This window comes from Pteropus medius, unplaced genomic scaffold (assembly GCF_902729225.1).
Source record: "Pteropus medius unplaced genomic scaffold, Ma_sr-lr_union100, whole genome shotgun sequence".
NCBI lineage: Eukaryota > Metazoa > Chordata > Mammalia > Chiroptera > Pteropodidae > Pteropus > Pteropus medius.
The window spans coordinates 32725697-32827106 of record NW_024340696.1 but is presented as its reverse complement, the minus strand read 5'-3'; the positions used below and the strand labels follow the sequence as shown (position 1 = coordinate 32827106).

The 101410-nt window shown below is 34.7% G+C and overlaps 5 protein-coding genes and 1 pseudogene across 8 annotated transcripts; 1 reads left to right on the top strand and 5 right to left on the bottom strand.

The window, feature by feature from the left end:
• The first annotated feature begins 1909 nt into the window (after positions 1-1909).
• On the top strand, positions 1910-23694 carry ZUP1 (zinc finger containing ubiquitin peptidase 1). Of its 3 annotated transcripts, none has more exons than XM_039870923.1 (10): positions 1910-2139; positions 3479-3606; positions 8090-8200; positions 9908-10029; positions 11635-11803; positions 14311-14499; positions 14790-14955; positions 18848-18999; positions 20021-20241; positions 23474-23694. In XM_039870923.1, exons 2-10 carry the CDS (start codon positions 3492-3494, stop codon positions 23519-23521), a joined length of 1293 nt encoding a protein of 430 aa, XP_039726857.1. In that variant the 5' UTR covers positions 1910-2139; positions 3479-3491; the 3' UTR covers positions 23522-23694. The 3 variants fall into 3 exon arrangements, with proteins under 3 accessions (XP_039726857.1, XP_039726847.1, XP_039726850.1); XM_039870913.1 differs by having other exon boundaries at positions 3479-4053; XM_039870916.1 differs by having other exon boundaries at positions 1912-2056; positions 3479-4053.
• Positions 23695-25435: 1741 nt separating this feature from the next.
• Positions 25436-37757, bottom strand: RSPH4A (radial spoke head component 4A). Its single transcript, XM_039870909.1, is given in 7 exon segments — positions 25436-25925; positions 27011-27128; positions 27747-27897; positions 28993-29733; positions 34321-34555; positions 36873-37215; positions 37218-37757. Coding segments are annotated over 7 exon segments (2139 nt in total). The 5' UTR covers positions 37531-37757; the 3' UTR covers positions 25436-25687.
• A 2491-nt stretch (positions 37758-40248) lies between these two features.
• Positions 40249-40674, bottom strand: LOC120609404 (transmembrane protein 230-like; the record flags this gene model as incomplete). Its single annotated transcript, XM_039871901.1, has 2 exons — positions 40249-40509; positions 40597-40674. Coding segments are annotated over 2 exons (339 nt in total), but the record flags the coding sequence as incomplete, so codon positions are not given.
• A 4790-nt stretch (positions 40675-45464) lies between these two features.
• On the bottom strand, positions 45465-61119 carry LOC120608932 (amine sulfotransferase-like). Its single transcript, XM_039870902.1, is given in 8 exon segments — positions 45465-46000; positions 47439-47625; positions 51119-51213; positions 52058-52184; positions 55271-55479; positions 57359-57510; positions 58985-59043; positions 61058-61119. Coding segments are annotated over 6 exon segments (882 nt in total). The 5' UTR covers positions 57501-57510; positions 58985-59043; positions 61058-61119; the 3' UTR covers positions 45465-45878.
• Positions 61120-78809: 17690 nt separating this feature from the next.
• On the bottom strand, positions 78810-78928 carry LOC120609576 (uncharacterized; annotated as a pseudogene).
• An 843-nt stretch (positions 78929-79771) lies between these two features.
• On the bottom strand, positions 79772-95729 carry RWDD1 (RWD domain containing 1). Of its 2 annotated transcripts, none has more exons than XM_039870895.1 (7): positions 95228-95729; positions 89300-89365; positions 86981-87111; positions 83209-83352; positions 81395-81527; positions 80845-80907; positions 79772-80065 (listed from the first exon to the last, which is right to left on the bottom strand). In XM_039870895.1, exons 1-7 carry the CDS (start codon positions 95298-95300, stop codon positions 79944-79946), a joined length of 732 nt encoding a protein of 243 aa, XP_039726829.1. In that variant the 5' UTR covers positions 95301-95729; the 3' UTR covers positions 79772-79943. The 2 variants fall into 2 exon arrangements, with proteins under 2 accessions (XP_039726829.1, XP_039726830.1); XM_039870896.1 differs by lacking the exon at positions 95228-95729 and adding an exon at positions 92695-92809.
• Between the last annotated feature and the right edge of the window lie 5681 nt (positions 95730-101410).

Genomic DNA, 101410 nt, shown 5'->3' with positions numbered 1-101410 from the left:
TTATTAGAACACACGTATAGTCTTGTAAGCCACCCTGGAGTTCAACAAACGGTATTGAAAAAAGGCTTTTCCAGATGCAATGCTAGGCACAGAATATACAAGAGATAACACGATTCCTACCCCGAAAAAGCTCCTGTTTTCCACCTCTTGTTTTCTGAGAAATTTATTGGGTTATCTTCTAGTTCTCTACTGAGATCTCTCTCGCTCTAGTCTTTGTTTCTTCAGTTTTTTTCCCCCCTTTTCATCATTTTGGTTTCATCTTTCCTGCCACAGGCTGTACTCCAATGCCTAAGGACTAGAGTATCCATTCAAATTTAAGGGTGAGACACTAAAGAAACCTATTGTAAGCCTGTGTATTGTTTATTCACTGATTGTTGGCCTCCCTTCAGAGTGATAAAATAGCATCTTGGCTGTTTCTCAGGAGTATTTCATTAAAGTCATTATCTGCAGGTCTTTTCTCTGGAACCAATGGTTTTCCCTGGAGAAGAATTCTTCAGTCTCCTGACTTGGAGGCACAAATCAGACATCAGAATATGATGGGGGAAAATGGCTAAGGGCCTCGGAATTCAGTATTTAGTTTTCATTATTCCCCATTTTCAGTGCAACACCTTGGCCCTCACTCTTAGCTGTGCATTTCTAATTTCATAGGCTCTCCAGTTCATTTTCTTCATAAACTAAACCTGTGGTGTTCTGTCTAGGAGGAAAGATGAGTCACTTGGCAACCTGATGATGCAGGAAATCTGGAGGTAGGTTTCTAACTTCTTATGCAGAATTTTAACAAAATGTTCCTGTTTTCAGGCCTAAATTTAGTATCTTTTTCAGAAGTGTCTGGTCTTTAATTTCTGAACATCTCCAGAGTTCTGGCCTATGAATTGACTTGTTTTTTTGTTGACTTCTCGTCTCCACTGAGTTCGTTACTACTTACCTTTTTTCTAGCTTTCAAATTTTGTTAAAATCTCGTTAGCATTTATTTTTATTATTTTTTATTCTACTGTTACTTTAGTAGATTTTGAGAAGCAAGGAATATAAATGTACGTATTCAGTTTGTCTTGTTTAACCACTCAACCCCCAGAATTATTTTTAAAATATATACTGTACAGCATCAGATCATGCCACTCTCCTATTTAAATACTCCAATAGTTTTCTACAAGGCCCTACATGATTTGGCCCCTGCCTACAACTCTGATCTCATGTTGTAACCACTTCTAGAACATTATGCTCAGATCACAAAATGTTCTTTTTGTTCCAGTCTTAGAGCCTTTGTTCTTATTAATTTCTCTGCCTAGAATGCTCTTCCTCTTGTTGATGCAAGATTTGTTCATCTTCTCAGAGAGACCTTGTCTAACTACATTTATCTTTTCTATAAATAACCCAGTTTTATTTCCTTCATAATATATATCGTGATCAGTTTGTTTATTTGTGTATTTTCTGTCTCATCAGAATGTAAGCTTTAAATGGCCTGGATTTTGTGTATTTTGATTACTACTGCAGCTCCAGTTCTGTGCAGAATGCCTTTCCAATAGACACCGTTAAATATTTGTTGAGTGAAATAAAGACTGAGCTGTAAAAAGAAAAATAAAAAAGGTACGGTGATTTTGTAATCTTGAGGCAAGAACCTGTAGTAAGTCATCCTCCATCTGCGGAACATAATTTGGAGTGTGACACCTAGTAGCATCATAAATCTTTCATTGACAATAGACTAGAGTGCTGTCCAGACCCTAGACAGTGGATACTGTGGACTCATGTAATGTCCTAGGACCCTCCCTAGGAATTTATTCAGAAAGACCGCAGAGCCTAGTGTCTCTCCTAGTAAATTAGGAGTCAGAACCCTAATGGGAAGATGGAAAAACGACTACGACTTCCAGAATGCACTACAACCGAGACCAGCGTGGAGTGGTGCATGCTGGGAGCTCTTCCCTTCCGGGGAACAGAGGAAACGCTTTTTTGAATGTGACGCTGGGGGCTGAGATCTTTTGAAGTCCCTGGTTCTTTTCTTGGTTAATTGTGAACCTCTGGGTGAAGAGAGGTCCTGCCTTTGTCTTTCAGGCCCGAAAAGGTAATCGATGCCGAGCACGCACTCCTCTGCCTGCGAGCCAGACCGTGTCAGCTGCGGGACCCCAAAAGGGAACCAAGCATAAGGTAGTGTGGCTGCGGCCGAATCTCTGGGCGGGTAGGAACTGCCCAGTCCTCATTTCCCAGGCCCAGAGCTTTGACTTAGTTAATGTCAGAGCTGGTTTCGTGTTAGGGACGTTGGCCCTTACCGCCCGTCTCACCACGCACCCACCCCAGCACCTGTCACCCTCCTCCTTACAGCTCTCACCCAGTATCCTGCGTCTAGCCGTGTCTCAGCCACGGGAAAGGAATAATCTCTCAGCGTGTGGCTATTTTTCCTCTGGGGTTTGGAGGAAGTCCCCTCTAAAGCCAGACTATTTTCGCTTTTCTGAAAAATAATGAGAAAAATAAGGACGGTATAGGGAGTTCTTATAAAACTTAATTTATTTAAATGATGAGAATAGTTTCCTTATCTTTCTTTTCTCCGGGCCAATGCCGAGGCCTCCCGAACTAAGCCCAAAAATTTCAGCTCAAAGTCTACCTAAGGATTGTACTTTAAAACATAAAAGCTTTTCAGATTAAAAAAAAAAAAAAAAAAAAAAGCCCTTAACTGAACTGTGGTCTGTAGTAGGAAGATTGTGGCCGTGATTGCTTTTTCAAGTTATTTCATCGCCAAATAATCTTTTGTCGGTAGCCAGTACTTTTATCAGTCCATAAAACTCAAAAGCGACTGCGCATTTAGTACAGACCGATCCTCAAAGAGGTGAGGTGTTTACCTAAAATTATAAAACCTGAATGAGATTATAATCCAGTTCTCTTAACTCGAATCAGCGTTCTTTTCTACTATGCTCACTCTGCTTCTATTCTTTGGGTTGAGAGTGCATCTTCTGGAGCCTGACTGCGTTAGCCTTTTGGCTAACCACTTTCTGTCTGTGGTGATATATCTAAGACAGAATGGTTTGACATGTGTAAAGCTCCTTAACTGTTAACTGCTATTATTAAGATGTGTTTATTTACCATCTCCATAATTAACAACTCTAAGTTTCTGTATTTAGATACATCAGTTGATAAAGCTTATTCACTTTGTTTCCTCTTATCTGATTTTTCTTACCTGGGCAATTTTTTTAAACGTTATATTTTTTCTCTCTTAGACACATTTTTTGAAATATTTGAAAACTTATTTATTTTAATTTGCAATATTATTGCTTTGTTTTATTGAAACCATAAACTTGAAATACAGTAGCGAAATTTTGGTTGAGATTTATAAGTTTGTTGTATATTTGAGGAACAGTAAGTACATTGAAAAGTGTTTCCTCTAAATCCAGCTTTAAATAAATTTAATTTTTCCAGATAATTTTATCAAATGCATTTTCTTTTTCTTCAACTCTTACTTTCTAATTTAAAATAATTTTGTGTTCTTTTTTAGCTACCTGTTTACCATGCTTTCTTGTGATATTTGTGGTGAAACAGTAACCTCAGAACCAGACATGAAGGCTCACCTCCTGATTGTTCACATGGAAAGTGAAGTTATATGTCCATTTTGCAAGTTGTCAGGTGTGAATTATGATGAAATGTGTTTTCATATTGAAACTGCTCATTTTGAGCAAAATGAACTAGAAAGAAACTTTGAGAGGATCAGTACAATACAGTATGGAACTTCAGAAAATGGGAAGGACAACACTGCACAGTGTAGAATGGAAGTTAATTCAAGTATTCATTCAGCTTGTGCATCTAATCATCCAAAAATTTCAGCTCAAAGTCTACCTAAGGATTGTACTTTAAAACATAAAGCCTTTTATTCAGAGAACTTAACAGAATCTAGGAAATTCACAAAAAGTAAGGAAAAACAGTGTGACCTATCCAAAATAAAAGGATCAGTTCATGAAACAATGTATAGTCCTCCCGATTGTCCATTCTGTGGAAAAATAGAAGATTGTAGTCAAGATATGGAAACTCATGTGAAAACAAAGCACGCCAATCTTCTAGACACTCCATTAGAAGGTAAAGTGTAATTTTATATAATAAGTAACAGTCTCAGTTTAAGAGAATTTCGATGCAAATAATAAATGTTTCTGCTACACTGAGAGTTGTTTTATAACCTTTCTGAGGAAAAATGCACTCATTCCAGCTTCCATAGGGTACCTTTTATGTCATCGGGACTGTCCCGGACTCTGATTTTCTGTTATTGAGTTCTGATTTGATTCTATTATGATCAGAGAACACACTCTATTATTTCAATTCTTTATATTTGTTTTATGGCCCAAGATATGGTGTATGATCTTAGTACATGTTCCGTGGACACTTGGGAAAAAAAAAAAAATTCTGCTGTTGTTGTGTCCAGTCTTCTATATTTATGTTAGATCATTTTTTTTTTTTTAATTGTGTTCGGATCTTCTATATCCTTCCTAATCTACCAGTTTTTGAGAAGGGATTGTTGAAGTTGCCAGTTATAATTGCATATTTGTCTTTTTCCTTTCAGCTCTATCAGGTTTTGTTTCATGTATTTTTGAGGCTCAGTTGTTTGTACACATTTAGAATTGTGTCTTTTTCTTACTGTTGAGTTTTATGAGTAATTTGTTTACTTTGGATACACGTTCTTGATCAGATATGTGTTTTGCAAATATTTTTTTTTTTCCGTCTGAGGCTTATCTTCTCATTCTCTTAACTGTCTTTTACAGAGCAAATTTTTACTATTCATAAAGCGCAGCTTATTTGGTTACTTTTTTCATGGTTTGTACTTTTGGTGTTGTATCTAAAAACTCATTGCCAAATCCAAAGTCACCTTTCCTACTTCTAGAAGTTTTAGGGTTTTGAATTTTACATTTAAGCCTATGATTCATTTAAGTTAATTTTTATAAAAGGTGTAAGAGTGTCTATTTTCATTTCTTAGATTAATAATTGTTATTTTTTATAACAATTTCAGATTCATGGCCAAATTAAGCAGAAAGTAGACAAACCACATATGCCTTTTCTTCACAGACTCATAACCTCCTCCACTATCAACATCCTGTACCAAGTGATAACACTTGTTAATAATCAATGAGTACATTGACACATTGATATCACTCTAGGTCTGTAGTTTAAATTAGGGTTCACTCCTGGTGTTGTGTATTATACAGGTTTGGGCAAATGTATGACATGTACTTACCACTGTAGTATCCTACAGAATAGTTGCATTCCACCTCTTCAGTTCTCACTCCCCTCAACAGTCTCCACAGTTTTGTCTTTCCCAGAATATCATATAATTGAAATCATATAGTAAATAACTCTTTCAGATTGGTTTTTTTCACTTAGTAATATGCATTTTAGTTTTCCCCATGTCTTTTAACAACTTGATAGCTTATTTTCTTTTTATCATTAGATAATATTCCATTGTGTGGATATACCACAGTTTATCCACCTACTGAAGGACATCTTAGTTGCTTCCAAGTTTGGGCAATTATGAATTAAGCTGCTGTAAAACATCTATGTGCAGGTTTTTGTGTGAACAGAAGTTTTCAGTTCACTTGAATAAATACCAAAGATTGTGATTACTGCTTTGTATGATAATAGTGTGTACAGTTTTATAAGAAATTGCCAAACTCTTCCAAAGTGGCTGTACCATTTTGCATTCCCAACAGCAATGAATGAGAGTTTCTGTTGCTCCACATCCTCGCCAATATTTATGTTGTTAGTATTCTAGATGTTGGCCATTCTAATATGTGTATAGTGATATCTTGTTTTGATTTGCAATTCCCTAATAACACATGGTGGATATATTTTCATATGCTTACTTGCCAATCTGTGTATCTTCTTTGATGAGGTGTCTGTGAAGGTCTTCGGCCCATATTTTAATCTGTTTTTTGGTTTTCTTGTTGATTTTTAGTTTTTTGTGTATTTTGGATAACAGATATTTATTACATGTGTCTTCTGCCAGTATTTTCTCCCATACTGTGGCCCTTTTTCTCATTCTCTTGACATTGTCTTTTGTAGAATAGATTTTATTTTAATGAAATTCCATCTTATCAATTTTTTCATACACTGAGCATGCCTTTGGTGTTGTGTCTTAAAATCATCATCGTGCCCCAGGTCAACACAAGTTTTCTTCTGTGTTCTAGGAATTTTGTAGTTTCGCTTTTTACATTTAGGTCTACGATCCACTTTTGAGTTAATTTTTGTAAGAGTGTAAGGTCTGTCTAGGTTCATTTTCTTTGCATGTTGATGTCCAGATGTTTCAGTACCATTTGTTGAAAAGATTATCTTTGTTCATTGTAATACTTCTTCTTCTTTGCCAGAGATCAGTTGACAGTATTGATGTTGGCCTATTTCTGAACTCTATTCTGTTCCATTGATCTATTTGTCTCTTCTTTTTCCAATACCACTCAGGAAGTGTCACTCCTCTGACTTTGTTCTTCCCTATTGTGATCTTTTGCCTCTTCATATAAACTTTAGAATCAGTTTGACAATATCCACAAAATACCTTGTCGGGATTTTAATTGGGATTGCATTGAATCTATAGATCAAGTTGGGAGGAACTAACATCTTGATAATACTAATCTTCTTTTTGTGAAGAGGAAGAAATACCTCTCCTTTTATTTATTCTTTGATTTCCTTTCCTTTATCAGAATTTTGTACTTTTTCTCCTTTCTCACCATTAACTATGAGCTTAGCTGTAGGCTTTTTGTAGATATTCTTTATCAAGTTTGCTAATAGTTCTTAACATGAATAGATGTCAGATTTCGTCAAATGCTTTTTTTGCATCTATGGATGTGATTATGTGATTTTCTTTCTTTAGCTTGTTAATGTGGTAAATTACATTAATTGATTTTTGAATGTTGATTCAGCCTTGTACACTTGGGATAAATCCCACTTGATCATAGTGTATAATTATTTCTATATATTGTTAGATTTGACTTGCTAATATTTTGTTGAGGATTTTTGCATCTCTGTTCATGAGAGATATTTGTCTGTAGTTTTCTTGGTTATCTTTGTCTGGTTTTGTTATGAGAGTAATGCCAACTTTATAAAATAAGTTAGGAAGTAGTCCCCTTACTTCTATTTTCTGGAAGAGATTGTAGAAAATTGGTATCATTTCCTCCTTAAATGTTTGGTAGAATTCAGCAGTTAACCCATCTGGTCCTGGTTCCCAAGAATGTTATTAATTATTGATTCAATTTATTTAGTATATATAGGCCTATTAAGCTACAAAACAGTACTTGTCTGTGTCCTGGCTGATTTCATCAAAGTATATTGAATTCATTTCTTCTTTTGAATGAATATCACCTTAGAGAGGACATTAATATATAACTCAATACCTTGTTTTCCATCTTCACCACCGTAAGATATATTAACTACTTTTAAGGTTTTCGATTGCAACCTCCAATCAAACATATCAGATTGACTTAGTTTAGTTTTAAAGTCAGCTGATACAGCTAAAACAAGACCAGTCACATTCGCTTTGTCTTCAGAAACATACAGCTGTACAGCAGTCTCAGCTACTTTCTGAATATAGTCATTCCACTTCCAAAACAAGCCTTACATATATGGATAGATCAGTGCTTTCACTCTACATTATCTGGGTTCCTCTTTGGTGCCTAGTATTGCTCAGGTCTTGGACTTGGAGAGGTACCACTGCTGTCCTATCTACCTGCAGTGCTAGTTTATGAATCCAGCTCTTTGATTTCCTGCACCCAACTAGGTAGTGTGATCCCCAGCTCTTAGCTTTATACTGAATGATTAAATTCTGCATCTCACCACTTTGTTTGGAAAGTGCTGAGAATTTAGCCTCTAAAGTCCTTTTTTGGACTGGCCTCTACTTACTGTTTTAATCTTCCATCTATATTTCTTATTTTGACTGCAAAGCTAAATGTATTATTTTCTTTTATTGTATGGTAAGAAAAGTTTGTGCTCGTGTTTTGTCTTCCATCTTAACCCTAGAAATAGAAAAATAGATTTAAGTCCAACTGCAAAGAACTTTAATTAATAAGATAGTCTTCGACTTGGAGTGAAAAATTTAAGTTTTAAAAATAAAATCAATTGAATTATATCTCTAATACAGACTGTGATCAATCTCTATATAACTGCCCTATGTGTGGACTCATCTGTACAAATTACCATATTCTCCAGGAACATGTTGACTTGCATTTGGAAGAAAGCAGCTTTGGACAAGGTATGTTTACATGTTTAAAAATAAGTATGTCATGATTTAATTTCTACTTCCTAGGGCACATCTAGTTTTTAAATTAGTGATATATAAATATAGGGAGAAAAAACATACTGGTTAAAAATAAATCTGTACCTTTAAAGAATTTTGACCTAGCTCCAACTTTTTTTAGAAGTTATTTCACAGAAAAATCGTGAAGAATGAACTATGAAGACCAACCACTGAACTAGAGGTGTGCATCCAAGGTTCTGCCCCAGACCACCAATATTTAGAAGACAGTGAAATATTGTACAGTTTTTAAAATCTCTTTGATTTATAAGTTGAGCCCATTTTTCTCAGCTACTGGAAGTAACTGAATTTAGCATCTGGTCATCAAAAATTGTTGATGGACTAGGAAGCTGCCATATGGCACATATAAAAAAGAATGAGAACTATGTGACTAAAAAGTTTTCAAGTACATTTCCAGCTGCTTGCCTAACTTCTTATATTATCGCTTACTGGTTTTATGTGAATCTATAAAAGTTTTCTTCTGTCCCCTATTTTCTTAATGTGGCATTGTATAAGTAATCATTATGGTGCCTTAGAAGTAGAAAGATCCCATATGAGTTTCACAATCACATTGAAACAAATATAAAGTAGACCCTAAGCAAAACCAATTGTGTTCCACTGGATTTCAGTTTCTTAAGGTACATAGGTATCACCTGTTAATGCATGGGTCTTTAGTGTCCAGTGGCAATGATCCTGGTAGCAGTTGGTAATCTCCATGGACAGCATTATCTGTTCACTCAGCCAAATCCCAAGATAAGAATTACTGTAGCAAAACTGGAACAGTCTTCTACTCTGTTGATTCTCTACTAACTACTGTGGAAGAATAACCCCCTGAAGCTGAATGTCTGATAATTCTTACTTTGTTTCTGATAGCCTTTGTATGGGTACATAAATTATTCTGTAAGCCTGTGCTAGGTAATAAGAGAAAGATATGGTTTGAGTATAGCACTGTAGATAGCCTCAAAAGTACACTAAAAACCGGTTGTGAATTGCATATCTCCAACAATGGACGTGAGGACCAAATAGAGAGATGTAGCAAGGGCTGAGAGATTTGAAAGGAAAGAAAGAGTATTCAAGTACACAATTAAACCATCAAATTGGAAGGTCAAGGAGACAAGATACTAGCCAAAAGCCACTGGCTAATGGATCTGTGGGACACTGGGTAGAGATGAAACAGGGCAAGATGTCGCAAAGTTGTACTATTTCTTTGGGGCCAGACTGTAATTAAGTTATGATCTAATACCTGTACTTTGCAAACGTTTTTATGCTCTTTATCATCTTCCGTCCCCCTTCTCCGTATTTCTTTTAAAAAGCCAATCTGCCTGATTTGTGTTAATGAAGAACAACAACAAAGGGTGTTACTTAACTTCTCTTAAGTTCTGGTTTCTTCAGTAGTTAATAATATCTAGCTTCTAAGGTTGTTATAAGGATCCAAATGAGATAATGAAAAATGCATGTCACAGCCTAAATACTCAATGAATATTAGTGATTTAAATGGAGATTATACCCTTACAGAAGCAGTTTAAGTTCTGCTAGATTTGTATTCATTGTTTCCATGACATAAACAGCAAAATAATATTTCCTTCATTTAAAAAATATGTATAAACATATAATAAGCAAGCTTTGATTGTAATAATTACTCTAAATAGTAAAAATATCTAATAGGCATGGATAGAGTTCAGTGTTCTAGAGATCTAGAATTGGCTCATCAGCTTCAAGAAGAAGAAGACAGAAGAGGGAAATCTGAAGAATCAAGACAAGAAATAGAAGAATTTCAGAAGCTGCAGGTACATAGATTCATAAGAATTATAATATTTTGGCTTGATAGAGTTGTTAATTTTGAAACACACTGTCAACATTTCAGGCTATTATTTTTGTTCTTGTTATTATACAAAATATTTTTAAACAGATATTTTATAGTTCATATCAGCCACCATCTATAAGTACTCATTCTGGTCATGTGCTGGGGTAAGCATTTTATGTATAGTATCTCAAAATCTTCACAACTCCAGGAAGAAGTTATTTTAGACTTTTAATTTTTTTTCTACAAATGACAAAATGGAGACAAAGGGTGCTTAAGTAGCTTTACTTGCTCAGGATCAGGCAGTATTAAATGGTAAAGCCTGAATTCAAACCTGAGTTGATGGGGCAAATTAGGAAACTGACACTCAGAATTTAAGTATTTGTTTAGATACTTAAAAGAGGAACTTAGAATTAATGTATCCTGAATATTAAATTCTTTTAGCAATCACAATTCAGACTTTTAGAAAGAACCATTTTTAATGGAGAGTGCTTTTTGATGATATTTGAAACTTCGTTTATCTTAGGTGAGTGGTGGTCTCTGTGGAACTAAACTGGCAGCATAGATTATATTTTGAATGCATTTAAATTTTTAATAGATTTTTCTACTTTTTTCAGTTTTAATTTACTGTGGTCTGTGGTGTCATCTGTGCTAATAATACTCATAGTTTTTAAATGTTCTTTTTCTTTATGCTAATAGGGTAATGTATAAATAAAAAGAGATTATGATTGAATAGGTTTGAAAGTGTTCAGTTAAACAGGTTGTGTACTTTAAGACTTCTCAAATCCTTTTCTATACTAATGTGCATTGTGCATATCATAATTTTCCCAAACTTATTTGACCTCTGACTTTTTTCTCAGACATTTCACACATGATAATATGTGAGAATATCTAATTTTCACTTCAGAACATCTAATTTAGGCTGTCTTTTTCACTGGTGATTCATTTATTTTCAAAGTATTTTCCCACCAGAATTCAGAGAACATAAAGTTAGGTTTTCCTAAGTCTTCTTGCCCTATGTAATTTTGAATGTTATCAATATAAAAAGTTTCCAATGTCAAAGGGAAATTGCTGTGTAACTTTGCAAGTTAGTTGCTTAGATCTCAAAACTTTTCCGTAGAGCTGTTTTATACATGTTATTTGACATTCTCTGTTTAAACAGTGTGCAAAAACATAGTTTGTTTACTATGTAGGATGAATGCCTGAATGAATTATGGATTAAAAAGGACTTTTAACTCTGCCTGGGAACTAAATAACAAGTACTAACAGGTTTCCTTGAAAAAATCAGCAGTATGTTCAGAACTCATCTGCCTTTCGCAGTATTTTTAGTAAAAAGACAGGATTCTCTACTTTGCCTACTGCAGAACAAATAGGTCTCTCGCCACAGTAGTTATTTAGAGAGAAGGATTATTACTAACTCAGGGAATTTTGTGTGCTTGATTTATTTTATATAAAAATCTTAAAGTTCACATATACAAAAGTCCATAAACCGGTGTTTCAAAATGCATTTCCAGAAAAATTAAATTGTGGTAAGTTTTTTGTTGAGGTAAAGGGATGTAAAAACTGAGTTGTTTATTTTTATGTTCATTAGCGACAGTATGGTTTAGATAATTCTGGAGGGTACAAACAACAGCAACTACGAAATATGGAAAGAGAAGTAAATAGAGGAAGAATGCATCCATCTGAATTTCATAGAAGAAAAGCTGATATGATGGAATCACTAGCTATTGGTATTGATGATGGAAAAACAAAAACTTCTGGTGAGTATTAAAACATCAAAATCATGATTTTACTATTCCATACATCACTGAAGTAATAATCAGAATTACTTGAATTTTTCTTAATTTTCATAATTCATACTATATAGTTTTAGAGGAGACTATATTCAAATAATTTTTCTAAATGTGTTGTTTTGAAACTTCTAAATTTCTATTTTTATAGTAAATAATTCACTTTAAAAAAAACTTCTCTTTTATATTGTTAACTTGCTTGACATTTGAAAATGAACCTTTGAGAGGTTTTTATTGCGTGCTTACTATGTTCTAGACAAATGCTATGTAATAGAAATATAAGTGAGCCACCAAATAATTTTAAAGTTCCCATAGTCACACTAGAAAAAGTAAAAAGGACCAGGTGAAGTTATAATATTTAAACCCAGTGTGTCCATAATATTATTATTTCAACATGTAATCAATATTAAAAACTACTAAAGAGATATTTTGCAGTCTTTGTACATTCTTCAAAATTCAATGTGGACAAGTCACATTTCAAGTGCTCAATACCCACATGTAGATAGTGACTGCCATATTGTTCAGTATAATTTTAGACACTAAAACTTTTATATATACTTCAATAGGGTATCATTTAACTCTCAAAAACAACATTCTCTTGTTTACTGTTATATTTTTCTGAATGAGGTAATTGTGACTTATAGAGGTTAAATTACTTACCCCAGGTAAGGTTACATAGCTAGTTATTAGCCCAGCTAGTATTTCAGTCTGATTTGCCTTGCTCAGAAGAATGCCTTTTTTCCTGATGTTTTTAATTTTTTTTAAGTCTATTAGTGTTGTTTAAAAAAAAAAATTATATGGAAACAGCTTTGTTCTTACTACCCAGCTTTTTTGCATCTTTATGTTTTAAAGCTGTAAAACCTTCACATGTATATTAAACCCCTTGTGTACCACTCTCCAATTCTAATTCCACCTCCTCTACAGAGGGAACCATTATATTGAATTTGACATTTATCAGTCTCCTATGTTTTAATACTCTACCATATTCTAGGTTTCCATAAATAATATGTAATAGTTTATGTGTTTAAACTACATACAAACTACATACAAACTGGTATACAATATATATGCTCTAATTTGATTTGCCCAAATATATTGATTCTTACAGCTGTATTTCATTCATTTTGACTATTGTATAGTATTTTCTTGTATGAATTATAGCTTATTTATCTCTCTCCATGTTGACAGACATTTAAGTTGGTTCCAGTTTTTCACTCTTACAAATTTTGAACAGATCACGTTCAAGAGTTTCTCTCATTTTGTATCCGGAACTGGAAATACAGTACTAAATTTAAGGGCATGTGCATCTTTAATTTTGTTAAGGTTATTGTGGAATCATTTTCCAAAATGGTTGTAATCTACATTTGCATCAGTATATCTTCATTCACACTTTGTATGGTGACACTTCTTAATTTTTGCTATTCAATAGGACATGAGATGATACATGTCTTAATTTGCATTTCCCTGGTTTCTCCTAAGGTAGTTCCTTCAGTAAATAACCTGTCCCTTTCCTTTGTCCTTCCCTGTTGGATTGTTTTTCTTGTTAATTTGTGGGAGTCCTTTAACTATTCAAGATTCTAATTCTTTGTTGATTATATGAAGTACAGATACCTTCTTCAAGTCTATAATTTTGCCTTTAAATTTTGTGCATGGTGTCTTTAATTAGACAGTTTTAAATTTGAATATAATCAAATTTCTTAATCTCTCCCTTTATTTGTATCCTAAATGTCTTCGTTTAATAAATTCCCCCATAAACATTTCTTTGCGATCATAAACATTTCTTTCTACTTTCTTTAAATATTTATACTTTGCTTTTCATATTTTGACTTTAATCCACTTGGAATTTATTTGTACATATGTATATGCGAGGGAGGGAGAGAAAGAGCAGAACTAGATCAAATATTTTCCCCTTATTTATAACAATACTTAAAAGTTCTTATTGCATATTTATCTCAGTACCATTTAGTGAAACTGTATTTTCCCCCACTTACTTGTAATATCATAAGTCATATATTTTCATATACTCATGTGTCTGTTTCTGAAGGCTGACTTTATACTTCTCTAAGGGTCTCCATTTGAAGAGGTTTCTATATGGAATAGGAGATCCCAGCAGGTGTGTAATATGATTCATTAGAGTATACAGGAAAAAAATAGAACTTCTATTTGGTTTTAATTCATGGCATTCTTTAATTTCTATTTGTGCATATATTTAAGAATTACTATGGAATACACTAGTGTATATGTAATTAAAAATAAATATATCTGTAAAAGATTATTGCCCTATAGTATATATATCCTTTTGATAAGCAATGAAACAGGACATGAACTAAGGTTATATCAGTGAAAAGATAAAGATGGAATTGACAGGATTTAGATGTGGTGCTTGAGGGACAGATTGATATTAGAAATATATTAGCCATAGAAAGATGATAATCTTCTAATACTTCTAAATCTTCTAAATCTCTTTTCTACTTCAGGAATTATTGAAGCACTTTATAGGTATTATCAGAATGCTGCCCCAGATGTGAGGCGTGTGTGGCTTTCTACAGTGGTGGACCACTTTCAGTCATCTTTTGGTGACAGAGGTTGGGGTTGTGGTTACAGAAATTTCCAAATGCTACTTTCATCATTATTACAAAATGATGCTTATGATGATTGCGTGAAAGGTATGTGAAATACAGTACTTTGAACTTGTCATCTAATAAAGTACATGTGATATGGAATGAATTAATACATAATAGGCACAACTAATAGCTTTAATGAAGAAGTATTTTGGTGGATATCTACATTAGTAAACTGTATTCTGGTTGGAGAAAGAGAAACTGAGACAATAGAAGGTGTCAGGAATAACTTTAAAAACTGTGTTGTAGGTTTCTCTAGAGTATATGGTTTACTACTAAATAACATTCAGCACCTTAGTAACTGTTATATAACATGTTTGCTTGTATGATTTTAGGTATGTCAGTTCCTTGTATTCCAAAAATTCAGTCTATGATTGAAGATGCATGGAAGGAAGGTTTTGATCCTCAGGGTGCCTCTCAACTTAATAACAGGTTACAGGGAACAAAGGCCTGGATCGGAGCATGTGAAGTATATACACTTCTGACCTCCCTAAGGGTAAAGTATGTACCTAAAAAGCCAAATTAATATTATCGTCATACCTGAGAGGTTTTATTGTTGTTGCTTTTTTTTCTATCAAAGTGATAGTTAGAAAATAAAATTTAAGTAGCACTGAAAATCTTATAATGAAAACCAGCAACTCTCTATCTCATGCTCATTTCTGTTCTCAAGTACTGTTTCTCAGAGGCAGCTGTCACTTTCATTGTTTTTAAATGATATTCTTTTATGGCTTTTTCTTGGTTTATCAGTTTTCGTGATTGTCTGTTTATTGCATTCCTCTTATATCTCCCACCTGTTCACCGTCAATCCTTCTAACATGGTTGAATCTCAGTTTTTATTAAATTAAATTCAGAGTTTACATCATGACTATATTATTCATTGCTGATTTTTTTTCTTTCTTGAAAGTTTAAATTTTTTTTCCCTCAAGTTAAAAATTGCTTTTCCTTTTACTATTTGACCACATCATGGTCTCAAGTTATTCCAGACACTCTACTGTCGTGTAATCTGAGACACTCCTTTCTCCCAGGCACCTGTTTCTTAAAGCCATCTATCTATCCTCTTTGCTCCAGTCTGGATTATTTGCCTTCTAGATCTCCTGTGCAGCTATAGTCATGTAGCATTTCTTCACTGTTTTCTTGACTTCGAGACGATTTTTCCTGGATTTCAAGTCTTTCTTTTCCTTGGATTACTCTCTTTTGCTTAAACATTTCCTTCATTAGTTTCCTGAGAAAGGGTGCCTAGTCCTCATTACTTAAGTGATACTTTGGACGGCTATATTATTTTAAATTCAAAATTGTTTTCAGATTAAATTAGATTTTTACTCTCTAGACTTCTCACAATCAGTATTACTATTGAGAAGATGAGATGCCACCTGATTTTCATTCCTATATATATAACATATTTATTTTCTCTGAAAATTTTTTGATTCTTTTTGCCCTGATATTAATGAAATTTCACCATGGGATGTGGGGCTTTAATTCATTGTGTTGGGCATTTGTTTTTTCCTTTTGAATCTGAAGCTGTGAGTAGTAAGATCTGAGTATAGTGGTTAAGAGCTTGGACTTTGGAGTCAGACTGCCTGCAGTTGCATCTAGCTTTCCTACCCACTAGCTCTCTGACTTGTCTGTACCCTAGTTCTACCACTGAAAAAAGAACATGTAAATGGTAACTGCTTCACAGAGTTATAGTGATAATTAAATGAGATGATAACGTGCTTAGAACTGTGACTGGTGTATATGAAGAGCTCAGAAGTTAACGTTGTTGTTTTATAATTATAATCCCTTCATTTCCTTTATTTTTCTTTCTGAAACTCCTGTTAGTTGACCACTGAACTTTGACTTTATAAGTTTATTGGGTATGTCTCATTTTTTATTTTTGCTTTCTGTTTTCTATATGATTCACTCAACTTTTTCTCCCAACTACTCTATCGAAATGTTTATTTTAGCAATCATGTGTTTTAATTTTAAGGGGTAATGTCATAGCATCATAGCCTTATATGGTAGCAAAATTTTTCCCAACATTTTGTATCTTTTTCTTCCTTGCATTTTTCTGTTCGCTCCATGTTAATTTGTTTTCATATCTATGTTTTCATATCTATGGAAGTTTGCTATTTGATTGGATAACTCTCAAATATCTTTCTTCAGAGGCCATTGAGAAAAGAGTTCTCCATTCTTCTGTTACAGCTCTTGCCTTGGGGTTGGGGCAGGGGGCGCAGTGAGTGGTGAGAATTGAGGAGTGATTTACCTTCTTTATTGAAACTTTCAATTAATCTCATATTTTTAGCACCACTGCTGTTCTCCCCAATATCTGGTGCCTCTAAGCTTCCAACCTCTCTGGAGTTTTAAGACAATTGTCTTTATTTTTTTGCATTCACTTTTATGCTGTTTACCATTTTTCAAAAATGTGTGGCAGTTTCTTATCTGTTCCCATTCTCCTTGTCTTTGTCATGCAGGACTGGGCAAATTTCCCTGAGTTGGGGGCCAGGGAGGGGAGACCAAGGCCTGAACCAAAAGAAAAAGAGGGTCCTTTGGAGAGAAGAAGAGGGTCCTTTGGTGGAGAGTATAGAAAGAATTCAACACACACGCCAAAGTTAGAGTCCAAAGAAAGTTTATTAGAAAAGGAGTAACACTCCACAGACAGATTGTAGTCTCCTCTCGGAGGCAGAGAATGAGAGGGACAATGAGAGAGACAGTGAGAGACAGAATAAAGGCACTGAGAGGGACCCTGAGATAGTAAAGACAAGGAAAGGCAGTAAGAGAGACAGAGGGGCCACGAGAGGGACAGAGTAAAGGCACTGAGAGGGACTCTTTGAGTGTTCAGGGAATTCAGTTTACATGTCATTCTTTAGTTCCCATTTCCTTTGATATGGACATATAGTGAGGAAGAGGAAGGGTATGTAACACGAAAAGGTAGGAATGTACAGTGAAAAGCATGCTGGCAGTTCTTTGCCTTTAATCTATTGGTTGGTTCCCCAATGGCTTTAGCCATAGGAAATGACTCTTAGTTCCTGTTTCCCCTTCACAGGTGTGGGGAATGGGTTGTTAGTAATCCCAGCAGAAATCTTCCTTTGTTCTGAAGGTGGCCTGCTGGCCTGGCTGCAGGGCTGATCAGCTTATTGCAATCTCTGAATGTGGCTTGATTAACATTTTTAATTCTCTTGCCTCCTCCGTACACTACTTGAGTGTTTAAATCTTTTTCTCCTTCAGTAGTATGTTGAGCTTTCAAGAGGAAACCAGAGGTGCCTGTGATCATCTTTAATGGAAAGTTTGCCTTAAGCTTCATGACTCTACTTCCTTCTATGTCTGTTTCTAAGTAATAAGTTTTAAGGAAAGGAAAATTTCCATCTAAAATACCTGATGTATCCAGATTTTTTCTTGGTACCTGAAATAGTTTAGTCTTTCAATAAAGCCTTTTTATTAATAAACCATAAATTTGTTTACTAGTTATCGAAATATCTTCCTGTTGCTCTCTATGAATTATACTCTGTACGGTACTATTCAAATTCCCAATCTAAACATGCAGTCAACTGCTAACCACAAAGCACTGTTTCTACTTTTTAACAATTTATCCAAATGTTCATTTCAACATTTAAAACTCAACAGTGTCAGTTTGAAGGTTATTGACTTTAAACTTACTGAGGCTAAAGATAGCAACCGTTACAATTTGGATGTACTTGGAGGTTTTATTGCCCAGAAAAACAAAGACAATTATCTGTGTTATAAAGTGAAAATAAAGCTTTTAATTGCTTTCGTTTATACCTGACCTTTTAAAAATAGTTGTTGAAGAGTATAAACAATGCTTCTGATTAAAATAATTTTGTTTATTCAAGGTTGACTTCCTCTTGAGGAAATAATACTACTGAGTCCAGCGTCAAATAGGACATAGATGTAAAATGGGGGTACATAACAGGTTTTTCTATGATTTTTACAGGTATTCTTTTATTGTCTATTATTGGAATTTGAGAGAACCGACAAAAAAATATTCAGTAGATTTTTGATAGATATGAGTGGCTATTGAGGAATTAAAATTAGAAGTTGGCTTCTGATTGATTACCAGGTTTAGAAGCTTTAGGATAAAAGCTGTGTCTCAGGTTATATGTAGATGACTTTTAAAAATCAAGTATGATCCTCATTTACTGTTCGTGCAGATTTTATATGTCAGAAAATGTAACTTTTAGATCAGTCATCAACCTTATTTTGAAATTATTTAAGTAATTATTTTCTCATAAAATCACAGTTTTTCAGATAAATAATAAAATATGTATTTCTTCTTAGGAAAAACATGATGAGATAAAATTAGTTCTAAATTAAAAAGTATTTGTATTTGATAACACCACTGATTAAAATATTTTTTTAAAATATTCTCTAAATTATTCATTTTGTCAACTTTTTATAGGTGTCATATTGTTGATTTTCACAAGTCAACTGGTCCTTTAGGTACGCACCCTCGCTTATTTGAATGGATATTGAATTATTATTCTTCAGAGGGGGAAAGGAGTCAGAAAGTAGTATGTACATCTAAACCTCCTATCTATCTTCAGCATCAAGGTTAGTATAATATATAGATAATAAGTTTAACTTATAAGACAGTATCTTTATAAGACAACTTATTGGCTTTTGCTTTAGGACAGGTTAAGATTCTGAAAATGGAGAGGAGGAGAGTATTGTGACAGTAGTCTTATTTTCATAGCTACATTTTAATTATAATACATTCCTGGATGATGAAAGGCAATATCTCTGGCATCTTCAGAGCTGTCGGCTTTACTCCTTTACTGTTCATCCCTTACTTTTATCAGGTCTTTACTCATGTGTCACTTCAGCGAGGCTTTCCCTGACTACCTTGTTTAAAGTTTCATCTCATTATCCTAATCCCCTACTACTGGCATTTCGTATCTCTCTTCTCTGCTTTATTTGTTTTTATCTAACACAATATATACTTTATCTCGTTTATAGAGTGTTTCTTCCAATTAGAATATAAGCTCTGTGAAGGCAGAAATGTTTGTTTTGTTTGTTTCTGTATCACTGTCTGAAATAGTGCCTGACATATAGATACTTGATAAATTTTGTTGAATGGATGATTTGGATTGGCAGGAATAAGGAGAAGTAAATGTTAGGGATTTCATCATTTAGGAATACAAGCTATAAAGGTTAAGCTCTCCCTATTGAAATTCTAGTATATATAAATTTATTTTTGTTTACCTTTTGGAACTATGAGAGTTTTGTTCTATGGTAGATAAATTTTAAATCTTTTCATTTCAGGTAATTTGAATAAAAAGGGGCAAGGGATTAGGGAATAAAAACTGAAATATGTGGCACAGTAGAAGTAGAATTTTTTGTAATGAAGCCTTTAGAAAACTAAAATTTAACAAAAGAAACTGAAGGTTAGGAAATAGAACTAAACTCTCATGTTTTAAGAGTGAAAGAGCCCAGATACCTCCATGTCAGAGGGACTGACTATATATTCTAAACACAGATATACTCTGTGTGTGTGTGTGTGTGCGTGCATAGTTATATATGTATGTATAGCTATAGATATATACATATATATCTGTTATTTTATTTTTGATAGGTCACAGTCGAACAGTTGTTGGAATTGAAGAAAGAAAAAATCGAACATTATGTTTACTAATATTTGATCCCGGATGTCCTTCTCGAGAAATGCAGAAACTATTAAAGCAAGACATGGAGGCTAGCAATCTCAAGCAACTTCGGAAATTCGTAGGAAATTTAAAACATAAACAGTACCAGATAGTGTCAATAGAGGGTGTTCTCACTTCAGAGGAGAAAGTTGTAAGTATCTGAATATTTATTAGGTGAAGCTTAAACAAGTTGAACTTCAGAGTTTAAAATTTTTTAGTTAAAATCAATATTATCCCTTTGTATTGCTTAACATTTTATTCTACATCGTTAAGTTGGGAAAGATATTTTGTTTTTATGTCATTTAGTTTCTGGAATGGATGTCTTTAAATTTCAAATGGTACCTAATTATTTTCTTATACTTTACTCACAGCTTCATAAAAATACTTAATTTTATAAAAAATAATTTTTAATGTCAGGTGAATGATGAAAAATAGCAACATGTATAACATGTGGTAAGAAAACCTAACTTAATTTTAATCCAAGGAAACCTAACTCATATTGGTCTTATAATTATTGTTTATGAAATGTGATTCCTGTGATTTCTGAGGCTCTATGTTGTACACTTGGGCTTTTCGGATATACACAATTCTTAATTTAACTTCAATACAGTTGCCTTTTTATCCCTTGCAGTTAAGTGATGAATGGTACATTATAGAAAAATTTTGAGGAATTTATACGTAGCATAAAGAAGCTGTGTGGTAGCATATCAAGTCTAGAAGTTATACAGTATTCGGAATTTTAAAGAAAAAATAATGTCTCTATTAGAGTACTTCGCACTGATTTGTTTCCCTCTAAAGAGAGAAGAGATAGAAGACTAAAGAGGAGCATTTATGGAAAATAACAGGATCATGGGAGAAAGGACTAAAATTGTTTGAAATGAGAGAGGGAGCTAGGGTAATCTTTTTAGCCTCACAACTTGAGATATAAAAGGCAAGGATTGTTTAAGAGATTCCTCAGTTTAATAGCAATTCATTAAAGGTTTCTTTGCAGTGATTTAAATACCAAAATTGCATTCATTATTTTCACTCTGTTATTAATTTGGCTAGATAAAGTTATAGGGTAATTTTAATTATTATAAAATACCAAGATGCTTGTTCACCAGTATGCAGATAAATTGAGAGCATAGGTGGGGTTAAATATTATCATGGAGTCTAGCTGAACATTTTAGTTAGCTATTTCTGGTTTTGGAAACTGAGACCTTGGTGGTATTAGAATACTAAAAATGTACACTTGTTTGTTTGTTTCTTTCTTTTCTTTCTTTCTTTCTTCTCTTTCTTTTCTTCCTTCCTTCCTTCCTTCCTTCCCTCCCTCCCTCACACTCCCTCCCTCTCCCTCTCTCCTCTCTCTCCCTCTTTCCCTCTCTCTCCCTTCCCTCCCACCACCTCCTCCTTCTCTTTTCCTCCCCACACTCCTCCTTCACATCCCTTCCTTCCCTCCTTCCCTCTTTCCCTCCTTCCTTCCTGAGTTACAGAGAGTAGCTGTATCTTTAACCATAAGAATCAGAACTCGGCTGACAGTGTCCAATACTGCCAAATTGAGAAGGAATAATATTTATAATATGATTAAAATTGTATTACAGCAGGTCCTCAAAGAACATCATTTTATTCAATGTTGTTTTGTTATAACATTTATGAGATGCCTAGAAACTTAATTCATGTTTATATCAATTAGCCTATGATACAGTTGGTTTTGTTTTACATCATTTTGCTTAAACTTGCAGAACTCATTGACAAAGTTAAGTGAGGACTTACTGTATTAATAAAAGTAACACTTAATAAAAAAGTAACGCTTGTGTAGTACTTACTTTCTACTAGGTGCTATCCCTAGCATTTCGCATATATTAACTAACGTAATCTACACAACTGCCCTGTAAAATAGGCACTGTTTTTCTCACTTAAAGATGAGGATAGGTGTCCTCAGAGAAATTGTCATATTGCTAAAGTCACACAGCTACTAAGTAACAGAATCAGGATTCCAATCCAGGCAATTTACATCCAGAGCCCTATATTACTTATGTGAGGATACAGTCTCATAGTTTCATGTTTGCTAATAAACTTTTGTGTGAACAATTTCACATTTATCATTAAAAAAGGATTTTGAAAAGTGAAAAAACTTACTGATTTACAACAGTTTTTGCATATTGCTTTCAAACTTTTTTGTTTTTTTAATCATCTGTCTTACATTTATTCTGCCCTTTATAACAATGCTTTATACATTGCAGAAATTCAGCAAATTTTTTTTATTGTTTGTTTATTTTTTTATGCCTACAGCACCTGGTCTTCCTAGGTGATCTCCCATCCAAGGCTTAGCTTCCGAGATCAGACGGGATCAGGCGTGTTCAGGGTGGCATGGCCATAGACTAGAAATTCAGCAAATATTGATGTAGTGATTTCTCTGCCTATCATCAGATAGAAATCTGCAGCTTTAAATAAGAGAGGAAAAAGATTTTATTTTTATGTTTGGTTTTATAGCTCAAACATCTTATTCTTCCTAAGTAATAATTACAGTTTTAATTGTAGGACTTTCAGAACAAATTTGGTATATTAAAGTATCCCAGAATGCAGCGTTTCACATTTTGTTCTTCATATTTGGACTTAATTATAATTTTTCAATAATCATACAGCTGTTATTCAAGGAGAGCAGTCAATCAGTTTTTTTAACAAAAACCTTTTTATCCTGGCAACTGTCTTATAATTACCGTAAGACATTTCTGCCATAAATATCTTTTGAGTATCTATTAATTCCAAACTCTGTTCTGGATGTTGGAGCAGTTATTTTAGAAAATATCTCCTCGTGAAATTCATTCAAATAATAAATACGAATCTACTTAATAGCCATGTTCTTCCATTCTTTTCACATTTTGATATGTTGTAGTTAAGTTACATCACTGAATTCTTTGCTTGCCATTGTGTAATCCTTGTATTTTTAACTTTGTTTTAATTTGGCTTAGTATAACATAACCTTGATTTGTAAGTCAAGTTGTAAAAATAACACAAACATTTAAGTTTTTTAAAGTGACATTTTTAAGGCCATAAAAAAGATAATTTTCTTAAGGGTTCTCTGTTCATAGCCATCTCTCCCTGTTTTTCTTTCTCAGTGTTTTTACCTGTCTCTCTCTGACTTTGAGCCAGCTTTTTTACTTTTGACTCATTATTCCATAAAAAAGTGACATTTTCTTCTTTCTGTTTTGTCTTTATCTGGAATGTTTTTATGGCTTAGCTTTAAAAATGTTTATTCCTAATTTCCTAAATTCAAAGTTGTAATTTGACTTGAGATTTTCATTATCTTGAAAAAATTTCCAGATTTTTTTTTTAATATTAGAATGATAAGTAATAGGTATTCCAATTAATTGATTAACAATTTTTTTAAATTCCTTTTCAAGGCCAGGAGACAAGCTTCTCAAGTTTTTACAGCCGAGAAGATTCCTTGAAGGATTAAGCATTTCAATTATTGTGGAATTTTCCAAATTTGATATTAAACTCTTTAATACAATTTATGAATCTATGAAGTCACTAAATACTCAATTTTGTTTCTGAAATGTCTAAATTATACCATTAATGCTTTATTGTTTAGTAATTATTTCAATAAAATATCTTATTTTCATTGTGGGTTTTGTAATTTCTTATCTGTGTTTCAGAAATTGATTTTGTATTATATGTAATATTTATTGAATACTTACTTGTGTTAGGTAGGTACCCTTAGTATTTTCCATGTATTAATTAGTTTAATTTTCAGAATAGTTCTCTGAGACAAATACTATTATAAGCTGTGTGAAGGAGCTACAGCTCTGTGAGCTGAGTAATTTGCCTGGGAAAATTATCATAATTCAGGATGTGAACCCAGGCTTTCTCACTTCCAAGCTCTTACCAATATAACGTTCTGCTTTCTTCTGTTGTGAAACATATACAGTGAAATTCCCTCTTCACCGCTTAGAAATAACCTTAATACTTAACAGGTATAGCTCTAAAAAGAGGGGTTTGCTTTTGTTAAATATTCACACTCTAACCTATACAACTGTCACTTAGAGATTTGTGTTTAATGTGTCTTTTAGGAAAGAAACATTCAGATAGGTACTGGATGTGCCATCTAAGGTTGCAAGAAAGAACCCTACACTGGCTAATTTAAGCAAAAGGGAATTCATTGAAATATTATCAGAGAAGCTCACAGAATCCACAGGTAGCTAGGGAACTGCACTGGAATCCAGGCAACTCTAGAGGCTAAGATGTGGTCTAATTTGCAGCAGGAACCAGGTTAGGAGCCGAGGTAGAATGTCTCTGCTCAAAATTCAGATTCCAGAGAGGAACATCTGATTGGTATGGTGTATGCCATGAGCAGGGGCAGTTTCTCAAAAGGAAATCAGGGTACCTGAGGAAATAGATATTAAACTGCAAAAGCAAAACTCTGCCATGAAAAATGAACAAGAATGTATTTGAAGTTTTATAAATATTAGCTACTCTATCAGATCCCGAAAGTTACATTCCAAGAATGAATAATAATTGCCAATTGGAAATTCTGGAAACCATCCTTTCTAAGAATATTTTGTCTTTCAGACTGGTAAGCAGTTTTATACTTTATATCTCCATACAGTTATCCTTCTCATGCCATCATTATCTCTTACCTAGATAATGTGATAACCTAACTGGTCTCCTTGTCTTGATCCTCTGTCGGTTCATGTTCTACACTGAAGCCAAAATGTTCAATACAAATGTGATTTTGTCACTTCCTAGTTGAGTCCTCTTCCTTGTTCATAGATAAAATCCAGACACCCCATACAATCTGGTCCCTGCTCCAGGCCCATCTCTCACCACTCTGAATTCAAATTTCACTCCTTTCAGCTTAAAGTCCTTTGCTAAAATACTGCTGGTGCTACCTAGGACCCTTCTCCCTTTAGTTGTCTGCCTCTTAAATGGAATTCCTCTTAGAAGTGCTCCTCAACTGCCCAAGTCTGAATAAATGCACCTTCTACGTGTCTGATAAGCATTGTCAAAGTGTAGATCAGTGATCTGCAAACTGTCTCAGGGTGCCTGGGATGGATGGTACTTTGGATACTATTTTAGTAAATGAAAATATAGAGAAGCAGTGATAGAAATATTAGTCTAAAGTCTCTGGCTATCCCAGCTAGCTCTCTGTACAAATCGTTTTTTCCCAGTCAGAGCAAAAGAATTTCTATTGAGAAGGTTTTTTTTAAGAAGCAACAAGTATAAGGGTTAAAAATTTGAGTGTTACCAGCCTTTGAGCAGGTGATAGAATTAGAAACCCTCTCCTTATCCTTGGCCTCAATACCCCTTGATGCTCAAAAAATATTAAAGACCCAAGAAGAAGTTAGACCTGAGACTTGAAAAAATATATACAGAAGCACATATTCTATTAGTTGTAGCCATCAAAACAGTGGTTTAAAAACATATCATTTCGCCTCTGGAAAATCCATCGAGCATCTTTTTTAAGCACATATTAACAGTTCATATGAAATTGCAAATTTGATCTTTTCAAGTAATGACATTTTACACATGAATAGTTGCCATTGTATATGTGTATAGGTAAATAGTCCCACATGAGAAGCATGCATCAGTCTCACAAGGCTAGGCCAATTTTTTTATTAGTCATAATTATCTTCCTCATCTTCATCTTCCTCAGTTTCTTCATCTTCCTCAGTTGGAAGTATGGTTGCTTCCTGTGCAACCTTGAAAGCCTGCTCCTCTTCCACAGTAGGGTCATCCATTTCTGTAATTTCTGGTCCACTGGGGTATTCTTGACAAACTGATGGTGGAACTGGGGGTGTATAGCTGTCTGGACTATATTTATGACCCCAGCCTATGTAGAGATTTTCAAACTTCCTATAAGTTAAAAAAAAATAATCAGTATGAAAAGTTGACCCTCTTCTTCTGTAATGATAAAGTACTTAGAGTATCATAGTCTCATAATTTTAAAACAATACATTTAAAATACATTAGAGATGAAGTATCCCTAAATGATTTTCTACCATGGAATTTCTGTGATCCAAACTGCTTAAGCTGACCAGGGGACCGGACTCTGTCAAAATGTACCCGACACCCAGACCACAGTCTTTGATCATTTAATTATTTTCAGAAAAACAAAAAACTAAGTTAAAAAGTTACTACCGTCCTTAGAGTTAGAATTTAAAAGTTTCCAAGCTAGTAAACACTTGACTGGATGAGGCATGGGCTTGTGGTGAAAAACCTCTGTGATTTTTCAGGCCCGACCAGAGGCAATTACAAAGGCTTTTCCTGGTAGGTCTGATGGGAAATTGCCCTCTCCTCCCCTGACTTGGTGCACAGTCAACGCACTGCAGTCTCTAAGGAGAGTTATGTCAAGGACACTGACTCCTCTGGCCTGCCTTGCTCTTCACACATTTGCATTCCCAGCCCAGGTGCCTTCACTCCTAGGTCTCTGAGGCCTTTGGCAGAGGTTTTCTTCAAGTGCTTATGCCAAGGCACTTACTGGGGTTTGGAGAGAGAAAGGGAAACCGTAAACCCCACTCTCAGTACCTAATACTTCTCCCTAGCTCTCCCCCAATTCCCACATTTAACTTCATGAATTGGATAATTCAGGTGAAAAGGCAGAAGTCTAAATCAGTCTAATGTTCTATTTTTTTTTAGGCGAGGCAACCCTTGGTTAACCTCACAGATTGCAAGGACCCTGCCATCTTACAATCCCTTATTTTTTATGCCTACAGCACTTGGTCTTCCTAGGTGGTCTCTCATCCAAGTACTATAGTCTAATGTTCTAAATTTGAGGCTTTACTGTATAGTACAGATGTTCTTTGGATAAATCTTATGCCACATTAAACGACACGCTAAAGATGAGTTAAAATGATAGTAACGTAAATTCCAGTGATAACTTGTACTTTACAGAAATAAAATAATTACAATAATAATTTTGTAAGCTGTCAGATACTTACTTGCCATTGCAAAAAGCATATGCTCCAGGCCAAAGGTTGGACCTCAAAACAGCAATAGCATATTGAGGAATGATATTTGAGGACAGCCGTGTTGTCCAAGGTGGTATATTCTGGATCTCTGTAAACCAGAGAAATTCAAAAGCTTAACTCCTAAATAGATAATGATATACTGCGTAACAGAAAAGCTATTTTTATAAATCGTAAAACAAGCACATTTGACATAGAAGGAAAAGTTAAAACATCAGCAGCTTAACCTAAAACCAGGAGGGAATTTTATGAACAGTGTGGAACAATAGAATTTGGATATTTATACACTATATAACAATGTCATATGTTTATGGTCATGTGTTTATGATCTGCAGAATGCAAAACAAGAGTGGTACACATAACTGTCAGCATTTCAGTAAGAGCTACTGCCAACTTAAGCTTCCTCCTTGTGCAGCTCTTCTTTAACCTGTCAGAAGAAGTAGGTGGAGTGTCCAGCTACATTCTTTATTCCCCACCCTATAGTATAGTCTATATGTGTGTGTGTGTATAGATAGATATAGTATATATGGTATGTATATAAAGCATATATACATAGGCTATATACATATATACATGTATATAATATACTATGTATAATACATAGTACATTATATATATATATATATATATATACACACACACACACACACACACACACACACACACACACACACACACATAATATATTATGTAGTTTGTGTAAAATTACCTAAATCTTCAGAGATTGGTGTCAAGAGAGGAGGTCCTACTTCCTGTTCTATGTAGTCAGGCTCTTCTTTTTCTTCTTTTTCTTCATCATCTTCATCTTCTTCCTCTTCCTCCTCACTTTTTTGTTTGGGGTTGAACCAATTACAGCGACCCTAAATATGAATATTGCAAGATGAGGACCATAGTATACCAGATTATTCATTTGGATTGAAGCAATTACCTGCACAAGGTCCCATTGTGTGGAAATTTAATCATTCATCCATTCAATGTACATTTACCAAGAGCTAGGTTTTTTCAAGCAAAAGAGTATATTATTTATTTCGAGAATTTGCCAACTTCTTGAAGGTACAGAACATTTATATTTTAAAATTAGCAGTACTTTATTTAAAAAGGTAATAATGCATTTTACTAATTTGTAATAAATAATTTATAAGAAAGAGGCAAAGTACTACTATCATTAATAAAATTAAAATGTGATAAGATTAGGTATAGAGATTTGGCATTATCATTTCTCATCTAATTAACTCTTATCCAGATACATAAAAGTATCTGATATATAGGAAGAAGTATAGTGGAGATTTTCTATCTGCAAATGAGGCAGTATAGCAGAGTGATTAAAAGGATGAACTCTGGATTGTTCTGCATATTCACATCTAATCCTGTTGCTTCATAGCCATATTCCCTTTTTCACATTTCCTAAACTCTCCACTTCAATTTCTTCATCTGTAATATAAGGAAAATGTTAGTTTTTCATACAGTTATTAGGATTAAATGAGTTAATACATATAAAGTGCTATTAAGAGCACCTGGCAGAATATGTGCTATATAATTGTTATTTAGCACAGTTTGCTTATTTTTGTTTTATTATAATCCTTTATTGTTCTTAGCATAAAAGTTTCATATATTATAAAAATAGAATAAAAAATTATTCCCAAAATTAATGCATTTATATTAAACTTATAAAAATAATTTCACAACACACATAAATCTAAATCCTTATGTAACTCATCAAATACTCCATAGAAATAATTATTTTACTTCTGATGGGAAATAAAAATCTGTTTGAGGATCCTAGGTCTATACTACTTGGCAATTATATAGAACTCTGTATTTTTACTTGATTTTTTAATAGTCTCTGCCTGGAGTCTGAAGGCCTTTGTTTTGCATGTGTGCATGTGTACATTGTAGACTGAATTTAATACATGTTTGCTGATTGGCTGATAGATTGAGAATTGCAGAGTCCCTACCTGAGGGAGAATATGTTGCACATGATGAACCCAATTGGACAGAGATTCCACTAGATCAGTCACTTGAATGCCTTCAAAATCAGAGTTTTCTTCAAAGGTATCTCGCCCACCTTCCACCTCTTCCTCCTCCTCTCCTTCCTCTTCACCAAACTGATAGAATCCTAGAGGGCTGACATGGGTCCCTGCTGAAATTCTGGCAATTTGTGCTCGTAAGTAATTACTCTCACTTCCTGGGAAAGGTGGGTAGCTTATGATCGGGGTATCCAATCGCCCAGTGAAAAATTTCTTGATCTTTCTTGCAATAACAATTTGTGCAGGTGTTACTGATGGCAACTTCACCCACGGTCTTCCTGGTTCATTGCAAACAAAATAGACATATTTGTTTGCCCCTGTTCTACTTTCTTCTTTTGGTATGGCCTGTGGGGCCTTATAAAAGGACCTTGGTAATTCATCTTCATCATCTTCTTCACCTTCACTATCTTCATTGTCCCTCTCTTCAGTTACATCTTCCTCTTCTACTTCTTCTTCATCTTCTCCTTCACGAAATTCCACTTCAGCTACAATATAATTCATTTCCAGACCCAAGATCTTGCCCCAGAAACGGCATCTTTGGATTGGGTGGGTGTCAGTAAGCTGTTTGAGGGCAAGAAATATGCGATAAGTCTCATCTGTGCCCAAACCAACTCCAGCTTGTTCAAAATAAAAAGCTGACTCCATTATATTTGGAAGAGAGTTTTCTGCCTGAGAATATAAATGCTGAAGTTAACATTTTATCTATAAAGAGAACTGCTTGCTTTTTTTTTCCTTTTTGTACAGCTTGGTATTAGCTCTACTTTCCCACCACTTCTTTGACATTTCTTTCAAGATTTAGATCAAACTTTATTAGTTTCTGAATTTCAATCCTTTCATTACTTATAAATGTAGCTTATACCATTGTCTTATATGCATCAGTATAATAGTTATCTTGTCATAACCATTATGAATAAAATTCAACATCCTATTTACAAAAAATATTTAAGTGGCCCCTTTACTATACTGAAATAATAAAATATAGTATAACCTACATAAACACATATATTTAGAAAAAAATGTTTATGTATATATATATGGCTATTCAGCCATACCTCATTTTATTGTGTTTTGCTTTTAATACACTTCACAGATACTGCATTTTTACAAATTGAAGGTTTGAGGCAACCCTGTATGGAGCAAGCCTATCAGCATCATTTTTCCAACAGTATTTGCTCACTTCATGTCTCTGTGTTAATGGATGAGGAGTAGCTTCTTCATATGAAAGTGGTTTCTTGAGATGAAATCTACTCCTGGTGCAGATTGTTGAAATGACAACAAAGGATTTAGAATATTACATAAACTTAGTTGATAAAGTAGCGGCAAGGCTTAGGAGGATTGACTCCAATTTTGAAAGTTCTACTATGGGTAAAATGCTATCAAACAGCATCCCATGAGAAATCATTTACGAAAGAGTGAATTGATACAGCAAACTTCATTGTTGTCTTATTTTAAGAAATTGCCACAGCCACCCCAATGTTCAGCAACAGCCACCCTGATCAGTCAGCAGCCATCAACATTGAAGCAAACCTTCTACCAGCAAAAAGATTATGATTCCCTGAAGGCTCAGATGATGGTTAACATTTTTTAGCAATGAAGTATTTTATAATTAAGGTATGTACATTGTTTTAGTAGACATAATGCTATTGCATCCTTAATGGACTACAGTACAGTGTAAATATAACTTTTATATGCACTAGGAAATCCCCCCAAATTTGTCACCCACTTTATTGCAATATTCACTTAATTGCAGTGGTCTGAGACTAAACCTACCATATCTCCATGGTATGACTGTATATGTTTTTACGTATTATCATATATTTTATAAATAATAAATATTATATATATATGGTAATATATAGGGCACATAAAACTCAGTACAGTACCCTATACATAGAATAATATATAGGACAAACAAAAGGAACATATAATAAGATACATGCCCAAGCATAACTACATTTGAAGAAGTAATTTAGTCAGATGTTTGCTTGTACTTATAATAAATATTTTGGATTTAAAATAAGGAAGAAAATCAGAAATAATTCATAAAAGAAATACAAGAAAATGAAAACACAAGTATACTCTAGAAAAACATTTCTGAGAAAATGGAAAATAACTTTAACTGAAGTAGGAGTAATTTGCAAGACAAACCTTAGATCTTCAAAATAGAGAAATTGAGATTACTTTTCTATTCTAACAAATGATCTACTCTTAATTATATTATAATTTTAGTGTCAAAATAACAATGACATTTTCAATCTTCATCCCTTTGATGTAGGTATGTAAATCTCTTTCCTGGGCATCTATTGTACCACGCTCACTCTTGATCCTACTTTGCCTTCTACAACTATTTCTCCTTAGTCTCTTTAACTGGTTCTTTTTTCTTAATTGAGCCCTAAATATTAGTGTTCTCAAAATTTCAATCATATCATCAGTCAATATTTTATGCGTGGATGATTTCTTCCACACCACCCCAAGTAATATGTGGTTGTTTAACATGTACCTCTCTAGTTCTGACTTTTCTCCTAGGTTCCACACCCGTATTTCTAGCCACCTATGAGAAATTTTAATCTGAATGTTCTACATATATCTCAAGTCGAGAATGAATTTGTATTTCTTTCAAATCTTCTCTTTTTTGTGTATACTCTATCTTCTCCAAAAGTAGCACCAATAACTCAGTTTCCCAATCCAGAAAGTTCAGTCAACCTTGCTTCCTCCAACTTTCATATTTAGAATCCTGTTGATTCTATCACATAAAAGGCTGTTGGCATTATCCTCTTCTCTTTAATTCAATTCTACTATACTAACTTCCACCCTGACTACCTGTATTGCCACAGAAAGCTTCTAATACTCTCTTGCCCCTATTTTTTCATTGTCCACATTATTATCAGAGTAATATTTCTAAACCATATCAGACCATGCTATTAAAAGCCTATATTGACTTCTCATTTTATACAAGAAAGAAATTTCTTTTCAATGCACAAAGAGCAGTCTGGCTCTAAGCACCTTATCTGCTTCATATCTATCACTCCTTCAAATCTATGTATCAATTTACTAAACATTCCTAAACATTAAAAAATCTTTCCCAACATCTTATTGTTCTTTCTGCCCAGAATTTTATTTCTTATAGTCTTCACTTGGTGAACTTCTTATCCTTTATGATCCAAATGAAATATCGCGTCCACTACAAAGCCTTGCCTAATTCCCTATAATAGAGTCAGTTGCTCCATTCCATCTCAGAGCTTGTCAAAACAATATAATAATAGTTGGTACTATTCATTACGTTCCTAGGATATGCCAGACCCTTTTTATATAGTACCTCTACCCCTTAAGTTGGTGCCATGTGACTATCCCTGAGGCTTGGAAAGGCTTAGTCACTGATCCAAAGTCACACAACAAGTTAAATTTTTGAGCTAGGATTCTACTTCAGATCTAACTTCAAAACCCTTATTTTTTTCCCCCCACCATACTAGGCCATCTCTATTAGTGAACTAATCAAATAGCTTTACAATCTTTTTTGCCTCTTTCACTACTCTTTCACAACTTAAAGACAGAAAAGTCTTTTTCATGTGTTTATCTCAGTATCTGGCATGCAGTAAGGAGTCACAATGTTTGCAGATGAATAAATGGGTGAATGAATAAATGAATACTGAAGACTAAGGACAGGAATTCTGGTTTGGTCAAAGAGAGGAATAAGAAACATGAACACTCAACATAGAGGTCTGGAACAGAGTCAGTCACAAAGATTGTATTTCAATGTTTCCAAGACCTACCTGTCTTCCTATTCCTGCATGTTTCTATTCCCTGAGGTAGAGTTTTTAATTTTCATCTGATGACTCAGGTCTTCCTGGCTCTAAAACCAATTCTACTCTATTTTAGGAGGAATTTATGGAATCTAGTTAAGAGGCTCAGTTTCCAGCATCAAAATAACTGATTTATATTCTCACTCCATATCCTGGTTTTAGAACTTAGATCCCTACATTACAATTCTATGCCTACAGATAGTCCAATGCCTCATTCTTACACTGGAGTCTAAACTTTCTTCGATAAATTCCTCCATGTGAGTGTCTGCCTCCTGCTTGATCCCTAAGTGATGTTGGCTCCAAGACTTGTCATTGCTATATGTGGCTACTTAAATGTCTTGGAGTAAAATATTTTCAGAAAAGGACAGCTGATGTCATCTCCTTAATATGTATCACCTGTTCCTCTGAGTACTCTGGGTCCCACTATGTCAGGTTGGGTCCCCCCACAAAAATTGCCAAACCCTAGAGGGTATACCAATTGTCCAGATCTTTATTCCTCCTATCTTTTACCTGACTGAACTCTCTGTTCTTTTCTGAAAATAGCTCACTTTTAACATTAAATTTGCAAGTATTTAGACAGATTTTGAATAGTGGTAACAAAACATGAAAGCTCAGTAGATGTATAAATTACTCAGTAGTCTAAATAACAAGCATATAGGCATTTAGGAAACAATGCTGGATACTATTTTAAAATATTCATTGCTAAAATTTCTGTGATACAACTGATTTAATACTCTAATGATAGCTTTTTATCTCTGTCACTAACTTTATAAATATTTTCAACAGTTTGTCTCGGGATTAAAAGAAATATTTTATCTCATTGACATAATATGCATAATATCAAGACATAATATTAGGAAGTTGCCTCAGAAGAGAATACAAGTGACTTTAGAAGTACTTCTAATTTTTCTAGTTAAATTTAAGGGAAAAATATGCAACTTGATTCAATGCCTAATTTTTAATTACCTAACATTAATTCATTCTTTAATAAGAAGCAGATATTGGTTCATATCTGTACCAGGTACTTTGGAATATAAGAGACGAAGAAAACATTTTCTTTAATATCAATAATTTTTCTAGTAAAATTAAAGGGAAAAATATGCAACTTGATTCAAAGCCTAATTTTTAATTACCTAACATTAATTCATTCTTTAATAAGAAGCAGATATTGGTTCATATCTGTACCAGGCACTTTGGAATATAAGAGACGAAGAAAACATTTTCTTTAATATCAATACTTCAGCCCTACAAACGCCTAACAAACAGCTAAGCCTGTGAAATACTAAAACACAATGTGAAAAAATAAATTCTAAACAAGGAAATGAGTAGTCTAAAATGAAGCTGAAAATACTATTTAGCAAGCTATCAAAGACAGTTGATATGAATTTAAAGTCACACCACTAACCTCAAATAAAACCCTAAGATTGAACTATTCATATTTATACCAGTGACTTACTATTTCATCTTCCAGTTCTTGATCAGCTCCTTCTAAATTTCCATGGAGAAAAAGAGCCTTTTGCTTCTCTGCTATTTCATATGTTGGAAGCATCTCATTCTCATTTTGGAGTGTATCTAATTTTTTACTAAAATGTGCCATCTTCACATCTTGGCTAATAGTTTCAATGATATCCACAGCATTTTCAGGACGCTCATCTAAGATCTTGGTCAGCATATTAGAAAGATGCTCATATCTACTCCAAAAGAGAAAATTCCAGATAATTTCCATGTCAAAAGCATTTGAAGAACTATTTCATGCAGACTCAGTAATCTAATTTTCAGAAAACTTCAACAACTCGAAGACTTCAGAAATTCTAAGTCGATAAACAGTTACAGTAACTTCTATCACTGCCAGAAAAACCTATTTCAGAATTTTCCTTTTGAAATATCTCCAATATGATATGAATTTTTAATATATTAAAGAAAAAATATTATAGAAAGATATGTATTTCACATCAGGAACATTTTTACATTTTATTTGAGCTTGGAATCTTAGTTATATTTAAAAGTGATGAACATTTTTCATTTTTTTATCTTAACTTCTTTCCCATCCCTCTTCCCCTACCATCACCAAATCCAATTTGATTTCCAAATCCTGTTGACTCTCTTACGGTATGTTCTCTTCTGTTTCATTTCCTAGGCCAGTTATCTACTTCTGTGTTTTGATACCTATAAAAAATGCATTTCATTTTGCAGCTCCTGCCCACACACAACTGAAAGTGTCATAAAATATTATTCATCTTTATTAAAATGTGATGCTCTCTAATATTTTTGTTCTATTAAAAACACTGCTGGAGCTTTTTATTTCATATCTTAGTGAAACTGCCTCTAACCTCTCATTAATTTATTACATTTTATACATAACTGCTAGTGTGTGCTTTTTCAAATACCAGATTTACATCGTGAATTTACTATTTAAGAGCTAAACATGTCTATCAAAATGCTCTTAGATTAAAAAAGAAATTCCTTTGTCCAATATGAAACTTGCATAAATTTCCTCTCTGACAGATAAGCATTGAATCTCTCCAATTTCATTTCTAATAATTATTTCAATTATAACTTCTGCCCCAGTGAAGTAAATCTACTAAAAATCACTTTCATATAGTTGCTAAGTCCTGCCTGAGAGCTTTTGCTTGCTGTATTCCATTTATATCATTTCTCTCAAGAAATAATTTAAAACCACTTTGTTGTCAAGTCACTCTTGAAAGTTTAGAGTGGGTCTTTTTGAGATCACAGTTTAGAGTGGGTCTTTCTGAGATCATTGATATGCTGCTATGTATTATATATTTATTATATATGTGTTATGTATTATATATATATATATTATATATGTGTACATTATATATTTCTCATTCAGGAACTGCATTAGGTTCTTATATGGCCAAAATTAGGTTTTTGTTTGTTTGCTATTATTTTAATATATCTCATCTCTTATTATAGTGAAATAAAATAGATGCTCAATAATTGCCTACTTTCTGTTAATTGACCTTAGGTATTATTTTTTGTTTTTTCTTCTTTAATATCTGTATTTAGCTAATGGATCTTATGCATGTCAAAGAAAAATATGCAGATTATATGGAACAAATTTGAAAGGCAGTTTTAAAATATTATATATGAAGAATATATCATTCTTTCCCAGAATATTGCTATTATTGTAAATTAACAGTAATGTTATGACTTGGATTTGTTTAAAACTTCCTCGAGCTTTGTGTTTTTGTATTCAATTTTAAATAGTGAGCTCTTGACTATTTATAATGAGCTCTTTTGGACTTTCAACAAAGTTTTTAAATTCATGCTTCTTATTTAACTAAGGACAAGAAGTTTATATCAGAAATTCAAATAGAATCCACTACTGAGTAGATTACATCCCTGAAGCTTAAGTAAATTATAGTTTAGAACAGTAACTTATAAATAATATTTTGAATTGTCAATGTTGGGTTTCGTGAAAGATTTCACACATTAAATGTTAATTATTTGTTATTCTTCAAAGATTAAAATTATAGTATCTAATTCTCCTGGTTTTCCCAGGACCGAAGGGTTTCTCGGGATGCAGAACTTATAGTGCTCAACTCAGGACAATTCCAGGATAACTGAGATAGTTTTGGTCACTCTAGCACTGGCCTAGGTGGGAACTCAAATCTAAGCTATAGAAGCACTAGCATGCTTGGGTTAAAGCCATGCACTTGCTATCACTGGTAGACAGTTACTTTTACAAGCATCTTAGAGAAAGGCTTGGACTTCATTATCTTTATGGTCTCTTTCAACCTCAAGATTCCATAATTCCTAAGTTTTATTCCTGTATGCCTAAGGTCTTTAGAAAAACTAGAAGAATCCCCATCAATGACCTATATTGAGTCCTGTAATACAAAGAGTTACTAAATTACTAACTCTCATAATACAGACTTTTCAAACATATTTCCATTCACCCACAGAAGACATTCACACAGCGGTATTCACACCCCCTTTTCTTTGCCATACTTTCCTCTTTCTTTTTTTTCCTCCAGGACTTACAGATTTAAGCCCGACTTGTCACTGGTCTTCAGCAGGTAAGCTTTAGCATTCCGAATGGCAATCTCAAGCATGCTGGGGGCTATTTCAGAGGCCCCAGGCTCGGCCTCATTCAAATAGTAGTTACTGTTTGAGTCGCTTTCCTGAAAAAAGTCAAATCTCAGCTCTTTCCGTATAGAGTTGTTACAGCTCATATCCTTTGGTCCATACAGGTGACCATCAGTTTTTTGGGGCTGTTGAAAAGCATTTCCCTCTGATTGGCAGGTTTGATAAGGAGTTGATTCTCCTTTATCATGTGATTGTTCCAAATGGTCGGAGTGAGGTGTCCCAGCTTCAGTAATCACAGAGTGGTCTTATCTGACTGCCATGGCGCCGCAAGGTCCCGGGAAGAAAGAGTGGAAGATGGCTCCTGAGGAGGGGAAGGTGGAGATGATGCACCTCTGAGGTCATCCAGAGGTGTGCTGCCTCTAGACTGGGGGCTGGAAGGAGGACTAATTCTGGGCTGGATTCCAGTTTCCGGGCCCTGCTCCGACTCCGGGGTCTTTGATAAACCAGACTTGGGATCTTGGGAAGAAGCAGCGGTCATTCCTTCCCATGGCCTCTCTTCTTCCGCCGGTTCTAGGTTTTCTTTTTCTTGCTTCAGGAAGGCCGATTCTTCCATAGAAGCAGTCGGGGTGGAGCGGCGGGGGGTAAGTTTTAGATGAAAGAGGAAGTGCAGGTATGGAAGGAGGTAACGCAAGATAGTCGCTTCGCTGAGGTTTGCTAAGCGATTTCTGGGTCTTAATTGCTCCGCAAATTGCAGCGTCCTGTCTCCATAGCAACCTCAACAGGTTTCCTCTAAGAGAAACAACTGAACACACCTGTTGCCAAGATTCTAGGGAGGAGACCAAGAAAGATGAAAATCTTAGATTTGTGATTTGGTGGAGCCTCTGCTCCTCTTGCTAGATCAGCCAATCCGAACTGCAGTTTACCCGCCGTGGTTGGAAACCCGAGAAAGGGTCGGGCACAGGACCACAAAAGAGAAGGAGCCAAGACGCCGCGCGGGAGCATTTTCAAGAGATAGTTTGATTCTAGTTAACGTGGTGAGGCTTGAGTCGGTGCCTTAGGCAAAGGACGATGTATCTACAGAGTGTACGTGCCGGGGGCGGGGACGGTTCTTGGGAATTTTGAGGCGCAGGTTCCAGGGAGAAGGCCAGGACAGCCCAAGACTCACACTTAGAGGGCAAAGGCGTCTCGTCTGCGCCAATCAAACGCGGGAAACTTTGGGATTGAAAACAATGCTTGGATTTTTAGTATCTATATATGATATTGCTCTGACACTCCTTTTGTCTTTGTTCTCTTGGTGATAAGGTTTATCTCTGGACTAAAGTTTACACTGTTGACCTTATTGGTATCTTTGATTCCTAAACTGGCTTTCCTTAACTAACTTTGCACAGGTTAACTATTCTATGTATTCGATAGGCACTTTCTTTACATGACTGTCACTTATACTACTAATTATTCATTTTGAAGTTGCAGTAGACTTTTTCCAATGGACTTGTCCATATATATGCTGTGGTTTCTAATAAGACGGAGGATATAATGAGGCTACCAGAGCCCAAACAAATTACAGTTCATATTATCCCTGTTCATTTAGTACAATGTGATAGATCTCAAACTAATATTTAGACATTTGTCATTTCTTCCCATTCATTATAAGTCTGAATATATAATATAGTACCCATGGAAGACCACCAAACTCTTTTTTTATGCTGGATACATTTTGTTTATCCTAAAGATAACACAGGTGAGAGTCTCTTCTCCTTTGTGAATTGCCAGTATTTTTTCCAGAAAATATGCTCTGTTCTTTATCTTGTACAAATCTAAGTCTACATTGTTTATCTACAATACTTCAGAAAGTATTTCTTTTTATAGGATGATATCATTTAGTCAAGAAAACACTACTGCTTTATCGTTTCCTTTAATCTGGAGCCACAGCCTTAACTGCAGACATATACCACATTCAGTCTTTTTCTTTAGAGCCTTTCTTCATCTCTATCATAGATTTACCATGAAACTTATGAGAGTTAAACTTCAGGACCCCACTCTTGTACAGTCCCCTTGCCATGCCCTGCACTTAATTTCGAATTTATAATTGTGTAGTCTTTTTCTTATGAGACTCTCTTCTAAATTATATAAGCTTTTGCATCCTGGATCAGCCCTAGTCCTATATAGCAGCAGTCCTTAACCTTTTTTTGCGCCAAGGACCGGGGCGTCTATGAGACTCTAATGCCTGAGGTGGAGCTGAGGCAGCAATGCTAGCGCTGGGGAGAGGCTGCAGATACAGATGAAGCTTGATCGCTTGCCTCCACTCACCTTCTGCTTTGAGGCCTGGCTCCTAACAGGCCAGGGATGGGTATAGGTCTCCAGCAGCATGGGGTTTAGGGACCTCTGCTATATAGGACTCAAGAGGAGAAAGCTCATACGAATAAAAAGCAATCCCGTGTCCTGATGTGAACTGAGATTATAACTTTACAGATTACAAATTCTCTTGGGTGAGCAACTCTCCTATGTTAGCTTTAAGTGAACAGATGCAATTGACTTGTGGCTTTAGTTGATTTTAAGTGTAGTCTTCTACAAAACCCTATTTTACAGTGAGAAATTAACACTCTGGGGAACATCTATGTTCCATGTTGTTGGTATAAAATACTTTATTTGACCCCAACTGAAACCCCAAACAGTAGGAATTATCGTTCCAAACTCTGTCTCAGAGTACTAAGGTAATTGGTCCAAGATTATACTGCTAAAAAGTTCTGACTTTAAGTTCATGGGCACTCCACACAACACAACTGTAGTGTTTTTTTATTTTTCCTAAATTGATATATGATTTTACCAAGATCATCCATAAAATACAAAGTTAGAGATAAGTGTAGGGGATAAGATACTCAGAAATTTTCCAAATAAATTAACTTAGTAATATGAAATTAGACATACTGCATTTTTCCATTTGCCACTAAATAAAATTATCAATGAGGACTATTTAAAAGAAAGGTTCCGCTAAATAGGCTGATGGAGGCAACATTTCGTTCTACAGAATACTTTTTTTACTTCTCCATACAATTAACATTGCTGGTCTTCTACTGTTCATATTCACATGGAAAATTTTGTCAGGAGTTTTGGCCAGGGCCAGGAAAATAAAAATAGAGTATTCCCTAACTTCCTGTTTGTTATAAACTCGATTAACATTTTGGGTAAGGATTTATGAAATCCGGCCATAGTTGTGCTAAGTATCTGCAAAGCTTTAGAATTCCTTAATCCTTAGGCGTAGATTTCCATAGCTTCTGCCAAAAGCCTACTTCGCTCAGCGCCATCTGGGACTCTTCTCCTGGGTGTGGGGAGGTTAGTCGCCACAGTCCGGAAGGTCTTGGTAGGAGTAGCCCTGGCAGCCTCGATGTGCTCTGTAGACGATGAGCAGGTGGTAAAACCCCGGCAAGAACACCAGGATGCCAACAATCAGAACCGCAACGCCCCTCTTGGCGCCTACTTTGCCGATGTAGCCCGCCAGCAGGAGGCAGCCGGTGGTAATGAGAAAGGCACCAGTCAAAAACTGCACGGTGGCGCAGGCAATGGCCTTATAAGGAATCTTGGAGCTTTTCTTAAACTTTAATAAGTGAGATCTCACCGCACCTGGACATCTTTTCGATTTAAAGCTAGATTCAGCAGGTAAAGTTTCCTTCTGACGGGTTACCTGTCCACCGTCAGTGCTGGAGAGCATTGAGTATTTCTCTTTGATACTGGGATTCTCAGCAGCCACCTTGGTGCGAGTGGGGGATCAAAACCCACAGAATGAGTGAGGAGCTCGCCACCTGCCCCACGGTGGGCAGAGGTGTCAAGGCCCGCGCGCCCACCCAACGGCTCTCGGACCCGCGTGGCTGGTTGCCTCAGCATCTCTCACTCTCGGGCTTCTCCCTAATTAACTTTCTGGAACACTGCCTTGTTTTTGATACAATCCCTCTTTTATCATGCAAAGTTGCAATTACTTAGTTTTATGGTATATTGGCTGCATTCGTTATTTTCTTAGGCCAGTTCTAGTAAATTCCCAGCCTTCTTTATCATCCCAAATTTTAAATTGAATAGATTAGATTTCAGTCAGTCAATTTCATAGAATTTCCATTTTTTCCCTAAATTTTCATAATCATATCTCATTCTCGCCTCTCTCCTCTTCCATTATTCTGATACGCAGCACACATAGCCAGTCAAGAAGAGAGGAGAAGATGTGAGTTTTGGAATCAAACCTGGGTGAAATCTTGGCTCTGCTCCTTGTTAACTGTGTAAACTGGGTCATATTGCATACCCAGGAGCCCAGTTCCTTCTATAAAATAGGCATTGTAACATGAACGCCATAAGATTACTGTGAGTACTTACAGAATTAATTATGCAAACTGCCTTGCTTATAGCAGGTGCCCTGCATGGTACTCAGATCCTGCTATGATCAAGGGCGAGGCATGTCCAAAAACTTCAAGGCATTTCACTCTCATTTTTGGCTCATTTTATAGATAACAGCTTTCCTGCAAAGTTGTATTACCTGAACATTGAATTGGCTACCTTGCAGGAGTGGTGTGCCCTTTGGAATACTACGATTTAATCAGAAATAGTGTGGTCTCGGTCAGGCTATTGCGGAAAGAGTTTCTAATTCATGAGAGGTTGAATTGGAGACCTCTAAATTCTATCTCACCTCTTACCAGAGTAAAAGTATAGTATGGATATACTATAGGGTTTTTTAAAATTCTATTCACTGATTGAAGGACTTTTGAGATATATCTAGTTTGGGGTTGTTACAAACAAGTGCTATGAAAATTTATTTTCATGTTTGAATGTAAGTTTTCATTCTCTAGGATAAACACCCATCAGTGGGATTGTTGAATCATGTTAAGTATGTTTAACTTTATAAGAACTTGCCAAACTGCCTTTTAGAGTGGCTATACCATTTTGTATATTTACCGGCAATGCAGGAGAGATCCATTTGCTCCACATCTTTACTAGCACATGGTATTGTCAATATTTTTCAGTTTATTTTTAACTATGTACTTATAACTCATAGTAGTTTTAATTTCCATTTTTCTGATGGTTTATGGTGGTACACATCTTTTGAACTATTTATTTGCCATTCCTCTATCCTCTTTGGTAATGTCTTTCAAGTCTTTTGCCCTTTCTCTAATTGGACTGTTTGTTTTCTTACTGTTCAATTTAGAGAATTAATTATACTCTGGATACAAATCCTTTATTAGTTATGTGATTTACCAATATTTTCTCCCAGTCGATGGCTTTCATCTCCTAACAAGGTCTTTTGCAGTACAAAAGTTTTTTTTATTTTGATCAAGTTTAATTTTTCATATCTTTCTTTTATGGATCATGCCTTTGTTGCCAAATCTAAGAACCCTTTGCATATACCTAGATCATGAATATTTTCTTTTATATTTTCTTCTAAACATATTAATAGATTTATTTTTTATATTTAGATCCACAATGCATTTTGAGGTAATTTTTATAAGGTATGAATTTAGGTCAGTTGTCATTGTTTTAGTCTATGAGTATCCAATTATTACAACAGCATTTATTGAAAAATCTATCCTTCCATGGAATTGCTTTTGCACCTTTGTCAAAATTCAGCTGATATACTTGCAAAGCTCTGTATATGGAATCTCTATTTTCTTCCATTGGTCTATGTGTCTTTTCTTCTGCCAGTATCATGCTATCGTGATTAACTGTTGCTATATAGTCTTAAAATTGAGAATTAGCTTTTCTATAGCTACGGAGAATCTAACTTGGGTTTTGGTAGGAATTTTATTTCTAACTTATAGATTAATTAGGGAAAATCAACATCTTTTCTATGGTAAATCTTACAGTCAATGAACATGGTATAATGCTCCATTAATTGAGTACATTTTTTATTCATCAGCATGCAGTACCTCTTTATTTTTTGTTAGATGTGTGCTTATATATTTCTATTTTTTGGAGTCATTTAAATAGTATTATTTTTTTAATTTTGTTACAATTTATTATTGCTAGCATATAGAAATATGATTGATTTTGTGTGTTGAGAACTTGTATTATGCAACTTTGCAAAACTCACTTATTAGTTCCAGTAGTATTTTGTTGTTGTTAATTCCTTGGAATTTTCTACATAGACTATTATATCATTTGCAAACTGATGATTTTGTTTCTTCCTTTCCAATTTATAGCTTTTATTTCCTTTTCTTGCCTTATTGTCCTAGCTAGGCTGAATCGGAGTGGTGAGAATCAACTTATATCCCCAGTTGTTATTACAGTGATTGCTGACATGTATTTAGGTATGTTCCTATGCATCAGAGCTAATCAACAGTATGCTACCTTATAGACTCCTTTGGTTTGGCTTCAGAACCGGTCTAATAGCTGTGGTGTAGAATAGCAATTATTTAATTGCATCGTAGAGTATTGTATTAGATCCCTAGGGCTGCTGTAACAAAATACCAATATACAGGTGACTTAAAAAAATTGTATTGTCTCACTGTCTGGAGGTTAGAGGTGCAAAATCAAGACATCAGCAGGGCCATACTTCCTCTGAAACCTATAGGAGAGAATCCTTTCTTACCTCTTTTAGGTTCTGGTGTTCACCTGCAATCTTTGTTATTCTTCGGCTTGCATATGCATCACTGGAAACTCAGCCTCTGTTGTCACATGGCTGTCTTCACTCTGTATCTCTTTCCTCTTCTTAGTTTCATGGAATTAAGGGCCCCCACTCCTCCAGTATCCGAATATAACTAATTAAATCTACAATGATTCTATTTCCAAATAATATCACATTTTGAGATAATAGAGGTTAGGACTTCAATATATCTTTTGGTGGGGTATAATTCAAGCCATATAAGGTATAATTTTTTTTTTTTTCACTATCTATCTCATCCTTTCAAGGATGGTACAGGGTTCAATGTGCTGTTTGTGCTCCATGACTGTTTTGCCTTGACATTGGTTGTCTGCTTGGGGAAGCTTAGTGACCTAAACTACACCATTCATTTTCTCTCCGTGGAATTTGAATTTGAATTCAACAACACCGGTCTATCTCTGTTGCTCGAACAGAGGTCATTTGGACACAATGTATGACTGCCATCCTGCTGAAGCCAGTCTTCAGAGACAGAGGGAGAGAAGAATATATCCTTAACATAACGAACACAAAGCTAGAGACCATGGAATTCCATGATTGGAGAGAGAGAAAGTGAAAAGATATCAGAATCCCCGACTGCTTCATACTTTTTGGTTTTAGATTCTCAGGAAGTTCAAGACAATTCCTTTCTCGTGTTCCATTAATCTTTTAATGAAGTACCCTATTTTGTATAAACTGGTTACAAATAGAATATTCTCATTTGCAACAAAGTGCTTCATCAAGATGCCAGGAGAAAAATTTCAAAAATGAGAGAACACCTCAGACCATGTTCTCAACAAAGATGTAACTGGATGTTTTACCTGTGGAATAAAAATAAGTCAATTGCATGGACACAGGAAAATATGTTAGTTTAAAAAAGAAATATAGTGAAAGTGAAATTTAAATTACAGAAAATTGAGTTAATTAAATAAGAATTGTGAAGTTTCCTAGAAATGAAATTATAGGATCATGGACTGTGACAATTTTTAAACTTTTGATTCTGTTTTAAAATTGTTATAAAAAAGATTTGAACTAATTTTTAGTTCCCATGAAAATATATGAGAATGTTTATTTCATTCTACTCTATTACTGAGCATTGCCCAGTTGTTAAACTTTTGCTAACTATGAATTCATTTTGTCTTTTCTATAAACTACAAGTTTTTGTTTGACTGGTCTTATAGAAAATTTTCATATTTATGAATTATTTCATAAATTTTATTAAATTATTACAAAAATATGTAAAAAATCACAAATTATGCATGTACAGTCAGATAAATATTCACAAAGTGACCACATCCATGGAACCAGAACTAAGAACAAGAAATAGAATATACTAAGACCCCAAGAATTCTCTCATATGTCCGTTCAGTTACTACACCATCCCCAAAAGGTATCCACTCTCTTTCTATCTATAGATTAATTTTATCTGTTTTTAAATGTTATTTAATGAATCATGAAATAAGTGTCTGGCTTTTTCCACTGAATATTGTTTCAAAGATTCATATATGATTTCCATATAGTTCTAATTTGTGCATCCTTACTGATATATAGTATTTGCTTATATGAAATGTCACGATAGTTATTTATCTTATTATACATGGACATTTGGTTGTTTTCATTTGTTGATTATTATGGATGGTGGTACCTTGAAATATTTATGATTATAAATTTAGTAAATCTTTCTTTTAAGTTTTTTCCTCTACTTTTATGCTTCAAGTGTGAAAATTATAAACAAATTCACCTATATTTTTCTAGTCATTCAAAATGATTTTATACTAAATTTAACTATTAAATACATGTGGAATTAGTTTAGTGAGTAATATTTTTTCATCCGGATAGTTAAATGATTGAACCATTAGATGATTAATCTATCTTTGATCCTTTGACCTTTAGTGTAAATTTTGTGATCTGGTAAATTATTAAACAGACATACATGCTTACATATGAGTTTTCTATTTATTTTGCTATTCCCATCAATTTCAAACCAAGAATTAAAGGTTAATTACAATAAAATAATTTTTAAGTTTTCATTGATACTAAATTTAATTATAGATAAAGAAAAAATACACAGTACAGAAAACTCAAGACATTTACAATTCACATCATATGCCTTCTCTTTTTTTCACTTTGTAATACAGGCTGTCAATACGGATTATCTCCTAAAGCATTTTAATTTTTGAAATTTCAAAGTGTATATCAAACTCATGGCAACTAATCTAAGCACATTTTACTCATTTTTTTTATTTATGAAGTTTTATAATTGACATTTGCATGAGTAGCAAAAATTAATGTACACATTAAAATATGCTCTCTAATTAGTAGATTTATATAGAATTTTTTTTACACTGATTCTATTCTTCATTTATATCCCAGATGAACTTCAAGGGAATATTTTTCATCTTCCTTTGAAATACTCTGTCAAATCTTTCATTTTGCTCCACTGTGAAGTGGTTTTTCCAATCTCCAATTGTACCTAGAGGAATAAGCACATGATCAGTGCCTGCGTAAGTAGCATAATCAGAGCAAGAATTTCCTCCAACCCCCTTTAATCTCTTCTTCAAGCCAAGCTAAATATCTATTAGTTCTCTGTGGGGTTTGATAGTTCACTTTTCCATATATAGAAACGAACTAAGAAACAAACTTAAAAACACTTCCAAAGTCCACTTTCCTTATCTATTATACTTCCACCTACCACTACCATTAAATTATAATCGTTATTTAGAAGGAAAAACAAAAGTAAAATATATGACTAGATTAGAATTTTTACATATATTTTACCAAATACTAGGTACTATACTTGGCAAACTATATCTATCATGTAACATAATTCTTAACACAACCCTACAATATCAGTATTTCTTCATTTTTAAAATTGAAAAATATGAAACCTAAAGATTTTCAAGTAATGAAGTCAAGATCACAGAGGGTGCTCAGAGCTGCCATTGTTTCAGTTTTACTTGATGGAAATTAGAAACTATCATTAAACCAATTTTTAAATGAATAATAATTTGGCATCTTTAGCTTTCAAATGTTCTTGTTTAAGCATTATTAGTGGCATTTGGAACAGTTAGCAAGCTATTATAGACATGAGAATTGCTTTATGTTTGATCTAGATGAGAAATGAGAAGTGAAAGTTGATAATAAATGGGACAAAAGAAGAAACAATTTTTTTAAATAGCAATATCAAGAGCAATTTCAATAGGATCTTTACATAACTAAGAATAAATGTCCATCATCAAAATGCTAAGAAGAATAAATTAGTGAATAAAATAGGAATAAAATAAATACAAATTATGTTTTTAAAAAAATGTACATTAAAAAGATCAAATTAAAAAAATTATTTGAGCTTGAGTGTCAGGAGGAAATTATATTCATTCTCAACAATTCCTAGCATATCGTAGAAGCACAATAAAAATGTATTGCAGGTTGTTGAATAATTGAATTCAAAGCACATCAGGTTAATAAAGTATTAATCTACTTTTTCCAATGAATAAAGATGACACATGAGGAAATAACTTTAACCCAAACTCCCTCCCCCACAACAAAAAACATATTGAGTTTACTTCTAGAACGATCTAGAAGAAATAAAGGAAAATGAGCTGTCCTGGTCACATATATCCGTCACCTTCAGGTAAGAATTGTTAACACATTTTAGATTAGGGTCATGTGGACTAGAAGGAAGAAACCTAATATCGATTGATTAGGTTCAAGTGTCAGGCTCTGTACTAAAGAACTGTTCAGTTTTCTGGCATATTTTTTTCAGGGCCATTTTCAGTGAGGATCTTTGATTCTCTTTAGGGCCCAAATGATAGTCCTTGGAGAGATATGTTAGAAGCACTCCTTCATTAGGATAGGGAACCAAGAACTCAAGTAAAGTCTCAACACTGGCTTTTATAAACCCCTGGCATCACCTTTGCGCAGAAAAAATGAGTCATTTGTTCTTTTCCCAATTTCATGTTTTAGAATCTTCTCACAATTTGCTAGTGGATCAGACTTCATGTTCTGAAATGTAGCTCGTTTCACAATAGTTTCCAAATCCTCTTCATTCAGTTCTTTCTCAAGAAAACTGCTCATTTTAAGCACAGAACTTCAGAGATCCTGACAGAATTGTGGGTATGAGAAACTATTCAGCTTATACGGAATGTATGAGTTACAGCCCAACATCTTTATCACATTTTGGAAAACAGAAAGTGATTGGACTCAAAATCACTAATCATTAGTGAAATACAAATAAAAAGACACAATGAGATACTATTCATACCAATTAGGATGGCTATTAATAAAAAAATAATAATAACACGTGGCGATGAGGGTATGGAGAAACTGGAACACTTATGCATTACTAATGGGAATATAAAATAATATAGTGGTTCCTTAAAAAATTAAAAGTAGAATTACCAAAACTCCACCAAACACATCCCTTTCATAATTATAAACCTTGCCGTCTACCCCCAAATAAGCACCACTATCCTTATTTTTATAATAGCAACCTCTGGTTTTATTTATAGTTTTTATATGTAAATATGAATCTCTAAACATTACTGCAATTCCTCCTCCATGCCAACTACATACTGCAAGATACTTGAGACAATGAAGTAGTAAATGATTCTTCGTAGTCACTATGTCCCTAGGATATAACCTCTAAATCAGTGGGAAATGTGCAAAATTCTGAGATAAGCTAAATAGGCTTTGGGTGTTTCTGATGCAATTACTGTGGGAGAACCAGGCATAAACAGTATTAAGTAAAATTACCAAGATATTTTCAAGGAAAGTAGCAGACAACAGAACACCTCAAAATCTACATCTACATTGATGGATAGCTATTTGCTTGAGGAAATTAGGATGTGTTTCTACAAAGGGCTTTAAAGCAGAAAATCCCAAGTTGACTAAAGCCTATTTTTCCTGACAAGTGAAGTTGAAAGAAGATTCTCTCCCTATCATATAGTTAAGAACATTTTTCTTAAGGGTTGGTGAAAATCCTAGATCAAAAATACACGAACAATGGGTTACTTAGTGGAAAGGAAGAAAAAAGTGATACCTGGTGATGGTATATTGGTGACAAAATAGAGAAATAGTCAAGAGATTTTGCATAGTTTACTCTGTGGTCTTTGACCTAGTCGTCAGTAAATTCTATTGTTTACTAATGCTGTTATGAGCACATTCTTATGGAGGAATTCAAATATGAAAATAGGGAAGAAATAAGATTTGCATTTTGAGATGATAACTCTGGTTGAGGAATGGAGAATAAATGAAGATGAGCTGAGGCCAGAGTCAGGTAGACCAATTGGGAAGGTTGCTGTGGCAAATAGGCAAAAGATAATTATGATCTGGACTAGGGAAGGAGCAATATACACTAAATTAAGATGTGTCTTCTACAAAGTTTACAGAAATTGTTAACATGACTTGTTGATTGGTTGATAAAATGAAGTACAAGGGTGAAAGAGATATTGCGTATGAAGCCTGGTTTCTAATTAAGGTCACTTGAATTACAGAGCATCTAAAGGGAGAGACTGAAGCTTTTGTTTGAAGGAGATAAATTGTTTTTGGACATGATTTGTTTGAAGTCCAAATATTAGATATAAAAGTAGGTATATAGAAAGATAGTTACAATATATATGTATCTTGACTGGTGATATATATTTGTGACTCACCAATTGTTCCCCAACCCACTCCAATCTGGTTTACTATGCCTCATATTATATTTCATGTCACTAGATTAATGGATATTTAAACTCTCTTTTTTTTCCTCGACTTCTCGGCAGCCTTAAATATCTTAAAAAGATCTTAAAGATTTTTCTCAACATACTCCCTTAGTTTTTATGTCACCACAAATTCCTCCTTTTCTTTCTACTTCTCTGATCCTTTTCTGTTTCCTTAGTGGGTTCATTTCTCTTTACCCAAACCTATATCTTAAGGTCTCTCAATAACAGATTCTAGTTTTTCCTTTTCTTCCACTCCACTTCCTCCTTCCATTTGCTCCTGCTTTCCTTCTTCCCTCTTGCTGTCTCCCTCCCCCTTTCCACTTTCAATTTTATCCAGGTTCATAGTTCCAGTTATATACTATACGGTGATGATGCTCAAGTTAATATCATTGATATTTTAGCCCAGAACACTTCTTTGAGCTTTACACCTGTATTTTCTACTTATTTCCAAATATCTTCATTAGGATATTTCTAAGTCACCTCAAACTCCATATGTCAAAACCAACCTCATGTCTTCTACCACTATCCTGCTTCAATGTTCCCTAAATACCTTCATGAATGACACCATTATCTACACAGATATATGAACGAGAAATATAGGAGGCATGCTACACATTAGTCTTTGTCATTTTTTTCTATATGTAATTCCTTTCCTTTTTATCTCCTAAATGTGACTTAAAACTCTACATTCTCTCCAGTCTCAATACCATTCTAATCCAAAACACCAATGATTTTCAGTAGATTAGCAACCTGGTCTTTAACTAGTTCACCTATATTTATTACTATTGCTTTTCAACAGATTAATGGAAATGAAATTCTAAAAGTACTAATTCTATCACATTGCTATTCTTCTTATAACTCTTAAAGAGCTCCTTATTGCTTTTAAAATAGAAGAAATTGCTATTATGAACATAGTCTACAGACCTTGCACAATCTGGCTCCTACACACCTCTCCACCTTAATCTTTCATCACTGATACCTTGTTCTTTAACTTCTTCAGTTCGTTGAAGATGTCATGTACTTTACTGCCTTAGGGAATTTGTACATTCTCTTTTCCTGGCTTAGAATTCTCCTTTACCTCTCTTCCTTTTGTTTACTCATTTATTAGTTTGCAGTTCTCATGTTACTTTTTCCAGAAATAATTGTCTTTTAACTATACCAGATCCCCTTATATCATATACTGATATACCTGTGTTTTTCCTTAATAACTCTTATCATAGTTTTGAAGTATATATACCTACTTGGTGAATACTGGTCTTCCCTGTTGGATTATAAATTCTATAAATAGAGGGTTCAATCCTCGTTGTCTCATGATTTAGTGTCTGTCACATAGTAGGCATTTAATAATTTTGAATAAATGAATGGATGAATTATGTAACAGTAAATCAACATAGCAATCAAAGACCACAAAATAGTGAACTTCAAATGTGTTTTGTTTGGTTTACACGATGTATTAGAACAGCTTTGATTGGATGCCAAAATGTAAACATTATGTGATTTATATGAAAGTTACATTTCAAGGTTCTCTTTAAAAAACAGAAGGATTTGCATCATAAAACACACAACCACCTCTTACCAATTAACTTTTATCTTAGTGGCTTTTCACCCCAGTGTTTCGCATAAGTGACTTTTCTCTTTTTTTAAGCTCTAGATGTGTTAGTTTGCTACAGATGGTACAGGAAAAGAGATCACAAAAGATGACTGTGTACAGTGAGAAGAGAGCCCTGAGGAAGACTGGTATTAAGGGATGGGCAGGAAATTAGAAATCCCTAAAGAAGGCTGAGAAGTAGTTAGGTACGAAGAAAACTAGATAAATGTGGTTCATTAAGACCAAGATAAAAAGAAGTATCAAAGAAATAATTTTTTAAAAAGTAACCTTCTCCTCTTACCTTTTTCATCTCCTCAAACATCATGAACAGAATGTTGAAGTCATGTCTGTGTTCATACCAGCCTCTGATGTGATCAAACCAAAGGCTTCCTACCACTGTGGGAAAATGAGTAAGTGATAAGGTAAAGATGTTGCACTTACTGAACAGCAAACTGTAATCTCTCTTTTCTGTTCTGGAATCCTCAGGAAAAAATGAAGCTCCTACCACTGGACATCTATGTTACCATTTAAAAATGGTGTTTTGGGGAACAATTACATGATTTTAATGGAAACCTTCCTTTCTTATGTATGTAGGAAAGCAGCAATGCAGAAATAAGAAGCCCAAAGAACTAATTTTGAAGATTTCTTCAAGGTAAGCCCCTTACTTTTCCTACTTCTTCTACCTGGAAACATGTCATATTTCTCCTTTTATTGTCTGTTTTAAGATCTCGGGATAGCAACTTCAGCTATCTACCATGAGATGAACCTGAATATAATCTTCTAAATGAATAAGAGCCCGATTCCACATTCCACAAACCTCTTCTATCAATCTATCCTCCTCTATGTTGAAATGAAAATTCCACCATTGCCATATAAGGCCTACCATAGGTCCATGACAGAGCAGAAAAACTACAACCACTTTGAACATTAGCTATCCTAGAACACATGGATCTAACTAGTTTAAATTGTTAAATATTGTGGTTCTCTTATAATATAGTCAAAATATTTTTAAATAATATACTTCTGCAACCATGACACTCTCCAAAGTGGTCCTGGTGAGAATACAAAAGCAATTGGGTGGCAAATTAAATTGACGGAATAGTAACCATTTACGTGTATTTCAGCTTCTATCATTACCCTTCTCAATTTCTCTAAAATATATTCCCTAAGTTTGAAAATTTGGCTAAATGGCAACATTGCCTCATAAATACATTGCTTGTATAAATAAATTCATAGTTACCTTTTCCATTTAGAAACCTTTCCATGAAATGTTCTATGCTATCTGCAGCTTTCAAGATAACCACCAAATTTGAAAAATGAAAGAATGAGACCAAAACATCCTTGGGGTTTCTGTAGATGTAAATAATCTGCAGGGGGAATAAGAAAAAATTTTTAAAAATTCATGGTTATCCTTACAGTTTTTTTTAATACCTACATGTTTTATTATAGGAATGTATAATTATTTTATCCAGTCTACTAATCATGGAAATTTAGTTATGCCCTATTTTTTGCTATTATAAAGACTGTTGAAATAAATTACTTTACTCACATGACATTTTACATGTGCAAACATATAAGACTAATTTCTAATAGTGAAACTATTTGTTTGTAAGGTTGATTAACACCGCAAACTACCTTGCATAGAAGCTGTTTCAATTTACCTTCTGTGAGCATTAAGTGATATTTGATATGCAGCCAAGGTAGTATTTGAGATAAGTGAAAAAAGAAAATAATAGCAGATGCTATTGAAAGAAATAATTATCCATTAAAAAGAATAAAATTCCACCTCATACCTTACTCCGTACACAAAAATCATTTACAAAAGGATTGAGGAATTAAAAATGAAAGCAAAATGTTCATATCTTAAAAAATAAAGAATGTATTTCTGGTCTTGGAAAATAAAAAGATTTTCTAAACAGAAAAAATTATTTAAAATAAAAATTGATCGATTCAACTACATTAAAAATTTCAGAATGTTGTTGATTAAAATATACCATAAAGTTACAAAAAACAACAAAATCTGAGAGAAATAACACATATAACCAATAATTAATTAGTATTCAGAAAATATATAAAACAAATCAATAAGAAAAGACAAACAATGAAATTAAAAAATGGGCAAAATTATAATCATTTCACAGAATAAAAAATAATTATGGCCAATAAACATCAAAAAACATCATTATTGATGAGGGAAATGCAAACTCAGATCAGCTTGTGATACCATTTTATAATTAACAGATATTAATAATTAAAAAGTCTGATAGGAAAATTTCTAGAAAAAAATTACTCATATATTACTGGTTTCAGCGTAAACAGGTAAAACTACTTTGTTTTAAAAAAAATAGCATCATTTAATAAAGTTGAATATTTTTTAACTTTGTGGATTTGCAATTTTATTCTTGAACATATACTCTAGGGAAGCCCATGCAGATGTGTACCAGTAGACATGCTCAAGAATGTTCATAGCAGCATGTATTGTAATAAGAAAATATTGGCCCAACCTAATTATTCAATGAGGAGAAAGCATAGAACAGATAGAATAACTCACACAACTTGAAAAATGATATGCAGTTGAAAATCATGTTAAAAATCTAGAACAAACAAAGGCATATGGAATAAAAAATAAGTGACATATAAACATACAAAGTTAAGTAAAATTTAAGGCCAAATGATTTAACAGGACAACAAGTAACTTGTTTGAAATGACCCACAGGACAGAAATCTTTGTATATTGAATAACACATTAGGAAATCTTAAATGATAGAATTTCTGCTAAGTCTATGAAGATCTGATTTAGCAACAACCATACTGAGAGATTTATACTCATTTACTTTTATACATAAGGATAAAAGGATTAACAAAATAAATGTAACAATTATTTAACAAAATTTATTTTATATATGTGTGTGTTACTGTTCCATACAGAGAATATACATTGTTTTCTCATATAGTCATGGAACATGTTAAAAAAATAGATCATGTAATTGACCATAAAATTTCTTGATGAATTTCAAAAATTAAAACTCTTACGGTACCATTACCTGATGCTAGTACATACTAATAATCAACAGTGAAAAAGTTAAAACAGAAAATTGTATAAACACTTGGAAAAAAATCTTCAAAATAACTTGAACCAATTAGACAATCTAACTGAAATGATAGATTATTTAGATACTAAAAAAATTATATCCATAGCTATACTAAAAAGGTATCCACCATTTTTAAATGTCAATATTTTAAAAATAAATACTGAAAATGCTGATTTAATTAAAGAAAACAGAAAAATAAATGCAAACAAAATGTGAGAAAATAAAGTGAAAGCAGAAACCAATAAAGTAGAAAACATTAAATTATATTTAAAAAAAGAAGTTGGCTCTTTAGAGAAAAAAAACAATGTAATAGAAAACTGCTGATATCCTGAAAAATGTGAAAATTAAAGAATATAACACTTTTCCTCATTACAAATGAGGAAACCCCCGGGGCAAATATTATTCAATGGTCACATTTCAAATCACATGCAGTATCAGATATGGGTTATAATTAAATATAAAAAATAAAAACATAAAGTTAATTAGAAAAACCCTGGAGAGTATTTGAATAATCTTTGTGGTGGGGAAGTCTTTTCTTAGCAAGACGCAAAATACCATAATGTATGAAGAAAAGATTGATAGATTGGTTATAAAAGTTAATAGCATTCAATAATCTTTAAAGGTAAACTATTAAATGGAAAAATATTTGTGCCATATAAATGCTTCTACAAAACAATAAATAAAAGACATGGGAAAGAATATAAAGGATATTTCAAAGGCTAGACATTTATGAACGGATGCTCAAACTTATTAAAACCAAAACCGAAAGGGCTGCCAATAACTCAAGAATGAGATTTTTTTAACCTAGTACATTAGCTAAGAGTGATAATTCCAGTTACTGGTAAGTGTGTGAGCAAAAAAAAATTCTTATATGATATTAGAAAAAGTGTAAGTTGGTGCATTATAGGAGGCAAGAAGCTAATATTCACCAACCTTTAAAATAATTGAACACTTTAACTTGAAAACTTCACTTTTGGGGAAACATTTCACCAGATCAAAAAAGTGCAAAGATTTATAAGAATGTTTATTGTAATGTGATATATACATTTGCTGCAACCTACCTGTCCATCAATATACATTCAATATTAACATATATATATATATTCAATATTGTAGAGTCATACATTAAAATTCTACTATACCATTAAAAAGAATAGAATTTCACGTGCTGTCATAGAAGAATTTTTGCTGTATGTTATATAATTACACTCCAAATAATGAGTGTGGTAACTCAACTTATGTATATACTCATAATTATATACTTAAAATGATATCATAAAGATTATACTAATAACATTTGAAAGAATGTGGATAAGTGGGGCTGAAAAAAAATATTTGAAGAAAGTAGTTCTATGACATACTTTAGCTTTTTTGTTCTTGAGAGCTTTTGGTACTAAATAATATGGGAGGTGAGAAGCGAAGATGCGAGGGGATGGTCTCTTGAGAAAGTCCACTTTGCGTATATTTAATTCAAAGAAGGGTATTCTATCAAGTGTGTCCACAGTTTCAGTTCCGTTACGATGTCCCTCAAAGTAAATCAAGCTTAATATCTGCTGAGTCCAGACGGTGCCTGTAAAAATAAATAATCCCATTTTCAACCCTGAATTAATTTTTTATAAAAAATGTCAATAATAATGTCATCTGTCTCAAAATTATTGGAAGCTTTTTCTTTCTTTTAACCATTCTAAGTGTGCCAAGGAAATTTGTCCAACTTTTTTTGTTCATTTGTACTTTACATTAAAATTAGTAAAGATAAAATCTAGTGCTCTTAGTTCCCTTTTTACTGGGAAAGAGCTGTGGTTGTTCTGATTCCACAATAATAGCAGTTCAGATTAATCCTTCGGCTCTTTCTGTTCCCTGTACTTCATATAAGGTCCATTTGTACAATTTTCTGTGGCTACCTTTGTTTCACCTTCCTTAATATCCTTTCTTAAAGCTTTATCTTTTAGCAGTAGAGACAAATTAAGAGGTCAAAGCTCCTTTCACCTTTTTTTTTTTAATGGTATAGCGTAAGTTTTTTCATACAATGTTGAATCAAAGAACCAATAGCAGGCATTCTGGTCTTGTTCTAGATTTTAAATGTGATATTTTAAATGTTTCACTGTTGCATATGATGTCTGTGGTAGTTTTTGGTAGATATTGTTTATCAGATTAAAGAAGTTCACTTTTCTCCCTAATTAACAGTTTCCATTATTAATATGTGCTGAATTTTATCAAATGCTTATTCTGCATCTATCGAGATGATAATTCAGGCTTTCTCTTATACTCTAGTAATGTGGATAAACTACATTAATACATTTTTAGACCAATCTTGACTCTTGAAATAAATCCACCTTGGTCACAATATATTTAACATTTTTAGATTTGTTTTGTTTATATTTGGTTTAGGATTCTTGCATCTATGTTCACAAATATGCAATTAATGTTCTAAAGGGTTGTGAGATGCCAACAATCTTGTAATTGTAACCACTCAACTTATTATAGACATAACAGATTTGATAAAATTGATGGTGAATCCTGGGGAGAGTCACTAATCTCTCTTTCAAGATAAGCAAGAACCCAGCAGGCTAGACTGAGGACTGCTGTGTGGTGTCCCAAAACCTTGGTCTGGATTAAGGGTAAAAGACAGACTTTTATGAGCTGCAGTGCTTAACCTAAAATTAAGCAAAACAATTGAGATGCCACCAGCATCACAGAGAGAGAGAGAAAAAAAAAAAACAATATCAGATGTGCTGATGAATTTTGCAGAGTAGAAGAATCCAAGGAAAAGGCATTGCATTATTAATTTGGGCAAAGTAAACAAGACCATAAATTTCAAAGTAAATTTGAAATTGGTAAAAGGAAGGGACTGGAATATTCTCATGAAAATCAGGAATTTTTTTTTTTATATTGACTTAGACTTTAGTGTATCCTTTAAGCAACATTAACTACTCTGTACAACATTGCTTCAAGAGCACCGATCATCCTATTTTCTAAAAAGCACAACATAAAAAATAAGATTTTTTTGGAATGTAAGATTGGAGGGCAATTTACTTTAGTTCAAAATTATTTCATTTATTATAGGGAAATACAAAGCAATTAGAGTAATTGAAAAGCATATTAGGAATTAGTTCTGACTGAGATACGTTGCTAACAAAAAATCCTACTGGGTTTTTAAATATATTTTCTTCTATTCTCAGAACAAACCAACAGGTCATTTGCCAATTATCTGCTCTTGGCTCACTATTTGATTTTTTCATATATGCCATCAAAAATGACAATACATGCATTTCAAATGGCCTTACGTAATAAAGATTTGAGATTTATTTAACTTTTTTTTTGCTTACCTTAAATAGTGGTCCAAATGTAGCCTGGGTTATTGTTAATATCTAGAAAAGGGCATATTTGTAAACACGTATTACCAAACCAGAGAGAAGACTGATAACAGGTGGCACACTCTACAAACTTACCAGATTTTGGAGATGTAATTATGAAGACATCATCATCTCTAATTTCAAAATCATCTAGATTTTCTAGAAAGTCAATGTCAACATTAGAACGTTCAAAATTATAGCCTTTAAAGTTCAATAAATACGGGTCTGAGTTGTCCATAATTAGTCACCTACGAGTAAAAACAGATAACATTATTTTCAAGTTCTTAGTATTTTATAATAATGAGTAACGTTTACTTAGTGTCCATTTACCAAGCATCTTTTAAATGTCATATGTATATCAACTTATACCGTACTAAACAGATTACACATATAAACCATTTAATCTTCATAACAACCAAATGTTGCTAGAAGTATTATCACTATTTTAAAGATGAGGAAACTAAGATACTAAAAGGTTAAACAGCTTTTCCTAAAACCCCTTGAGAGAGGTATTATCATGACTCCAAACATATAGCTGAGGAAAATCCAGCACAGGAGGTTTAGCAAATGGTTGAAGGTTGCCCAGTTAGTGAACCTGTCATGATTTGATGCCAGACAATGTGATCACAGAGTCCACGCTTTCAATCACTTTAGCTAATACAGTTTCTTAGTATTTTATATTTTAATATTTTACATTTTTTTATTGTTGTAGAAATAGGAAATTCTTCAGTGAATGTGCTTTTTGTTTCCGTTCTTTTTTTTCTGAAACAGAAATAATCTGCCGTCTCTGAAAGAAGCTTTTGAGGCTTTGAGATCTGTATGCTAATTCGAATGAATTGTGGAATATGCTCTGCATGAGTAATATCAATTGATTTTACTTTGGAGATGTTGCCTTTATATAGTTGCAAGATATTGTATTGTTATCATTATATTTTCCAAATTGAATTTTATCAGAAATCCTAAATAAATCTAAATAAGAAGGTCAAAATAAAAAGAGGAGGCAAATAGTCTAAAGATGTATCTGTCAAAATTGGATCAGCCAAGCATTTCTTTACTAGCTTCACCTGAGAAATTTGTTAAAAGTTGCAAATATGGCTTTGTCTAAATTATATGTCAACAAACAACATTTAATTCCTTTACAAACAATCTAACTGACCTGACCAATAGAAGAAAGTCAGAGGTTAAAATTTTGCTGAGTAAAAAATCACTTTCATTGGAATTACCTGGGTTTCTGGGTAAATGTTCATGTTCTAGGCCTTATAACAGGCTGATAAAATCAGAATTTCTGAGGAGTGTGACCTGGAAATCTGTATTTTAACAACCCTGCCAATCATATTAAAAATTGAGAACCAAAATATTAGTAAAGCACTATCTGAGAGAAGTGCTTTTGTGGGATGTTATTTGACTTCCAATTAAAAGATTCAGCTAAGGCCCTACTAACTTGCTGGAGGTTTCCTGACTCAAGCTGAAGTCCAGGCATCCTTAACTATTGAGAACTGAGGATAGAAGAAACTGGCTGATAAACCACAAAGAATGGTTTCAAGAGATAGATGGAGTACTATTGTGACATTGGCATCATAAATTTTCCAGAAAATACTTGGATAACTCAGCCTTTGGAGTGTAGTAAGGAAGATTTTATACTGTATAACATGGACAAATGGAAAAGTCTATAAGTAGGAACTATAGTTAAAGTGAAAGGTAAAGTGTTAGTCACTATCGCACCTCTTGACACCACATCCTATGCACATCCAAAAAAGCACCAATTCCAGAAATTCCTAATGCTGAGAAAAGAGGACAGAGTATCAGGCAGACCACAAAAACATTCTGAAATAACTCCTTTTTTACCATTATGTTTAGGTTGTCTTGCAATGTCTTGGGATAAAGAGAATTATAAGAGCTGTTTTGTCACAGAAACAAGGGGAAAAGAGTGAAGTGTAAGATGCATTCATATAGGATCTTGGCAAGTCATATGTTGTTTACATCTCTTAATGAATATAGGAGAAAGTGACTGTATAAACAGAAAGAATATCATTTTTTCCCCTCTTATTCTTGCACTGAAGTCCAATAGAAAAGGAGGAAAAGGAGAAAAATGAGGAGAAAAAGATACATTACATGCTGAAGATGTTGTAGCTGCCAGCCCCCAAAAGACACACGGATCACCAGAAATCAGTGAATTATAGGAAACACACTCTTTATTCAGCCGGCTGGGTCTGCCAGGGGTACGCAGACCCCAAATGAAGCAGCCCCGACATGTAGAGGTACAGAGTTTTTAAGCCCTAAATCCCATTCCTCATTCTGTTTAACACAAAAGTCTATTTTTCTTCTATTTACTAACTGTCAACCCACACGTCGGGTGTGCAAGTCGGGGTACAGAAGCAGAAAGCTTATTGTTAGAATGTTATGTTCCCATGGGTGATATGCCGCGTCCTCTTTCTACCCTACTGCGTAACAAGGTCCGGAGATGGGGACAGAAGCTTCAAGGAATGCGTCGTCAAGAACGAGGACGTGGCATGTGTTTAGGGATAATTGGTTTCTTAGGAACGATCCTATTAATAGGGGGGAATTTGGGAGCACAAATTCTAGTAAGTGTAAACGCTGTACAAGTGGATTTCCTCAAAACTGGCTCTGAGGAAAACATACTAAATTCCCCGCGTATGGAATCAGCTCCAGTCACCCTGATGTGTCCAGAATGCGTAAACCCTTTATTTGAACAATTATTAAGAGAAATTCCTTTTGACGCGACTCTTAAAGATGTTATGAATAAATTACAACAAGCTGAATTACTAGAACCAGCTTATACTCCTGTTCCCACGCAGTTAGTAGAAAAATTAGTAAAGGATAAGAAATTTACTCATAAACCTGTGCCTACTATGGAAGGGCCTCATTTTGTGGCCTACTGGATAAATGGAAAACTTTGGTATCCACCTAGCGGGGCTAATAGTATGAAAAGATTACCTGATCCTCCTTTGCCTTATACAGGAGCTTATAATGAAGATAGCATACGTATGGTGAATTAAGATGGAATTCATGTGCCTTATAGTAGTTTAAGTTTTATAGAAAGGCTGGCTAGGTCAGGACCTCCTTGGTGCTTAAAAAACAAAGGAACAAAAACTTAGCTTATGAAAGCAGCTTTGTAAAACTGATTTTTATAAATATTTTCCTCAATATGGACCAAGGAAGCTTTTGAACAGCTATGAGAAAGGTTCAGTTTGAACTTTAGATAATAGCATAAATAAAGTAGCAATTAAAAGATTTCTTCGGGCAGAAAGAAGAACAATGTCTGCCCACAAGCCAATATTTGCTATTACGAATACCTCTATCTATCAGCTTTACTTAAGTCAAACTGTATCTCACGTAATAGATATAAGAATTAAAAGTTTAGATTGTTCCATCAGGTAGTTCTGTTCTAATAACTGAGAAAAGAATGTACTAGTTAATCATGAATATTAATAATAATATACTCTATAAGATTTTCTGCTTCACTTAACCACAGAAATTTAACTCCCTGCTATCTTAACCACAAAGTATAATCAAATGCCAAAATAGAAAGTATAAAAGTTGTACTCAAATCACAATAAAACGGAACAGTGTCACACCGCCTCTGAGTTGTGTAGTCGACTGTCTCCCGCGCCGATGCCTTGCCCACCTTCGGGGCCCCCTGGATCCTGTCATGGCTGGACCATGGCAGTTATAGCCTATGTTCCCATGGGCGATAGCCAAGCAGTAATTTTCCAGCCAACACAAAGAGAGAGTGAGACTTAAAAGAGGCTCTAAGTCTACCCTTTTACTACTCACTGTTACAGATCAACTAATGAAGCAAAATCCACTTCTGATATAATTTTATGGACAACAGGGAATGACGTGCTGCTGAGAAATAAATACTCCCTCCAGAGTTTGTCTTGGCCAATAGTAATATTCTAGGGAGTCAACAGGTAGCTCAGTTTGGATAAATAAATTGAGCAAGAGTTTGTTATCCTTTAGGAAATAAATATCTTATTACTCTAGAAAAAGGAAAGGCCTGATAATTGGTGGAGATACTAAAGAGAACAGCATGTACCCAGTAGTCATATTTACTTAAACTTTGAAACTATACGACAAACAACAAGATGTATTTGAAAGTTACAGCAACATCTTCTTTGGGCACAAAGTAGTAAAATCTTTTAGACCTATATTAGAAGGCCTCTTTCTTTGGGTTTTTATTTAAAACATCCTAAGTAAAACTAGCTATGGCTATAGGAATTTCAAAGAGCCTTATAAACTTATAGAATATTTAAATTTATTTTCCACGATGTCCCGGTTGTTCTTCATGAGTGATGCTTTCCCACTCTTGTTTGCTTTTCTTCTTTTTAAGTAGACATCACAGAAGATTCAGCCCATCCCTTTTGTACTCTACAATAATTAAAATATGTCTCAGACCTGTCCTAACAACTCCCTGGGAACTTTATCTCATTTTTCGGTCACCTGTTACTTACATAAACAGCTCTTGAATGATCCTCAGGTTTCCAGTAAACACAATTTGATCCTAGGAAAGATTTTTAATCCTTTTAATGTACAAATCTTCACTGATAAGGGTAATTTAGGCTTGCAAATATTTAACCTGTCTCTTGTTTCACATCATGTTTCTAAACGAGACAAAAATCTCTTTTGTGAGAGTGGCATAGCCTGAAAAGTAGAAATCAAACAGAGTAGGCTATATATTAAAATGAATAGCTCAGCCAATAATTTCTTATTTCATAACATAATTTTCACTGAACTAAAAGCTTTGGGGACATTTTGAGATGCCCTCAGGCATCTCTTTCCTTTTCTCCCTCTCTAAACCAGTCTGCAATAACACTAATGAAAGAGGCAGTACCACATCTGTGACCCAAAAAATTCTTTTACTTTCCTCATTTGCGTACCAAACAATGATATGGTACATACTGCAATTAAAAATATTACTAACCTTTTTGTTTCCATGGAACTTTCCACTGCTTAGTGAAATCTTAGTTTTCTAAGATTTCAGAAGGTGTGCCCCTATTCTAATAATGGTCTGTTCAAAATATCAACTAAAGGTGAAATGGAAGAAAGAATTTGGAAAGCTCTGTGTAATTATGATACAACTCAATCCTTTTCCGCACTCTCCATAATCAATTCATCTTGTCTTTTTACATCTTTTAAGAGCTTGAAGAACTGAGGCAATTAGGTGCATATCACATTATACCACAACAAATTATACCATATTATATTTCCTAGCTCTGTATGGTGAAGGACCTAAAAGCACAAAGAAATCAGACAAACGAGCAAGCTTAAAACCAAGATCTTGGTTTCTAAATACTTTTCTCTAGGGGAATCAGGAGAAAAGGCAGATTTCAGATATGGGGCAAGGAAAGTACAAATGGGCCTGGAACATCTTATTATACCACAAAGTAAAGAAATACTCAGAGAATACTGAAGACATATTAAAAGGACACCAGAGCCTTGGGCTTATTGCATCTATCAATTCTGAGACAATTTGAATATTAAAATAAATAAGATAGAATGGATTATAATCCTTTGAATAAAATAATAAAACACGAGCCTACCAGGGTATGCAAACTTTTTTTGTAAAGGGCCTGATAGTATATGCTTTAGCTTTGCTGGCCAAGTAGCAAGATCAAAAATATTATGTAGGTGCTTATATAACAAGAAATTTAAAAAAAATTCCACTTCTTATAACAAAATTCAAATGATAATAATAACTTATAATAATTCTTTGTAATGCAGGTCTACTAAAGACAGAATAGACTTACGGCAGGGAAAATTTTACAGTCTTAGGCAAGTTCGTTTTCTCTGGACACATTTCTTTAGCTGATTTAATCAAACAATGTAATGAATGCAACATCTATTATTAGACACCTTATTTGTCTAATAAATGAATCACAGACAAAAAATTTATCGCAATTTCATTTTCATTTTTGTGAAGCAATTCTGTTATGATGAGATATTCTATTCTCGATTTTTTCATTTTTCTGGATATTTCTTTTCTGTGAGATGAGATTATTGTGATGACTACTTAATCTGGTTAATATCGATGTGTATTCTATTCTTTCAACACAGCTTTAGTGTCACCGTATAATAAACACGAGGCTTTACCAACTTCTGCAATAAAAGTAATCCACACTCCACTGTACTTTAAAAGCGTGTCATTCAAAGTATTCTCTTTTTTCCTGCTTTTCCATCATGGGCATGCACTAGTAATAAAGACATAAAATATCAGAGTATAACCATACACATGGAACACGAAAGGCTGCTGAGTTATAATGACATCATTGTGATTTGTAGTGGGACAAGCAGCAGTGCAAAGCAATGAATGTGTAGAGTGTCACATATGGTCTCTGCACAGTTTTTCAACTGGGCCATTGTAGTGCAAAAGTAGCCACAGATATATGTATGAATGAGAATGTGTGTCAGTGAAACTTTACTCATTTACACTGAAATTTGAGTTTCATGAAATTTCCATGTGTCACAAAACATTATTTGTCTTTCAATTATTTCTCGATTATTAGAAATTAGCTCACAGGTCATACAAAAACAGAATGAGCTGGATTTAGCCCACAGCTGTAGTGTGAGATTCCTTGATCTATACTGATATGAATGAATATATGAATGAAAGAATGAATGAGAACGGAAATACCTTCTTTGGGCTAGAATATCACATAATAAATATAGAAAAGATGGAAAAAGCCACCTATTTATGTTAAAATTATTAAGTAGAAATTTGAATGGGGAACAGGGTATTTGCATGTTCTCAAAGTATATCCCCACAAATTATTGTTAGTAAAAAAGGAAACATATTAATTTACAGTTTAAAACTCTGACAGACACCACCTTATCCAAGTTACCAAAGCTAACATCAATAACATTAAAAGAACAATCTAATGTGCCTCTTTTGAGATCACTGAGGACTCATAACTTTAGTATATTCCAATCAAAACATACAACCTTAATCTATCATGAGGAAACATCAGAAAAAATCAAACGATTAAGTCTGGCATGTACTATTCAGAAATACCAAAGTCAATTAACACCAAAAAAGGAAAAAAAAAACTTCCAGATTAAAGGATACTAAAAAGACATGACAACTAAATGTAATGCATAATCTTAGATTTGATTCTGTCCAGTGCTCGCTTCGGCAGCACATATACTAAAATTGGAATGATCCTGTCCACTGAGTGTATATATATATATGTTTTATTGTGACAATTAAAAATTTTGAATAGAATGGTATTGTATCAACATTTCCCGATTTTCATAACTGTATGAAAATGTCTATATTCTTAGGAAATACACAAGTAATTAGGAATAAAGGGGCATAATTTCACTAATAGTAAAGAGAGAGATAAGAGAGAGAATGATAAAGCGATTGCGGTAAAATATAAATAATTGGTGATTGTGGGTAAAAGGCACAAAAGAATTCCTTGTCCTGTTTTTGTGACTTTTATTTAAGTTTGAAATTATATAAAAATTTCAATTTCAACCAAATCCCATAGAATATAGATTATGTGCAATGTACGTAATGATCAAAGAGAATTCGTTATGTATAGAAATTCCTAGACATTAGGAAGATAAAAAAATAGCACAATAGAACAAAGGACACAAATCATGAATAGGCAATCATAAAAAAATTAAATGAAGAATTGAAAATACTTTTAAATGCTCTCTTTGCTAGTAATAATGGAAATACAAATTAAAACTACTTCCTACTCATTAGATAGGCAGAAAGTAAGTGTTGATTCTAAGTGTAGGAGAGCATGTGTGGAGCAATAGAAACTCTCAGTTATTACTGATGGAAATAAAATCAATTTAGAGGGCAATCTGACAATATCTGGTCAAGCTGAAAAATACATATTTGTGAACCAATTATTCTTCAGATTGTCCTTACTTTTCTCTCACTGGCTGCTGGGGTTTCTTACATAGGACAAGATCTGGAGGCTGTAGCTCATCCCTGTGAGCTAGTGGAGTATCATGTCATGTTATTTATTATATCTTTCTGTGTTTATAAATTTAAAATTTTTATATAATCAGATATATCAGTCTTTTCATTTATGGCATCTGTATTTGTTGTCTTGCTTAGAAAAGTTTAACCTACTCTTAGAATAAAAAACAGTATATTTCTCTTTCCTTTATGGTTTTTTTTTTCAATTTTAGATATTTAGTTTATCAGGAATATTATAATTGATAAGAGCAGTTACATAATTGATATGAACAATTGATAAAACCAAAAGGAATTAATTTCCTTTCACATACATTTATTATTTAATTCTGTCAAAAATAAAGCCCTATACCTAGGGGCATTGTTGAAAATAAATGTAATCTTGGTGGCAACATTTAGGGAAGGTAATATTGCAGCTATGATACTGGCTGGTAGAAGCAACAGACAAGCCAGAAACATAACAGAAAAACCCCGAGTATGTAGTGGAGTTTCATAAGCAAGTACATATTTCTGGGAATCTGGAAGTCAATACACACGCACAGGGGTGCCTGCACACACAGGAGTGATTAAAGTGGTTATCCATGCTCAACTTTTCTCTGGCTCAACATGAAGTCCTGAAGAATAAAGTAAAAACCATGGAAAATGTGTAAACTGCCTATTGCTTGAAATATGAACATGCACACCAATCCCTACACACATACCAGGGCAAAAAGGTGGAAACCTTACTATCTCAAGGAGTTTGCATACAACTTAGGGACTTCTGGCTAATTAAAGTCTGCTGACCCAGGGTAGGCACCTGGGAAGTCAGGCTTAAAAATTAATAGGAGAAGAAAAATAAATACACACAAGGGGGTCATCAGTGTTCATTGTAAGGAGGAAGACTGCAGAGTTAGTCAAGGCAAGTCACCAAACAAAAAACAGTAGCAATAACACAGACAAACAAAAAAACAGGGCAGAGGAAGCAAATGGAGGAAACAGAATCGAGACATTTAACAAATAAATAAATTGAATTAGTGATTAAACATCTTTTTCCTTAAAGAAAAGACCAGTCTCCTATGGCTTCCTTGATGAATTCTATTAGACATTTAAAAAAGAACTTCTACAGTTCTATCAGGAAATACAGAAGATGGAACTTTGCCCAAGTCATTCTGTGATGGTCATATTAACCCCATACCAAAGCCAGACAAAGACGTTAGAAGGAAAGAAAACACAAACCAACATCTTGAGTGAATATAGACACGAAATCCTAAACCCACTATTAGCAAAATAAATCCAGCAAAATATAAAAAGAATATAAATTAAAACCCTGTGGAATTTATTTCAGGAATGAAATGTATGTTTAACATCTGAAAATCAACTAATACATCATACTAATATAGGACAAAAACCACATGATCAACTCAATAGATGCAGAAAAAGTATTGACAAAATCTAATATCCATTTATGATAAAACAGATAAACAAACAAAACTCTCAACAAATTTAGAATTGAAGAGAATATTCTCAATCTGATGAAAAGCATCTATGAAAAATCTACTGTTATCATACTCTGTTATAAAATTTGTCAGCCCTCTAAAATAACTTGAGATCATGATCAGTTACTCTGATGTCTCATGGAATTTTCATGAGTAATCTAAGTATGATTGTTAAGAGCAAATGAATTAAATAAATGTAAGTGGGATACAAATTTTTAAGTGAATTTTAAAACAATAATTATGTTTCATAATATGCCTACTTAAATAGTTTCCCAAATCTCATTGGTAATTACACTCTTAGAGTTTTAGTAAGTTAAATTAAATGATGGAAATTCACTGAATAGCTAGATCATTTTCAAATAAGATAAAATACAGAAATATTAATTATTGAACACAGGTTTATTTACTTGAGCTTCTTATTGAAAAAACTGAGAATGTTAGGATCTGTCAGTAAATATGTCTTGTGCCACATTAAAAAAAAAAGTTCTACTGTGAGGAAGCATATGTGCTTCTAGAGGTTATGAAATGTGTTCATAAATTTGCCAATCTACAGAATGCTGGCATAATAACTCACAAATGCTTACTTAGCTTTTACTAGAAATTAAAGTTTCTAAGGGTTAAGAATTCTAACTTATGTAATTAAAACTACTAGAAATAGTAAGAGAAACATTCTGTATGCAGGAGGATAAAAAACAGGATGTGCTTTTGGGTAGGAAAAGGTATGAGATATGAAAATGCATTTTTGTTAAGAAAAATGAAAGTAATTTTGTCCTAAAGCTGGTTATTTCAGAATGAGAAAGAGAAAAACAAAGAAACTGAACACAGAAAGTTGGGAAGAGAGAGAGAAAAATTAACTTTCTGTGGTCAAGCTGGCTAAAATTGAATTGTTATTATTAGGATTTTTTTTAAAGCTTTAATATCATAGTGTGCCTATGTAAAACTACAAATTTCTTTCATCTGCTAGGACAAATTTTCTTAGACTATTGGTCTGCTCTTGATAGACTGTGAAATATTTTTCTTAACCTGTTATTTATCTAGAAAGTAGATTTTGTGTTTTACCAAAATAAGTTTTACTGCTTCATGTTGTGTTGATCAGATTTTGACTACCTAAGAAAACTGAGTCCTTAATGTTAAAAGAACTAAGTTTTACTTACAACTGTGTATTTGCCTTTGAAATATATTATTGTCACTTTGATTAAATAGGTAACTAAATGTTGTTTCACAATAATAACTTCTGATTATATTTATTTAAATGTTTTAAAACCTTTTGATATTTTTGACAAACTTGCCCCAAATCAAATTCAAACAAAATCTTTTTGACTTCGAATTACTTTTAATATTTTCCAGAGGGCCCCTGGAACATCTCAAAGGATTTGTTCTCTCTCCTTATAAAAGGAGAAATAAACTAATTAGGCTTATTTGATATGTTAAATTACATGCTAAGTATTATTACACAAGTAGAGATGCTAAACCTTCTTTTGATTGTATTTGTACAGTTATACATTATTAATATAATGGTTCCAGAAATTATATAAAATTCCTGAAAATCTGATATGTGTTGCTGCCCAAAGAGAAAAATACAGATGAAGACTAGGTAGTCCACATCGCTCTCAGAATCAATAATTAACCCAAGAGAAGGGATTATGCTGATGCTGACATGTAGAGCTCACAGCAAACTAGAATAAAGGCCTGATCAATGTACCACAAATAATAGAGGGTAAATTATTCAACCACCTCAAAGATGCTCAAGGCCGCTGGGTAGAGTTCAATGTCCCTGCCCTGGACTAACCTCAGAAAATAAGAATAATTTTGCTCACTGTTTCACTCATGACCATAGATCTCCAATATAATGGATAGAGGTGCTTGTACTTCAATAGCACTACTGCTGTGGCCTTTAAATTTTTTGTGTTGTTTCTTACGAAACAGAGTTGAAAAATGTAGTGTCCTGTGAATAACTGAGAAGATGAGTAAAGAAACCCATATCTGTAAGTACTATATAGTTTAACTTTAAAGGATTAGGCATTTTCCCAAATTCTACAATATTCTTGACACAAATCTAATACTCATGAAACTACCAATCACCATTCGTCAGCCATTATAGCCTTCAGTTGGGTAAATGTTGGTAAAGTCTTTATACCACAGTATCACAGTAGGTTCTGGAGTTTGCTCTTCAGGTATTGTTTTGTGTCATCTTTTTCACAGGTCCACACTATATTCTGTCAGTTTGTCTTCTAAGTAGAATGACCATAAGGATAAATATTCTAAGGTCTATTCAGATTCCTTCTATATTCACTTGGGTTGTTAACCTTAATTGCTCCTTCTCTTCTACTTTAGCAATTCTTGAATAACAAATATTTCTTCCCAAATACTAATGTAAATAATAACTCTCTTGCTTCTGTTGATTTTACACTAAGCACACTGTCCGATTTGGAACATAACTCAAGCTATTTCTAACACACTTTTCCTCGCCTCTATTTTATAGGCACTGCACCAGGCAAAGCTTGTATTTCTTACTTGGAACTACCTTTCATGGCTTGGAGTTCATGGTCTCATGTTTCCTATTGTTACCTTTCACTAAATAAAAGTTTGATCCAAAAAAAGGCTTCAACGTCTTTAATTGGAGAAATATTTACTGCTAAGAAAATAAGAGTTTAATATGACATAAATTTGACCTTGTAATTATTCACACTGTCTTTTTCTCACAGTGATTTATAAATGTAAAAAATTAAAATAACCCATTTCATGAAGATAAAATATGTTAATGTTAGAAAGACTAATGTGAATCACTAACTAAAATGAATAACTTAAGAAAAGTAAACCAAAACTTACGGTTGCTGAATTTTTTAACTTTATGACAATCTTAAAACAGTGAAAGGGTAAAAAAATTACCAGCTTAATGTGTGCAAGCTCTGACCTATTATTGACTGACCACTGAGCTATGCTGGCCTATGCTGAATAATATTTTAAATATAAAACAAAATTTTTAAAAAAAATCTGAATGGAGACATCAAACACTGTGTGCTGCTGGGAAAACAGACTCTTCTACTGAATTAGTTCTAGTAACTTACCAAAATAAACAACACAAAACAAAATAGAGCAAAAAGAAAAAAAGAAAAAGCAACAGGAAAATGTGACACATATTCAGAAAAAAAAAGAGTAGTTAATAAAAAACTGCCTCTGAACAGATGCTGCTTCTCGGCATATGGTACATTTTGTTGAAAAGTGAGTATTACAGCTTGTCTAGATTCTGATCTCCTCGTGGTGGTTGTTGTTTCTCCTTTTTCCACAGGTCTTTGAGGATCTGTTCAGTTTTTATTATTATTATTGTTCTTTTGTATTTCTGTTTTTCAGATGGGGTCATCTCTATTGAACTATTTTCACGTTTATAGATTTTTTCCTCTGCCAGATCAAACTTGCTGCTGAGATTTTCTAATGACTCATGAAATAGGATATACCTTTAATAGCTGCTGGGTCCATTCAGAGACAGTTTTAATTAACTGCTCTTTTTTCCTGCATATGCATTATACTTTCCTGTCTTACGGTGAGAAAGATCTACGCTCTTAGCAAATTGCAAGTATACAGTACAGTATTATCAACTATAGTCATCATGCTGCATACTAGATCCTCAGAGCTTACTGATCTTATAATTGAAAGATCATACCCTTTGACCAACATTTGCCCATTTTCCCCACCCCTTAGTCCCTGGAAATGACCATGCTATTCTGTTTCTATGATTCTGATTTTTTAAAAAAATTTTCACATATATTTAATACCATACAGTGTTTGTCTTTCTCTGTCTGGCTTACTTCACTTAGCATAATGTCCTTCAGTTTCATCCATGTTGTTGAAAATGGCAAGATTTTCTTCTTTTATGTGACTGAATGATATTCTATTACATATGTATGTATGTATGTGTATGTATGAGATGGTAACATGTGATTTTTATCTTTAATTTTATGGAGGGGATATATTACACTTAATTATTTGTGTACGTTGAACCATCATTGCATCCCAGGGACAAATCCCACTTGGTCACGGAATATAATCCTTTTAATGTGTTCTTAAATTTGGTTTGCAAATATGGGCAATGCTGGCATTGCAGAATGAGTTTAGAAGTGTTCCCTCTTCCTTGATTTTTTTGGATGAGTTTGATGAGAATTGTTGTTAATTCTTTTTTAAACTTTTGGTAGAATTCATCAGTGACACCATCTGGTCCTGGGATTTTCTGTGTTGGTAGGTTTTGGATTACTGATTCAATCTCTTTATTCATTGTTGGTCTGTTTAGATTTTCTATTTCTTCCTGATTCAGTCTGGATAGGTTGTTTCTAGGTGTGCTGACTTCTCCTAGGTTATCTAATTTGTTGGCATATGATTGTTCTTAGTAGTCTCTCATGATCTTATATATTTCTGTAGTAGCATTTATAATGTCTCCTCTTTCATTTCTATTTTGTTTGTTTGAGTCCTCTCTCTTTTTCTCAGTCTAGCTAAAGTTTTGTAATTTCGTTTATCTTTTTGAAGGACCAATTCTTGGTTTTGTTGTTCTGTTCTACTATTTTTCTGGTCTCTATTTCATTTATTTCCACTCTGATCTTTATTATTTTCTTTCTTAATTAATGTTTGGCTTAAGTTCTTTTTTTTCTAGTTTTTTGTGCCTTGCTGTGTAATTTTTTTACTTGAGATCTTTCTAATTCTTAATATATATGTTTATTGTTATAAAATTTCCTTTAGAACTGCTTTCTGTACATCACATAAAATATGATATGTTATATTTCCATTTTCATTTGTATTGAGATAATATTTTTTATATGTGCCTTTTGCTTTCCTTTTGTTCCATTGGATATTTGGAAATGTGTTGTTTATTTTCTACATATTTGTAGATCTCACTTTCCTCTTGTTGTTGATTTCTAGTTTCACATCATTGTGATCAGAAAGTTGGTATGATTTCATTCTTAAATACACTAAGATTTTTTTGTGTCCTATCATATGCTCTATTCTGGAGAATGTTTTGTGTGCCCTTGGGAAGAATGTTCATCTGCTATTAAGTAGAATGTTCTGTTAAATTTATTTGTTCTCAAGTATGGTTTAATTTCAATGTTTCCTTGTTGATTTTCTGTCTGGATGACCTATCCATTGTTGATAGTTAAGTATGGAAGTGTCCTGCTATTATTATATAGTTATTTCTTCCTTAAGACCTGTTAGTATTTGCTTAACATTTCTTAATGCTCAGGTGTTGGGAGTGTATATAGTTACAACTGTTATATCTTCCTCATATGCTGAGGATTTTTTCTTGATATAATGGCCTTCTTTGTCTCTTGTTACCATTTTTGGCTTGAAGTCTGATATCAAAAAAGCAGTTTATGCCTGCTTTCTTTCGTTTTCTGCTTGCTAGGAATATCATCATTTATCCCTTCACTTTGAGCTTATGTGTGTCTTTAGCATGGAAATCAGTCTCCAGCAGGCAGCATATGGTCAAGTTTTTTGGTTTTTGTTTTTTTGTTTTTTTGTTTTTTTAATCTCATTCATCCACTCTATGAATTTCAAATGGAGAGTTCAATCCAATACAGTTAGAGTGATTATTGCTATAAAAGCTTATTACCACCATCTTACCTTTTACCTTCTGGTCATTTTGTATTTCCACTGTTTCTTTTTCCTGCTGTTTCTGTCTACCTTTGAAAATTAATGGTTTCCCATGGTGATTTGCTCAGGCTCCCTGCCTCCCTTTTTTAATGTTCCATGTCACTGCTCTAGATTTTTTGCTTTGTAGTTACCATGAGGCTCGCAGAAATAAAATAGTCCTTTTTCTGCTGATAGCAACTTACCTTCATTCACTATAATGATTCTACCCTTTTACTATTTTTTACTTCTCTTTTATATTTTTGTTGTCACAAATTACCTCTCATTATACTGTGAATTTGTTAGCCAATTGTAGTAGTTATAGTTTAATACTCCCTTTAGCCTTTATACTATAATTGTTTAGCACTCTATTTATTCAGATGATAAACATTCTGAATGTATGTTTATCATCTTTATCAGAGTTCTGTGTACTTTTATTTTTTGTGTGTCACCAATTAGTATCTCTCCATTTCAGCATGAAGAACTCCTTTCAGCCTTTCTTGCAAGGCAGGTCTACTGACGGCGAACTCTCTCAGCTTTTGTTTGTCTGGGAAAGCCTTTATTTCTCCTTCAGACCTGAGGGATAACTTTGCTGGAGAGAGTATTCTTGGATGGCAATTTTTATCTTTCAATACTTTGAATATGTCATTCCATTTCCTCCTGGCCCATGGTGTTTCTACTGAAAAATTTTGTCTTCATAGGGACTGAGATGAGGACTGAGATGAGGTAACAGTAAAACTGTTACCTGGAAAAAGCAGGGATGAAGGAAAGGTTAGACAGAGAACTAAAGCAAGTTTTAAGATGCTTCTTTTTTTGTACCAAAATATTCCTCATACTGAAAGAGAGAGAATCCCACCTGAGAGGTCAGGATTTTGACAGAAATCAATCCAATCTAAAGGAGCTTAAAGACAGTTGTGGTTCTCCCAAAGCTCCACAAGATCCTCCAGTCAAGCTCTGTCACTGCAGTTCTGGTTCCAGGTGTAAACTCCCTTCAGCCCATCTTTGAAACATATATAAAGTCTGGATAAGCACCAAAAAACAACAACAAACAACAACAAAAAAATCCTAAACCCCACAACTAGCAAAGGATACCAAGAGTAAACAAAAGCAGACATTTTGTAGAGGGGAAACAAAATTTGAAGAAGTGGCTAGGAAGGGGGGAAAGTTTCCCCGTTTTTGTTTTGTTTTGTTTTGTTTTTTGCTTTTTGCCTGCATTGTCCCTGGATCCAGGCTCAGTTGAAGAACAGTACTGGTGCTAAAAATACAATAGATTCTTTAACCACTAGATGGCACTCCTTAACACAGCATTTTCAAGACAATTTACTGATGAAAAAAAGTATTGAAATTAAATATTATTTACATGTTCTCTAGAAAAAGCAGTCTGAGGAATACACCTTGTGCTTAGCAAAAGGAACTCACTCTATATGAACAAAAAATTATTATGAAATGGTAATAATGTATTTGTATCATATGGTAATTTGGAAAGAAATTCACATAAATTTCTCCCATTTACAACAAACACAAGCTCAGGAATTGCTTATTTTTGCTTATTTTTTCATCTTAGAAAATATGGAACAATGAAGAAAAAAGAAAATATGGAATAAAAAGAAAAGAAACTCATCTCACTTGCTTCAACACAACACTGCTATCTTTTTGACATAGCTATCTCTTAATATTCTTTAAGTATAATTTCAGAACCTACATTATTTCCGTATTCACAGGTATCTTTCATAGAGCATTCTCTACGCTTATCCATTCACTAAAGGATTTGTTCCCTAGAAGCTGATTGAAATTCAAGCCAAGGCTTTAATTATATTGTTTCATTTAATTTTCCCACAACCCAGTAAAAGGGTTATACTCAATGACTCAGTGGTATATGAAAAAAAGTTATTTCCTATTTTCTATAACCATATCATCTTATTCTCATATCCTTCTCTTATCAAAACAAAATTGTGTTTAACCTAAAGATGACAGATCTCTTTCAATGTTAAACAGTGACGAGTGAATTTCATGACAATTTATACTTCTTGTCAGGGCTGTTTCTACCCCTCAACAGATCTCTCTTATTCCTCCTTTTCAAAAGGGCATACAACAGGTCAGAAGCTTAGTGTCCACATATTGGTGGAGGGAGGTTCTTCCAGTCTGGCCTGTGTTCTCTCTTCTTGAGCTTCGCAAACCTCCACTAAGATGTCTCTTACTCTACCTGAGCATCCAGACAGATGTCTGTTGCTTGAAATTGGCCACTACTGCTGGTGACCATGCGTCTTGCTTTGCCTAAGGTCTCAAGCTCCTCCTACTCAGGAGCCTCCTTATCCCTACCCCAGGTCTCTTCTTCTCAGTAGATTCTCTTGGCACTTCATCTGTTATGAGAGCTTGGTAGATTTCTTTATATTCTAGAAAAAGTCAGACTTTATCATACACCAGCCTCTTCTTTTTTTTTCCTCAATACTCTTTGTTTACTAAAGTAGTTATATCGGTTTTTCACAGCCATGAATGTCCACAGGAACATTAGAAATTTATGCAGGATTCAGCACATTTTTTCATGTTGTGGGGCTTTCCTCACATCATAAAATGCCTGCTATCTCTGGCTTCTACCCACCCCAATATATTGTGACAACAAAAATACTCCCACACATTTCTAACTGCCACTCAGAACCACTTCCCTAGCACCACTTAAAGTCTATGGATAGCCAAGGGCACTAGTCAAGACCCATCCCACCAAACTCTGTCCTTGGCCAGTTCTGCACCATTGCTGTTCTGCCATTGGGTCACCATGCTGCTTTAATTTTAATCATTTTGTGAGATATTTTAGGTTAGGTTCTCCCAAGAAACAGACTGAGATTTGTACGCAGGTATGGGACATGCTCTAAGAAACAATCCCTGTGTGAGTGTGAAGGAAGCATGACTGGGCAGAAGGAAAAGTTGGACTGCAATGCAGTTACAACTAAAACCACAAATGATCAAATAGGGAGCTAAGAAGCTGAGATGGCCTTCAGAATTGTTCTAATGTGAAACAGTTTTGCTGCTACAGATGCAAATACCGGGTGGGGTAACATTTGTGTAACTATAACTGAAGGAGGTGCTACCTGCACTGTAAAAAATCTTTTGATTTTTCCTGAATTAGTTTTTTTTTTTTTAATGAAATAATAGCAGAAGGAAGATGGAGTCTGTCTTAGTCTATTCAGGCCGCTATAGCAAAATACTATGGACTGGGTGGCTTATAAACAACCAACATTTATTTCTCACAGTTCTGAAGGCTGGGAAATTCAAGATGCTAACACCAACAGGTTCATGTCTGGTGAGGACCTGCTTCCTTGGCTGTCTTCTCCCTGTAAGCTCACATGCAGAAGGGGCAAGTGAGCTTTCAAGTACCTGTTTGATATGGGTGCTAATCTCATTCATCACCTTCCAAAAGCCCTGCCTCCCAGTATCATGACCTAGGGGTTAAGATCCAAACATATGAATTTCAGGGGGACACAAGCATTAGTTCATAGCAGTATACTCCTTCACTATAATTTGATTATGTAGGGCAGGTGAAATAAGGTAGAATGAGGAAGGTACAAGAGATTTGTAGACAAAGCTCTGTGAAGAACTTTGTTGGTAGCTGACCAATTTTGAACATGTTTATTAATTTTCCTTTTTAAGTAAATTTTTCATATTAAGGAATTATTATAATCCTATTACAGATCAGAAAATTGAGGATCAGAAATTAAGTGAATGTTTTTCAATCTCTTACAGTTAGTAGAAGAGCCTATTTATTCTAATTCTCACCCTTTTGTGACCAGAACCATCTTTCTATATTTTCATATTAAGCAAGATATTAAATTTCAGTAGGAAACTAAAATATTAAGTATGAAATATTAAATCTTCACTATCCCCCTTGCACTCAAGTTCTGGAGCAGGCTCAGCATGTGCTGGATCATCGTCGAGAACCAATGTCAGAGAGAAACCCCACCTCCCTCTGTAAATATACATGTGCACCAAGACATTTCCTGTCTCAAACAGGATCCTGTACAATTAGCTGATAATAGCAAGGAAAGGGACAAGACATTAAATGCCTACCTGTGAGAATGTGCCTAACACTCTCTTTCAATGTCATTTTCAAGAGCCTTAGCATCATTACCTTTTACATTTTTAGTAACAGATCCTAATTCCTTAATGGTCTTTTATAGAGATGGATGTGTCTGATACTTTAAAAAACAAAACTTAAATGTCAAAGACATAACCAAATTAATATAGTTAAAAAAATACTTTATAGGTGGAAAATGTTCTAATCTATAGTTTCACAACAGTCTGAGTTTGACAAGAATCAATCTATTAAAGATACTACCAAATTTGGGGTATAATTTAATGTAATGATTATATCCCATTTAGATATGTTTGGACTGGTATGGTCAAAGCCAATAACCTACATTTTTAACATCTTGGGTATGTAGCAGTAGCCCACACTCCAATCATTTTCAAGTCTATAATTGCTTGAGCTTCACTATCTGCTTGGGGCTGGCAATAATATAGCTTGGTTTTGTCCACTGAGCACCTTTATTTATGCAAAGACCCTCTTACCGGCAAGCTCCACGTAGTCCCACCTCCAGGCCCTTCTACCTAAGGATCTTGGGAATGGAGGCCAGGGAACCCTGAAAGCCTTTTGAACTACTAGAAACTAGACTGAGGTGAGTGCGGCACTTACCTTGGGTGCAAATGTAAGGAGGCACCAAAAACACAGTATTGAAGATAAATAATATTTTAACGCAATATTTAAAAACAATTCATGTAAAATCCATGATAAATGAAATATTCAAATTTTAAATATTTATTTTCCTTTTGCCTCAGGTGCCAATATGACCTTGCATAGCAATTATTTAAAATTTTGATTTGATAACACTTTACAATATTCTTGAACTTTCTCCAGCATTTCTCCATCTTTTGTTAATGGAAGGGATTTAATGCATTCCAAACCCAAGTTACCCACTTTCTTTCCAAGTCCTCTGAAGTTTGCCCAACACAAGGTGACATGAAACAGAAGCCTGTAAACTTCAAAATATACCTCTTTGACAGCGTTTTGTCCTGTCACTGAGACACGGGTCCTAAGGCAGCAAACAAGCTGTCATTCATATTTACATTTTAATATAAATTTGCATTTCATGTGTCTTTTCTGAACTTTTCTATCACTTTAGAACTCGAGTCTAAAATTATCTCCTGCAGTTCTTGAAATGTGTGACTCATTTTGAAAAATATTCACATAAGGACTACCTTTGCTGCCTGATCTGTGTTCTCTGAAAGACACTGTGAGCTACTTGTAGTTCACCTACTTTTTGTTTATACCTTCATAACACCTCACATGGGCTGGCACATGACTATTGAAAACCCACAATCACTTTCTTCTGGATCCAAGAATGCATCTCTTTGCTTCTTGGCACATGTATCTTTGGAGTTTGTGACAGGACAATCAATGATCTCATCTTTTTCATTGATGAGATGTTACTGATCACTTCTTATAGTTTTACCTCAACTAGGAAATGTTCATGTAACCTTTTAGAAATGTTGCTTTCATCAGTATTTCTCCACTTTAAGGAATCTCTGCTAGCAGAAGAATGTGAAGTTACGCAGCATTTGGAAGTATTATTCAAAGCTGCAGATGACAAACATTTCTTTGAACTCTCATCTCTAAAATGCATGAGAATTTTCATTCTACTACATAATTCATTCATTCAATATTAGGTGCCTATTCTGTGCCAGACACTGTTACAGAGCTACAGTAATGACTACACACACTTCTGTTTGTTTTTAACCTAATATTTACACAATTTAGCAGAAGTAGAAAAAAAATTTCCCAAATCCAAGAGCAAAATTGATCATCCAAATGGGCCAATTATTGCTTTAAATACCACAAGTCATGGTTACACATCCTGGGAAGATGTGTGCTCCAGTTTGAGAAAGTTTTTGGTTAATTCACGGAATACAAAGCCAACAGTGAAGTTAATATTTACTCTGGATGAAAATACTTGGGAGTACCATAAGAACCAGCTTGTCTTCATTTCCATATCATTAGGTTCTGCCTAATTCTGAAAATGACATTCTGAACTGACAAAGGTGGAAATCTACTTCAATACCTGCAGAAAATGTATAAAATTTGACTTTAAAAAACACAGGTGAGGGGGAGGTGGAATCATTCTTGACACTTCCAAGTGAAGTCTTCATTGACTTCATTGCTTTTCTTAACCTTAACTGAACCTTAAATACATCTGCTGATCAGCTTCAAAAAGGATCTCTCCTTAGGAAATGCAAAATATCACATAACACAAACTTTTGGACTTCTCTCTGCATAAAAATGCTAACATGATTGCCATTCCTTTTTATTGGTCTAGTGTCAAGGCTGGTAAAAAGTATTAAATTCTTCAATAATAGTTTTGTCTTATTTGGTTTTATTATTTACTTATTTGGCGAGGCAACCCTTGGTTGACCTCACAGATTGCAAGGAACTTGTCTGCTTACAATCACTTAATATTTATGCCTACAGCACCTGGTCTTCCTAGGTGGTCTCCCATTCAAGTACTAACCAGGCCCAACCCTGCTTAGCTTCTGAGATCAGACAGCATCGGGCTTGTTCAGGGTAGCATGGCTGTAGACTTATTTGATTTTAATCACAAGGTCTGACTCCAAAAATAAACGTGGGATTGATATTGCTGTTTGTGGGTATGTGGTATATGTACTTTTGAATGGAGGCAGCTATTTGTAATAGCACAAGTCATTTCTCATTGTAGTTAAGATTCAATCCTCCAAAACTGCAATGACTAATCCTGACTCTCCTACCTGGAATCCCCAAGTCATTCATTCCAAATTATTATAAAGAAGGTTTCATGTGTGCATGAACGTGGACGTGTGGTTCTCTTATAGACAGTGTACGATCCAAGAATTTGGATCCCTTTGGACTAGTTAATTAGAAACACAGAGGAACATCATGAGATACAAACTTCCTAACTATAGGACAGTGGTTCTTAATCAGGAATTTGTATCACAATCACCTGAGTCACTGGCATGAAAATTCAGATTGAGGCTCAGTATTTATTAACGTAAACTGAGAAAGGCCTAGAAGTACATACCTTTTAATGACTCCACAGATGGTTCTGATTAGAATACTATAATAGGACTAAAGTCTACTTCATTCCTGACTAAAATATGGGATTCTGATTTTGTTAAGATTTAAATTTATCATGCCTGAAGGCTAGAATGCAGGTTTAATGTTCTAATCACCTCAGTCTAATATTTTATATGAATGATAACACTTAGAATCCAAAAGCTACCATTGTTGCCAGTATAGAAATTCTGAGTTATTCCAATTCCTCGTATATAAAACCACACCTGAGCACTGTAGCAGCCTATCTTCAAGTCTGGAGTGAGAGGTAGATCTCTTTCCAATACCAGATGATTTAAATATGTGACCTTCTTCCCACCAATAAGAGGAATTGAACATTTTACATTTGAAATTTTAAGGTCAGTTTATTAAGTTCAATGATGAAAGCTATCAGAAGAATATTCTCCTGAAAATTTTTTTCTTAGAAAAAAAGAAAGGAAAATCAACACCCTCTCAGCATAGCCACAGATGCTGTGGCAGTCAAGCCTCTCTGCAGACAGGGATAATCCATTAGTCGGTCAAGTCACTCTCTGGATCAGCCGGATTGTAGTCTGGATCATCCTCATCATCCTCCAGTTCCAAGTCATCCATTTCCTGGAACAAAGACTCATCTACCTCCACATTGTTTCCAGCTGCAAAAGACAAAAGATAGTTCAAGAACAAGGTTGAAAGGGCAGATGCTAGAGGATCCCCAATTGGCAACATGGACATGACGGAAGACTAATGAAGTGCAGAACTCTATCCAGGGCGCCAGTGGAGGTGTGACAGTATGGAGCACAGTTTAAGAAACAGACACAGGCCATAAATTCCATGAGAACAGGGAATTTTTCTATGCTGTTCTCTGCTGTATATCCTCAGCAGCCAGGACAGTGCTTGGCTTATAACAGGGGTACGGCAGTATTTATGAATGGATGGATAATGGATAAAGACTGAAACTGGTAAGAGTTAGGATAAAGAGAAGAAGGAAAGCATAAAGGACTAGATGCTCCAAAGATAGGAGTGGTATGAAATATAAGATTTTTGGTTACAAAGCAAGGGGAGTTCCAAATTTGAGGTTTTTATAGAGCTCCATGACAGACCAAAGAATACAGTTTCCATAGATTGATGATGCTAAAAATTTGAGGAAGACAGGTTACCTAAGTCACAGTGGCCTGGTTTACTCGTTGTGAGAGGCTAATGTGACCATAATTGTTTATCTATTGCTATCTTTGACTTTGTTTAAGTTATCAGAAAACTTTAAAGAATACGTTACTATAGTTGAATGTGTAAATTGATCAAACGTTAGAATTTATTCTTCAAAATGTATTTCTTTACACTCTTGGGAGGAAAGATTAAGTTATCTTTCTGATTTTCATGGTTTAATATGAAAAGCAGTACAATATGTACATGTAGAATTCTAATATTATCTTACCATCCTCCAAGAACTGGATATCGGAAGTGTCAAGATTATGATCTGTTTCAAATAGCTGTTTCCCTAAAAGAAATAAATATGTTTAATTTGAATAGCATAGTTTCCTCTCTCTTCTCTACAACTCTTTAAAAAGTATAAGAACACAAGAAAACAAGTCTGAAAACCTGTTTTTCTATAAATTTCAATAAGTTTATAAACCCAGCTAAGAGTGTGCATTACAATGGAAAAAGTGATAACCTAGTCTGCCTTAGAGTCCTAGAAAAACAAATGAGTGTGACTCTACTTCTAAGGTTTATGATCCTGAAAGTCATGGTAGCTGGATCTCAAGATCTATCCACTGCAATATTTAGATCAAAGATAATCCATAAATATGAATTATAATTATGCATGAAGATACATCATTATGTAGAGAGAATACTTCCTCTTTTTGTCCTAGATGCCTAAGTATATTATTTTCTTATAGAAATCTGTCCAAATGATTCTCTTGCTATATAAAGAAGTAATGCGGTGCAGAGGGGTTTGGGGAAATGAAAATAGGGAGGAGTCATACCACTTAATTTATTTTTTCCTGCTTGCTCTTCTTCTTTCATTCGTTTCTTTTTAATTTCCAAGAGTTCTGCATCAAACTTGGCCTTCCAACTTAAGAAATTCTCAATTGTAACAGGTGTACCATGAAATAATTGCTTAGAAAATAAAAAAGACATGTCACCAGATAAATGAGATAAGTCAAAAAAAAAATAAGACCTAATAATCTAGACAAATGAATCTGGCCACTTAGAGGAAAAGCACAGAAAAAAATTTTTCAAGTTTTGAAATATTTAATCTGATTTCTGCCTACACTGGCTACTCTCATTGGTTTTGGCCATCTACTCTGGAAAAGTCCATTTTTAATTTTTATTACAGAAATCAAAGACAATATGCAATGTATCCCCATTGATATTCACTACTAAAAAGAAAGTTGTTTCTGTCATTATTCATGTTTTGAATACACATCAATTTACAACCCTAGCACACAGCTTATCTTTCCACTTCAGTTCAGAATTGGACGATTTCTTTACTTGAGGAAATACAGTTGTGTGCTGCCTAACATTTAGATCATGGATGGACCAACTACAGCAGCCGTCCCCAATCTTTTTGGCACTAGAGAGCTGTTTGCTCTCTCACCCACCTCTCACCTGCTGTGTGGCTCGGTTCCTAACACGCAAGGGACAGATATAGGTCTGTGGCCCGGGGGTTAGAGACCTATGACCTACAGGACATTGGTTCCATAAGATTATAATGGAGCAAAAAAATTCCTCTTGCCTAGTGACATCAGAGTAGTCCTAATATCGTAGGGCAATGCATTACTCATGTGTTTGTGGTGATGCTGATGAAAACAAACCTACCATGCTGCTAGCACATACAATTATGTACGGTACATACCTGATCATGATAGTAAACAACTGTTACTGATTTATGTATTTATCATACTATCCTTTTAATCATTATTTTAGAGCATATTCATTCTACTTATATTTGCTATAAAACAGTTGACAGCAGCCTCATACATCTCAAGTTTACTGCATCATTTCTCTTATGCTTGATTTAATCTTGTGTTGTTTTACAAATTTAGTGTAACCTAAATGTAGTGTTTATAAAGTCTGCAGTAGTGTTCAGTAATGTCATAGGCCTTCATCTTCACTTGCTATTCACTCACTGACTCACATAGAGCAACTTCCCGTCCTGCATGTTCCATTCACGTTAAGTGCTCTATATATGTTTACAATTTATCTTTTATACCATAATTTTATTATACATTTCCTATGTTTTGATATAGAAATACTTATTTATTACATACATAAATTATGTTATAACTGTCTACAGTATTTGGTACAGTAACAAGGTGAAGCAATAAGGCTGTATCATATAGACTAGCTATATAGCAGGTTATAACATCTAGGTTTGTGCAAGTGCACTCTACGATGGTCACATAATGAAGAAATAACCTGATGATGCATTTCTCAAAACATATATCATTGTTAAGCCATGCATAACTATATCTAAATCACCTTGGTGAGGACTTTATAATTCCAAACTCTATACCATAAGCGAAGTAATTTATATTTCTTAATCTTAGCTGCATGAACTTTATTAACTTATATTAACTGATTATTAATCATTACTTGTGTTATGCCACAAACTAAATGAAATACTTCTAAAATTTTACTCAGTAAAGCTTACAAAAATTTACTTTGGTTTATTTTTGTGATTTCCAAAAAAGTTACTGAAATTTTCAAAAATAAAAAAAACAAAAAACAAAGAACCAAATAACCAAAAAAACCTAAATTTGGAAAATAACAAAAGAAAATATGGCTTTTAATATACCTTTTCAGCTTCTTCTGCTTCTTTTTCTTTTTTTTTCTTTTCTTCTTCTCTTCTAGTTTTTATTTGATCTACTATTTCATTTAATTTTTCTTGCACAGCTGTTACTAAAGTAAAGATCATCACCATACCAAGGTTTTCTTCTGCCTATGTAACCAAAAAAAAAAAAAAGAGGTTGTAGTGAAAAGCACACTTCTCAAGAAAAATTAAACAACTAACCAATAAAAAAGTGTTTCAGCATAATCACTAAACTCCATACATTTACAATATGATTACTAATTCAGCTACACTGTAAGTTTAGACACTTGGATAAATGATCATTTAAGAATTGAGCATTATATAAATAACAATATCTTAAGTCTGAAAAGTCATGTGATTTGCTATATCCAACCTAAAACATATATTTTAGTAACTTCTGTTTAATAATTATAAATGTAGGTAGAATTCAGAAAAACTTTCCTACAGTAGTTAGCAACATCAGTTCTCCAGCATGTTTTCATTATTTTAGTTCCTTTGGGTATTTTAAGAGCTGTGACAATGAACTGAACTTTGAAGCTAAAGGAATTTTCTAACATAGTATAAAAATAAAGAATGTAGTTACTTTTGTGATTTACCTTTATCTATCTTTTTTTCTTTTGATTTTTCATAGTTTAAAACAAAATATGAAACCACCTCTGACTCACGAAACGGATATAATTTAAAAGCTACTTGGAAATTGGTTATTTGAAGGCAGAATAAAATAAAACAAGATTATCTTATTTATCCATAGAAATAAGATAAGCGTTCCAAGGAAGCAGACAGAAAGAAAAAAAAATCCAAAATATACAAGCCAGAATCTCTGTCCTAGAAGCAGAAGAGATTTCCAAGTCTTCCTTTGACAGGGCTGGCTCAGCAGCATTTGACTGACATTTTATCTCCTGGTTCTCCATGAATATTAGGTTTCAAGCCAGCTCCTATAATCCTCTTCAACGGAGCTTCTCTGTGGTGTTTCCATGCTAACCATCCTAAATCTGACTCTCTAAGCAAACCTCTCTCCTGAGTGCCAAACCCATACAAAAACGGCCCCAGTGCCCAGTGACTTGATGTCCCACAAGCATCTCAACACAGAAACCATCCATTTTTTCCACAAAGTCTATTTCTAACTTCTCCACCTCAGAATCATACCACCATCCACCCAAATGGAACATTCCCATTCCATCCTAAGCTCTATCACTGGCTCTTATCTATTCTTAGATATTTAAATTTACCTACTGTACTGTATCAACACTATCATCAGGACATCATCATCTTCAGCTTGGAATATTACAAGAAATTCCTAACTGGTCTTCTTAAAACCTCTGGTCTTGTCACCCGTGACATAAACTTCTCTGATCAGTCAATGCACACACAAAACTGATTTAGTCAGACTCTTGCTTAAAAACTCCTCAATAGATTACCAAACTAATCAGGAGTGAGACCATACTGTCTAAACAGGTTAGAAGACCCTTTGGGAATTAACCTCTTCAATTCCATCACATATAACCACCAACCTCAAATTTGAAGCTCAAGTAATTTAGTATTCTGGAAAAGAAATAATAATTTCTCTTCTCTGTCATTTCCATGCCCCTTAAACAAGCTTGTTCCTCTACTCTGAAACTTTCTACTCACTTACTGCTTGGCAAACTCTTTCTTCAAGTCTCAGCTTCCTCTTGGAAGCTTCTCCAGTGCCTCAAATCTATGTCCACTCATATAATTCTATACTGCACCCGCCACTGCATTTTTCACACGAGATAATGATATCCAGTTTGCTAGCCCATATTACTCATCAGAGTATAAAAATCTATGAGAAAGGGTATTGTGTCTCTCTTGGTCAGTTATCTTAATGCTTGATACATTTCAAAAACAAATCCCAGTAGAATCTCTTTTTAAAAAGTTAAGTATTCCAATAGAAAAGCAAAAACAAACAAAAAGAATCATTCATATGGAAAATAGACAACTAGAAGTCATATGAAAAGATTTCCACATCACCAACTAAAGAATTTTAAATTATGAATATACTATTTTCATCTTGTCATCATTTTTTTTCTTTCTAAATGTGGGCTGACACTCCCAGTGGCTTTAGTGGTACAATTGTTTTGAAAGTGTGTATGAAATTAAGTATGAATAACCTTTAATCCAGCAACACTAGCTCTAGGTAACACAGGACTAGTATGCTCATCAGTAATTCATTCTTTAAATTAAAAAATATATATTTGAGTGTCTACTATGTACCAGGTACTGGGCATTCAATGGAGATTCTGCTCTACGGATTTGCAAATAGTGATATATAAAAACGTTCAAAAAAAATCACATATTAAATCCGGCAAAACTGAGAAATAATTTTGTTTCAAAAAGGATGTGTAATTATACATACATAGAGTGAAATTCTATATAGTTATCAAAAATGATTCAGATATATATTTACTAAAGTGGACGGATGCCCAGGATTAGCATAAATTCATGTTTGCTATATCTTCTTTCATTCTTCATTCTCTAATAGCTCCAGATATTTAAAAAATATCAGCCTTCAAAAGACCAATAGTCCTTGAAATACACAAGTCGTGTTTAAGGTGGAAACATGCTTCCTGTCAATTCTTCTTAGAACAAACAACACTAGGACTTCTGATTTTATGATAGAGAGTAAAGATTTCACTTGCGCTACCTACTCCCTACTCTGAAGAACCCACGAAAAACTTCTACCCAAGCAACAGATAGTTTAAATACCTGCCAAGCCCAGAGTGTGGGTAGCCCATTCCACAATAGAACTAGCCAAATAAGAATTTTCCAATACTAATTTTTATTTTCACATAACCTCCTTTCTTGGAGGAGTCATAAACGATTGTTGCTGTTTGTAAGCTTCGGGAGAAGGGAAAAAATAAATCAATCACCGGCCCTCTTCCCAGATTGTAGGCAACTAACCTACAACAGGTCAGAGGAATTGGAAGTTTTAACTTTTTTGAAAGCTGGAATTTTTAACTGCACATGGGATTGGATATTTTGACAACAAAATTGAAGCTGTGTTTATAATGGATATGAAGTGGAATTTTCATTCAAAAGGCTAATCAGCTCTCTGTTCTGCTTCTGTAAATATGCTTGCTGCATGTGCTATACTTGAAACTAAAGACTCACCTTCTCTTTGCTTGTTCTAAGCAACAAATTTAACTGTTTGTACCCCCTAGCAACTCCCACACTTTGTAGCACTTTGTAACTGCCAGTAGCCCAGAGCAATTCCTACCCTTATAATGCAATGTTACTACCTGCAACCACAGCAACCACAGCAACTACCTTCACTTTGTAGCGGCCTGAATTCAAATTATCCAATCAGGCCATGCCAAAAAGGTCTATATAAGGGATGTTGCAACTGAGCTCCCGCCCCAGATCTTGAGAACACTAGCTCATCTGGGTCCACCGGCGTCATAAACCTGAGTTCTCCAACTCTCCGAATGCTGCTTGGTTTCTTGCTGGTCTGATTTTAGATCTTTTCCCCAACAGATCATTTATACATTCATTCGTTCATACACACATGCACACACACACACACACACACACACACACCCACACACATAGACACACATACATATGCATATATATATATATATATATATATATATATATATATATATAAATAAATAAATGAATTCTGCTTGTTCAGTGTCCTAATTATACATATTTAATAGCATTTTCTGACCCTAGAAGTTAATATATAATACTTAAGGCTAATAGAATAATGCTCTAACAAAACTTGTTATTTCCTTACCTGTAATGCCAATAATTTTAAAATGCCTGAGACATCATTATCTTCTAGATTTTCCTGGGAGAATATTTCATAAAGCGGGGCTTCATCTGGGTATTTTTCACTGTAAGTAAACTTGAGGGTAGTCTGGACGGCTAACGACAAAAGATAAGAATTTGATATGAATACCTTAAAATACACAGAGAAGTCAACATCTTGGTTAAATCAGTGATTAATTTACAATGTGTCAAGAAAAGCAGAACACAGTTTCCTGCAAAGAAAAACGAAGTGAGACCAGACAGATAATCACAAATACAAACAACACATACCACAAATATAAGTGAAAATAAATCACAGGAATACCAAAAAAACACTCTAACACATGAATACATTACTGCTTGTTAGTACTCTATCACACTGCATGTCTGAGAAAAAGGATGGACAAAGTCACTCTTTTTAAAACACTCCTTAAGATGGACAAAAGGCACTGAATATAACACAGAAAAAGTACTATTGGGCTTATTTTCAGGCCTCTACATGAGCCGGTTCCCACTGCAGAAGTTCTGGCTATGGTCCTGGAGTCTATATTTCTATCTGCACAATGCCAGCAGGGGGTTGCTGAGGGGTTGCTAGATGACGTGGTTTTGAACTGAACAGTCTAAGAGGCTGTCTGAGAAACTTTTATCCTGACTCATCTATACATTCTCACTCACTCTTTGACCTGTGCCAATTCACAGATCTTACACTTGTATAGGAGTGTGATTCTTATAGGCACATCATTACAAGCTATCTCTCTGCAGCCCAGTCTAGTGAATTCTCAATTCCACCAAGCAATCTGCAACTAAGTCGATGTAATAATAATCATTTTCTGTTTAAAACTTATTAGCCATTAGCCACCATGATCCTTTGTCTAGATTTCGCCTTCAGTAACTCATGTTTTAATTATTAAAACCTCCTGATTTTGATGAATTTAAATCAAATTTAGATTTCTCTCTACAGTAGGAAAAAAAACACCTTAAAATGTGCTGGTTTGACATTTTCTTTCAATTTTTGTGTATTATGTCAACAAAGTATTTTACGAGTTAATGGATCTAAGAAAAATTGAGTGTTAGGGTCAATAAGAAATACAGTGTCTTTTGGTATTTTTCTTTCTTTTTTTTACTAATATGTTTCTAATTTTATTGCTAAAAAGTTTTTGAAAAAATTTATTGATTCTACTATATGATGTAACAAACATTCATTATAAAAAGTTAGGAATACACTAAGGTAAAAATAAATCAATAATAATCCCATCATCAGGAAGAGTTCACTGTTACCATTTTGGCATATTTAAATTATCTTTAAAGTATTTTTAAAAGGATGTTTTAAAATATCTTTCTATGCATATCTTTACATTTTAAACAAAATATAAAAAATTGCTCATGTTGTATTTGAAATTTTATATATAAACATATATAAACATCTACATATAAATGTACTATATGTAAATAACTGTATCCAACATCCTTTTAATTCAGATTTCAGTATTATCTCTCTGACGCCTCATTTTCAGTTGTACAAAACAGACTTAGAGTTATCAAGTGATACCCCTGAAATTGGTATTACATGGCAGAATTTTAGTTGACTAGCTTAATGGGTAAAAAAATCCTTGAGGTTAACATCAACTTACATAATGTTTTTATCAAATTATAATATTAACTGAACTGGACTAAAGGTAGAAATGAACTTCAGACACCCCCCGGCCCTGCCCAACATAGGCCAAGTTTAAATTAACTTACTAGTTTTATATATGCTTTATTTCAATTTGTATATTTCTCTTAGTTTTATGGTTATATAATAGCAGTTTTACCTGGTTTTATACATATATATTTAAATAATAGTAAAAAATCCATCCTGAACAGAGAACGAGTAAAACATACAGACAGGTGTTTATCCAGCCTAATTTATAACAGCAGAAATCCAGTAAACAATCTAAAAGTCCAAAGACTAAAAACAGTCATGGAAAAATAACAATTGATCAATGGAATACCAGACAACCACTGAAATATGTGTGCATGCAAAGTCGTGTTTTGGCCAAAAATCTTTTACCCTTTCTCCATGTGTTGAATTGTTAATGTTTCTGTTTTACTTTTAAATATTAAGCTTTTTGTGTCAGAATGTATCTCACTGACTCTCTCTCTCTTTCTATAGAAGTCATGTTTATACAGTACAGACAAGAAAAACAAAACGCTCTACTAGATTCTTAACAGCACCTTAGCATCTCTACACCTGCCATGCCTGCATAATGAGTAAAATTCCTGAGGGAGGCTTAAAAAAACCCCAAGTAGTTTTGCTTAGACTTACTTTCATCATTTTCTCCAGCCTCAGATGTCACAGTAATGGTGAAGCTAGTTGGATTTTCTGATAATACTGCAAGAAAATATACACAAACGCTAAGTTATTAAGATGCTTCCTAACACAGACTGCTTTTCCTTATTAGCAAAATATCACTGCCCAGTCTGAGAAACTGATTCATAGCCTGAATTTCCATTTCCACAAATACAAACTAAATATAACATTCAAATGATAAAAGATATCCATCAATTTTCTATTTGAATATCAGGTTGTCTTTATTCTGGAAATACCTATAGTAGATACCCTCCTGGAGTTTTATCAAATTAATTAAGTAATTTATCTTTTAATTCAAAATTTCCACCTATATATGGAAGGTTACATTCTAAAGTATTCTAAAAGGGAATGACAAAAAAAAATTTGACGTTTCTCATTAAAAACTACCCACTGATAAATATTCAGTATCATCACTAATTTTTATTCTTAAAATTTCTGAAATATAATTCAGAATCTCCATGACAAACAGTAAATATTAATTTGTTAGAGTTTCTGTCTTCTAGCTATCTCTTTCTCCCACATCATCTCTAGAACCAAACTTTATTCTTTCACAAATTATTGAGCCTCTACAATCTTTCATGGAATTACAAAATTAGCCATAAATCCAAATATCATATTGCTTACAATTTGTTAAACATGACATGACACATAAATCAACATTTACACAAATAAGCTTTATATACCATTTTACATCTCTCTTTTGATACTATATATCTGTTTATTATCCATTCCACAAGAATACTACAGAGACTCTATGAGAGCTCCTAGATCAGTACCTGGCAGTATGTAGAAACTCAATACATTTTGGCTCAATGAAAAAGCTAAACTAATAAAATGAAAGAAGAAAACCCAAAACAAGGAAAACTTGCATTCAGAACCATTATAAGAATAAACAAGGAAAATTCAGGCCACCCATGATAAGTCCTGAATCCGTGAGAAATACCTGTGCCTCACTCCAGGTGTGGAAAGCACTGGCCTCTGTCAAGGTTGGTAGAAATGAAAGAGTGAAGGGATTCATGGAGAAGTCACTATGAAAACTACTCAGCTTTTCCTCCTCCAGAACTTCTGAGGCCTTCATAAGTATTCATGAATATTCAAATTTTCAAGACATATGTCTTCATTTTAATTGAAGTTTAAAAGTGCATGAAGCAAAGATGAACCTCTATAATTACTAGAAAGGTGGTATTTGTTGGGAAGATAAAGACTCATTGGATTTACATTTTCATATGCCTCAGGCAGGCCAGCCCAGCTGAAAAAGTCCATGAAAGGAAATTATAATAAAGCTTTTACAATATGATCAGCCCTACCTTTTTTTAAAACAAAAGTGTGTAAAATTATGTATTTCATTCCTAGTTCTTTTCATAACCAACTTTAGCATTAACACGTAACGAAATGTAAACACTGCAACTACAGAAATAAAGATTTAACTGAATGACATTCCAACTTACTTTCTAGAGATCACCTATAGGCAATAACAAGAGCTAACATTTATTGAGCATTACTTTGTGCCTGTGCTGTGCCCTGCATTTACAAAGAAATCTGTTAATTTTCACACGAAGATCATGATTTTATACTGCTACCACATTTCACCAAACTTAAGAGGCCATGAAGTATGAGATTAACTCTATGTACCACTAAGAAAGAAAAAAAGCTGCTGTGCTGTCAATCACTTATCTGATATCTTTTCGCAACACACTGAGCTTCTAAAAATTGCATATGGTAAATGAGGACAAGGGGGTGCTAGCAAGAACATCACTGAACTGCCTAACTTTGGGAGCCTGATAGAATAAGGAGGCAAGATGAACAAGAAAGAAGTGACAAACTATAAATCCAGGCATGTTCAATAAAAGCATGGGAATGAAAGAACTGTAGGGCTAAAGAGTTACTGAACAGAAAGAGGAATTTCAGAGGTCAAAATTTTGAAGATGGCATTTCCAAGGTGCGGCTATACCCCCATATAGTTGAAGAAAATGGAAATCAAAACCGTTTGTTGATAAAGACAAGAAATTATGAAGCCACATTAGAAGAATCAGCAATAACTATGGTAAATATCTAGTAAAGAGTATCTTATATTTAACAGTTATAAAGTATTTATATTTACATAATTCTTCATTAAAGAGATATGAAAATTGAGGATTGGAGATTATTGATTTGTCTAAGGACATAGAGCTAATAATATTCACTACACCAGGCAGCCATTGTGAACCAGGAACAACAAAAAAGGGATATTGGAGAACACTGCTAACTAATATCCCCCAACATCCACTCTCCCCTTCTTCCAGTTACACCATTTTTAATTGAGCATACTGACTATCCAGAATAAAGACTACATTTCCCAGCCTTCCTACCGGTTAGGTCTCACCAAAAGACTAAGATCCAGTTGATGAGATGGAAGCAAATAAGTCCTCTGACAGTTTCCAGGAAATTTCCTTAAGAAATGCTGTCTTTTACTCCCCCCCCCCCATCATTCCTTTAGCTATCCTACTGCCTGGAAAAGGAATGCTGCCATCTTAGGGGTGACAGAAAACTAAGAAGCCTGAGTCTTTGAGGAATTCTTAGACTAGAGCTATACAACTACCTTTTATATGCAAGAGCAATAAACTTTCACCTTTTTAAAACCAGTCATTTGAGATTTTATGTCACAGCTAAACTCAATTTACACACACACACACACACACACACAGACACAGACACGCACACACCATGGAAAGGGATAATATTACAAAGCTTGGAGGTGACTAAAATAGAGATGAGAAAGTTACTTAATTAGATTTGCAAAGATGAATGATTCCTGAGTTATGATGAAGAAATAATCCCATTCCGGTGCATTACTATTGAGTTGGGGTAAACAGAGGAAAGATTAGCCTTCACTAAAGATACTAGATTTAAGTGTATCAAATACTTTTAAGAATAAGAGTAAGGTTGTTGTGCATAGTGGAAGGAATCAGTGGAGGGGCAGAAGTGGTAGGTGATACAGGGGAAGATGAGGTTAAACTGGACAGAATTAAGATTTTGTCAAGAACAGAGATAATGGGGATAGAGGCTGAAAGGTACACTAAGGGGACACATAAATGACATTAAGGTTTTCACTAAGAACCAGACAGCTCATATTAAAATAAGTCCCTTTGGTTCTTAGGAAGTGTCTGTCTTAGAAAAACTGTTTTTACCATATGACTTCTGCCCCATCTCTAAGCCACAATTATGTTAAATGCTCATGGCTGCTACTTGGAGGTAATATAGGATTACGTACCCCTCTTTTTAAGACCAAACAGAGTTAAGGGAACTTGACTTTTGGTCAGCCTGAAGCAAGAGATTTTGATACATAAATGGAAATAACCAAATTCTACTACCTTAGCAAGATCTCGTCAAGTGAGGCACTACTGAAGATGAATGTGTTATCAGGAGAATCTGTTTATATTTTGGAAGACTAGTTGTTAGAAGGATTGGATCAATGTGCAATCAAGCTATAGAACAGACAAAATGAAGAAACTGTATTATGATTTGTTAAATTCACAAAAAATGCAGCACTGGACCAACAATTCTTTTCAAATAGTCAAGCAATCAATTCTGAGGTTAGGCTAGGTCTATGTGGCTAGGACTACGGTCTGGTTGGATTGTGCCTCTTCAGCATCCACAAAGGGGTCATGATGTGTTGAACAAAGGCTTCTCTGGTAAGCATTCAGCCACTAACTTTTTAAAAAAGTATTTCTACTTCCTTCATTAACAGCACTGAGCATTTACCAAATCCAATATTAAATGTAATTCAATACATAGAAAATGACCAACTCATGTTCCTCAGCAAACTAAAACAAGCAAGCTCTCCTTCTTAAAACTGGTATGAAATTATGAAAGTATGAAATCATTAACACAAAAGAAGGCTTTAAAACAGTAAACCTTGCAAATCCTCGAGATTTCGAAAGATCAAACACAAAAACATTTGTTCCAAAGTCCACTGCCTTTTCCTTGAGATGTTTCATAAAGAACATGGTAAGAGTAAGGCAAAGTTCTTAAAGAACTATAATCAAGACATCTCAATTTAATTTATTTATTGCAAGGCTTGTAGGAATGTTGACAGGAATTAGAAACAGATGGGTTCAGCTGATACTGCCGAATACTTGCCTACATCGAAGATTCATAAATTCTTTTACTACCTTGACTCGAAATCCTCAAGCACTTCTGCATCTGAACTATATCACATACTGAGCTATATGAGAACCTAGTACAACTTGAAAAGAACCACAAGATTGTTTCAGGGTTAAAAATGCATCACTTTTACAAAGGCTTATATGAATAGTATGTAATGAGGAATATTTTATGTCCAAAGAAGTGAAAAGAACAGCACATCTTATTCTTTCTTAACTCTGCCTACTACATGCCTGTTATATTTCCAATATACTAAAAATGACCATATGTCTCGATTAAAAATATATCCAACAACTGACCCTCTATTCTATTTAGACATTGACATATAAGCAAGGATAGAGAAGGGAGCCAGACTCCATACACACTCACCCAGTTCATGACACTCTCAAACCCCTCTTCACTCATCCCCTTAAAATCCTCACAGCACTGCTGTACTGCTGGTGAGAGAGAACATGAACAGGACTGGAGCTATACAGGGTAGCTGAGAGACATCTGCCTGTTGGCAAAGCAGAACAAAATTTGCTACCATTGCAAGCAGTAGTCAAAAAGAGGAGCTAAGAAAACTACGCTAAACAATGAAAGGGAGAGGGTTTGGAGCTTATAAGTTAAAATAACATAACTTACACTCTTAATTCTGACAATCAATGATAGACAACACTCAAAGAAAGGGATGGGGAACATAAATCCCACAAATCTAGCTTTATTTGATCACTTCTTATTGGCTTTATTTGATCACTTCTCAAAAACTGAGTGTAATGTGGAAGAAGCAATATTGATATGGTTATCTTGCTGCATTTTCAGAATCATCTGAATGAAGCATCGCTTAATACAGAATTCTCTTCCTTTAAGATAGATCTAAGGAATTCCTCAATATTTTTCATTAGCCCAACCTACCAAGGAATCTTCTGCTCCCCCTCATCCCAGCTAAAACTAGATATCAAGTCGCACATGTCTGGAGGTGAAGGAACAGGAAAGGAGTTCCAGATTTAACTAACGCTTAGCACCAGTCCTGGCGCTAACTTGCTGGCCGACCCAAAGCAAGCCACTTACCTTTCCTGAGCTTCTACTGCCTTGCTTGTAGCAAGAGTAGGAGCAAGAGGATGTCTAACATCCTTTCCAGTCTAACAACCTGTGAATCCTCAGTGGAACTGAACTTTGGGCCACATCATTCATTGGGCATTCTGCAGAATGCCAGAATAAAAAAGAAAAAGAAAGAAAAGAAAAAGAAAGCAAGAAAAGGACAAACTTCAGAGACAATGCTACTCAGTCTGATTCTGGGTAACCTGCACTCTGAATCCCATAAGCTTTAAAACAGCTTCATAAGAAAAAGAGATTGTACCTGAATAAAGGTGAAAATGTGAAAACTGATACCTCTTTGGTCTGGAAAGATTATTTCCACTTGCAATATCTGTTTTCGTGTTATTTCACCAAATCTCAGGTTGCTGTTAAATTACACAGAAACCAAAGTGCCCCTGATTCAATTTCAGGCCTGACACTCTCCAGGGACCTCGCTAGCCTTGCCCGGACTTCTAGATTTCAGGGAACTAGCGGAGAAAGGAAAACAGCGGTGAAGTTAAGTGCATGAATGTTTCGGGAAAACTTGAGGAGACAGTGGCGGCTGATGTGGCCACGCGGCCTCGCTGTCCCCTTCTCCATCCTGGCCTGCCGAGGGCCGCGGCAGCTCCGGCCCATCCCACTCCACCCCAGGCGGCTGCGGGTCCGCGGCCGTCCAAGTCCTACCGGTGAAGGAGTCGGGGTAGATGGCCTCCAGAGCCTCCAGCTCGTTGCGTTGCTCCTCGCAGTAATCTGTCATCGTGGCCCTCGCCGCTGCCCATGGATCGCCCAGGTACCCAGGCGGCGTGCTGCACGGGGACCGCGGCCGCGCCGGGACAGAACGCAGCGGCCGGCGAGCGCAAGCGCAGAGTCCCCGGCTGGGAGGCCCGGGGCCCAAAGCCAGGCCGGGCCTGCTGAGCAACGGCCTCGCGCCGGCTCCGCCTGCTCCCTAGTTCCGCGTTCGACTCGTTCGGCCTGGACAGCGGGGCTCTGAGAGGCCGCCGGTCCCACGCCCGCCTCGGATTGGCGGGGAGGGTGAAGGCGCCCGGTCTGGCATTCGTCACGGACACCTAGGGTCGGTTCCTGGGTTTTGCAGGGCCGGAGCCGGGGAAGCCCCTCAGCTGGGCATCCTCGCTCGATGTGTCTGGGCTGGAGGACGGCCTCGCGCGCCGGGGCGGTACAGGGCTGCGGGTGGAGGCACCGGCGACAGGGAAGGGGGGAGGCGCGGCGACTTTCGTCGTTTCCGGTTTGCAACTCTACGTCCTGGTGGGCCCGACACATGTGTCTCCCAGGGTCGGCTGCTAGTGGGGTCCCGGTGCTTCTATGCTTCACCAGCCTCCGGGGCCCGTGGCCCACGGCAGTCGGGCGAGAAGCGGAGAACGGTGTAGGGTCCAGTGAGCAGAAGAGCAGGAGCTCTGCTAGCTCTGCTAGTGCGTCCCGCGGCCCGGAAGGGTCGGCTTAACTGCTGAACAGCCAGGCCAAGTGGATCCGGGGAGAAATCGACTAGAAGTCCGGAGATCTGGGTTCCAGATTCAGATTTCTAGGCTTCACTTTTGAATTTGTAAAATGAACGCGGCTGGATAAATTTAAAGACGTCTGTGATTGCGTATTTCTGTGAATTGATGAAGGGTGGAAAATCTACAATTCAAGATCCTATGTATACTGTAGGCAGATATGTGGAATCAGACTTCAAAGTTAACCAATCAGACTTCAAAGTTAATTAAAAATGTGATAGGACAAATGTGTTTGAAGATCTGCATGTAGGCAAATGGTGTAGCGAGAACAACCATCATAGGATCTGGAACCAGAAGTTAGAAGCCCTTCCTTAGCCATTTACAAACTGTATAAGCTTACAAGATCATTCCAATAGGCTGAAATAATGTACACAAAAGCAGATTGCAAATCTAAAATATACTATCAGTGCTATTAGTGATTTTTAAAATATATATAATATCCTCTGAAGCACTTCTGTTTCCTGTTGCTATTCTCTATTCATCCTTATTGCTAAAAAAAAAAGAAAAAGTTCCTAAGAGATTCATCTTAATTGTATTCATCCAAGTTTCTTCTGCAGGTAATGCTAACTCACAGTAGCTATTTCCTAATATTATCAGTCTTTAAAATTTGTTTCATTGTTTATTTTTACCTTTCTGTTTCTATGAGTTTTCTAGGCAATCTCACCAGTCCCAGAGATGCAGAATTGAGAATGCCCTACTTAAAGGTTAATCTTAATTCTGAAACAGTTCATGAGGCTAATGTTTCATTTAGTTAGGTGTCTCAAAGACTCATCAACAGACACAAATACAAACAGCCATATGAATTCTAATTTTTCATAAAATGAATTCCCTTGAAGGGAAGTGGATCTGCAGATCACTTTTTGTAGCCTAACTGATCTTGCTTCCACTCTTATCTCCTACAGTCTACTTTGACTCAACACAGCAGCCAGAGTGATCTTGCTACAATGTAAATCAGTTCACATTACTCCTTTGCTCATAACGATTAAAGCCATGTGTTTATAGTATAGGCTCTATCGCATTTGGGCCCCTGACCCTCAAGCAGCTCTTGTTACCTCTCTGACCTTATCTCTTATTGTTCTGCCACTTATTCTCTGCTCCAGCCATACTAGCCATGTTGCTGTTCCTCAAACATGCAAGGCAGGTTCTCCTCAGGTCTTTGCATTTGCTGTTCCCTCTGCCAGCAGTGCTCTTCATCTCATACCCCCATGGCTTACCTTCACCTCCAAGTCTTTCCTCAAATGTAACTTTGTCAATGAGGCTACCAACACCCTGTCCCCTTTACCCTATTTTATTTTTCCCATGGTACTTTAAGTTGTACCAGAATTACTTATGTTTATTTTCATTCATATCCCCCCTTCCCTACTAGAATATAAATTCTATAAGGGTAGTTATCTTTCTTTAACATGTTTTAGCACATAAGACAGTTTCTGAGACAGCATAGGCACACAGAAAACATATTCGGTGAACTAGTAAGTGAATTCAGTGGAATGGTAACATGGTATGGTTCTAAAAGCATTAGGCCAAGGGGTAATAAGACTGATTTACAGCCCTTCTTTTCAGTTAATTTACCATAGAAATTTAGATGAGACACACTTTCTGGGTCTTAGCTTCCCCATCTATAAAATGAGGGAGTTAAGCAAAATAATCTTCAAGATACTCTCCTGATGTGAGAATCTACAATTCAAGATCCTATGTATACTGTAGGCAGATATGTGGAATCAGACTTCAAAGTTAACCATTAACATCTCTGATCCAAGGTGTCATGGCCAAAAGAGTGTATCTATGGATGGAATTGTTTACTTTATCAGCCTTGACGCTAATATTCTTGAGCCATATAGCAGATGGTGGCCTCAATTCTGAGCAACAATAAAGTAGGGACAACACACGAGTTTTAAGTGAGGGTACACTTCTGACATTACCTTGCATGTAAGGGCAAAGTATGAAGTGGGCAGACAAGAAATAGCATTTGTCCATGTTCCTTTTTGCTCACCTAACCATGACTGTTTTGATCATTTCAATCTTCTCTTTGGCTTTTCCTTTTCCTCCCTATTCCCCCTTCTCTTCCTCTCCCTCTCTCTACACATACACACTCCTTTGCCATGGATTTGAAAGGGACTGGGTGGAGAAGGAGGAGAGATAATAAAAGAGCAAAAGAGATGAAAGAAGATGGGGTTAGTGAAATGTAATATGAATTACTTAAAATGGATAGGAAGATGAACTTGAGAGTTAAAATGGAAAATTAACATTTAAGTCAAATCACTTTTTTGGCATCCTGACAGAAAATTTAGTGCAGGTTTTAGTCAGGGATGCCCCTAAGAGTATGCAGGGTTCTGGGCAAACATTTTTGTGAGGTCTGTGTCTATATAAGCAATTTCCTTAAAAGATGTATTTTAAAAATTTATGGGCCCATGTAAGACATAGTGATTTATTGATGAAGATTTAGAATGACAGATAGAGGCACTTACGCATTTGTTTATTGTTAATCATTGTGCATGAGGATTCTCCGTTGTGTCCATGCACCATCTCTTCTTGTTCAGGTTGAAAAACCATCTCCTCACGTTCTTTAATGTCAAATGAATTGTTCCTGTCTTATTTCGTATTTCTCACCATTTAAAAGAAAAGTAGCAGAGCTGTTACTACACACATGCTATGGCTCTTTGTAATTTCTGTTTAAACACCATATTTCTTTTCGCCTCTGCAGTATCTTAATGCCGTTTATGTAATGCTGATCACATTGTTACTCATTAAGCTCCATCATCCATCATGCTCATCCTGAATACTGGCTTCCAATGGTTTTCTCAGAGACTGTGCTCTCCTGATGATGACCACAAATGCAAGTCTTACTCAGAGTATGCAGGAAAATGGGAATGATCATTTGTTTTCTAGTTATGTTAACCTTACCTCACATCTTCCAGCCATGTCTCATTTTGATTTCTTTAGACCATAATCACTGAGTTCCTAGAATGGGATCTCTTTCCATGTTGGCTGTATCCAGCCTTTCACACATTGCCAGGGAAGACAAGACAGGCGCCTGTGGGCAGAGCCAGACAAGTAGTCCCATTCACGTGCAAGGGATGTGCTTGACCAAGCTGGGAGAGCACAGCACCTCTACATGATCAAAGGTCAGAGAGGGCAGCGATCACAAAAGCTGGTTGTAAGCCTCGGAATACAGAGTACACACCACCCCAGCGGACTGCCTTATCACAGGCATGCAGCTTGCGTGGGTGCCCACCCTGGGTGCGACCCGTACGGCAAGGACTGCTGCCACCCTGTGGGTTCTGGTGCTATAGACAATGTTGGCACCTTTGGTCGGAATATCCTGGCTTGGAGAGAGCCAGAAAGGGAAGACACTGGCTCACGTGAGTGGGTCCCAGAAGTTTCCGAGAATGAGCTCAAACGCAGAAGGCCCTGATGGCAGGCACTACTGAATTGCATACTAAATTTTATTATTCTAGCTCTGCCAGTAATTGGATGGTTTTTGCTTTTGACTTTATCATCCCAACAAAATTTAGATCTCATAAGATCTATTAAATCATTATTGGAGTAAAGATTCTTATTTCGTAGGCAGCTTTTTCAAATAAATTCCAATTATTTCAAAACGAAGGAATGGCAGGTATAACCCTATGAATAAAAAGCTGATTGCTCTTTGATTTATGAAATTTATATAATCCATAAAGCACTACATAGATCCAGATTAGTTTTTTCTCTTTGACATTTGTTTACCCACATTGCCCATGGAATATATCTACATTATGAAATAGTTTATATAGTTCTGTTGATGTCACTAACTGGAAACTACAGAAGAAAAGCACATTTATATTATTTTTATTTGTAATTTAGGCTGAAACATCTATAAAAATAGTTAAAGTATATATTCAACCTTTCTGTACTTTAGAACACTTTCAAGCATTGGAATACATTGTGTTTTATATGTTTATAAAATACTGTAATATAGATACATTTATTTTCGAGGAGCAGTAGCTTTATCTACGGCATAGCATCGATGCATATAGAACTATAGAATGCTTCTCCTAGAAACTACCTTGAAGAGATCGTACTCCAGAGGGTGTCATTCATGACAGGCTTGTGGGTTAATAAACTGAAATGTATTGGTATGCGTATCAATTTCCTACTGCCATTCTAACAAATCACCACAAATTTAGTGGCTTAAAACAAGGCAAATTTATTGTCTTATAGTTCTGCAACAACAGCATATATTTCTTACCATTCTGACAGGTCAGACACAGGTCAAGGTGTCAGCAGGGCTGTGTTCCTTCTGGAGGCTCTAGGGGAGAATCCATGCCCTTGATTTTTCCAGCTTCTGGAGACTGCCCACATTGGCTCCATCTTCAAAGCCAGTGATGGCAAATTTCTCAGGGGTCACTCTGACATTCCTTACCACTCCTATTGCCCCTTTGCCTTCTCTCTGACTCTGATTCCTTCTGTGACCCTCTTATAAGGATCCTTGTGATTACATTAGGCCAACCAGGATAATCCAGGATAATATTTCCATATCAAGATCCTTGATCACATCTGCAATGTCTCCTTTGCCATATAAATTATAAAGTAGCACAAATTCCAGGAATTAGAACATGAACATCTTTGGGGAAGCCGTTATTCAAACTCTGAGCTACGCGAGCCTGTGTCTGTGGATATACAATTTTTCTGGATATTTCCTCAAAATAGCTTTCCCCAGAATGGCTCTTTAAAGGGGTCCATGACTCAAAATAGTTTAGTCACTTGCTCCCACAATTTAATCTCCCTCCCCTGTCTCTCATAAGGAATAATTAAAGTCCCAGAGATAATGACTTGCATAAGACCACATGAATGATGAGAGAGCATGATTTCATGACCCTCATTTGACCCTTCATAACTATGGCCTACTGAAGACAAATCAACAGATTATAGTGGTGTTCTTCCACTCTCTGAATAAGAAAGCATATACTTGAGCTTCCTTGGCGAGCTTATGGTAAGTGTGTGGCTAATAGAATCAGTGCTGTTGGCTGTTGGGTAGCTCAGGTCCAAAGTTATGCCTCAGTAAGAGTGGACAAGTCACTTTGCTAATAAGCACAGTGCCTTGAAGGTGAGCCCTTATATATGGTCCAGTGGAAGTAGAAGAAGAACTCAGGTCTGACATGGTATCTTAATGTTGGGACTCAGAATGTTTTAGTTATTCATTGACAGGTGTAGGAGAAGAATTTGCTAACACCTACAGGGCCCTGAACAGTTTGTAATGTGCCTCCTGTTGCTGTATTGCAGCACAGTGCTGTGGAGTGCAGGGTCACACTGCTGGTGCTGGATTCTGGCACCATCACTTATGGGCGTTTGACCTTTGGCGAGTTGCTTGACTTCTCTG

What these genes read in the sequence shown, in the direction of transcription:
- ZUP1 (XM_039870913.1), top strand. Translation starts at nt 3,492, where the DNA reads ATGCTTTCTTGTGATATTTGTGGTGAAACAGTAACCTCAGAACCAGAC. An exon ending in CTGACCTCCCTAAGGGTAAA is followed by an intron (nt 14,956 to 18,847) that starts GTATGTACCTAA and finishes AACTTTTTATAG; the next exon opens with GTGTCATATTGTTGATTTTC. An exon ending in TATCTATCTTCAGCATCAAG is followed by an intron (nt 19,000 to 20,020) that starts GTTAGTATAATA and finishes TATTTTTGATAG; the next exon opens with GTCACAGTCGAACAGTTGTT.
- RWDD1 (XM_039870895.1), bottom strand. Translation starts at nt 95,300, where the DNA reads ATGACAGATTACTGCGAGGAGCAACGCAACGAGCTGGAGGCTCTGGAG. An exon ending in TAAAATTATTGGCATTACAG is followed by an intron (nt 83,353 to 86,980) that starts GTAAGGAAATAA and finishes TTGGTTACATAG; the next exon opens with GCAGAAGAAAACCTTGGTAT. An exon ending in AAGCAGAAGAAGCTGAAAAG is followed by an intron (nt 81,528 to 83,208) that starts GTATATTAAAAG and finishes TTATTTTCTAAG; the next exon opens with CAATTATTTCATGGTACACC.